Source organism: Thamnophis sirtalis, unplaced genomic scaffold (genome assembly GCF_051295495.1).
Source record: "Thamnophis sirtalis isolate CommonGarterSnake01/CBP01778 unplaced genomic scaffold, rThaSir2_p1.2 scaffold_4, whole genome shotgun sequence".
Lineage (NCBI taxonomy): Eukaryota > Metazoa > Chordata > Lepidosauria > Squamata > Natricidae > Thamnophis > Thamnophis sirtalis.
This window is the reverse complement of record NW_028261384.1, coordinates 111,487,580-111,631,758: the sequence shown is the minus strand read 5'-3', so window position 1 is coordinate 111,631,758 and position 144,179 is coordinate 111,487,580. Positions and strand designations below refer to the sequence as shown.

Genomic DNA, 144,179 nt, shown 5'->3' with positions numbered 1-144,179 from the left:
ATAATTGGGATGTAATAATAACTAGATTAAATCAAGTAAAAGCAAACTAAATTTAGTATACCAGATACATTTATTTGGGCTGATAAAACCGATAATATTTTGCCTGTCCACTATGGCAAATCTTTTCACAGCTTTATCCAAAACAATCTTCACTTTTGTTGTTGGAAATATACATGTTGTTAAGTAATAATCATATGAAGCACAATCATATGAAGTACAAAATGAAGGAATTGTTCCAGTTGCTATTTTGACATGTCTCTTTTTTTGTTGACACTTATTTTTTTGTCCCTAGTTATACCTAAATGAAACTTTCCACATTCCTTTCTAAAAATCCTTTTTTTTTAAAAAAAAGAAATTTATTTGATGAGAATGACAATTGAAGTCCCATCTACACAAAGAACATATAGGGTTAAAGGCTACCCAACCAGAAAGCCTAAGAAGTGCTCATATATGGAGCCCAGAAGCCCATATCCTGCTGCACTGAAGCCCAAATCTCCAAGGCTTGTGTTGGTAGGATTACAGAAGCCAAGAGCTTGGGAGGAAAGCCAGGAAATTCCACAACAATGATTCGAAAGAGATGACCTCAGAGGGCAAGAGGCACTTTCAGTTGGAAATAGCAGCAGCTGGCCATACTCAAGAGCTGGCAATTACAGAAAGGATCCTAAAGGGAGTCATTAGGTCACCCCCGCAGTTCTTCTCATCCCCTTAGCACCTGCTCGGAGGGAAAAGGATGAGATGGGAAGGGGGCAGGTGGAAGAGAGCACTTTATTGTGTGTGCTGGTGATTTATTGTCAGCAGGAGGTAAGAGAAGGCTTTGGAATGCTTTAAAAGGAAGATGCTATGCTCACCCTATCTGGAGTGAACTTGAGAATCTGGTCCAAACTACAAGAGGCCACTTTAAAAAGCTATCCTTTATGGCTTCATACCATTAGATGATATTAATACTACATTTAAAACATGACATTAATATCTGGCTATTAATATCTCTCTATGAATAGATAGCTAAATTATATTATCTATCACAGAAAACTCTTGCTTAATTAACTTCTTTATTTTCATTTCATCGGAATATATTTAACAATTTAGATTAAATTGAATTATTTAGATTTAGAGAAAGATAGACAATAAAGCATTCATAATTATATCCAATATTCCAAGGAAATAATTTATTAATGCAATACAATGATACAAACTCACACATCAGTATTATTATATATCTTAAAAGAAACACAATTAAATATCTTCAAAATTAGAGTTCATCTTGAGAGATAGTTACTTGAAATATTGAATCATCCCAAAGCTGTAGAAATAATTTCCTAAAAAATTGTCCCACTGCCACATGTGTAGGCATTACATTTTTCAGCAAAGGTTTTTTTTAATGGTGCTTACTTTTCACTTGTGAATTTATAAGGTGCTTCAGTCAATTCCATCAGTTATTGAAATAAATGACTAGGAATTTATATTTTTCTGAGAACTTGAACAAAAATTAACTGAAATGTATATGGGAGGGAGGGAGGGAGGGAAGGAAGGAAAGAAAAACTGAACAAGCAAGAACTATTTATTTTGATTTAGGTATGTTATTGTGTACTATCTACTACCTAAATAATTTAGGATTTTGTATAACTCCACTTCACTATTTGTGCTGCAAATAGTATGTGCATGAAATTGCAATACCACTGGTTTTCCATTGGCAAAGATATATCACTGGAGCAGCCAACACAGGCATATAGAAAAAATGAATGTAGATGGCACAGGAGATATGTGCATTTTTGAAAAATTAACAGAAACTTTGTTAGATTATATAGCAATAGCAATAGCAGTAGACTTATATACCGCTTCATAGGGCTTTCAGCCCTCTCTAAGCGGTTTACAGAGAGTCAGCATATTGCCCCCAACAATCTGGGTCCTCATTTTACCCACCTCGGAAGGATGGAAGGCTGAGTCAACCCTGAGCCGGTGAGATTTGAACCGCTGAACTGCTGATCTAGCAGTAGCCTGCAGTGCTGCATTTAACCACTGCGCCACCTTGGCTCTTGGCTCTATCAAAAGGTCAGATCTAAATTCCATTAAGCAGGAGCACCCTCTTTCTCTTCTTCCTTAAGAATGATATTTAAAGACAACAAACTTCTAATAGTTGAAGTAATAAATGGCTATTGATACTACGAAGTATAGTTAATCGGGTTATAGACATAGGATTGAAAAAGTTAATATCTACATTGATAATATTGCCACCTATATTGCAATGGGCAAACATAGGACGTGTGTAATTCAGCACTTGGTCACACCTTATGCCCAGTAGTATGCAAATTCCATACTGTGAGAACACAACTCAGATTTCACGCTGAAATACCTCTATGGTCACGCGTTATCTACATATAGAATTCACAGTGGGAAATCTGGGGATGGGAAACCTCCATTAGATACTTGGCATACAAAGGGACTGCTTTGCATAACATGGCCTGACACTGCACAGATTTAAACAAGTAACTAGAATTTCCCTGCCTAGAACCTTACTGGAGTTATGTTAACATTTTATAATGCTCCCTTTGAGCAAGTGAGTAGGAAATTAAGGCCAGCAAGAGAAAATGACATGCTATATTTCACAAAATAATCACTGCCAGAGATAACAATTGCCCAATATCTCAATTGTTGTAATGCCATTTCCTCTCCTGCAACAGGGGAAATATGTACAGGTACAACAATATGTGAGTTCACCCTGATATGCAGATAAATTCTCTGTTGACCAAATATATATAATCCTCCATACCCTTTCTGGCAATTTTAAATTTGCAGGTCCAATTCATCTGAGGAAAAAATAGACTGAGGAAAAAGTTTTATAGATCACTCTCAGTTTTTGGAAATTCAGTTGTTCCTACATTTTCAAACACACCCTTAAAAGCACTAGATGCTCACTGTCATCCACACCTTTTCCCACAGCAAAACTTCAGCCTAGTTCTACTTTAAAAGAAGTCTAACTCCTCCTTAGATCAAACAAACTGAACAGCTCCAAACTTTGCAGATAAGATGGGTGACATAAACAAATTAATGAATAAAATAAATGTAATAAATAAACTTTTCCAGTTGTAAAGCCTAAAGAATAATAGGCTTGAAAGCAACATTACAGTTAGTTTTTCATCATTACTAGCCACCTCCATACAAACCGGTAATAGAGCCTATTACCTATTTTCTGAATGAAACCTGCTATTAATCAAACTAAGGCACTAAAAAGAAATTATTGGCTCTATGTTTGTATTATCTGGACTGATTTCTTTTTTATCTGTCACGAGAGTTAGATTCTCATATCCAAAATGTTTTTGCTGCCATGAAATTAAGCAAAAAACAAATCTGGTAATCGATGTAATATTAATTAATCAGAGTCTGTACTTAAATCAACCATTGATCAATAACCAAACCTGAGCATCTTTGGTAGGAAAATAAAAGCCCTGGTAACAAGGAGCTGAAAAAATGAACATAAGTGTTGGTGCATGCACTGGCAATGAAAAAAAAAGGAGGGGGGAAGGAGCAGGAGTCCATTCCTATTGCAACAGAGGGATCTGTTGGAACTTTTTAAAGGTTTGGTGCTTTATAATATATGCTGTTTAATTTTTTGCTGTACCTTGTAGCAATACACTCCAAAGTCATAGTGACCAAAAACATTTAACATAAATAGAAGTCCATTCTGAAAAATTGCATGCAGGGAATATTCCCAGGGCTCTCCGTCTGTTATTAAGATGTGCACTTTTGACCATTTCTGGGCTTGCTTCCCCACATGCATGTTTTAAATGTTGACAGGGAAACATCACATTAGATGTGATTACAACACTGGGGAACAGAACTTCAGTCACCCTCCTGAGCCAGTTCACCCCCTCTGCAACAACACCCAACCCGGGTCAAGACAGCTGTCAGGGTAACATGCTATCCAGATCATTCAATGGCTAATTGAAAAACTTTGCAGTGACCTCAGCTACTGATGGATCAACAAACAGCCCACTGGACTGTCACACATTCCATGTCATGATCGAGTTAATCTGCCTGAACTAAATGGAAGATTTAGCTTGGGGCATTTTATGTGGTTGCGGAAGGTCTATGATGGAACTACAGTATTTTCCCTCAGTGATTAAAGAATAGGACAAGAAAAAGGGTTGTTCCCCTTGTGACCCTAATGACAAACACACACTGCAAAAATGTGAAAAGGCATTCCCAGATATTAGTAAACTTCATTGTTGATTAATATTTATTTAATTCAATGTATATAGTAACCCTACTAAACAGATCCAGGTGGATAGCAACAGTTGAAAGCAAAACAAAGAGCACAAAATAAAGTACACAACTTTCTATTGGCACAATGTTAGTTTAATCTCAACCACTAAATACCAAACCAAGAGCAATGTTTTAAAAGTATTCTGGAAACGTGAACTGGCTCAGAAAACCTCCAGAACCAAGTCACCCCCTCTGCATCAACTGGGAATATGCATACAAGATGGAAGAATCTTTTACATTTTTGAACAGCAGCTAATAATGCAGCATTCAAATTGTTAATGTATGGGTATTACACAGAATTAAATTGTATTCTTCAAGGTTCAGGTTGAGGGTATGACGGTGACGGTGGGGCAGAGTTTTTCAGAACTACCTTATTAGCATCCATTCAGAACTTGTGAAACAAATTTAATTCTTTGCTCTGTTATTGAGCTTAAATGGCTGATTTGGGGCATTATATTTTCTGTTTAATGCACCATTGTTTTATGCTTATTTAATTCCAATAAAATGTATAGCTATAGAGAACTCGGAAATTGTCTTTGCTTTCAGGAATTAAATATGATGAGGCACATAAAGGGGAAGCCTGCAGATTAATGGCTAGCTATAGAAAAAGATCTGGATAGTATTGAGAAAATAAAATAAACTTTCAAAACAAATATGGTAACTTAATGGGTAATGAATACAGAAGCTGACAATGGCCATGAAGACAAGCCAAGCAAAAATTTGAAAAAGAATGAAAGTTGATCAACCAGAAAGTATTTTGTTTCAAGGCAAGTGTGAGGGCATATAAAAGTATCAAAAGCAAAGATGTGGTGCTCTGAAACAAAAAAATATTATGAAGGCAACAATGCAGAAACATGGGGTGCCTCAGCATATGGATATGATAACACTAAAGAAATAGGAATCCAGATGGGCATTTCTCGTAGATAACTACTTATGTTTTTCCACAGCATCTTCCTTTTTCTTCCTCCGTGTACATGCGTGCGCACACACAATCTATTTTCCTATAAAAATCTCAAAACATTAAAAAAACACTTGTTAAATTTGGAAAAATGGAATCATTGCCTAATATCTCTTGATTGACAGTATTCAGATGTTGGGAAAAGTTCCTGTTCCATAGGCATTTTGATTCAGGATTTATTGAAATAGACATCTAATTGCAGAACCTTCACCCCACCCCCAAATTTTAGAAAGAGCACTCTTTAGGTACATTATAGATGTTGTTTGGCATTATGGTAAGAAGGGGGATACTTATAATCTAAAAGAAATACAGATTATGGCCTACAAAATCTTATGCTGTGTTAAAAACCTAACATTCTTCTTGATTCATAATTTAATTAATAGTCATCTACAAAAATGATATAAGTGATTCTATCTTCTAACTTTTGGCCTGTACTGTAGTTTTTGTTTCCCATTTTATGAGATTAATTATAAATCTTTACGCAACATATGTGTTACTTTACTAAAATTCTTTCAGTTCTGTAGGCAGCAGGAGGATGAATGTGTGAAGGCATGGTGTTATATTTCTCAGCTAATTAATAGAAACTCTCTTTTGTGTTAATACTATATGGCATGTCCTCTATGAGAGAATGGAAGAAATTCACTTGTACAGATACTTGGGCTGTAGCCAGGATGAGAATAAAACTCACCCTAACATCTGTGTTGAATCAGATTTAAAGTGTCTCTTCTCAGAATGTCATTGTCTTTTCTCCATTTAGTTTTGTTGGATGAGTCTATTTTCTTAGGTTATGCATAATTTTATATTCTTTCTATGTCTTCTGAGCACTATATTTAAGAGTCCCTAAATATAGAGTTGCAAGCAAGTCAGGTTTTTATGTTTTTAATATAATTTGTCATGAAGGAATCATGACACAAACATTTGGTGGCACAAAGAGAAAAGTGTAAATTCATCTGTTCTTCAATTTACTTGTATTCAGAGGCTGACTATGGATAATGGGACTTGTGATATAGTATATTACAAGGGACAGTAATATGGAGTCTATAAAGAAACTAGAGTTAGATCCATGCCTGTATTCTTGCTCTGCCCATATCTAGAGTGGGCTAGAATAATGAAGTCATAAATACTGTGTTATTCACATGTTGAAACTCTTTCTGCAGACAAGTGCAACTAAGATAGTTCTCAACTTACAACCATCAGCTTAATAACCATTTGAAGTTACAATTGACTCAAAAAAGTTATTACCATCCTTGAAGTTACAATCGCTATACCATCCCTCATGGCCACCTGGTCACATTTGAGGTACTTGGCAACTGGCTTGAATTTACAATGATTGCCACATTTTATAATCACCCGATCATGTTTTGTGATAATTTTTTTTTTGCTATTTTCAGCAAAAAACATTCACTTGATAAGATGGACTCAGACTTAGGACTACAAGATTTACTAAATGACCATGTGATTTGTTTAACAATTGTAGTGACTCATTCTTAAATCACCATGGTGACCAATGAGTCGATTGTGGTCATAAAATGAGGATTACCTATATACAATTTGAAAATAATAATCCAGGTTAACAAATTATACAGAATCTGCCTATCTGCAGATTTGTACATTTTTAGATTAGTTGGGCTCTATACTGATACCCAATTCATTATATGAAGGCAGAAATTCCTTTTTAAATTCTCTCTTATGCATTGAAGGGATACACACACACACACACACACACACACACACACACACACACACACACACACATTTCTAATCACTAGCTAATATCCATTTCTCTCACAAATAAAACTGAATAAAATTGCTGATTTGGGGAGCTCTGTGTGTGGGTAGGTATATACGTATGGGTATAATGGATTATTATATAGGACAAAGAAAGACTCAAGTGTGTGAATCACAGGTGCCTGGACAAAAAAATGAGGAAGGCCACAACTCACACAAGGATATAGTTGATTACTTTGAGATTTAGCCTCTGCTCTCTTGCATGCTTTCCTAGAATACATTTCGTCTTTGGACTGAAATAGAACCTTTAATTGTGTCATAATATGAGAAAAGACAACAAGCTACATTGGAACTATTGTGTTAGAGTCTCTTACACTTGTTAGTCTGTTTCCAAATAAGAGCGGGGATGAAAATATGTTTCCAAAGTTGGAACTATTGCATTTTGGCATAAAGTGGAATGCATTGCTAAGACACAGTAGTATTTAAAACTGAAGGAGTAACCAAAGACTGTGCCAAGTCACTGACATTTAAGTTTAAAGTTTTACTTCTATTTCTTTTAGCCAAATCACGTTTTCCTCAAAGATGACCACTACTTTTCTGGGCCTCTTGCATGGACAGAAGCATCTGCCCACACTCTGCACCTTGGGAATATGTCCATCCACCTGCTGTTGTGTTAACCAGATGAATGATAGGATTAACACTTCTTGAGAGAGACTGTGACCTGCTTTAATGCAAAGCAAAAAAAGGGGGGGAGGGGATCTGAGCTAAGGATAGAAGTGAGATGGACCAACAAGACTGCCAGCCTAAAGGAATATGTGAATGACCTTGGGGGATGAGGGAAAAGATACTGCCTACGAAACAATCAGAGAAGAGAAAGGAGGGCCCAAGGCTTAACAATCAGAGGAAGAAACCTAAGGAAAACCCTGCCCTAATTGATCAGACAGTTAGAAGAGACAGCAGGAAGCTTGTACCTTCAGACTTGCAAGATTCTGTAGTCTTCCCAAAAAAGAAGAATGAACTCATCTCATTATGTTTCCTGTTTGGTTTATCCAAGAGTACTGAGAACCAGCAATATAGGTTCTAAGGATTAGAAGTGAGAAATGGTCGCTGCTCTTCTAAAAATCAGGATAAAACTGAAACACAGCCGATTTCTGTTTAGGAAGAAAACAATCCACCTATCAAATGCTAATGCCATCTCAAGCCCTGATGGAAATTTTGGAAAACACTTCTTTCTTACTATATACAATTGTGACATTTTAAGGGGAATTTTAGATGTACATTCCGGTAGATAGAAGTTTCCTAGGATGTCTCCAGCACAAGCCCAGAAGACTAAACCTCTAGTCCTAGATTGGAATTTTAGATACTTTCAGAAAAATGGCTGATAGTATTGTCAATCAGAAAAGACAACATAATTATTTTTTGGTCCCTTCCTCCTTTCTGGATTTCTTTCCTGATAAGGAAAAAAAGATAGAAGGAAAGAAAGGAGTGAAGTTAAATGTGAAATGCCTCACCTAGAAGCTGCTCATCTTTCATCTGACTCACAGTCCATATTTCATATTGTGTACTTCAATATTTCTCATCCCCCTCAGGACATATGGCAGCAAAATCAAGGGCTGGCAATGCATGATGTACAATCACAGAGTGCATCTTCCAACAGAAGAAGAGAAAACGGTAGCTGAAGTTAGCCAAATGAGTGGTAGAAAAGTAGAAAGTAAAATGAAAGCAGAAGCCCACTTGCATTCTAAAGAAGCAGAGCCTATCACTAAAACATATGACAAATAAATTCATAGATTTCCTCTAAAAAGCTTTATTATCTGTGAAGTCCTTGGGTGTGTCTGAACTTGTTTCCTTGCAGATATTTGATTATCTGGATAGGTAACAATGCATAGCCAAGTAATAAAGCGTCTGCAAGAAAATAAACATGTTCAGAGACCATCAAGCACTCCACAGTTCAACACTGAGCTACAGATATACACTTCTGTTGGTAGAAAGGGGTGTGCATCTTTGGGTATGTGCAGAATTTCTCAGTTAATCTTCATTGGCTATGTGTAGAATTTCTCAGCATCTTCATGCATGCTGCATTAATCCAATTAGAGAAATGCATTCTTTTTCTGGCTTTTGATTTTCAGGTTTCTCTGTCACCTTTGGTGACAATTTGTTGATCCTAAATCTCATGCCAGTTCTTTTGATTGACAAATCCCATTTTAATATTCTTCATTCAGCACAATTCCTTATATTCATAAGTGCAGTCATCTTTTCCAATTGCTTCCATTTTAGTTTATTTACTTAATTTATATTTAAATCATAAATATTTAAATTGTTATATTTATTTATAAAATATGATTTGTTCTGAATGGTAAACACTCGAAGCTACTTTGTTCAGGCTATTTCCTCTTGAAACTTTCGAATTAGCTTCGTAGACTTCTAGAAATGTTCTTATATGAGAAATATCTTATATTTGTAGACATACCATAACAACCTGATTTCCATGGGATTCACATTGATGAACTGGCAGGTTGTTGGCAGGCATCAGACCAGAACAAGCTGCGGCACAAAGGGTATGAACAATGTGAAAAAACAACCACAGTCAAAGGGGGTTCAGAGAGGGGTACCCTCATGTTCTTTTCACCAATTCTCCCCCATGCAATGAAAAGAGATGGACACAGGATGTCACTCTATCACAAGTACAAGATGAAGGATTATGGGGCATGGCCAAGGAGCATGGGAGAAAAATGAAAGGCTACTGAAGTCCCAGAAAGAGGAGTCCAATATCTTCCTGAGGATTATTTATATTGGCAGATGTCATTGTTAAGGCTGAATGCAACAGAGTAGCGTGGGCTGCCTGGCATGCTCACTCTTTCATCTGTCCGGGAAAGATAGATGAGGTTTTCCCTTGCATTTTCAACCAATCCCCCTCTTCAAACTTCAGCTCTGTAGGGTGTGTGGCACAGGAGAAGAGGCGGAGCGTCACACTTAGACCAGTAATGTCTAACAGACACCCCAGCTGCACTTCACACAGCCTCATTAGACAGCAACAGAAGCAAGAGAGAGAGAGAGACTGGACAACCCAGAGGTTCTTCAGCACAAAAGGAAGTGGGTAAGTTCTTGATGCCATTGTGGTGCCAGTTACCACAGTGAGAACGCTGTTACCTGGGCTGCAAAGATGGGGTCCCAACACGATAATCTTCAAGCGGGATTGAGTTCATGTATCTGCTTTTGTCTGTAAATTTATGCACGCATTATGACATTTGGCAAAAGTGTATGATGTATGGAAGAGTGAGCTAACGTCTCCATGCAGGAATCAAGGTTAGTACATAGGGTTTGTCTCTTGATGTCTAATCATATATCTATTATTGATACTGCATATTCGTCACGAAAGTGTTAATTAAAAAATGGTTTGGGCTCTCGTCCAGGCACCCGGTATGCAAAAAATAAAAAAACCCCAGCAAAAATGGACAGAAATGGGCAGGTATGAATGAATGGCTTAATGCTGAATTCCAATAAACCAATCATTTATCAGTTGTTATATTTTTGCACTGTTATATTGTTATATTTTTGTGGTGCCACATGGGAAGCATTCTTTGTTGCAACCTGCAGCACACCTGGACAATTAGTCACAGAATTAACAATAAAGAGCAATGGTATATGATCACATATGCTGCATAACATGGGGGAAGTATGGAAAAATAAACGCAGAGCAGCAACAGTTTCTTGCAATATCTACTTTTACTTAGAGATGGCTTACAAAAATTTTAGGACTTTAGAAAAATGCATAAATATGTGAAGGATTCTCCCTATATTCAATGCTCACAATGAATGTTGTCTTATGTCCGTCTAACACAGTGTCCACCCAGTAGAACATTAATAAAAAGAGGAATAGATGCTTTATGTCCATCTTTGTTTTTAAGTTGCTTAATCATTTTTCCAACGCTAACAAAATATAAAATGTCATTGTCAGAGGCTGCTTCACACTTGAGGTGCTCTTATATTTTTGGAAATTTTGTAATGCTTAAATTGAGGATTAGCAAAAAGTTTCAAGACTTTTGTACAAAGTTTGTTTAATTATTTGCATCAATCAACCAATTGGTTCCGTATATATTGTAATAAATATATAAATAATAATCAGAATATACAAATATATAACCAAAAATTTAGTAGACGAATGGGCATTTGATTTAAAAGCAACCCAACATTTGAATTAAAATGGGGTAACAGATATAATAAAGGATTCTTCTGGAATGCATATGCCCATTTTTTTCATTCAAATTAGTTAGTTTTTAAATCAATTCAGAATAATATTCTTGCTGACTAAATGTGAGACATATGGTTTTGGGAAATAATGACTTGGTACTGACAAAAAGCACCTGGCTAAATCATCATCACAGATTCAGGAAAAGCTGGCCTTGCTCAGATCTATTGTGTGAATTGGGCCTTAAGGACTAATGTGGTGATAAAATAAATAAATCCCTGGGATTTGGTTAACGGATAATTTAATCAGAATTGTTTATGAGGAAGGAGAATTGCAAATAATTAGTAGTGTTTCTGTATAACCTAGGGATGTTGTTCTTTCTTACAACATTCTTGTTAAAGAACCACTGTCCTTAATAGATGACAATCACAATGGCTTTTTCTGCCTCATTTTTATTCACAGCTTCTTAAAGATCTTGGTGTCAAGAAATACTTGAAGAGGTCAAGCATTTGACCTTTTCAAATACTAATTTTCTGAAATGATTTTAGAAATCAAATTTTATTCAGTACTTCGGGACTAAGAATGAGTACTTTGGCCTGAATTTTACCTTTAGTTTAAAAAAAAGTGGGAGGGAGGGGGAATTCTCTCATACTAACCACAGAATTAAAAAAAAAAAAGAAAAATTGTAGGGACCACAACCAGAGGTGAGGAAATTTTGCTTTAGGTGTGGACCAACTTACATGTCATATAACATGTCACATCACCTATAATTAATTGTTTGTGTTTATTTTCATGGATCGGAAATAAGCTGTCTTGGTTCATTAAAAAATATATAGAAAAAAAGTAGGTGAAAAATGTGAACAGGTCGCACAAGCCATCACAAATAGTATGGACTGGAATCTCACTTCAAGGACTGTCAAATGCTGAAGGATAAAACAACATGTAACCTGGATTTTATTTATTCCTTATTCAGTGTTAATTTGGCAATCTTTAGCCCAAGGATGCATGTTTTTTAAGCTTTCTAGGCAAAACAAAACAAAATAAAATAAAATAAAAATCTACTGGAAAAACAGGAGAATAGAATTTTTTCTTTCTTTTGCAATTTCAATGATATTATTTTCATTCTCTTTGGCTTGAGATAGAACGGGTGCAAAGTTCCTGAGGTCCTAAAGTAACAGTGCATAATTTAGGTGGACTCAGAAGCAAAAAAGAGAGAAAAAGATGAATTCAAAATGCAATTTAATTTGCACTAAAAAATAAATGAATTTATTAAATAGCTAAGTTAATTACCAACAATTTTAATCATTTTAAAACCAACCACATTTAATAATTCAGTAATATTGAATAATGTCCTCCTGTTCACATTAAAAATGGCAATGTACTGCAAGTGAAGCCATAATATCCCCACACAAGTCTAAAAACTTCAGATTGTTCATTTCTGCCCTAAACCAACCCTTTTGAAATACTATTTTAAAAAAGAATGTATATTTGGCCCCTTCTTACTGATTTTTTCCTTTTGCTTAAATAAAGACAACATTAAGAATTTTGTTTTCCAATTTTATGCAGCTTTACATGTATTGCCAGATACTGTATATGTCTTTTCAGTGAGGGAACCAATACAAATTGAAGCAACATTGGGAAATCAAATTGCCAAGTAAGATGCATCATAAATTCAGATGTTGCCACCCATTCAAAACGGAAGAGTGGATTTGTAGGCTGAATTTGTCTTCTTTGAATATTGCACAAAAAAACCATTTTTTATATCAAGTTCATGCATGCAAAATGCACATTTCTTTTTCATATATGTGTGATCACAGATTGTTCACCATAGACCTCAGTGTCTTAAATTCAGAATTAGAAATTTACGGAAAAGATGGTTGGGCTAGAAAATAGATGTACAAAATAAATACTTTATTGTGAGCAGGGAACAGCAAAGTTCACATCTAGCTTTCTTTTAGAAATTTTGCATATGAGGATTACTCTCAAATATTCTACTGAAGAAGCATTTCAGCAAAAAGTCCATTAAGGGTTTCCGGAGATATCAACATATTTATTTTAGTCATGTTCAAATAAACTAACTTTCTTTTAATTTGTTGTCCATTTTCACAAAATTATTCAAAGCTCTAACAAGCCTCTTTTGTAAATCCAATATAAACAAATTATCCTGGTCACTCTCTTGATTTGTTAACTGTATATCCATTTTAAACATTACAACATCAATTGGTTTCAGTGTCCAGTGTGACATCTTTTTCCAAGTCATTATTGTAACCTGTCATTTTTAAATTCACTTTCAGATTAGTCTCAATTTAATCAGGTAAAATTGTTCTTCTTTCATAACATTGTTTAAATGCGGTCCATCTGTAGAGCAGTCACTAAAAGTTAAGAGTTAACAAAAGTTACATTCTGGCTTCATCATTCAAAAATATCCTTTAATATGTCCAGTGTTAAATTTTGCTTCATTCTGTATCTGTAAAGTAGATGTTTTCTTCTCTTTTAATTTTAATCTTTAGTTCCTTCTAAGTTTGATTATCTTATGTACATATATTTTTTTTAAAGTTAAGAAAAAAGCATTTTCATATGGAAAGCATTCTTATTTTTAATAGCTGAAAAGCAGTTAAGAGGGTTAAGCAAGAAAGTTATTCCCTCATCTCCCAGAGCTCTAAATCTTACAATTTTACAACAATCTTACATCTTGGGAGGAACAACTATCTGGAGATTTTGTGGATAATTTGAAGTCTGCTTTGTCTGGAGAAGAATTACAAAGAGCTACTGTATTCACCAATTCTTCATTAGACTGGGGTTGTTGGCTCAATTTTTTGTAGAGCTATCTTCTGTTTGCCATTGTCTCCAGAAATTGGAGGTACTACCATTTCTAAGTATTTAATGGAACAAGAGACTTCATTTATCTAAGACTGAAAGTTAAGATGCAACATTCATAACTAGCTGTAAAAATGCTGTAAGTTTTGATATTTATATTGTGAAATTTATTTGTAATATTTATCAGGCGGAACTCACAAATAAGAAGTGTGTCATAAGAATGGCAAGAACAATAATAACATATATCATGATGGATAGTTATTTCTGCAACACTGTCCCTATGAAAAAAAAATTAAAAAGTATTCACGGATAGGTAAAGAAGTTTAATTATGATTCTCTAAGTTGTTTTAGGAGTGTATCACTTGAATTGAGCCCCAAATTCCCGTAACCTTTGTAACATGTAGGATAGGACACGGCATGAAATCAGAAGCCAGGTCTACTGGAATCAGTCAAGTAAGGAGGTTGAAAGTGACTGTGCCCATTTTCAGTGGGTCACTAGAAATATAATAAAGAAACATGACATAGATCCAGTTTGCAATGATTTTGCTACCCTAAAATTGGAGAGGAGCAAGAGTGCGCCTAAAAAAGCCCAATTCTGAAATATTTTCCACTCTTTATTCCAGGATTTCCTAGTTCTGCAACTAGGACAAAATTCTGCAAATAGCATTAGTTAGGAAAAGTGATATACTTAGTGAACCTGTTAAATTCTGTCTTGCTAAATTTGGAATAAGGTTTGCCTGTGTGAAATGGGGACGAGGAGAGGGAGAGACCACCCCATGGGACATGGTGCTCTAAGACCACACAAATGAATGATTGTAGCTTTGGTTCATACGGACGTGCATGAAAACATCTACCTGCATATCAAGCTGCCCATGATTGGCACATAGAGATTGTAGGATAAAAACTTTCAAGGAAATCAAAGTAACTTCTAAACACATGTGTGGGTATACACAGGCATCAGGAAAAGTATGTATGTATGTATGTATGTATGTATGTATGTATGTATGTATGTATGTATGTATGTATGTTGCATTTGTGCTGATAAATAAATAAAAGGGAGATTAGTATAGATCTATTTCAAGCTACTTAGCTCTCATCAGCTAGCCATACCCTTACTGAGATTTGAACCTGGGCTGTTTTTATATGTTACGCAGTTGTATTAACCTCTAAGCCACAAGCTCTTCTCCCTTATCAGCTGAGCCAAGGAAATAAATAAGTGTTATGTCAAAGCACCTGGTATGCCCAAATATGGGAGGGAGTATACTGCTTCCCTTTTGCCTTTCAACTCCACCCTGGAAATCTTCCAGGCAGGAAACCATTTATGTGTGTACACACACACACACACACACACACACACACACACACACACACACACACACAAACACAAACACACAGAGGCTTCAAGAAAAGAAACTTATGAGTGATAATTGACCATACTTCACTCAAGTTCCATTTGGTGCCATTAATGTTCTTAATATACAGAACACAGTAAGGGAAATTGTGCATTTTGTAATTCTGTAGGATTGAATGTAAGTAAGGTAAAGGTAAAGGTTTCCCTCACACATATGTGCTAGTTGTTCCCAACTCTAGGGGGTGATGATCATCTCCATTTCAAAGCCGAAGAGCCACTGCTGTCCAAAGATGTCTCTGTGGTCATGTAGTCGGCATGACTCAACGCCGAAGGCACACTGAAAATTGTTACTTTCTCAACAAAGGTGGTTCCTATTTTTTCTACTTGCATTTTTACATGCTTTTGAACTGGTAGGTTGGCAGAAGGTGGAACAAGTAGTGGGAGCTCATTTGTTATGCAGCGCTAGGGATTCGAACTGCTGAACTGCTGACCTTTCTGATCAACAAGTTCAGTGTCTTCGCCATTAAGCCACCACATCCCTTTGAATGCAAGTAGAAAGGCATAAATAAAATTATAATTACAAAGAAAATTAAAAGATTTATTTATTTCATATTACGATGCACATTGGAGCACGCAGAGTTCCTGAATAAATACTACAAACTAAAACTATTTAAAAGAGATGGCAGGAGATTTCAGTCTTGCAAAACGCTGTTAATGTAAACTGACAATGAGGCACAATTAACTCATCTAGTCATATTTCTTGTCTGATTTACCTGAGATGGTTGATACCATTTTTTTTTTACTTTTTTTTGAAGTACAAATCTCTGACTGCTACTTTACCTGTCTGCTGAATTAGGATGGGTCTAATTCCTCTCTGACCATTAAGGCACTGGATCTTCCTCCCACTCTTGACTGATCATTCCCTAGGCAGCATCTCGATTCCTCATCCCTTGATGTCATTTTCACATACCATTGCAACAAGAAATATTCACCAACTTCTTTGCATTTCTTGTAGGGTTTCACCATGAACCGTAATTTGGGGATGGAGGCACAGGCTCGTCTCACAGACATGTTGGAGATTACTGCCCAGAGCCTGGTGCACATGGAAGTAGCAGACCACTACCAAATCATCAAGCAGCTGGGCAAGGGAAAATATGGCGAGGTGGTCCTGGTGATGCACAGGCAAAGAGGTAAAGATCGCTTTGTATGGTCAAACAATTCCACCCCCTTTCTCATTAAACCATTTTAAATTTATTAGTTTGTTTGTTTCGCATCTTTGTTATTTTTATAAATAACTCAAGGCACCAAAGATATCTACTACATATATTCCTCCTCCTATTTTCCCCACTAGAACCCTGTGAAATGAGTTGGGTTGAGAGAAAGCGACTGGGCTATTTTCACCCTCCCGGAGGCTCAAGTAAAACCTCCGGAGCCTGAGGAGGGAAAAAATGCCCCCCCCCCATTGGTGCAGGATGCTGAGTAGGCCACGCCTACATGGCCACATTCACCCAGCAACTGGCAGAGAACCAGTTGCTAAAATTTTTGAATCCTAACTCTGACTGACTATCTATCTATCTATCTATCTATCTATCTATCTATCTATCTATCTATCTATCTATCTATCTATCTATCTATCATCTATCTAGATGATAGATAGATAGATAGATCTTTCTTACACGAAAAGGAAACATCATTTTTGATAAGTAAAAATTGATCAGTTCTATATTTCCAATCTTTGATATTTGGATTAATGATACTTTTTCTAATATCTTGTGCAATTTGGTTAATAGAGAATATCCTAGAGTGGCTTATAGTGATGTAATTTATTCTCAAAAGAAACAGTATCATTACAAATATAAAATCAACAAATATTTCCTGTCAAATACCCACTAATTTTATGAGCTGTCACTTATTTGAGCCAAGTTTTAATTTAAACTAAATAATGTTGCTGTCAACATCCGAGTCAGGGCGCTATTCAAAGTGTCCACAATGCACAATGTGTTTTGGAGTTGCCACACATGCATAGGGGCAGGGGGATGCATGGCCCCACAGAGGGGTGTCGGGTGATGGGACTCACACTGGGAGAGGAGCCAGGAAGCCAAGCCAGCTGTGGTTGGTTCATCCAGGCCTGAAGAGTACTTGCTGGAAACAGGCAGAGAGAAATCGAGCTTGAAGAGTGCTTGCTGGAGCTGGAGCAAACAAGTACTTGCTGGAGCCAGCCGGGAGCAACCAGGAACAGGAAGGAGGTGTGTGCTGAGTCCATATAGCCAGCTGGCTAGCAGAAGCCAGTAATGCTGACTAAAAACCCATTTATGCTATTGTTCACTACATACCAAGCTGAAACTCCAGTAAAAAGACCAATTCTGCTCACAGTGTAGCCTCTTCTATGGTTGGCTTGGTTTGGAACCGTGACAGTTGCAATTGTCTACCGTGGTCAGAGTAAATGTACCTCTCCCCCCACCGTACAAATGTAAAGTGTATTCACTACCAAACTCAAATCTCCCCCCTCTACCGCCAATACACATGAAGTACTTAAAAATGCCCTTATAAGAAAATATTCATAGCAAGCTGAGTTGATCCCAAGTAGTGATAGGGAGAAGACTTAGTCAGGCACTTGTGGCTCAGTAAACCTAATTGTTTCTATTAACTGAGATAGTGCAGCTGTCATGCTGACCTAGTAGAAAAAGACAGAGTCTTAGTGGCTAAGGCACCAGGCTAAAAAATGTGACTTTTAGTCCTGCCTTTACCATGAAAGGCAGCTGAGTAATTTTGGGCCAGTCATTCTCTCTCAGCCTAACCCACCTCATAGGGTTCTTGTGGTGGGGAAAATAGGACGGCGTAGGGCAGGGGTGTCAAACTGATGGCCAAATGCGTCACGTGCTGGCCACGTCCACCTCAGCTCTAAAAAATGGGGAAAACATTACAAAACATGTGATGGCAATGTGATGCCTCAAGTTTGATACCCATGAGGTTGGGTGATGAATATGTTTGCTGCCTAGAGCTATTTGTAAAAATAATAAATATGAGATACAAATAAACAAAATAGGTCACCCACATGCACAGACACACACATACACAGACACACACAGACACACACACAGACACACACACTATTTTTACTGTTGCTTATGGGCCATTCAGTAAAGTATCAAAGTTTTACTGATTGTCTGGTATATAGTATATGATTGCTTATATGCATTCCAATAAAACTATGTTCTATCTTCAAGTGATTTGGTTGCTTTAGATGAGCCAGGTTTTGGTTAGAACAGCACATCTGTACCAGAGTTGGGTCCTACCGCTTCGGCTGAACTGGTAGTGGTATGGCGGCCTGGGTTGCTGGAATCGGCAGCGACCCGGGCCTGCCACGCCCCCGAACTGGTTTCCCTGATTTGGGAAAATATTTAATATAAAATCATACTTGTAAGGATTTGTACAGAATTCTATATTTTAGGCTCTTCAAAGACTGGGCCTGTTTCTTCTTCGTCACAGGGAGCTGATCAACATACACATTTCAAGCATAATTTCTCTTAAAAAAAAAAAAAAGATAGCCAGGAAGAGTTTAACATTTTTACTTACACAGACACACACACTACACACAACAGTAAAAATGGGCAATTTTACTGCATATTTAAATATATAAAACAGTAAAAATTATGTTTAGCATAGTTATGAAAAAAGGAAGAAACAACAAACTTACAGAAAGAGGAAGGAAATGTTTCAGAAACATATTCTCTCTAAATGAGTGTGAAAACAATTTTTTTTGAGTTATTGTTAGCACTTAGTGTTATTCTAAACATTTAGCTGCAATTATTTAACCTATACTAACTTTTTCCATCCACCCCCATGCAAATTATAATTATATACAATAGTGTCTTTTTAAAAATATTTATTGATTTAGAGCTGAAATATTTGGTTATATTAGCTGATCCATTAACTTAACCATTGTTTACCTGGACTTAACCAGAATAAATTCAGTCTCTTACAAACATTTTAAAACAATGTAATTTTAGAATTACCTCACCATATTTTGAATTCAAATGAAAAATCTAGACTGTACTTGTCAAATGTATTTATTGATATAGGACCATGATGGCAAACCTATGGCACATGTGTCCGAAGTAGCACGTGGAGCCATGTCACCTGGCATGTGCAGCGTCACCAGTTCCTCTTTCAGGTTTCTAGCGCACATGATGATCAGCTCGCCTTTGTGCCTGCGGCAGTGCCGGAAAATGGAAGAGCTGGTCTTCCGTTTTCCAGCATGAGCGTGCATGGTGGCCAGCTGATTGGTTTGTGTGCATGCATGGCAGTAAGTGGAAGACTTGCTGGCTGGCGTACATGTTCTCACAGGAAACCAGATGCGTACAAGCCCCTTGGGCAGCTCCGCTTCCTGGTCACAGCCCCAACGAGTGTGCGTGCAAAGCGCTCCCTTTTTGGCACTTGGTACTGCGCACATGCTGCCTTTTCGGCACTCAATGCCAAAAAGGTTCACTATCACTGATATAGGATATACAGGTACTCCTTGATTTACAACTTAACAACTATTCAATGTTACAACAGACATTCCCTACATACTTCCTACCCATTTTCAGAGTTATGACACCCACACAAACCCCAAAGGCTGAGTGATCACATTTTGGATGCCTGGCAACAGTCTTACGATCGTTTGCAGTGTCTCATAATCACCTGACTCTGATTTGTAATTTGTTTTTGCCAGTTTCTGGCATTTATTTCTGATTTCTGACAAAAACACCCATTAGAGAAAATGAATTCACTTAACGACCATGTTTCCACTTAACTTTCGTAACTTCAAACTGGTCATGTGATGGCTCGACTTATGACTGTAACAACTTGTGACTATAATTTCAGGTTCAATTATGGTTGTAAGTTGAGGGCTACCTGTCACAATGACCCTAAATTTTGATGATTTTGCATATAGAAAGCATTGCTGGAATAGTTGCCTGAAATTGCACAATGATCAAAAGACAGAAAAGCCTCCTGATTATTGGAAATTGATGATCTTGGTTTTATTTATATCCCCTCCCAACTTCTCTCAGGGACCCCAATGGCTCTCAAGCTACTACCTAAATCTAGCACCAAGCTCCAGAATTTCTTATATGAATACTGTGTGGCACTCTCACTTTCTGCCCATCCTGCCATTGTTGGTATGTTTGGCATTGCTATAGAGTCCAGCCAGCATTACGGTTTTCTCTATGAAGCAGCCCTGCATCGAGACCTTATCTCCATTATCAAGCCCAAGGTAAGGCCTATTTTTTACATTTCAAGGTTTAAAAGATTAGTATTATTAATAGATTTTAGATTTACTGTATATTTTAACATCTGCAATTTCTTACTTTTAGATTTTAATAATAATAATGGCTTGGGCATCATTTAACAAAATGAAATTTAATGATGAGAGAAGTATAGTTCTACATTTTAGGCAAGAAAAACCAAATGCACAGGTATAGTACAAGTGGCTCTACAGTAGTAATTGTGAAAGGGATCTTGGAGTCCTAGTGGACAACCATTTAAATATGAGCCAGCAGTGTGTTGTAGCTGCCAAAAAAGCCAACACAGTTCTAGGCTGCATAAACAGAGGGATAGAATCAATACCACTTTATAATGCCTTGATAATATTGCATCCAGTTTTGGTGGTCACAATGTAAAATGGATGTTGAGATTTTAGAAAGAGTGTACAGAAGAGCAACCAAAAGATTAGGGGATTGGACACTAAAACATAAAGAAGGGGTCAACTTAGTCTCCAAAGCATCTAAAAGCAGGACAAGAAACAATGGATGGAAACTGATCAAAGAGAGAAGCAACCTATTTATTTATTTATTTATTTATTTATTTATTATTTATTTATTTATTTATTTTTTATTTATTTATTTATTTATTTATTTATTTATTTATTTATTTATTTATTTATTTATTTATTTATTTATTTATTTATTTATTTATTTATTTATTTAAATATATTTATATGCCGCCCAATCCTGAAGAACTCCGGGCAGCTTACAAACAATAAGAGAGAGAAAAAAACACATAACGAGAAAAGAAACAGTTTAAAAACAGCAACACCCTCATACATTCATTCTAATCGGGGCTGGACCTCAACAGTGAGGTCAACAGCCCCAGGCCTGCTGGAACAGCCAAGTTTTTACAGCTTTCCTGAAGGCCATGCGAGTGGGTATGGTCCGGATCTCCGGGGGTAGCTGGTTCCAGAGAGTCGGCGCAGCCACAGAGAAGGCTCTTCTCCGAGGGCCTGCCAGCCGACACTGTCTGGCTGATGGCATCTGAAGGAGGCCCAATCTGTGGGATCTTACTGGCCGCTGGGAGGTATGTGGCAGCAGGCGGTCTCGAAGGTACTCTGGCCCTAAGCCAAGGTGATAACCAACACCTTGAATTGAGTCCGGAGACCAATTGGTAGCCAGTGCAGCTCACGGAGGACAGGTGTAACGTGGGTGTAACTCAGCACACCCAATATCGCTCACGCGGCTGCATTCTGAACTAACAGGAGTCTCTGAACGTTTTTCAAGGGTAGCCCCATGTAGAGCGTGTTGCAATAATCCAGCCTCAAGGTGACAAGGGCATGAGTGACCATTTGAAGTGCCTCCCGATCCAAATAGGGCCGCAATTGGGGCACCAGACAAACTTGGGCAAAGGCCTCCCTGGTCACAGCCGACAGATGATGTTCCAGTTTCAGCTGTGAATCCAGGAGGACTCCCAAATTGCAAGTCCTCTCTGAGGGGCGTAAATTTTCACCCCCCCAGGGTTAAAGATGGACTGTCCAAGCAGTCCTTCGGGGGCAACATCCAAAGCCACTCCGTCTTATCTGGATTGAGCACAAGTTTGTTCACCACCACTCAGATCCTAACAGCCTCCAGGCATCGGCACATCACATCCACCGCTACACTGAGCTGGCACGGGGCAGAAAGATACAATTGTGTATCGTCCGCATATTGGTGGTACTTTACCCCATGCTGCCGCATGATCTCACCCAGCAGCTTCATGTAGATGTTAAATAGGAGGGGGGACAAGACCGAACCCTGTGGCACACCACATTTGAGGGGCCTAGGAGTCGACCTTTGCCCCACGACCAATACCGACTGCGACCTGTCAGAGAGGTAAGAGGAGAACCACCACAAAATGGTGCCTTTCAGTCCCACCTCCCCTAGGCACCACAGAAGGATACCGTGGTTGATGGTATCGAAGGCCGCTGAAAGGTCAAGAAGCACCAGGATAGAGGAATATCCTCTATCCCTGGCCCGCCAGAGATCATTGGTCAGGGCGACCAAAGCGGTTTCCGTGCTGTACCCAGGCCTGAAAGCAGACTGAAAGGAGTCTAGATAATCCGTTTCATTCAAGGTCCATTGGAGTTGAAGCGCCACCACCTTCTCAACAACCTTCCCTAAAAAAGGAAGGTTGGAGACAGGACGATAGTTTTTCAAAATAGCTGGGTCCAAAGAAAGGCTTCTTGAGGAGGGGTCTTACCACTGCTTCCTTTAATGGTTGCGGGAAAAACCCCTCCTGCAAAGATGCATTGGTAATCGTCTGGAGCCAGCCTCGTGTCACCTCTCTGCTGGTCGAAACCAGCCAGGAGGGGCACGGGTCCAGTAAACAAGTGGAGGCACTCATCGCTTCCATGGCCTTGTCCACTTCCTCAGGGGTGACAAATTCAAACTCATCCCAAAAAATCTGATTAAGACTAGCCCTCGGCATCTCGGCTGGTACTGCCCAAGTGGAGTCCAGGTCTGTCTGAATCTGAGTGATTTTATCTGACAGAAACTGAACAAACTCCTCAGCTCTTCCCTGCAAGGGTTCCCCCGCCTCCTCACCTTTCAGGAGGGAGCAGGTCACCCTAAACAGGGCGGCTGGGCAAGATTCCGCAGACGCAATAAGAGCGGAAAAATGTGTACATTTTGCCGCCCGTATCACCACTAGATAAGTCCTAATAAAGGCTCTTAATAGTGATAGATCAGACTCAGAGTTACTAGCACTCCAACATCACTCTAGGCATCTCTTTTGGCGCTTCATCTCCCGGAGTTCCTCGGTAAACCAAGATGCCCTCCTGGATCCACTGCTGTGGAGAGGCCTCAAAGGTGCAATCCGATCCAATGCTCCAGCCGCCACAATGTTCCAGGCAGCGACCAAAGACTCCACCTGATTGTGGACAAGGGAGTCAGGTATCTCTCCAAGCTCCCTCTGAAATCCCTCCGGGTCCATCAGGCGCCTGGGGCGGAACCACTTAATCGGCTCCACCTCCCTGCAATGGGGGAGTAGCGTTCTGAAGTCAAGCCTCAGCAAGGAGTGATCTGACCATGACAAGGGCAAGGTCTCTATTCCCCTTAACTCAAGATCACGTCTCCACTGCCCCGAGAGAAATACAAGGTCAAGCGTGTGTCCCGCTCTATGAGTCGGACCCTGAACTACCTGGGTCAAGTCCATGGTTGTCATGGAAGCCATGAACTCCTGTGCCCCATCTGAGTGTTCACCAAGAGATGGCAGATTAAAGTCCCCCAGTACTATTAGTCCGGGGAACTCCACTGCCAACCCGGCTACTGCCTCTAGCAGCACAGGTAGGGCTGTTGTGATGCAGCTGGGAGGCAGGTACGTCAACAGCAAGCCCAATTGAACCTTTAGGTCCAACTTCAAGAGGAGAGACTCACACCCCACAATCTCTGGGGCAGGGATCCTGCGAGGAACTAACGATCTTTGGATGATAACTGCTACTCCCCCACCCCTTCTCTGGTGTCATAGAACTAAGAAGAAATTTCCTGACAGTTAGAACAATTAATCAGGGGAACAACTTTCCTCCACAAGTTGTGCAGTTTTTAAGAAGAGATTGGACAACCATTTGTCTGAAATTGTATAGGGCTTCCTACTTGAGCAAAAGGCTGCACTAGAAGACCTCCAGGGACACGTCCAACTCTGTTATTATGTTCTGTTTCATTTTAAGGTATGTATTATTTATATGATCATAGAATACTTAAAATAATCACGAGATTTATTCAATAAATTATTTAGTAACTTATTACATTTTAAAAATAGTATATAAAGTTTAATTTTCCAAAATCAATTAGAAACAAGTCAACAAATCAACCCAGGTGTTATAAACTATGACATGAGATATTTTGAACTTAAAAACTTGAAATTTTGAACTTTGACCATAGAAGATGATGATCATAATTCCAATTTCAAAAAAGTTTTTAAAGCTTTTTTCAACAGAATCACGTGACGCTGAAAAAAATTAAGAATATGTCCAATTTCAATTGTGATTGGGATGGATTCTGTGTTGAAGAAAAGAAAAAGGCTTGAGTTTTAAATGTTATAGACCACTGTTTCACAACCTTTGCAACTCCCAAAATTCTGACTCTGTGGGGAATTCTGAGAATTTGAGATCCACACACCTTAAATTTGCCAAGGTTGAGAAACACTGTCATAGAACTAATGGAGTAAAAACATGTTTTTCTCTAATCCATCTAGGCAGGCATTCCTGAGAAGGCAGCCAAGCTCTGTGCCAAGCAACTAGTGAGTGCATTGGACTTTATACACAGCCGGGGCCTGGTGTATCGAGATGTTAAACCAGAGAATATCCTGCTTTTCGACCGTCACTGCCACTGCATCAAACTGACAGATTTTGGATTGACCCGACCCCAGGGCACTCTGCTGCAGCTTGTGACTGGGGTCATCCCTTACACTGCACCTGAGCTAAGCCGTGGCACTGCTGGCACCCCAGGCCTACCCATCAATGCCAGCCTTGATGCCTGGGCTCTTGGGGTGCTGATCTTCTGTCTGCTCACTGGCTACTTTCCTTGGGAAAAGACTGTACCCGAGGATTCCTTTTTTGATGACTTTGTGATATGGCAAGAATCAGGTTCAGATGAAGATCTGCCATTTCACTGGCGTCCTCTGTCTCAAGATTGCATTGCTATGTTACAAAATCTTTTAGCCCTAGAGCCTACCAAGCGGGGCCCCATCCGCCAAGTACTCAGCTACCTGGATCGGCCATGGCGAGCAGACTTGGCTGCTAAAACTGCCATCTGAGCCAAATTTACCTGACTGGAGTGGGGATGGAGGGAGATGAAAGACCTCCCCCCCCATTATTATATATTTGAAAAAAAAGTAAAGAAATGCTATGTATTGGAAAATTTACAACAGTCCTCAATGCAGTGGTGGAATTCAGCTGGTTTGTACTGGTTCATGTGAACCAGTTGTTAAATTACCCAACTTCCTGCTACCAAAGTGGATTGTGGGCGCTGCGCTGCAATGAAGAAATGGGCAATAGAGCAGCCAGAGTGACGAAAGAAGAAGGCCGCTTTCTCTCCTCCTTCCCTTGTGCTGGCTGCTTCCCTTGTGCCGGCTGCTCCTTCTCTTGTGCCGGCTGCATTTCTCCATTGTAGCCTAGTGCAGCGCCCACAATCCACTTTGATTGGGTGGTGGTGGTGGTAATTTAACAACTGGTACTCCCAGGGTCAGGTTGGCCATTGTGGGAGGCTCATCCCACATTTGTGGCGCAGCTGGAGGATGGGCCACGTTTTTCCATGACAGCCAACCTGACCTTGGGTTAAACGATTGTTAAATTATTTGAATCCCACCACTGCCTCAATGTATACCTTTTGAATGATTTCATTTTATTGGAAGAGTCTAAATCAGTGCACGTGTTTAAGATGATTATAAAACATAAAGGTAAATATTTTTGTGTAAGTTGGAATTTTAATTATGAAAATATATCATTTTCATTTAGTAAAATGTTACTTTAGACCTTGCTACTTATGATATAGAGTGATTCTAATTGTATATACTAGCAAGCCAGAATGCAGTTTATCTGGTTTCAGCTTAGACTGTCATTGTGGTTTGTGAACCATTGTTTCTAGTTTAGTCAAGAAGCCATGCTTAAAAACCCATGGCTTAGCACAATATGTGAACCTAGTCAACTACTGGTTTCACACATTGCAGTCATACTTGTTTGATTTTGGCTTAATTTGATTTTGGCTTAATTTACTATGCATCCAATCACAGAGGCTTTTTTAATAGCAGGGATGAACAACTTGCAAATCCAGGGTTACATATAGATTCACTTTTATATAAGAAGATCCCCCTCTAGCACAATTATCAAAATATGTATAGCAAAGTTTCAGGCCAGGAGTGACAAAAAGTGAAAATTGATAATGTAAATGCTAACATAGTTTTAATAAAGGCAAAAATCAATTAAGATTATCAGGCAGCCTCCGACAAATAAATATCAGAAATACCCACCTCTGATTATTGCAGTTCTAATTCAATGGCACTGTGACTTTTAAAACAAACAAACATGCTTCAAAAGCCAGGGTGCCATTGAATTAGAACTACCTATATTATGTTATTCTATTTATTATTTTTAGAAATAACTCAGGGCAACGAACATATCTAATACTTTTTTCTTCTCCTATTTTCCCCAAAACAACACCCTATGAAGTAAGTTGGAATGAGAGAGTGATTATCCAAAGACATGCAGCCAGCTTTCATGCCTAAGGTGGAACTAGAATTCACAGTCTCCTGATTTTAACTTTGTGCTGTAACCACTAGATAAATCTTGGCAAATTTAAGAGGGATGGGCTTGCATTCCCAGAGTTTAGTTCAACTATCTTACAGTTGCCACGGTTGTGAAACACACTAGATCAAACTAAGTCTGTTTTTAAATATTTTTTCTATCTTTTAAACATTTTCTCCCAAATAGTATTTAAAGAGGCAGTTATATGCATTGACTAGCTAACTAATACAATAATTGTGGTCTCACTCATTTTACTTAATTGCCTAGTTTACTGGATCCTTGGCATGTAAATGAAAATCATGGCTCAGATAAATCTTGTCAGAATGATTTAGAACAATGTATTGAATATACTTGACTTCAAAGTTTAATCTTGAATAGGCTTGTCTACCTAAACCCAGTCAGTTTGGGTTTACCAGCCATATGGACACAACAAGACAGAACCAATACGTGAAATTATTTGTGTGTGTGTCTGTTTTTCTCAAACAAACCATGCTTTTTTTCCCCTAAAGAAAATAGCTTTTCCTAGATTGACACTTTCGGATTAGATAATCTTGGGCCAAAATGGTGAAGAATTACAATGCTGTGGCCCAATATTTCTAGAGATTGAGAATGGTTGCATTACAGGTAATCTAGAGATGTTGATAAATGTTTTTAGTAATTTGATTAAAAATGACATTTTTTGCAGTTCAGTTATACATATATCATGACAGTGAGGGACATAAATTATTTTTTCTATTTTAATTTGTCTCTGAACTCTAAGGCATTTTCAGAACTCATCTGTTCTCACAGTTACAGAGAAACTTCTTTCTACAGGCTCCTCCACTGTGCCATCCACCCACCCACCTACCCACCTACCCACCTACCCACCTACCCACCTATCTATCTATCTATCTATCTATCTATCTATCTATCTATCTATCTATCTATCCATCCATCCATCCATCCATCCATCCATCCATCCATCCATCCATCCATCCCATCCCATCCCATCCCATCCCATCCCATCCCATCCATCCATCCATCCATCCATCCATCCATCCATCCATCCATCCATCCATCCATCCATCCATCCGTGTTCATTAAACAAATATGTTTATATGGCTGCCCAACTCTCACAGGTGATTCCAGGCAGCTTACAACATAAGACCATAATATGAAAACCGTGACCCATTGACCCACCCATCCCCAATGACAGCAACAACACAATCATATGAAACCACTTGACTGGCTCCATCTCAATTCAGGGCCACCAGACCTGGTGACAAAATCATGTATTTAGGGCCTTTTGGAAAAACAACAAGCGGGAACTAATCATACCTCTGGAGTATTGATGATCCATGGAGGAGTCACTAGTAAGAAGGCTCTTTATTGTGGCCCCACTAAGTGTCCATATCTAATAGATGGGATCTGCAATATATTTTGCCTTACCACCCTAGTGATGGATATAATGGAGGAGACCCTGTCCTTCGAATAATCTTTTTTCAATACACCTTTTCTACTTACCTTTATTGTTACCATATTTGCTTTGCAACAAATTCCCCGAAAAGATTAATTAAATAATTGTACTACAATAAAACACTAATTAGGCATGTTTTTCAGGATTCAAGGCTTGGCTTGAGGATTCAGAACCTGTAGCCGGCAAGAACCAAATTCTTGACATCAATGAGCTAAAATGTATTTTCTGCTGGGATTGAAGTGTTTTCTATTTTTTACCCTTGTCACCTAATATGAGTGAATTATTACCTCTGATGAGAGTTATCTTTGCCCTATTGCTTGTTCTTCCAAGCATTCTCAATCATTTCTACATCAATCTCTAGTATTACCTCAAATGTTGGGGTAGCTGGGTGGGTAGCTTGTATCACATTCAAACAGGAAGAATCTAAAACTGTTTTGAGTAAACCGCTCTTCAAAACAGCTTCAGGTAATATTACAGATACTTCCATGTAGTTTTCTTGACAATGATTCATAAGTAATTTACCAGACAAGGGGTTGTCTTCCAGGGTATTGATTTCAATCTTCCTATCATGTACACAACCTTGAGATCTCCTAATGTCTGTTCAAGTCAAAACGTCTTTTGAAGTCAGTCAATGTCAATGAGGGGCTGCCACAAAAGCTGTGCATACAGTGTATCATTCCTTAATGGGAAATGAGGATAAAGTAGTTTAGAAACAAAATTGATTGCTGTGTCTGGTGTGCCTCCTTCATTAACCAAGAAAGAAACCTCTCAACTCCATTGCTTAGGAATTAAAAGTACTTTTACCAGTTATGGATAGATAGCAGCAAAGTAAAGCAAGGTCTGAGTCAGAAAAGCACGAAATCATACATATCAAACATTTGCCCATCTCCCTCCCTCCAACAACCCCCACCCCATTGCCCAGTCTGAAACTCCCTTAGGTGACATGTGGGTTGCATCTCCAAGAAGCATCATCAGGTTGGTATGCAGGATGGTTGGCCTGGACCAAGTCCAAACATTGGGCATCAACATGCGCAGAAGATGGTGAGAACAAACTCCCTTTTTGACTATCACTCATGTACCCTTTATTCCCATTCCAAATACCATGCCCCAGTTGCCATGGCAGCCGAAAGCAAGTAAGTGAAACAGAGGCTGACATGCTGTTTCCCCCAGGAACACTAAAAAAAGGTTACAACTAGGTTTTTTTTTTAAGTCAGAGGCTATCCCCTGCAGTATTTTTAGTAATTTAAGCAATCTATATCCTGGAGTTCTGTCTGGATTGGTATCTCATTTTATCAACACACAGTTAACATCTCATAAAAGGATTAAGTCTATCAAGATGTCCCACAATGCTAAGAATCAAAATAACAGAATTTGTTGCATCAACATTTTCTTTGTACTATTTGTACTATTTAACATCTACATGAAACCGCTGGGCGAGATCATTCGGAGGCACGGGATAAGATACCATCAATATGCGGACGATACGCAGCTGTATCTGTCCGCCCCGTGCCAACTCAATGAAGCGGTGGACGTGATGAACCAGGGTCTCGAGGCCGTTAGGGACTGGATGAGGGCTAACAAACTTGTACTCAACCCGGAAAAGACCGAGTGGCTGTTGTGTTTCCCTCCCAATAATTTGGCTAGTGTTCCATCGCTCAGGCTGGGGGGCCAAATTTTACACCCCTCAGACGGGGTTCGCAACTTGGGAGTCCTTCTGGACCCACAGCTGACCTTTGATTACCACCTGTTGGCTGTGACCAGGGGGGCATTTGCCCAGGTTCGCCTGGTGCGCCAGTTGCGACCCTACCTGAACCGGGAGGCCCTCACAACAGTCACTCGCGCCCTCGTGACCTCTAGGCTGGAATACTGCAACGTGCTCTACATGGGGCTGCCCTTGAAGAGCATCCGGCGGCTTCAGCTAGTCCAGAATGCGGCCGCGCGAGTGATTGTGGGTGCACCTCGGTTCGCCCACATAACACCTATCCTCCGCGAGCTGCGCTGGCTACCTGTTGATCTCCGTGTGCGCTTCAAGGTGCTTCTTACCACCCACAAAGCCCTTCATGGTAGTGGATCTGGGTACTTGAGAGACCGCCTCCTGCCAATTACCTCCTCGAGACCCATTAGATCTCATAGATTAGGCCTCCTCCGAGTGCCATCCGCCAGCCAGTGCTGGCTGGCCACTACGCGGAGGAGAGCCTTTTCAGTAGCAGCTCCGACCCTTTGGAACGATCTCCCTGTGGAGATTCGTACCCTCACCACCCTCCAGACCTTCCGAGCAGCCCTCAAGATCTGGCTATCCCGTCAGGCCTGGGGGTAAAGATTATAATTCGCCCCCACCCGAATGCTGAATGAATGTTGCATATTTTTTTAATTACATGTTATGTTATATGTCATTGTATGTATCCCCTCCCATATAAGTTGTTAGCCTCCCTGAGTCCCCTCAGGGAAAAGGGCGGCCTGTAAATAAACTTATTCTAATTCTAATTCTAATTCTTCCCATTATCCTGTCACCAGTAATAAACAACTGGCTACAGGGTAATATTCTACTGTATTGTCCTAAATGTGCTTTTTCAAGAGGCAACTGGACTCCCTGATTTTTCCTTGAGACATTTTGCTTATCATCCACAAAGTTTTTTATGGTCCGTCCACACCTCGAACAGCACTTTAGTTGCCACCAGAAGGTGAGGCCATGTCATGAGGGCCCACTGGACAACAAAAACCTCTTTCTCCCATATGGCTCACTGCCGTTCGTCATCATGCTGCTGCAATCTCCGGCTTTCCTACACCCCCCATCACCAGTGCTCCCTCCCCCCGATATAGCAAACCCCGGGGCTTCAGAATTTGGCAGATAGATTGTTACTATTCTTTGTGGTGACTATGAGTTGAAAAGGACTTGATAATACATAATCAATCCATTGACAAACCCCTCAGATTGTATCCCCAGGAAAAAATATATATTTAGGAATGGCTTTTAAAACTGGAACAGCTAAATCATGGTTAGAACAAATGGTGGGAGACCAAATCTTGTTTAAACCGGAATTTTTTCTCCTAAGTATAATACCAGAGGGGTATAAGAAAGATACACTTTATTTAATTATTCATGTGCTAAGTTTGGCGCGCATAACTTATGCACAATATTGGAAAAAAGAAAACACACCACCAGAGCTAGATATAATCAGAAAAGTGTGGTCTGCCGGGAAGCAGATAGGCTCACTCTTGAACTTAAAAATAAAGAGGAATCAGAATATTTTGAAGTCTGGAATAGATTTCATGACTGGTATAAGACAAGGTGACAAGACTGGAAGAAACTGTATATACTGTGATTGGACAGAAGGATTGATAATGTATTAAGTTAGCCTAATTGTCAATAGTTGTGACTAGCTGTATATAATGTGAATATATAGTCACTCCGACTTCGCGATACTGCATTGTTTTAAATGTAAAAATAATAAAAATATATTGGAAAAAAATAAAACTGGAACGGCTAGATAACACTACGCTACCTTTGCTTTGGACTGAAGATCAGATAAAGCCACTATTACAAGGAAAGGTCATAAAAAAGATTTGCCAGGGCATGTCTGTGCTGGTTAGGAAGCAAAAAACAAAGTCATGACCCTTGGCTCTGCAAAGAAGACATTGCCTTGATCAGGAAAGGATCCATTTGTTGCACTTCCTGATATTTGTATTTCCCCTGGGGAGAATGATACGGAACAGCCTGTTGATATCCATTCACCAAAGAAGGAGAGAGGGAACGGAAAATGCTCTGAGAAAGATGTCAAGCGTCTGGAACGGGATCTTGTCACCCTTGTCACCCTGACATTGTAGCAGCTGCTGGAGCTGCAAAGCAGAGAAAAGGTGTTTGTAAATATGCTGGCCTGTTCGCAGCCATGCTGCTTGCACAGTGGGAAGGCTACTGGCCTTATGCCTGGATCCGTGAAAGGGCAACACTTCGGCTAATGCAGCAGGGTGGATCTTGTAACATCCCCAGAGAGGCATCAAGTGGCTGCTAAGGGGGAGGGAAGGGCCAGGAATGTGTCCCTCTTGAGGATGGAATAAAGAAATAATAACGTTGAAGTATCAAGAAAGTAGTACATAGAAATAGCCTTCTTTCTAAAATTTATTTTACCCTTATTATACATAGCATTCAGCATTACAGTTCTCAAAGTCTGCCGCAAAATTAAAATAAAAAGTATTAGAATCCTAATATTCAGGATTCTGTGCATTCTACAATCAGCTTTAGCAATTTTAAGATATGGAATAATAATTTTAATAAGATTATTTAATAAGATGATTCTTTAAGCATCACTGGCTAGGGAATTGTGGGAGTTTAAATCCACATTCTCAGTTGTCAAGGCTGAGAAAACACTGGTTTGTGCATATCTCAGCAAGACGGGTAGATAGGTAGGTAGGTAGATAGATAGTTAGACAGGCAGGCAGACAGATGGATACAACAGGAAGATGAAATACCAACAGGAATCCGCACATCCAACTGAGAGAGAAATGTGTTTGGTTTGGTTTGGTTTGGTTTGGTTTATTGGATTTATATGCCGCCCTTCTCCCAAGGACTCAGAGCAGCGTACAACATTAAAAAAAAAATATTACAAAAGTTTTTTAAAAATTAGATAGAGTATCCAAAAAACAAACCCAATTAAGATTAACAATAACATTTGTTCCAGCTTCCTTCCTTAAGTTCCTACTTCCTCGATCCAAAAATGTAAAGTTGTTTCCTTCAATACTATTATGACAATTAGATTCTGGTTTGAGTAGCATCTGTGTGTAAAATCTAAAGGAAACTGAGCCTTTCCTATGGACAAGTAGTGATATTTTGCACAGTATTTGTATTGTCATTTCCCCATTAAGTCAGCATTTTTAGTTCAAATACAGTTGCAAAATACATGCTCTAGAATGACCCATAACTGATTGAGAAAAATGCAGTTATTTCAGTCTTTTTTCCATACTTTTCACCTTACAAGAGGAACAAAAGCATTTAAATTACAAAGCAGAGACGTAAAATCTTTTTTGAACAGAGATTCACCCATTTTATGGGCACATTCAGGCAATTTTCTTAGCAATGATATTGGAAGTTATTTGCCACTGGCCAGATATTTTTTTAATTTCTAAATCCTTTCAACAGTTTTGAATTTCCCTCCTGATGTCCCATACAATGTCTATCCTTATCACACTCATTCCGTTCACACTTCAAACAGCAATTTATCTTTATCTATGGATACAATATGTCTATTGATTATGACTATCCCCTGACCTCCGATTCACATTAATAATGAATTAGTAATAAAATGTTCATAGCTGTTTCAGTTTAAGGGGTCTTCTGAAAAACAAAACAAAACTCAGCACTTTTTTTCCATTACTGAGATAAATCTTGTTGGCCCCTAATGACACCTGCAAAAGTTGTTATTAAAGTCACATGTTTCTAGTGGGAAAACTAATGACTTCCTAATGTCACATAGTTTAAGGAAACGATGAAACTTATCAGCTGACATTCAGGTTTTTGGGCTTCAAAAGCAAAGTCCACTGATGTCACAGGCAGTATTTGATACAACCACCTTATACCCTGCGTAATGTTAAGTGCACAGTTGGAAACCTGTCTGGATTTCTCTTAGATGTTACCTAAGGTGCTGCTTATTTTGATCCAAGATGATGACACAGTAAAAATTGATACGTATCTCATAAACAGTCATAGGATTTTTTTTCAAAGTTTCCCCACTGCATGAAATAATCATAAAACTGAAAAAGAAATGTTTGCTTTGGTTAACATGCAAAATTAGTGGGATCTTTTTACTTTTCTGAGCCGTTGTACTGATAATTGTGACACCATTTACTTTTGAAGATTACAGCTGACTGTATTCCAAGATATCGTATTAAATGAATTGTATTTTATTCTAGTTAAAAATGGGATGGCCAAAATAGACAAGAATCAATAATAAAGTGCCCAAATAAGTGGTTATTAGGCAAATCATATGACCACAGTGATGGTGTGATGGTTGTAGCTTCAAATATAGGTCATAAGTCACTTAATGGTCCTAAGGTGAGGACCATCTGTATATCCATGGTTTTTTTGGGGGACGATGACGACAAGTGATTGTTCTTCAGGGATGCTTTTTAACCAGATCTAGAATTCCCTTGTCTTTCCCCACCCTAATACTAACTAGGTTCAACCCTGCTTAACTTTTTCAATACCATTCACAGCTGAGCAGCTGGTCAACTAAAATTAGGGAAGGTTGCCATATTAAACTGCACACCTAGTGAAGCTCTTTCTTCTGCAGAAAAGTTAAGAAGCAAGTACAACAGACCAAAATTGTTCCGGGTTTTTTTTTTAGATACAAACATACATAACAAGGTGTGGGGTATCGCATGTTGACAGCTGCAGTCCTGACTTTTCTTGATCCCTCTTCTGCACAACTTAGTAGGATGAAGAAATACATTATTTTGCATTTGGTCATCCTAGCTGAATTCCTGATTGGTCCCAATGTAAGCCTCTAGAAATATTAATTTAAAGAAGTACTGAATATTTCTCAAAATTAAGGCCCATGTTCACCAGGTCCTTAGAAAATTTTTTGGAGTTTGATAAGAAGCAACAGATAGTCCAACTTTGGTTGATGCATTGTGCAAAACAATAAGGAATGGCTTAATTTAAATCAGATTTGTCAAAAATAATGATAAGTCTTTAACTGTGGTTTACTAACTATACTGGTTGGGTTTATAGAACTGTAAGTTATAATTTGATGTATTTGGTTTTGACAATATCAGTCTAAGCTTTAATGGTTTACAAGTCATAATTTATGGCTTAATGTTACATAAGACACTCAGCTACTACAGAGGTAATATTGGTCTGCTGTTTAAGGCTATTTTAGCAGTGTTATGTGAACATAAGCCTATATTGAGCACAAAACAGTTGGCTTTGGGTAAGATGTTTAACTAAATAAAATGGTATTTGCTTTTCATGGTTCAAAGTAAGTGCTCAATCTTTCTTTTAAAGTATTGTGGGAGCCTGGCTATCATTTTAACTTATATAATATTAATTATATATTTGGCATGGAATATTTTGCAATCAAAACAATTGTGCTTTCCTAGCCAGCATGAGCTCAAGCTCATAAGTAGAAAATCTTGTTTTCTGGTTAACATACTCTATCATTAGGTAACAATTCTAGCTCAAAGACCAAAATCTCCATGGAGACTCCCAAACTCATTCTCCAAGATTTGAAGATTGGTGATTTGCAGAAATCTTTGCGCTCTTAACTTGCAAATCTTACTGCCATACAAATCTTGTTGAATACAAACTTTAACCTCAGGAATAAGATTTCTTATTTGGCATTGCTAGGCTTGCCAGGAAATGCATTAGCAACCAGAGCTTGCTTGCATGCTCTATCTGCACATAGTTAACATTATTTCCATGAATGCAATAGATATGATTGGGGAAGCGGACCACTCCTCATTCATTTATCCACGCTTCTCACTAACAAGGACAATCAGGACCCTATTTCATCTCCCAAATGTCACGGAAACTCCTCGATGTCTGAATGTTACTGGCTTGCTGCAACTAGTATTTGAATTATGCACTGAAATAGATAAGGAAACTGAGAAAAATTCCTTAATACAAAAATCTGGAATCCTCTAGATCAGTATTTTTCAACCTTTTTTGTGCAAAGGCACACTTTTTCATGAAAAAAATCACGAGGCACACCACCATTAGAAAATATTATTTTTTTTTAACTCTGTGCCTATATTGACTATATATAAAGTAATTTTCCCACGGCACACCTTACACTATGTCACGGCACACTAGTGTGCCGCGGCACAGTGGTTGAAAAACACTGCTCTAGATGATATTCTGTTGTGATTCCCTACAGTTCATTCTGTTGATTAGATTGGCTGCAGCTGCTGGATATGTAACAATATGCCTGTGGAACACAAGCTTTATACCTTTGTCTTATTATTTCTTCTCCATTTAATATCTCTCCTTCAAAAGTTTCAAAAACCTAAATAGCATGCTCCAGCTTGATTTTTAGAGAGAGAGAGAATCAGATTTAATTTATTATCTATACTAGCTGTGCCCAGCCATGTGTTGCTGTGGCCCAGCCTGGTTAAATGGAGAAAAAAAAAGGGAAAGCGCAAGTTTCTAATATGTTTAATTTCACAATGCTTGTGGATATATAATATTTTGTGTTGTTCCATTGTCTGTGCAGATATAGATTGTCTGGTTTGCCAACTCTAGAACACACAACATATAATTGTCCATGTGAGAAACAATTTTCAATTTCTGGAAAAACGTTGGACCGGGCACATTTACCAATGTAGCTCTCTGTGTCTTTGGCGATGCTGTTGTTGGAGCTGAGGCTGGCCGAGATCTGTGCCAGGGTCATGATAGTGATCTGGAAGCTGCTCTTCTTCTTCAACTGGGTGCCCGTCGGACCCCCGATGCCTACTCCTTACTGCGAGAGCAGCGCCAGGCTCTGTAGTGGAGCCGCCATAGAAGGGCAGGAGGAGACCAAGACGGAGGCAGCGTCGGAGGCTGGGCAAGGTGGCGTCGGCTGGGCCAGCAGGCCAGACAGGAAGTCCTCCAAGCAGGTGCCGCTGCTGCCCCGCAGAGGCAGCATCACGGGCTGCACCATCTTCTTCCTCTCCTGCACCTCCGCTGCTGAGTCAGGCTGCTGCTGCGGCTGCTGTGGCTGCTGCTGCATTGGGGCGGGCGGGAGGAAGGCCCAACACCACCACTGATGATGACGACACCTACCTCAGGCGCTGGCCTGGCCGGGCTGAGGAGGAGAGGAGGAGGAGGCCCCCGCCTCGGCTTCCTTCAGTGGCGGCGGCGAGAGGAGACAGCCGGTGTCACCTGAGGATCAGGAGGAGAAGGAAGGAGCCGCTCCTGGTGACACGGACATGAGGCAACCCCTGCTGGCCATGGCTCCATCCAGAGATGATGATGCCGCTACAGTTGCCGCCTCACGGGGCACCCAACAGCTGCTCCAGCCCTGCTGTGCCTCAGGCTGACATCGCTGCCACTGCACTGTTGCAACCGCCTTGGCAAGGCCATAGCTGGTTTGCTGGGGGGGGGGAGAGCGCACAAAGCCCCCTGGGCGGAGGAGATGCTCCACCTCTGCCTCCTCCTGCCCTCTGCTGGGCTGGGTGGGGAGAGGCCAACTTAAGGGGGAGGCAGCCAAGGGAATGACACAGGTGCCACCCTGCCACAGACAGCAAAGGGAGGCCAAAGGGCTTTGGCTCCCCTTGGAGGAAATGGCCGAAGCTTGTCGGAGGAGGAGCAGAAAAGGGAAAGGCCGCAGCCCAGCCACACATATAAAGGGACCATCAGGACGAAGCTGGAGAGAGGCTAAACTGTTCCCAATATACTATACTCACGAAGTGAACGCTATGGTAAACGACACAGCTCAATTCCAACACAATGTCACATGAAATAATTAAATCAAAATGAAAATAAATCGAAATCTATGAAAATTCAATATAACAATGCTATTGGAAACATTGAAATGGAATCGTGAAATATTTAGTATAGTGTGTGTTGCTTTTATGTCCAACAGATGGTGCTGGTTTTCAAAAAAGCATGTTTTTACCTGTCACATGTGTGACATCTATATAATATAGGTATACAAAAACACCCACGTTATTGAATGCAACGTTGTGTCAAAATTTCAAAGCAATCGGTGAAGAACTTTCGGAGATTTAAGATTTTGAACAAATGAACATTTACATTTCTATTTATATAGACTAGCTGTGCCCGGCATGTTTGCTGTGGCCCAGTCTGGGCATAGTGGGGCAGCGGGTGGGTGCTGCCATTGGTCAGGACTCGGGGCTGCTGGGATGGGCGAGGCTGATTGGGGGAGACAGCGCCTGGGCTGTCGGTCTCATGGAAGTTGTTGAGCATCTCCTCGGAGGAGCTGCGCTCGGGCTCCCCTAAGTCAGTGGCGCGAGAGAGTGAGACATCCAGGATCTCGGAGGAGAAGTCCTTGGTGTGCAGCCTCACATGGCACCCAGGGGCTGCCCCAGCCCTGCTGAACATCAGACTGACACCACCGTTGCCGCCCCGTCAGAGCCGCCTTGGCGAGGCCATACCTGGCTTGCTGTGACGAGGTGGAGAGTGCACACAGCCAGCCGGGCTGAGGAGACGCTCCACCTCCGCCTCCTCTGGAGCTCTGCTGGGCTGGCCGAGGTAGGCCGGCTTAAGGGCAGGGGGAGGTGGCTGAGGGATGGCGCAGGTGGCACCCCGCCGTAGACAGCAAAGCCCCAGTGGGAGGGAAGGGGAGGAGGAGGCCGAAGGGTTTTGGCTCCCCTTGGTGGAAATGGCCGAAGCTCGTCAGAGATGGGGCAGAAAGGGGAAAGGGTGTGGCCACAGCCCAGTCACACATATAAAGGGACCATTGGGACGAAGCTGGATAGAGGCCGAACTGTTCCGAATATACTATACTCACTAAATGAACGCTATGGTAAATGACACATCTCAATTCCAAAGCAATGTCACATGAAATAATTAAATCAAAATGAAAATAAAATATGAAAGTTCAATATAACAATGCAATCGGAAACATTGAAATGGAATCATGAAATATTTAATATAGTGTGTGTTGCTTTTACATCCATCAGATGGTGCTGGAAACATTGAAATGGAATAATGAATATTTAGTACAGCGTGTATTGCTTTTACGTCCACCAGATGGTGCTGGTTTTCAAAAAAGCATGTTTTTACAAATAATCATGCTTTTACCTGTTGCAGGTGTGACATCTATGTAATATACATATATAAAAACATTCGTGTATTCAAATGCAACGTTGTTTCAAAATTTGAAAGCAATTGGTGAAGAACTTTAAGAGATTAGCGATTTTGAACAAACAACCATTACATTTTTATTTATATAGATTATGTTGATTTTTGAATTCTGAGCAAAAAAATGCAATTGTTATTTTACATTGTTATTTTAGAACTCATAGAACAAGGATAATTTGGGACAAGGGGGACTGAAAACCATGTGCAGATAGTTCTTGACTAATGACTATTCATTTAACAACCACTCAAACCTATGACAGCACTATCATAAGCACTGAAAAAAGCCTTTGCACTTAGAATCCTTGTAGTATACCTTCAGTAATGCGATCAAAATTTGGGCACAACAACCAGCATATTTATGACAACGGTAGCATTCCAGTGTAATGAGATCACCAAAGAGGTCATGATGGAGGGAGAAACACTTGTGAGATTCAGATGTGAAATTGTTATCAGGGTTCAGTTTAAGACACTTGCAGTTTGGACAAAGTTCATACCCTTCACACTAAGTCAGGACCTTTTTACCATACATAATATGTTGAACCAGTTTGATTTTACATATAACCACAACGTATAATCAGCACATCACACCAGAGAAATCTATTGGGCGTTCAAAAATGTCAAAACTTTGGTTGGAAACAAATTAAGCCTACCCTTTTTGTTTTGACATAATGAAAATACTCAAAGGAGCAGAGCTTCGGTTACAATTTTGAAATGGCAAATTTTGACTTTCTTAACCTCCTCTTCACATACAATTGTATTATACCTCAAATTAAGCCAAAACCTAACATACCTTTCCAATATGTGGAACAATGTTTTGATTAAGCCATAATGACATATTATCTGGAAAGAAGCAACCTGTTTATAATCTTGGTTTTGTTTATATGCACAAATTGATAGAGCTTGGTTACGTCTGTGCAGAGAAGCCTTTGCCAAACATCCTATTTCAACCTATCAGACCCACAATGACATTGGACTCAAGGTCCATAAAGCACAATGATTAGCATCTTCAATTTAATAAAACAAGAAAGCTGTACGACTAAGCTGTTGATTGTTTTACTCCCCACAATATATCTAAGTTTGCATTTTAACATATGCATTTGCTTGTTCTGTGCACCTTTTTCACATGCTCAACCCACTTTTCTTTCTCCATAAAAATCTTTGGACGTGGGGTACTAGAACCCCTGATTTGGCACATGTTCATTTTTTCAGGACTGAACTGTGAACGAAGTTGGTAGCCATTTTATGAAAGCAGCCATTTTATGATTATGGTAGGTTTTTGTTACGATCTCAGAACTGGCACAGAGGCAGGATTCTGTGATGGGACTCGGAAGCAATAGGTTGCTAAGATGAGAATAAACACTTATGCTGCAAAACTTGGCAAATTAGAGCAAAGGGGAAAAATGATTGCCAAGATACAATCCAACCAAGGTATTTTGGCAAATGAGCCACTTGTCCTGTCCAGGCAAGTCACTTAAAACACACACACACACACATATATATATAAAGGCATTAAATAACGAATGATCTGATATCAAGACTCAAAGGGCTGGTCCAGAATGTTGGTCCAGAATGTTGCTTACATTTAAAGAAGGCATCCAACATGTGAAAACTTGAGAAAATAAAAAAAGAAGGATTTTCTCAGTTGTAAAAAAATTGAAATTTGGAGAAATTATAACAAAGTTAATTTAATCTAATGTGAACTGTTTAAAACCTTAAGAGGCAGTATGCATGTACAAATGCAGATTATAGAAGGGTTGTAGTGTTAAGCAAAATATAATAATGTAATGTAATATATTAATATATAGTATGCAATAGTAATGTACTATTATATAATATATGTTAATGCTATAATTATGATATCCCCAAATTCAAGGTTCGTCAAATAGAATTGACTGATAACACTCAGTTACGTATGACACCTTGAGAATGACCTGTCATATCTCAGAGACTTATATAACAGTTCAGGTGATAAATTCTTTACATTTAAATATGGATTAAGTTATAGCTTTTTTGGGGGGGGGGGCTGGAAAGTAGAAATTCACTTTTGGTAATGAAGGGTTTTGCCTTACTCAACATTCAAATGCTTCAAAGTTAAGGCAGGCAACATAAGAAATTAAAATAATTTTTGTTCCCTTTGGATCAGTACCCTTAACCATCTTTTAACCCGAGATTGAGTATGTGCTAATTTTTAGCATCACCTGTCCTATAGCAACTCATTACATGGTCTTTAACCCTAGAATTCTCAAGGCTACATGGTCATTGGCTGAGAATTCTGGGAGTTGAAGTTCTGGAGGGCATGAAAGCAGGGAAGGATCACCTAAAGTTTATTTATTTATTTATTTATTTGTAAAATGTATTGGCTTCCCATCTTACGAGGTACCTCCGGGTGGCTTACAACTGTAAAGTTAGAAAAACCTTGCAGACTTTCAATCACCAGAAAGTCTTATTGTAAAATTGTGGTACAATATTTCAATCATAAGAACCATAAAATCATAGAAGTTAACCATTTAGATCAGTGGAGAACCTTTTCGGCACCAAGTGCCGAAAAGTGAGTGTGCACCCATGTGTGCTCGTCTGGGACACAACTCGGAAGAGGAGCTGCCGAGGAGCATGCACATGTCGTAAAATAAACTTCCAGTTTCTGACACGCGCATGCTCAGTGGCCAGCTAGTCTTTTGGTTACTGGTGCACATGTGCAAACAATGATCAGCTGGCCGGAGTGCATGCTTACGCTGGAAAACAGAAGACCAGTTCTTCTAGTTTCCGGCACTGCCGCATGCCCGAAGGCCAGCTGAGAGTCGTGAACATATGTGAACCAGAAACCCGGAAAAGGAACGGGTGACTCCGTGAGTGCCAGGCACACATGCCATAGGTTCGCCATCATGGATTTAAACCATCAATTCTCTCCCACTTCAAATATCCAGATGAAATCTTCACAGCAGAAGCCAGTTTAGAGTCCATTTGAATTGCATCCAATAAATAGGATTTAGGCTTTCCTGAGTACCATAATTATTCTTCTCTTATATAAAACGTTTTTTGTGGGCATAGAAACTGCCTTCCACTACTTTAAATCTATCATTCTGAATCCTGTCTTTTCATGTGAGAGTAGTCTTGGCTTCCTTTTTTTAAAACACAAGAGTATCAAATCATCCTCTTAGTCAACTTTTCTTAAAGCTAATTTATCTACTTCCTTCAATCTGACTTAATCCTATCCCCCTGATTATTGCCCTCTCGTGATCAAGAAGATGGAAGTCTCTCCAATTCCATGGCTTTTCCTTATGTTGTATCTTTCTGTGCGCTGTTTTGACAGCTTCTTGTTTTGAGTCGTGTATTTATGAGCACCAAAGCAACCAGACCCACGTGCTAGAGTCCAAACTTGGCAAACTGGCAAATCCCAAGGTGGTGACAGAAATTGCTGTAATAATTACCATGAGATGTCCCCAGTTCCAAAATAGTCCTGCAGCCGTGTTACACGCTTGGGCAGCGCTAAGATTCCAAGGGACGCTGCAGCAAGTTCATATTCTGAAAGGCTTGTTACTTGAGAAGTGAAGCAGGACCATCTCTTCTTTCTTACCTCATCTCAACCATGGATTATCTGTGCTGGCTTGGCCCACCTCTTCCTTGGCTTTTGGAATCTTTCCCTGATGAAATATTACCAGGTACTGCTTTTTCTTTCCTTAGATGGATCAATAATAAGCTTTCCACTTGAGTAGAAAGAAAATAGAGAGGTCTGCTTCTGCACCTTTGTAAGGTGACTGAGCGGCAAACATCATCCACCCCAGCTTTGCATATCATATTCAATTTTTATAATTTCTGATGCAAAATTGGAGCTAAAACAAGCACCAACCTATTTCAAGAGAGTGGGATAAAAGAATCAGATGGTTTTATTGAGAGAACTTCTATCCACCCTGAAGACAGGTTTCGGAGTTTATCTTTACTAATGGTCCAATTATTATTATTTCTTAAAAATAGCTGGAGAGCAGGAAGTGGCCTGAATCCAGCAGACAAAATAATAATAAGAGTTCAAATGGCTGTAGCACTGCAAAATTTTAGAGTCCTGGCCTTCTTTAGATCCAAAGCTTTACTGCTAAATCATGTCTCTATACTTGTTCTTGGAAAATTTCATTTTTGTCCTAGCATCTTGATTACTCCTCCAGATAGTGGCACAGAGATTGGCCTTTTAATGTAGAAGGCAGTTGTAAACCTGATGGGAGAGAAAATGTACCTCTAGCCTGCAAGAAACTTTTATTCGATCTGGATTGATCCAGAGCTCTGTTATCAGCTGCAGATGCCTTCTGGCAGGCATTTAAAGGCAAAATGGAGGCCAGGGTGATGCGTACGAGTGATGACTAGCGGCTGCAGAAGAAATGGCTGAAGGCGAGGCAGGTGTCAGGGTGCGAGGCCTGGTAAGTAGGGCAGCTCCTCCCCATCCCCACCATAATTTATTTTTTACTTGCATGTCTCGCCCCACCCACTGCACCCCGGGGGTGGGTGGGTTCTTAACTAAGGCTAATTTTGTGGGTGGGGCTTAATGAATTCAAAAATGTGATAGGGCTTGTTTTCAAGGTGGGTCATCTTTTTGGAGAAACATGATAGGAGCCGGCAGCTCAGTGCTCCAGAGTAGTTAGTACAATATGTGACAAAGGCAGACAAACTAAGGAGAACTGGAGTTTTTTAAAAATTCTGATATGCCTGTTTTAGGTCTCATATTACAATTATAATCTGTTTCTTATCCCCAGAGAGTGGAAAATTTTGCTTTCACTTTTCAGTACTCCTTGTCAGAGGAACTTGAAAGGTTTGCAATATCTCATTATTATAAGAGTGTTCTATTTCTTTTTTTTAATTAGAACAATATTTGTAGATATGAATTTGAGTGTAACAGGATGTATACAGTTCACACATTCAGAACTATGAAAACTGGAAAAAGTCCCAAAAACTGATACTGAGAGGCAGTTGCTAGGAGACAGTTGCTAGGAGAACTGAAAGTAAAAAAAGAAGAGATAGAAAAGACAAAGACAGTTGAAGGAAGGAAAATGGAATGAGAAAGTAATACAGAAAGAGAAAATGCCGTCATTTCTGGAATATGAGAAAAATTACTCTCTCAGTTAGAAAAGACCATCAAATATTTGCCAGCCTATTATGGAATAGAAAAGTGATGAAAGATAGACAAAATTGGGAGGCCTGCTGTGTTGAAAATTATTATATTGATATCATCCAAGATGTTGTGTTTGCACAGAACAGCAAAAATCAAGGTTAATGAAGATGGAACAACCAAAAAAGGTGAGATACCTATTAATTAAAGAGGCAGCGTAAAATTGGTTGGATTTTTAATAATCATTAGACTACCTGTGAGCTGTTGGATAATTTCAAAGATATTGCCTTACCAATGGTAGAGTTTCTAAGGTACTGCCTTCACTGGAAAAGTTCTTAAAAATAATATTTATAGATGTATCTACTTGAAAATAGCTCATGTTGAACTGCATAGCACAAACATTATTTATGATACTTGTCATAAAATGTGATAATTTTTATATCATGAAATGTTTTATAAAATTCCACAGGTTCTAGATTTTGGGCACATTCTGTAATATGGTTCAAAAATTGTTGCTCTAAGATGCACTATTTTGCCCGGTTAAAGGTTATACCACAGACAAACATGAGTTTTGGTAGTATATAAATATGTAAACCTATCAATGCATTTTAATCAATTAATCCATTTTTAGAAGCCACAAAAATTTGTAACAGTGTGTTGTTTATTTTATTTGCCAATGTATGAAAAGGGAAGAGATTTGAATGCAGCCAACTTAGTAACAATTGACCCTGATGAATCATAAGAGCTAAATGTAATTTCCATGTGCAAAGACAAGATGTCTAAATATTCAATATTAGACAAAAATAACTAGTAAGGACTGTTCTTTTTTGGGATAGAATCTCTGGACCTCCAAAATATTGCTGAACTACATGTTCCAGCAGTTCCAACCAATCTCTCTAATAGTGAGGAAGGGAGGTATACCATAACACAGCAATCTGGAGGGTGAGCATTTCCCCATTAATCTAACCCTATTTAGAGACTTCCTGAAGATACTTAGCTCCTCGCAGGTAGGACAGAATACTAAATTGGATAAATTCTTAATGATACTTAATAGACATCTGATGTCTCCCAAGAAAAGAGGAAGATAATCAAGATTGACACCAAAATATCATGTCCTTTTCCTACTTCACTAACTGGCTGTTACTATAAATTTCCCTATTACAAGGACCCTAGAATTGTGTTTCTTTTTAAATATTTATTGCACTTTGGGTTGTAATTATATGTATTGCTTGAAACACCTTAACAAGATTGTCATCTAATGCATGATATACTGTAACTTATTAGAGTGCACCAGAGACATCAATATTTGTTTTTCTATTTATTTGTGCTTTGATTTTTATTTATGTTTATTGTTTGATTGTCACTGCCCTGGGTGTTTTCTTCTAAACAGAAGGCAGCATATGATCTTAATAAATAGATTTAAGATTTTGCATCATTGCTTGACAATTTTAAAGTTTCACAGACAAAGATATCAGTTTACTATCTGTGTGACGTGAACCCCTATAAATTGTAAAATAATGTAACCGGGAACTTGAAATTACAAGCAATTTCAATAAACCTTTGTGCCAAGTGCTGGGTCTACAGGTGGAAGATGCTTCAAGGCAGTCAATGCCACTAAAGAACTGGCAACATATCATTATCTTGTGTCACACAGTTTATATTCTTGCAAGAGATCCTGTTCATTCCATCTTTCATCTCCTGGGATTCCCTCATAACAGCATGCTAGCATAATTAGGCAGAGCTTGAAAGCAGAAATGCCAGAGTTCCATCATGATAAGTTTTAAACACAGTAGCAAATCATTTTGAATAAGAAGTAGGAAATGCTATCAAATTATTTTATTTTATTTTATGAAGAGAAGAAAGGGACATGGATTTTGGCATAGATGTGAAGGTTACGGGAAGGAGTCAAGTGGTTGAGTGGCAAATGACCAATCATTGGCTGGCAATTCTCCAGGTTCAACTACTTGACAGAAAGGATAGGTTTGATTTGTGGTCATGCAATCTATATACTTGTAAATATACCAACATTTATAGTATTCTGTTGTCAAATAAATTTGAAAATAATCAGAATAACTCAGGACAATTACTGTCTCTTTAAACTGGATTCACAGTGGTAGAGACAGAACAGAGATAGAATAACTGACCATTAGATTTCTATAATTATTCATTGGGATATTATAATCCTATTTCAACCGTCTATTTTAATTCATGTTCTTATAGGACTGGGGTGGTTTATATTTATCCCATCTCTCTAAGTGGGAAAATCTCAAGAGCAGGATCAAAAGCTATGTAACTTCAGGCTTTCCAAATTTTATTTTATTGTTAATATTAATATTTAATATTAATATATTTCAAAGTTTGCAATAAACCTGTCTAATCAGAAGATATAATATGATAAAATATTTGCATTCTGGAAGTGACTCAAACCATGGTTTTCCAAACTCATTGTCAGCTACACAATCCTGAAATCTATTTTACAAATGGTAAAATGTTATTTAAATGTTTATATCAATGATGGCTAACTTTTTTTGCCTCAGGTGGCAAAAGCACACACGTGCATGCTATCATGTGTGCTCAAGTGCCCACCCCCATAATTTAATGCCCCCTCCCTTATCATGCCCTCTGAGCATGCACATGTGACCCTGCCCACCACTGTCCCACACATGCATGCATGGCTTTCTTGGAGCCTGGAGAGGGCAAAAATGGCCTCCCCACCCCCTGGAGGCCTTATGGAGTCCGGAAACAGCCCATTTTCCGACTTCTGGTGGGCCAGGTAGGTCCGTTTTTCACCCTCCCCAGGCTCCAGAGGCTTTCTAAAATCATGAGGAAGGCTAAAAACAGCCCAACACGCAAACTGGAAGTTTGTGGACGGAATTCTGGGTTAACCTTTGGGCCGTTGTTCTCCCACCAGAGGCTTCAGAAGGCTTCCCTGGGTAGCCCTATCAGCCAAACACGCAACTGGAAGTCCGTTCCCAAACTTTTGGTTTCCCAAACTTTTGGTTTGGGCATTGGGTGATTTTTCGCCCTTCAGGGAAGCCTCCAGAGAGCGAAAAATAGCCAAAAATTAAGGCTGAAAATCAGCTGGAGCTGACAGGGCAACACCTCACGTGCCCTCAGAAATGGTTCCATATGCCACCTATGGCATGTATGCCATAGGTTCGCTATCACGGGTCTATGCACTGCAGAAGCAGTTCAAAATAAGTAGCAGAGTATTCTGTTATGTTAAAGGTCAGTTTTCATCATGTTACTGTGAGTTCCTCTTTCAGAAATTAGTATACATGTTATTATTCAAAGTCTTTATTGTCAGTGTACATCATGTATACAATGAAATTGATTAAGGTAGTCCTCAACTTATAAACACAATTTCCATTGTTAACCAAGGTGGTTGTTAAATAAGGTGTGCCCGATTTTACCACTTTTTTTTCCACAGTTAAGTGAATCATGCTATTGGTAAGTGAATCCAACTTCCCTCACTGACTTTGCTTATAGGAAGCTAGCTGGGGAAGGTTGCAAATGATAATCACATGATCCAGGACATGTAACCTTGGTAAATAATTGCCAAGCAGCCACATTTTGATCATGTGATGATGAAGTATTGTATTTTTTCAGTGCCATTGAAACTTAGAACATTTGCTAAAGTGGAGGACTATTTCTATGGTTACTAAATCTAGGTACTCCTTTTCTCATTACAATACATTACTGATTATCCCAATTAGTGTCCTTTTCTATGTATATCCACCCTCCATGACAAATCTTTAAATATTAAAGATTGTTGAGAGCCGTGGTGGCAGAGTGGTTAGAGGGCAGTACTGCAGGCTACTTCTGCTGATCACCAGCTGCCAGCAGTTTGGCAGATCAAATCTCACTAGATTCAAGGTTGACTCAGCCTTCCATCTGAGGTGTGTAAAATGAGGACCCAGATTGCTGGGGGCAATATGCTGATTCTGTAAACCGCTTAGAGGGCTGTAAAGCACTGTGAAGCAGTATATAGGTCTAAGTGCTATTGCAATTGCAATTAATTTAAACCTTTTCTTCCTGTACAGAGGAAAAAAGCAAGGGGCCCTTGCTAGGATAAACTTCATGTAATTAGGAGACAGTTCATTCCCTTTTGCATTCAGGAAATCTCATCAGCTTATCTTTGCCTACAAGGTTGCTGTTTAAGGCATAGCTGCAAAGACCAGACAAGAACATGATAATTTCAGCCAATATCAATCTTCTACTCCCACAATTTCCTTCCCCTCCCTGCCCACCTTTTAGTAAGATGTCAATTTAATTCTCTTTTCAAGCTCTACCTCTTCAGTTGTGACGTTTCTTTGCAATAGCTAGAATGTTGCCCCTATGTAATATTGTGAGCTTCCCACACCTGTTGGCAAAACAATCAACAACTTTTTTTCCTCACAAAACTGTATTTACTTGGTTAACATTTTGTGATTAATTCTGTATTCATGGTCAAACATTTCACTGATAAGTTTTCCCAGTTCTGCCTCAATTTTGATTGCTTTTTAAGATGTGGGTTCTTCAGCCGCCAGAATTCTCCAGCCAGGCTGGCTATAGAATTCTGAGAATCAAAGGCTACACATCTTAAAATTGCTGATATTGGGAAATGCTGTGTCAGAGCCTAAGGATCTTATCTTACAGACAAAAGATAATAGTCTGTACTGCGTCTGCTGGTATTCATATAAGCATATAAGCACTACTGTGTACCATATCTATAACTAGGATTCCTCAAGGTCATCAAAGGCTCCACTTAACTACTTGCAGATGAAGTTTTAAGTTTTAATTGTAGGTTGCAAAAGAAAGGTCATTTGCTGTAGTGATTAAAGCATTAGTCTAAAAACCAGGACAATTTGAGTTCCAGCCCTGCCTTTTGCCACACAGTAGCCATCTAGATGACTTTGGGCTAGTTATTCTCTCTCAGCCCTAGGAATTGATAAACCACCTCTGAAAATATTGCCAAGAGTACTGTAAGGACTCAGCTAGGTAGTCACCAAGAATCAAGCCTGTCTCAAGTCCCTGCTCTGCCCCTCCACAAATCGTAAAAGACCTACCCAAGGACCCTTGTTACAAAAGTCAAAATAGGGTCTTTGACTGTGTGGTTGAAACCAGGGGTGGGGTTCACAGACATTTACCACTGGTTCGCAAATGTAAGCGCACACATGCTTACATTGCGTGCCTTCTGCGCCTGTTCATGGCTTCTGCGGCTTGCACCGGCACCTTCTGCACATGGACAAGGCGTAGCAAATGAGGCTACATAGGACGTCACAGAGCCAGGGAGGGTGGGCAGGCCCACCTACAGGTCACCACTACCGGTTTGTCTGAATCGGCTGAATACCACCTCTGGTTGAAATGTACGCCTCTTTTATTTTGCATGCACATGTTAAAAACAAGAGGGGCTTTAATCATATAGCCACAGCTACCATCTTGCCTCTCCCACCTGACCAGCCCATCTCCAACAATTCCCTTATTTTTTCACATATCAAGCTGCTGTAAAAGAAAAGAAGACTAATTAATAGTGGACATCCATATTAAATCACTGTTGGTGTGAAAAATTAGTACGTGTTTTTGAGCCCTCTGGATTGAGGAACAAGGGTTTCTTGTCCCACACTCCAGGGATTAATTAACTAGAATAGTTGTTCCTTCCCTTTGCATACACCGCAACTTTAATATCCAGTAATATTATTTTAGATTTTTACCATCACTTATATGTTTTCCCTCTTCTTCTCTACCATCAGTTAGGTTGATGCAGCACAATCAACTAGAATAGTTTGTTTGGATGTGGCTTAGCATCATCTACCATATTTTTCAAAGTATAAGACATATCTCCCCCGCCCCCAAAGAGCATGGAAACGTTGCTGCATCTTACACCTAATACAGCCATTTTGGCCTCCCGAAGCCCCGCTCCCGCATCCCATTTTTGTGAAAAATGGGCAAAAAACAATCTGTTTTTCACCCAAATGGGGGTGTTTTTGCATTCCCCCACCTCTCAGAAGCACTCTGCAGGCTTCAGCAGAGCCGAGGGAAGGGGAAATGCCCCTGTTTTGGTGAAAAATGGGGGAGTTTTTGCCTTCCCCCAACCTTGCTGAAGCATGCAGAGTGCTCCTGGGGGACCGGGAAGAACAAAAACTTTTTTTCCCTTACTTACCTCTTAGAAATCTTGGTGTGTCTTACACACCAGTGCATCTTATAGTCTGAAAAATATGGTACATCAATGTTTCTCATCCCTGACAATTTTAAGATGTGTGGATTTCAATTGCCAGCATTCCCCAGACAGAATACTGAACTCCACATGTGTTAAAGTTGACAAGGTGGAGAAATTCTTATCTGCACAGGTAGTACTGGACTTACGACAATTGAATCCAAAATTTATGTTTCTAAGTGAGACGGTTTCCCCCCATTTTACAACCTTTCTTGCTCCTGTTAATTTGGTAACACGGTTGTTAAGTGAATCCAACTTCCCCATTGATTTTGCTCATCAGAAAGTTACAAAAGGGGAATCACATGAGCCCAGGACACTGCAATTGTCATAAATATGAGTTAGTTGCCAAGTATCTGATCATATGACCATGGGAATCTGCAATGGTTGTGTAAAAAACGGGCACAAGTCATTTTTTTTCTGTGCTATTGTTAGCTTCGAACAGTCACTAAATGAACTTCTGTTGATGACTATCTGTATGGTGATAAACTATAAATTATACTTTAGGATTAGGTATGAATGCAACCATTTTAATTTCAGTAAACACTTGTTTAATGCAGAACATGGCCTGGCAGAATTTACAAACACAGCTCGGAACAATCCTTTATTATTAGTGAGAATTATAATTGTATCACTTACATGTTTGAGGTCTTTTTCCAAGCTTAAGCACACTTTCAGTGGAAACACTATGAGAGACTATGTGATGGTCATCTTAATCTATTCTATCAGTTTATAGGAAAAACTGAATGTTCTCTAAATGCTACCTTTGAGCAGTTAACAGAAAATGGGTGTTGGTTACTTACCCCTTCTCCGAATGGTGGAGACCTCATCCAGACATGGGTTATTCCAGCCAGTGTCCAATAGGACTGGGTCTACCAAATTGATAAGTCACACCCTCTGTGCCAGCTTCTCCCAGCTCAGATGAAGGAAGAGTAAAGGTAGACTGCTGTGTCAAGTCTCAGATAAAATATGTGATCTCTCCTTGTCAAGATAAAACACAAAGATTAGTCCAAACAACATTCACAGGGTGGGGCTGGATGATGTCTCCACTATTCTGAGAAGGGGCATATCAGGTACGTAACCAACGCCCATTCCCCCAGTAGGTGTAGACATCATCCAGATGTCCAGATGTTAAGGCATCCAAGACCTTGGTAATGTCCCAAGAAGGAAATATATATATATATATATAGTTGGGGGCTTGAGATTGGTGGCTCCCCAAAGAAAATGGCGAATAAGGGACTGGTGTGAGAGCAGCTTAGATACATCGATGGACAGAACCAAGGACAAAGCCGTCACTTGAGCATATTTGGGGACAATCCCTTGTCAAGTCCCAACTGAAGGAACTGAAGAACATTAGGTAGGGAGGCCTGCAAAGGCATAATATTGTGTATCTGACACCAGGAAGAAAATTGTGTCCAAGTGGTGTCGTAAATGCGATTAGTGGATGAATGCCTGGCAGCTTGGATCGTTTGGATTACCTCAACCAAGAGATTAGCTGATGTCAAGGCCTTCTGCTCAATCTCCAAGCAGTGAGACGGAGCCAGGAGAGGTTGGGGTGCTGGAAGGACCCTTGTAGTAGCAGTGAGGCGGTTTGAGGAAGCTGCCACTGAGGGGCCATAGAAAGGGGTTGATCAAATCCGCAAATCAAGGCCTGCGAGGCCAGTGGGGGCTAGAAGAATCAGCTCTGCCTCCTCCATCAGCATCTTTTGAATTACACATTGAATCAGCAGAATTGGAGGGAATGCACATAGAAGGCCTGGAGGCCATCTGCATCTTAACGCGTCGGTGCCCTCCACCCCCGGGGTCGCATAACATGTGAAGTATCTGGGAAGTTGATGGTTGTCCTGCAGCGCAAACATGTCCAGAATTGGAAGACCGTATCTCTCTGTGACTTGCCTGAATATACTGTGATGGAGGCTCCGCTCCGCCGGGTCTATATGCATGCGGCTGACATTATCCGCCTGGAGATTGTGAATACCTGAGATATGTTCCGAGCGGAGAGAGAGATGTGCCTCTGCCCATGCCACTAGCTGGAATGATAAAAGCCATTAGTCTTTGACCAAGTTCTCCGCTGCCTGTTTATATGCGCCTTGGTGGTGGTATTATCCACGAGGACGAGGATGTGCACATTGATTACTATGTCTCTGAAATGGAGTAGCACGAGATACAATGCCTGCAGTTCTAACAAGTTTATATTGTTCTTTAGATCGGGACCAAAGCTCCTGAGTCACGTGGTCTTGTATGTGAGCATCTCAGCCCAGGAGGCTTGCATTGGTGGTGAGGACAACGCAATGAGGATCTCTGAATAGAACGCCCTGAGACAGTGCCGGAGATAGCCACCACTGTAGAGACCTCCTTACTTCCAGAGTGAGAGATACTTCGACTGTCAAGTAGCTGTTGTTGGATTACTGATAGGGAAGCAGGAACCACTGCAAATGACGACTATGCAAGTGAACCTATGGCACAATGTGGAAGCTCGACACCATCTTCCCTAGTAGCTGTGATAATTGGAGAAGTGGGACCCTGTGCTGACGCCTTGTGGTTGAGACGAATTTGTGTATATTCTGTCTTTGGTCCGGAGAGAGGAAAACCCTCCCTATGTTTGTGTCTATCACTGCTCCTAGATGAATGAGGCAAGTGGCAGGAGTTAAATGACTCTTTTTGACATTAACTAGAAACCCATGGTCCTGGAGGACTTGAAGAGTGGTTTGAATGTCCCTGTGAGCATGGTCTGATGACTTGGACAGCAACAATATGTCATCTAGGTAACAGAGAATGCGAATTGGCAGAGAGCGTAGATGTGCTGCAATCACAGGCAGCACTTTTGTGAAGACCCTCGGGGCTGATGATAGGCTGAATGGAAGAGCCTGATATTGGAAATGCATCCCTGCATAGGAGAACTGGAGAAACTACTTGTGCTCCTCCAAAATGGGGATGTGGAGGTATGCTTCCATGAGATCCACCGAGGAGAGGAGGTCATTTGGGCGAACACTCTCCATGATGGATTGCAGGGAACGCATCTTGAACCTCCGGTAAACTACAAATTTGTTTAGAAATTTGCGGTTGAGAATTGCTCTCCAACCCCCCCCCTCCCCGAAGACTTCGGCATTATGAAGAGACGGGAGTAAAATCCCTGTCCCTGTTGGTTGGGAGGCACCTCCTCGATGGCCTGAATCTGGAGAAGATGCCAGATAGCTTTTTCCACCAACCTTCTTTTGATGGTGTCCTCGGAGACCAGAAACGTGACAAAGTACTCCGGGGGTGGGAGTTGGAGAGGAACTCGAGCCAATCCCAATCTGATTGTGCGCCAAATCCACGCATCATTGGTGATAACATCCCAATGATCAGCAAAGGCAGACAAGCGACCTCCAATGGGAAGGGAACTCAATGAGTCACTTCTGCTTTCAGAAGGGTCAGTTGGAACTTCCTTGTAGGGCTTCTGATAGGAGAAACATTGGTTATTCTTGCCAGATCTATCATAGGAAGAGGGTCCCTGTCTAGGGGGTGCCTGACGTTGTGGACGGGAGTAATTGAAATCCCCGTCCGGATTCTGAAAGGGCTGCCTACAGAAAAAAGATTTGTTATCAGATTTTTGGGTAGCAGAAGGCAGAACATCTTTTATCTTTGGACTCAAAGAGAAGAGGTTCAAGCGGCGGCCCAAAGAGACGATCAGCAGAAAAAGGTGAAGAAGTGAGTCTCCATTTTGCTCTGGCTTCCGCCTGCCATTATATCATCCATAAAAGCCATTGAGTGGACACAGAGCAAGCGATGGCCTTGAAAGCGAAACGTGCTGCATCCAAAGAGGCATCTGCAGAGTATTCTATCACAGCCTTGAGTTTGTTAATATCCTGGTGGGATCTAGTATCAGCAGGAGGAATCCTCTCTTGAAGTTGCTTCAGCCAACGCAGGGGCGTCCTGTTAAAGAAAGAAGCAGACGAGACAGTCCGCACTGCCCATGCAGAGGCATGATGGCCTTTGACCAAAGTCTGATCAAACCTTTTGTCCTCCAGCCGGAGGGCATCTTCAGAAGCCACAGTGGCAGCGTTAGGAGCAGAGAGGGCCACCACTGGAGGGTTGATGGAGGGAACTTCCAGCAACTTTGAAAACTTGGGACTCATGTTATAAAATTACTTATCCAAGGCCGAAGGAAGAGGCCCTGACCCTGGAGAAGCCCATTGATTCTAGACTACCTCAAAGAAGAGCTTAGATGACTGAACCACATGCTTTTCCACGGCAGGCCTGGAAAAAAGATGCTTTGGAGGTGGAAGCCACAGCAGAGCAATGTTGCAGACCAGCAGCAATGCCCCTTTCTATGGCTGCTGTAATAATGTCAGCCATATCAGAAGGATAGCAGGGAAATCCCCTTGAATCCCCAAGTCCGGAGTTAGGCTCCTTTCCTCTTGTGATCCATCCTCCTCAGGAACAACTACCCCATCCTCAGGCTGCAATAGGGAGGCAGGAGGGGAATTTTGCCCATCCGTGTCAGTGGACAGTTCCTCAGCAGGGCTTTGAGGCCTGGGTGGAGAAATCAAAGAAATCTGTTAGGCACCTCACAATGGTGGGCCTTAGCCTTACATGGATCTGAGGCCGGAGCACCGTCTTATCCTTGTAAGCTAAGCTTCTCTTGGGGCACCTTGGTCGGTTTGGGGGCATCTTCCCTCATACTACTCACTCTTTTTGTGGATCCTGACTCCTGCAGGTGACATAGGGGAAGGTGAAGAATCCCGAGGAGAACCAGGAACAACCATGTCTGAGGCAATAGCCACCATACTACTCCTGACCTCTTGCAACGCTGTCAAAATGGTGGACAGATCCTTTTGAGGTCTCAAAATGGCTGCCGGAACTTTTCCTGCTGAAAACCTTGTCTAAGATGGTCGCCTGGAACCTTCAAACCCTGAGGGATAATAAATGCGAACCAACAATGCCAGCTGGTTTGTGATGACCTCCTGGTTGTTTTGAGACCGCAAAATCATTAGCGCGATAAACCAAGCAGCCTGAGCCCAAATAGATGAGAAATGAAGCGGCAGTTCCAATCAGCAATTGGGTGGCAGCACGATGATAACAGTGACTGCAGGCTGTAGATGGCAGCTGCTGCAAAAAGAGGTTTTGCTCGGAGCCAAACAGCCGCAAACGAGCCAGGGAGCCCAGCAACCCCAAAGGAATGACATGAGGTGTGCAAGCGGCAAGGAAAGACCAGAGGGAAGAACCCATGGGCCCAATCGCCTCAAAGAAGCTGCTAGGGCCAGGGAACAAGTCCCACCCTACAACATCTAGCATCAAATAGCGAATTTAGTAAATTTAGAATAGCTAATATATCAAATCAAAACGAATTTACCTAATTTATCCAACTTTGAAGTAAAACCTATCAGAGAGATCACCAGACACAGCCAGTCCAAGGAAACGGACTGAGTCGAAGCTGGGAGAAGCTGGCACGGAGGGCGTGACTTATCAATTTGGTAGACTCAGTCCTATTGGACACTGGCTGGGATAACCCATGTCTGAATGATATCTCCACCTACTGGGAGAATAATGAGTGTAAAATCTAAGACACCTCAAAAGAAGCAACAAAATACAGCAATTAAAGCTCAGTACAAATACTGTAAAGGTTCAATAATTAGCAACGCAAATGCATAGTCTAACTGTGGAAGAAGGTCTCACTTTTCCAAAGAAAGAGAGTGTGGGCCTATGTTCAATACTCATGGAAAAATGGGGTTGTAGTTTATACATGTGTTCACATTACATTCCAAGCTACCATTTAGCATCTATGGTTGTCATAAGATGTTCTGTTCTGAGAAGAATACAAACAAACATTTGACATAGCAATCAACAGAACAGCTTTATGTTCGCTAACACAAGTCGAAAATAATCTAGCTAAGCATAAAAATCATTCCAAATATAACATAGAACAAGGCAAAAGACAGAATGTACAGCTGGCCAAGAGTAAGAAAGAGGAAATTGCAAGCAAAACAGGATTTCTTAGGAAATCAGATGGTCAATACTGATCTATGAACATGAATATGTATTTCATACTTTTCCCTGGTATCTGTGAAAAGTTTGATGAGAAGTGAAAATATAATTGTGCTAAAATGGCAAAGGATTGTACGAAATTGTGATGTACAGCGTTTGTTTGTTTTTTATCTACAAAACCACTCAATATCTGAGGGATGGGTATACAGGCTTTGAGAGAACATCCCCCCCCCCTTTACATCTCCTCTCTGCACAGAATAAAGCTATGTGAATGACCCCAGGACACCACAAACTTTGTAAATATTATGCCAGTTGCCAAGCATCCAAATTCTGATTATGTGACCATGGGGATGGTGCAATAGTCATAAGAGTGAAAAACAGTCATAAATTACTTTTTTTAGTGTCACTGTAACTTTGAATGGTCATTAAACAAATGGTTGTAAGTTGAAGGCGATCTGTAAATAGGCAAGTTAATCATAAACATGTAAAAAAATACATATAAGCCTCAACTTACAACCATTTGTTTAATAACCATTTGAATGTGTCCTGGCACTGAAAAAAAAGTGACTTATGACAATGAGTCCCAGGAGTTCTGTGGACACATGATTAGTGGTGCATTTTTTTTTTTTTTACTACTGGTTTGCTCGTGAGCTCACGATGCTTCTGGGCATGTGCAGAAGCGTCCGGGCGGGTGGGCTGAGCCTCCCACCACCACCACTACCAGCTTGCCCAATCTGGGACGAACCAGGAGCAACCCACCTCTGTCTTGGTGACTGGCATGCGGTTATGAAGGTTGGAGCACCTGAGATTGCCATTTGCAAATTTCCAGGCAGCTTCTGACAAGCAAAGTCGATTGGGGAAACAAGTCGTTTGCTTGATGACCTGAAAAATAGATTGTAAAATTGGGCCTGGTGACATGACTCACAGCAGCCATAACACTTAGGGACAGAAATTGCAATTACTTGTCAAGGATAGGCTGGCCAAAATGGTGACTGAGAATAGGAATATGTGAGATCTTCTAATAAGCTTTATCTAACTTAATATTTGAAGACTTTTGCTATAGAACATTTCCAGATTCTAATTTACTCACCCTAAAGCCTAGCTGCTACAGAAAAAATACAAATAATTTCAAAGGAGAGCTTAAAAGTAGTCTAATTTAGACTAAAATACAAAACCTATTGCTGTAATTCCTCCTGCTGCCACCTAGTGGCCAACTGTTGAAACAGTAAATGTTTCAAATCTCATTTCTACAGCTGTAGAATAGTGTAATAGATACTAGATAGTCCTCAACTTACGACAATTCAAATCAGAATTTTTGTTGTTAAGCAAGGTAGTTGTTAAATGAGCCATACCTAATTTATGATCTTTTTGCCACAGTTAATGAGTCATTGCATCTACTCTTTAAAATTAATCCAGTGTTCCCTATTGACTTTGCTTGCCAGAAGCGGGCTGAGACAGTTGTAAATGGCAATCATATGACCCTAGGATATTAAAAATACATGCCAGATGCCAAACAATCAAATTCCGATTACATGACTGTGGGATATTGTGGCTATTGTACGTGTGAGGTCTGGCCGTTGTAAGTCACACTTTTGCAGTGCTATTGTAACTTTAAATCAATGGCTGTAAGGTGAGGACTACCTGTATTGCCTTTCTCTATTAGAGCCTACTCTTGTGTTTGCAAATTCTTTCATTAACCTAGTTCTCTGGATTTGCACAATCCGTGGAACTATAAACTAGCTTTGCTTACCTGGGTTTCTCATCATGTTTTTGTCCCATAGAGTACCAATTGCAGCGTAGGGCAGTGGTGATGGTTAACCTTTGCTGAAACTGGAGCGCATGTGCGCCGGAGAACCAAAACCCAGAAGAGAGCAGCTGGCTGGTGCACATGTGAATGTCAGCCAGCTGCCCTTTCGGGTTCCGTTAAGCGTATACGTACCAGCCAGCTGCTCTCTTCTGGGTGCCGGCACGCATGCATCCGCCAGAACCTGGAAGAGAGTAGCTGGTTGGTGCACATGTGCATGGAACAGCTGTCTGGCCCACATACATGTGACAGAACTTAGAGCAGCTGGCGGTGATGTGCGTGCCCACAGAGGGCTCTGCGTGCCACCTCTGGCAGGCACGCCATAGGTTCGCCATCACAGGTTGAGGATGTTGTAGAAACTCAGCCAATAGCACTGTTGGTAAAGATATTACCTAGTTTGAATAATAAAACATCTGAGAGGAAACAACCAAGCTAATTACTAACGACCCCTCAAATTCAGCCAAATTCAGCCAATGCCTGTCGTAAAGGCTGTGCTTTTACTAACAGTGATGACTGGGAAGAACAAATTGAGATTCCCATAATTGCCATTATCATATTTGGGCTACAGTTTTTTGAATATCACTAGACAAGACCGTTGCAGAATTCTGTAATAGTTTTTTTAATAGTTCTTTGTTGCCACTGCATTGGTATTTAGCCCAAGATCGATTATTTTTGTAAGGCTTGGTTGCCTGAACTACCTCACACAAAGGATGGCAAGACTTGTATGCTAAGAGGCAAATACAGGGATCTGACTTAGCATGTAATTCTGGCCTATTATACTGCTTTGGAATATTCAGAGAGCTCCACAACTTTTAAATGATCAGTGCAAATTTCTTGCGCACTCCTGATTTGGAGGGAGCGTTCAGAGTATGGTCACTAAAGCAAAACAGCCATTTTCTATTGTTATGTATATTTGTTATCAGTATTTATAGAGAACACCAATTTGTTCTTACAGCCAATACTAATTGCTCAAGTTTTTTAACACGTTGGGATCACAGGGGATCCCCTGTGCTGATTATTAATACACAGTTTGAAATAGTTCGTCATCTATTTCAAACGTTTACCCGGGAGATGGGCAACCGCATTCACAAACTGAGTAGAAACATGCCTTAATTGAGCAAACCCAAATGGTGCCCAAAGGAATTCAGCTTTGAACCACAGTTTATAGTCCACAAAAGCTTGCTTCACAAATAAAGCAAAACCGAAAAATTCGTGGGTGACTCAGTTTAACTTAAAATGTGAACCTGGCCAGCAAATTCCCCAATTCCTCTTCCAAAAGGGCAATGGAAAATTTCGGGGTACAAAACTTCGGACAACTCTCGGATAGCAAGGAAAAGCGAGTTTACTGTATATTTTTGCTGTGAGCCGTTCGGCTTTTTGTAACATATAATCAATGCCTCACGTAGTGGTGATTCGAACTCTCCGCGCGTTTCAGGCATTTATTTCCCCAGCTTAACGTTCTGATTGTAGTTTTAACATTTCCAGGTGACTAAGAACCGCCCATCCCCGCCAAACTCTCTTTAGGGAGGAGGCGAAACCTGGTCACGTGCTCCTGCTTTGTGGTCACATGACGAAACGGGAGCAAAGAGCTGGAGCGCGTTTTCTTTCTTTTTGCTACCGCTACTAAACTCTTCTCTTATTTTTTTTCAGATTCTTCTGACCCTCTTCAGAAGAAAGGGCTTAACTTAGGTAAGGATTGGAAAGCGTTTCTTTATCTCAGTGTACTCCTATTGACTCTTTGGAATAAATTCGCGTCTTTCTCTCTCTCCCCCATCGTCCCCATTTCTCTGCCACTTCTAAGTCTAGTTGGTGGGAAACCGGTTTTGTAACCAGTAATTGCAAAAACTCAGGGGGAATCGCAGTAGGAAAAAACGTATGTCTTCGAGTGAAGTTTGTTTGTTGGAAAAGGTGCCTACTAGGCTACTGAGGAATTTTTTAAAAACTTGAAAATACGTATTTTGTGGAGGTCCGCATCTAAAGCCTGATATTATAAAAGCCAGTTTGATGCAGTAGTTAAGGCACCAGTCTAGAAAGTGGGAGGCAGACCAGGAGTCTTGTGCCAGTCACTCACTCTCAGTCCCAGGACGCATGCAATGGCAAGCCATTTTTTAAAAATCCTGATTGTCACTAGGAGTCAAAACTGATTTGTATTGGCATCACAGCTCGATTTAAAAGTCCCCTTCCATAGAAGTGAGGACTATTATCAAGGCTTCTGTTGATTTTTATCAGCTAATAACTCAAATTAGAGTTGTGTTTGTTCATGGACAAACTTCTGAGTTGATTGCTTTTTTTGCCGGTTAAGTAGTCCAGGCATCTCAGGAGGCTTGTATTATGAACGCAGGAGAAACATGTATATGCTTGGATTCTTGTTTAGAAGTTTAAAAAATGACTATGGTTTGTTGGCTTTCCCCAGAAAGTTTTGAGGGTGCCCTGGTTCTCGGTTTCAGCTTTATCTGACTCCATTTGCAATTCTGAAAACGCTTCTGACCTTCCTCTAGCAGTGTAAACTGATAAGAGGAAGGCCATCTGCGGTCCCTTCCCTTTTTACTCCATACACATTGAAGGAAGGGTTCTTGCAACTCTTAGAATTTGTAAGGCATTATATAAATGTAATTGTTTTAATAATGATACTGCCTTTGGCTTGTAGTGAATGTTTCATGCTGCATTCATATGCTAAACCAACATGTGCTTTATTTAAGGCATGCCTTGCGTAAACCCACTCAGTATGGTAAGCTGTTTGTTTCAGTACATTGCTTAAGAGTGTTTTTGATAAATCATAATTAAGCTATGACATAATATAGACTTTAGGTTCTGTTTTGAAATAAGCCTCAGGTTAAGAACTCCAATGCTATATTACAAGGATAAACAGTTATTTATCAATATTTGATATGTTATATTGCTAACGACAATTTTCCTTCCAACATGATACATGGTCATAGAACAGTATATTAGGAACTGTAGCTTACCCATAATTGCTATATAAACTTGACCAGAAGTAAATTCTAAAGACTTCTAAAATCCAATGTTTGAATAGAGAAGAACAGGCTGTAGTTAAACCTTGCCAAAACAGAGTAGTTATGGGTTTTGGATCTTCCAGATCTGGTATTGGAGGGTTTCTGTCTTTGGTTCAGACATTATCTTATTTAGACTTAGTGTACATTCTGGGGGGTTCTCCTGGCCTCATAACAGCTGCTCAGTTGCATGGGTAAGTTGCACCTATTCCTCAACTATAAAGCCCTGCTCATGGCTATTTGCGCTTTACTACCACTTAATGGAACTATAGGTAGTCCTTAGTTAAAACTTTGTTTAGCAACCATTCAAAATTGCATTGAAAAAAAATGACTTATACCTTACACTTCTGGTCCCTATTATTACAACCATCAGAGCATCCTCACAATAACATGATCAAAGTTTGGGTGCGCTATATACACTGGTTCAGCATCTCTGGTGTTACAAGATCACCATTTGCAACTGTCTCCTCTGGTTTCCAACAAGTAGAGAGTCAATGGGGCAAATTGGATTTGCCTAGTGACCACATGATTCTCTTAACAGCTGTAATGATTTGCTGAACAACATGAGAAAAGTTGTAAAATTGAGCACAATTCACTTAATTGTCCTGTTTAGCAACAGAAATTCTGATCAGTGTTTATGGAGATTTTCAGTCATCCAGATCATAATTATCCCAAAGGTGCTTTTTCAAAAGGCAACTGGACTTTCTTTGTTTTCCTTGAAGACATTTCCCTTCTCATCCAAAAAGCTGCCTCAGTTCTGATGGAATGATGAAAAATAGATTTATATTCCTTTCAGTCACCTAGTTCTTAGCACTCTTTGAGAGTCATCAAGAACATTTGAACATGTATCTGTACCCTCAGTGTCTCCTGAATAGTGCAAATGGGCATGGAACCTTTTTGGAAGTTCCTTTTTTACTTTGTACAATTTAAGGGAAGTTCCACATCTTTTGCATGGCTGCTCTTGAAAAGTATATGAAAAGTCCAGAAAGCAATGTTATGGGTGCACACACACACTGTGTAACACTGCTACTGTATAAGCTACAGTACACTGGCTTTTCTGATAGGCTTCCAGTTGCAATTCAAGGTGCTGGTTATCACCTTGAAAGCCTTAAATGGCATAGAACTTGGTTACTTGAGGGACAGCTTTCTCCTAAGAACATATTGTGCTCTATCTTCCATTGGGAGGCCTTGCTACATATTCCTTTTTTAAAAAAAATATCTTGTCATTTTATGGGACCTAGAAAGTGCAATTTCTGTGGTTGCTCTTGCTTTGTGGAATGCTCAACAGTCACCAAATAAATAATGTGGTTATTAAGCAAACTCTTTTTTTTTTTGTGGGGGGACAACAACTGACATTTACTTTTGATTTTCAGCAAAAATGTTGTAAATTGCATTTCCATAACTCTGAAATGCTAGAAACAGCCATAAATGTGACTGGAAGGTGCTGGTAGGGTGGCTGTTGTAATTTCAGAACTCAGTCACAAATTTTGGGCAAGCTCATTGTAGCTTTGAATAGTTACTAAACGACTAGCTGAGAAGTACCTGCATATACCCCTCCCCCCCCCGTTTGATAAATAAGGCAGCAAACATAGTTACTACTTTCTTCCTCCTGTTTTTCCCACAACTCTGAAGTAAGTTGGGCTGATAACATGCTTGGCTCAAAGGCTTTCAAGCCTAAGGTAGCACTAGAATTGATACTTTCCTAGTTTCTAGCTTGGTGCCTTAACTACTAGACCAAGCTGGCCGTAAATTATTTTCTGAGTATTCTCCACACCCTAGCATGTTTCCATTTCTGAAAAATAGGTTGTGGTTATATATTGTGTTTTGCCCAAATTTGTTGGAATAAAACAGTTCAGGTCAAATGTTCCACTAAGCCATACTTAAGTTACATCTTGTTATGGTCAGTAAACAATGAGAAAGCTGGCTGATGGCTCCTAGTCTACTACTACTTGCTGTACTGATTTCCAGCTTTTTTCTAGTCCTTCAGAGAGGTGGCTGAGTTTTATTGGTTTGTTTCTTTATTCCTGTGTTGGTTGGTAATTTGTGTTGGTTGGTAATTAATTCCTGTGTTCCATTCATTTGTTTTTAGGACCAAGTTTGATAAATTCCCAGATGATATAAAACACTGTTGATGTTGACATGTTCATTTGACCTTAGGTATTGATGGACATGGAGCAGAAGGATGCTGACAGCTTAAAATGCAATACATTGCGAGTGCTAATCAACTACCCAAATGGTATCAAATTTGGAGACTTCATTGGTGCTTATTATCAGATTCATCATTTTCATCCCCAATTATCTCATTACGGGTACAGTTCCCTCAGACATTTATTAGATGAAATGAGAGAAACTGTTGTTGTTAAAGGCAGTCAAACAAGCGAGCCCGTAATGAAGCTAATAGATGGTTTAAATATTGGTGGTTGGCTGGATGAAATTGAAAACGACGGACTGGACAGTTTTGAAGAGGAAGATTCAAGATTGAAGGTGGAAGAAGATTCAAGATTGAAGGTGGAAGAAGATTCAAGATTGAAGGTGGAAGAAGATTCAAGATTGAAGGTGGAAAAAAGAGCAAGAAGGAAAGATGCAGCAGCAGGTAAATGCATTACCTAATGGGGAAAATGGCAGCCCAGTACAGCTGTAGCAGTTGCCTCATTATATTGGGCATTATATTTGGCTATCTGAAACTTCATTTATTTATTTGCTTTATTTGTGTGCTGCCCATTCTTAAACTCTATCCTTCCAATGTAGATATAGATGTCTCTCCCCCCCCCCCCCGCAAAAGTGACTGATTCAAATTACAACAGACTCTAATTTATGACTCAGTTTCAAAATTATGATGGTCTCAGTAGCCCTGTGTTTGTTCACCCTTACAAGTAACTGCAGGGATGTTACAGTGGCCCTCTACCTATCTGCCCCACTCATGCCAATACATGCCCCCACAGCTGAAGCCTGCTTTAAACCCAGCCGCCTAAGGCAGTGATGGCGAACATTTTGGGCACCGAGTGCCCAAACTGGAATGTGTGCTGGAAACCCAAAGACCAGCTAGCTGGTGCACATGCACGCACTGGCCAGCTGGCCTTTGGGTTTCCGGCACATGCATGCACACCAGGCAGTGCAAAGACCAGCTGGCCAGCATTCATGCATGTGCCGGAAATCAGAAGAAGAGCTGGTGATGGCACACACACCCAGAGGGGGCTCTGTGTGCCACCTCTGGCATGCATGCCATAGGTTCGCCATCAGAGGCCTAAGGGATCCTAAAGCCAGTAGAAGACTACTGGCACACAGAGGACTGTTACAGGTTGTCCCACACAGGAACTTTCAGGTCTCTTTGGTTAGCTCCAGGGCCCAGCAGCATCCAACTTGCCTTTCTGTTTTTTGCAGAGAAGTGTCCTGGCCAATGCGATCATAGTTTTTCTAAAGAGACCACCTCATTCTAGGCTCTATCTGTTTGTGGAAACTCCTTAAAAAGCAGAGCCCCCTAGAGGATCACGAGTATAATATAGCCTGCAGAATAGCAAGGGGTTGCCATGAGGCAGCCTCTGTAGGAAAGCTTAAATCTCACATTGACACATTGGTGAGTGGGGGGGGGGGGGAGGAAAAGTACGTTTTATTTTATTTTGAAAATTTATTGCTGCTTACTCTCTCAGAGCAACTCGGCGGCTTTCAGGAAATAAAAACAATATAAAAGAAAAAAATAATAAAATACCCTCCCACCATAATGAAATAAGAACCTCTCACCCCAGTGACAATATGACACACATTCATGCCAGCCATTTAATGGGTTCCCCAGGCCTGCTGGCAGAACTACATATTCAGGGCCTTTCAAATGAGTGTTAGATGGGAGCCAATCTAATTTCCAGCGGGAGGAACCTACCAAGAACAAGGCCCTTCTTCTGGGTCCCACCAGCACTGTTTCCTTAAGGTGCGCAGATGCACGGTTGCGCACGTGGTAAGAAAACACTGTGCTGCAGTTTCTAACTGCCACACAATGATTTCTGTCACAGGCTCCGGAAGCTGAGAGGCTTCAGAAAATCTAGGGTTGGCACGGGGACGGCGGCAGGAGCTTACGCGGCACAGCCGGTCTCCTAGGACCTGCTAGGCGCCGGCTGCGGCGCTCATTATCAGTCGCCCAATGTTCAGCAAAGCAAATGCGGGGAAGTCCTTTGCAGGTGGCTAGAACTGGCTGCCCACAAATGACTTCCCCAGACTTGTTTTGATGAGCACAGAGTGACTGATGGTAGTTGGCGCCAGCCTCTCAAACTAGTGTCAGTCGCCCCGTGTTCAGCAAAGCAAGCCTGGGGAGTTCCTTTGTGGGCAGCCAATCCTAGCCACTTGCACTCGGCGCTGCGGCTGAAGTGAACCCCCAAAGCTCCCGCCGCCACCGGAATATCTGCTGCCACCTCCTCCTCCTCCTCCAGAACTACTGGATTTGCCGCCCGATGCGGCTGAGGTGAAGCCGCCAAAGTTCCAGCCTGCACCCCCGCCCGTGGCAGTGGTGCTTCCCCCTCCACGCGGAGCACCTTAGCTGGGCCCCGTGTTATCCCTCCACCCTCCTCTTCCACCAAGCTTTTGAGGAGCCATGAGGCCACGGGAGCCAGTAGGAAGGCGGCGGAGGGGGCGGGAGCAGGGAAAAAAAGGCCTCATGGCTTTTCTTTTTTTTTCTTTTTTGATAAATATTTTATTCATTTTCACATTCCATTTTACAGTCACTTATATACTGGATATTTGCTATAAAAAAAGAATTAAAATAAAATAAAAAGAAAACACAACTCATCATCCTTCACAACCCCACCTGACACTTCCATCCTCCATACACCCCATCTTCCCCCTCCAACTTTCCTTTCCTCCCTCTAACACTCCCCTCCTACTTCCCTTTCCCCTCAAACCTTCCTTTCTCCCCTTCCTCCTAGCATTCCCCTTACACCCTCCTTACATTCCCCTTACTCCTTCCTTACTCCTCCCTCTTCTTTCCCTCTACCTCTCCCCTTGGTGTATTCCTTTATTCAACTATTATTTATTAATATAATATGATAAAAAAGAAAAAAAATAAACCAAGGAAGAAAATTATAAAGAAAGAAAAAAAAGAAAAAAAAAGAAAGAACAACCGTATACAAGTGCATTCTTCTTCTTATTGAAACTATATTAACACCCACCCACCCACCCCCCATAAATCCCCATCCCTAATCCCCCCGACTTCCCGGGGCCCACACCTGGCACTGCCCTCTGTCAAACCCCTTCTAAAGTATCTTATGATCGTATAAATTAAAAATAAAAGTAATATATAAAAAAGAATAGATAGATAGAAAATACAAATTATAAAAAGGAAAAGAAAAGAAAGAAAAAAAAGAAAAAAAAGAGAAAAAAAACTCTTTGTATTAAGCTCAGCCCCCCATCTTTATTTATGTTTAAATAGTGTAAGTCATCCTATATGTATTTTATTCTCGTCTCTTGCTTCTTTGTTATTTACCCCAACCTCCTGTAGATTCTCCAGTTCCTCTTATATTCAGATAAACATTTATACAAATTTATGTAGACATCAATATACAATCTAACTCAAAATAATCTCCCAAACTTTCCCTTCTAGTAAAATTTAAGCAGCATGGATCATTCCACATATTCAAATATTACTTTACAGAAGAATAGTCTCATCCAACTTTCCCTTCTAATAGAATTTAAACAGCGTAAATCATTCCGCGTGCATTTTACCCTCGTCCCTTGCTTCTCTAATATTTACCACTATTTCCCATAGTCCCTCCAAATAATCTCTCTTAACCTTATTTTCAAACAGTAATTCACACAAGAGTCAAAATTTATACAAATTTGTGCAGACATCAATTTACAATCTAGCTCAAGATAATCTCACCGAACTTTCCCTTCTAGTAAAATTTAAGCAGCGTGGATCAAATATTACTTTACACAAAAATCAGTTTGCATTCTATCTTAAAATGATCCCATCCAGCTTTCCCTTCTAATAGGATCCAAACAATGCAAATCATTCCGCATGCATTCCACCCTCATCCCTTGCTTCTCCGATATTTACCACTATCAAATTTATACAGACATTAGTTTACAATCTAGCTCAAAATAATTTCACCAAGCTTTCCCTTCTAATAAAAAATTAAATAGCATGGATCATTCCACATATTCAAATAATGCTTTCAACAAGAATCAGTTTACCTTCTATTTTGAAATAATCTCATCAAACTTTCCCCTCTAACAGGATTTAAACAGCGTAAATCATTCTGCATGCATTTTACAAATATACATTCAACATCACCCCACCAATATCCGATTCCGCTTTTTCTACCGGAGAGAGGTCGCAAACCCCCATTCAATCCACAACTTTGACGAATATTTTAAAATGTCTAAATCCTCGATCTCCGCTTTTCTGCTTCTCCGAGGGAGGGTGAGCTACCTCCTCCATCTTGCAGCCACGTGGTTTGCTGCTTGCCTTCTCCTTCGGCTTGTCTTTCCTCTTTTCCAAGTGAATCAGGAAGTCCCGCCTTCAAAGTCTTGTAGTAGAAATCTTGAGCCTCCGAAACAGAATTGAGACGAAATCTTTGATTCTCAAATGTGACCGTAATGCCGGCTGGGGCCTCCCATTTATATTGAATCTGATGATTTCTAAGCTCTTTAGTTAAGAAAGTATAGTCTCTTCTTGCTTTTAATATCTGGGATGGGATTTCTTTGAAGACAATCAAATCCTGGCCATCAACTCGCAGGCTTTTATTGTAAAACTTTTGCATAATCGCATTTCTGGATTCTTTTGTGGAGAAATATAATTATGTCCCTCGGGAGCTGTCGCTGTTCCGCTACCAACGAATTCTGGCGATAGATTTTCCGAATCTGCCAATCAAAATTAAGTCCCGGGCTTCCCACCGCATGGCTGAAGGCTTTAACAAAGGTCTGTTTCAGATTCTCTCGTTCCTTTTCGCGGAATCCTCTGACTCTTATTGCAAATGCCTTCTTGTTAAAATTTATCATAACGAGCTGTTCTTGAGTATCTCTAATTTTTTGTTGTAATGTTTGGATATTAGTAGTCAAATTAGAATTAGCCTCCTCCAAGCTTTCCAATTTATTCTCCATTTCAGCGGTATAATCTGACAGGGCAGACACGGCTACAAACGTATTCGCCTTCATTTGGGCAATTTTAGACTTTAAATTACCATATAACTCCAATACAAATTCTTTAATTTCTTGTTTAAAATCATTAAACATTTGAAAGAAAAATTCCTGTGTTAGGAATTCTCCAGTAGAGGGCGTAGGAGACAAGGGCTGCGATTCCATAGTAGATTCTTTAAATTCATTCGTAGATTCTTTAGGCACATTCATAGAGAGACGCTTCGATTTTGACCTGGGTGCCATTATAAATAAACAAATAAACTGCGCTCTCGCTCCCCTCTGTTTCCAAAAAAAAAAAAAAATTATTTTGTTAAGGAGCGGTCTGCAGGAAGGTAAAGCCGGCTAAGTACATCCCCTATCAGTCACCAACGGAGAGAAATCGCCATTTTGAAGTCCGTTTAAACAAAGAAGCTCTAGGACAAATGAGGCCGGTGTTTACGATAGTAATAAAAGCATAAATCTCACAGGGGTGGGACCCGCCCGTATTAATCCTAGCTTCAAACAACTTTGCTTTGTCCTGGGGGGGGGTCGCCTGTCTAGGGCTGCAAAAAAAAAAACAGCTGAGAAGAACTGGCTGGAGATAAAGGCTCTGCTTACGCTGGATCTAATCTCTGTCCACAGCCAAAAAAAAGAAAAAGGCTGTGAATTACGAATAGACCCTAACCACAGAGCTACTCCCTGCCCCTTTATAGCCAAAAAGGGGTGATATCTATGATCTTATTTAGATATACAGACCACGGGTGTGGGTGCCAGCAGGAGCTTTGGCGGCTTCACCTCAGCCGCAGCAAATGTGGTGCTGTTGGAGGAGGAGGAGGAGGCAGCAGCAGTTATTCTGGTGGTGGTGGGTGCTCGTCGGCATTTTCAGTGGTAGCCCTGCCCCTAGTGAAAAAACCGAAGATGGAGCAGATCCACGCAGATGACGTCGCCCCAACATGACTGGAGGAGGAATTCTGGGAGTTGAAGTTCACAAGTCTTAAAGCTGTGGTGTTTGAAGACCCCTGGTTTTTCTTTTCCTAAAGGGTTATGGGTGCAAGGATCTTGTAACAACAGCTTTAAGACTTCCGTGTTTCAAATGCCAGACTTTCTGAGCCAACATATTGGTTGCTAAGCAGGAGCGTTGTTAAGTAATACACTTTTAATTAAGCGGGTACCTTGAATAAACATAACTGAGTTTCAAATAATACTGATTTCGTTGTTGTCTTAGGTGACATCTGTGAAAAAAATTTAGGTGCTCAGGCATAAAAATATGCCTCACAAACACTATACTTTTCTGCTCACACTGAAAAAAAATTAGAGGGAATATTGCCCGCCAGATGTATCTCTTTAAAGGAAGGGATCCACAACATTCCTTGCCTCCCCACTCTAGTGGGTCAGGTAGATGTAACCAGCAAGAGATGATCCCTGAGATAACTGGTCCCATGCCATAAAAAGTTTTAAAGGCAACAACCAGCACCTTCAAGTAGTGCTGCTGGGCCCTGTAGCTGGCTAATGAGCAGGCTGAATCCTGCCAGTCTCTGGGTCACTTTACATTGTCTTATATGACTAAGTGCTGGGTAGGAGATCTTTGCCTGTAAGCTGTAACAACCCTGTGCATGCCGATAGCTTCTGTTTCCCCTTATCCTTGAGGCATCCAGTGCTCTGCTTAATAACTCAAGTGGTCATTTAACATCCTCATCAGGAAGAAGAGGGGTGATGTTTGTTAAGCGAGGTCATTGTGGTCTTGCTTAACAACCATAATTTGCAATCATAATGGGTAGACTCTATTATGGTTGTAACTCAGCCTAGCTGTATTGCAAGATGGCTGAGAGTTAAATTTTGCTTGGTCTTATGATTAACAGCTATGCAATTTAATTGAAGCTATCACAAGTTGCTCAGTGCTCCATTCATTTACCATATTTTTTGGACTATAAGATGTTCCGAAGTATATGACACACCTAGCTTTTGGGAAAGAAAACAAGGGGGGGAGGAAATCTGCCTCTGTCTCCCAGCAGTTTACCTCCTTGCAGCAAACAGTAAATAGCTTGGTCAGCTTCAGCACAGATTTAGCGCAATTAGCTGATTGGCGATTGGATCTGCCTCCCGGAATACTGCTTATCAGCTGTTCCATGCTGCAGGGATTGCCCATCGCCATGCTGCATATCGCTGCCTCCATGCACCCCTTTTTTTGGCCCATTCCAGTGGGGATTTGCTGCTGCCACCATCCAGTCCCCTGCCTGGAACAGGCCAAAAATAGAATGTGCAGAAGCAGAAAATGTGGTGCACAGTGGCCAAAACTGGAGCGTATGGTGACGGGCAGTTGCAATCCCTGCAGCCTAGAACAGTTGATTGGCGGTATTCTGGGAGGCCGACCCAACTGCCAATCAGTGCTTAATCAGACTGTGCTGAAGCTGACCAGGCTGTTTGCTGCAAGGAGATGAATTGCTGGGGGCCGAGGCTGAAGGGTGGGTGGGGCTTCGGCAACATTCGTTGTATAAAATCCACAGACATTGCCACCCATCTTTTTTGGGGGGCGGAGGGAGGCGGTGAAGGTGCATCTTATACACCGAAAAATATGGTATTCACTGTGCATATTGCCTGGTCTCTGCAAGTCAGATAGCACATTGAAACGAATGACTTCATAAAAGTGTATTTTCACCTTTTATCCAGTCTTCTGCAATTCCCTCGCATCTAATCATCTAAATGAAATATTTGTCCATCCAAAGATAATTCATATTACAAAATTACATTTATTTGAACCCATGTAACTGATGCAAATTACGGAATGCAGAATGCTAGCATACTTCTCAGCACTTTTAGATGATAAGAGTTAGTTTTTCAAATTACAATAGATTACCAAGAAATATTTCTTGGTTTTCATCTCTGTTTGTTATTCCAGTTTACATTCTAATTAATATATATTTGATAATTGATTATTGAGATTTCAAATTTCTTTAGATAGAATGTATATATAAGTATGACCAAGTAAGTGGCAGACTGACATAGAACCACAGGGAGGGAAAAGACAGTTTCAGACTAAGATAATTTATAATATCATTATAAAATACTATATTGAGATGTGGATTGTTTTTTGATCACTGATTTGCATTTTTGGTAGATCTGGCTGAAGTCTTAGCTACAGTTACTAATCTCCTAATAGAATATCAGTCAGGTTTGAAGTTTGATAAAATGAAGACACTCTTGCTTTCCACAATTGGAGTTGATCTACAGACATTCAGCATTGCCAAAGGCTATAAGGATGCTATAACCTTTTTGGTTGACCACGTACCTAATCTAATCATCAGACATCGAGACAACAAATGTGTTGTCCAACTTTCTAAAGGTAGAATCATACAATCTCAATTTTATTTTACTAAATAATATAAATAAAAATATAAATAAAAGTTGATTCCATAATTAATGTAATAATAATCAGAAATGGCTCTGCATACATTGTATAGAAAGATTAAACTCTGCTGGTAGATAAAAACTCTTATCAAATTCACCATTTTCCACACATCATCCAAACAGATGTTTCCAAAAAACATGCATAGTTTTCTTTTAATGCCTATGTCTACTTGCTTAAAATTAGAAACAAATTCCCATACTTTTTTTTAAAAAGGATTTAGCCCAGTTGTCATCTTATGGAATTGGCTAATTCAAATTAGAGCATTTATTTATCTTGGGCCATCACAACAAAAGCAACTTTTTTTTTTAAAAAAAAGCATGAAATCCATTATATCTGAGTTTCTACTATATATTCCAAGTAGATTCGGACTCAGCAAAATTGAAATCAGAACATTTTGGTTTTCCAGGTTATGGGAGAAGAGAAAGTCTAGAGGGTTTTCATGGGGTGAATAGGGCAAGGCTAGGATGTGTTCTTCTTCCTTTCCATGACACTTTCTTTCCCTACAACACTTTTTCAACAATTGCCGGTATTCTTGGTTCAGGCATCGTACATACCAACCAGTCAGCTTACTTCCCTAATCATGCCAATGCTTTTTTTTGTCTGCATCTTCATAAGCCATCAATGATACCCTCAATTACAGGACAGACTATCTTGCTATTGCTTTCTTTTCCCCCCTTTCCTTTTAATTTCTGCCTGTCCATGCTGTCAAGCTCCTTGGTATTTATTATCCTTGACCCTACCCTTGGGCAACAACAATCTCTTTCCAGAACTCAAATGTTTGGACTGATACAGACTACGTGAAAGTATCTGTTCTGTGCTCAGAACTGTTTGTGCATGGAGCATATTGTACATCCTTAGGGAACTTAATGTGGCCATTCTGGTAGTGGTAGTGGGGAATTTGGAATGAATATATTTGGAAACTCCCATATTGGAAAACACCAGTCTTATTATTTCTTTAGTTATCTACTGTGACTGATGCAGTTGCCATAGCAGGGAATACTTATCAGAAGCCATGAAAGTTCTACTAAAGGAAAGCATTGATAATACTTAATTCAGTTGTTTTCTTGCAGACCTTCCATTTCCCAAGGTCAAAAAGCACCAAGGACCCTCATGACAGTTCTTTCTACCTCCCTGACATGATTTGTCATGGTTAAAAATATTTTGGAGCAAGAAGACAACCTGTTTCTCAAAAAAAATATATATATACAATATTCCTAGTAGAATGTTATATTTTATTCTGAAAGAATAGAAATCCTGTTTAGTAATGCATACCTAAATTTATTGATAAGTGAGCATTTCTCTTTTGTTGCAATAATTACAATCTCAGTAGAAGTAATAGAGCAGAACATTCACCCTTATCCTCTTTTTTAAAAACCTGCTATCTTAATGCTCAGTTTTTCTCTTTTAGAAACTAGCCTTATTCTGGAAAAAAGGGGTTTGCTATTATTATATAGAAATAATTTCTGAATGGTCAACGGGGTCTATCTTACAGGGAACATAACCGCATGGCCTTGGCATAGTTGATTTTCTCTAATCTTATAAACATATCACAAGGAGATGGGAACGGAATGTTTTCATAATTTTAGGTTGATTGTGAATTTCTTCTTTGTTTCTCTTATACAAATTTCTGCAGGAAACACAAGGCTAAAAATCATCCTTGCCCTTAAACAATTAGAGGTTTTGAGGAATGTATGAATATACTGTATCTCTATGTTGATGAAATTAGTTCCTACCCAGCAGTTGATTCTCTGAGTATTCCTTCAAAACCTTTTCTAATCCACATCCTTGAATTTAAGGTGGCTGGAAAAGTGACACCTCTTTTGACTCCAGAAGCTGCCTTTGGCCTTTTGGTTATTGAGCAAAGTGCCATCTCCTTAAAAATATACTGAATAAAGCTAGGAGCAAAATTTCATTTGACTTCATGAATTTTCATCAATTTTAAGTATAGTTAAGGTGGCGGTTCTCAAGTTCCATGCTGAATTATTTCATCCTGTGAAGTTGAAATTACAATTTGCAATTTTTGGAGACTTCTAGGAGCTTCTAGGTTTACTCCTGCAGCATTAATTCATTTATAGCAAGACTATTAATTACATAACATGGAGATTGAAGTCATTATCTTCACTTGCAGATTTAACAGTTGCATCAGTGCCAATTTGTAGCATCTTGAAATTATATCCCGATGGCTTGAAGTTGTCGAAGTTAAAAGAGGCAGTGAAGAAGAAATGTGGATATGACCTGTATGTATTTTGCTTTCTGGTTGGCTATAACGACATAGTTTCCTGCCTCCAGGAGATTCCTGAGCTGGTAGTAAAGAGGAATTCGAACAGGAATTGTACGGTTCGACTTAAGTCAGGTGAGAAATGTAACGGATGGGCAAACAGATGTTTGGATAAATAAATATGGAGTGGCTTTGTGGCATTTAAAAGAGCATGCTTATGCTGAGCAATATAGTTTGGGCAAGAAACAGCAATAAAAGAGGGATGTGAACCACCAATAAAGTGAAACTTCTGCAATTATTGCAATCATCTCAGAAACATGCCCAAATTTCCAATTGTTGCAGAATCTGCGATCATTTGATCATAATTTGTGACTTTCTTGTAAGTTTCCCACAAGCCACGTCAATGGGGAAGTCTACAGGAAGTGGGATGTCTTGGTCACATGAAGTTCTTGCTTAACAAATCTGCATGGACCTTGCTTAGTGATGGTAACCGGGGACTGGTGGAACTGCTATGTCGTAAAATGAGGCAAAACTCACTTATCAACTGACTTGTTTATCAATGGAAATTTTGGACGACCTTTTTTCTAAATATAATTTTAGCCTATGTGCATTCCAAAAGGAGAAAAAAATGGTTTGTTGTAATGTCAAAAAAAAAATCATAGTAGCTGCTGTATTCCTTTATACTTGTGAAACAATATAATCAGTGTACATATTTCAGTTACTGGGAGACTGGAATACTATACTCAAATACCTAAAGTTTTTAATATCCATTTCATTCTCTTTGGTTCCTTATTAATTTTTTTGGATTTCTTGGCAAAAACAACCACTCAGTTTTCTGCTAATTAATTACCAATGACGGCTCCCAGTAGAATCAGTGAATGCTTTGAGTACTCACCTGCCCTACATGTGCTTGTGGAAGTATAGCCACATTATTCAGAATGTAGAATAAGGTATAAATTCTTCACGTAGAAAAAACAGAACATAAGCCCCAGTATATAGCTGGGTGTAATGAGCAAATTGAAGGTTTTTTTTTCTCCTTTTCAAGTTTGAATAAAGTCGTCAAATTAGAAACAATAAGAGTCATAGCTTTATACATAGTCTTTACTGAAGTCAATTGTGAAGTACAATTTCAGTGAGCTAATCCAAGCACTTTAAAGTTCACCAGGACTCACAATGATGTCACAATGGAAAAGACAGTAGTGGCAAGAGATATTAAGCCACTGGTAGTCTACCTGGTCCCTACTGCCCACTAGTAGGTGTTCCAGCTTTCATGGTGGGTGGTAGGGATTTGCTGTAACTCTGCTTTATAAATTTTGTAAAGTAAAGTTACTTCCCTATTTTATAAATCACCATTACTATGGAACTGGTGGGCAATTAGAAAATTTTACACTAACAGAGATACAAAAATGGGTGGTAGGTATAAAAAGGTTGACTACCCCTGTATTAAGCAAATCTAGCCAGCGGTTAAGAAAGGAGGCATCAGTAAAGCTTATAACTTCATTAGTATCAGTTTCTGAAGTATAGAAACAAGGGAGCCAACATGTTCTGAAGATATAGTCCCTCTAGAAGTGGCTTACAAGGATCCTAGAAATTACAACCATCATACAACTTTCAGTTATGTCATCAGAATTTGGGTATTTATTTACTGTTTCGTGTTTGTGATGGTTGCAGCATCCTGGAGTCACATAATCATGATTCCTGGCTGGCTTCTGGGGAAAATGTGTACAAAATGTGATCATATGACACCACACCGTGGATTTTCTGGGTTTAGGATTCACTGAAAAATTAGTCTGAATGTGTTATCAAATTCCCATAATGATTGCAAAGTGGGATACGATGGTGCTGAACTTGTCAGCTGGAAAGCTTGGCTGCTCGGGTTTGAGACCCGAGCATCACGTGACAGAATGAGCTCCCTTTATTTGCTGCAGCTCCTGTCAACCTAGCAGTTTGAAACCATGTAAATGCGAGAGGGTAAATAGGTACCAATTCAATGGGAAGGCAACAGTGTTTTGTGCACCTTGGTGTATAGTCATGCTGGCTACATGACTACGAAAGTGTCTTCAAACAACTACTAGCTCCGTCTGCTAAGAATGAGCACTGCCCCCTAGAGTCAGACATGACTGGACAGGGAAAATGTTTACCTTTTTTAATGATTGGAAGTTTTTCCCATTGGTGGTTTACATTTATCTAGAGGGAGGAATAGTTGAAAAGGATGGAGAAAATGGTCTTCCATATTGTGGAAGGCCAAACTGTGAAGATGGAGTAAGATTTCAGTTGTTGAACTAAGTAAATACTCCAACACTTTATTCATCTCATCCTATCTACCAACTACTGTGGCTGAGAACCTGCATCTGGAAGGTGTTTTTTTTTTTTTGGTCAGATTTGTTACTCTGACTTCTGAATGTTTTCAAATCCCCCCCCTCCCAAATTTCTATTATTCCAGCTTCCTTTAGCTGCTCTTCATACGGATCCAGCCCTTTTTCCTCTTCTGGCTCAGATCAGCCTATTTGCATCTCAAACAGTTCAATCCAAGATGAATCTGAAAAGAAGGCTCGTAAGTTTGTTTTATTCTGAAATTTTGGGAACAATGGGAACCAGGTTTAGAGGGTCAGGAAATGTTAGACCAAGTGGTATATTTATATGAAATCAGATCATTAACACCATTAGGGATCAAGCCCGCTTGACAATCAAGTCGATCCTTCTTCATCTTTTTCTGCACCTGCTATAATTGTTACTGAATATGGTACTCTCAGTTCAATCATGTGCATATTCCTTCTTATAACATGTATGATTTACTTAAAAGTTTGTGTAGAACTCCAGGTTTATAGGCCAGAATAGCCTCATGTAACCCTATATCTGTTTTTCTCCAGGTGGAGTAGAACAACTTTTTGTACTCTGATATGCTAAAGTGTTTTGGATTAGATTTTCAGAATTCTCTTCTAGCATATTTCAGAGAGATTTCTGGGAGTTGTACTCCCAAAACATATTTAGAAGCCACTAATTTGAATTTTGCTAGATCATATCAACAGCCATGACCATCTTCAGCAATATCACCATACCAACAGCTATCATTATCAACCATAGTTCACTATTTTCTTCATTGCAATAGAACAATAGGCCTGATTATTCCATACAATAGACTTTTCTTTCTGTTATTTCACCTCGATTACTAGTTCTGTCCAATTCTAGAGCCTAAAGATTGTAATTTTGATGTGCAACTTTACTCTTAATTTTTTCAAATGCCTAACCTTTTAAAATGATCCTTCGTTCAGAACAATTTATTGTGAAATTGAAAATCTCCTGTCCAGCCCAACTTTTTCTTCTTCTATACCTTCCTCAGCGTGTCTCACTTTTGCTGAATATTAATGTAAAAATAACCACATCCAAACTAATAACTCATTTTTTATTAGTTTGGATGTGGTTATTTTTACATTAATATTCTAAGATAGTTCATTTTATGAGAAAGTATGAAGGTGGAAAACCTGTGCAGCTGTGCTTGAAAATGGTAAGGACAACATTGATTCAAACAGCCTTCCACAATCATCTACACATTTTATTATTAATCTAAAAACTCTAATATTACTATTGATAATGCATGATAGGATCCATGATAGGGAATCAAACAGTTTTGGAGGATACCAGAATGGAAATACATAAGTAGATTAAAAGTGATCTTAATAAAACTTAGAAATTAAAGAATAATTGCTTGGTAAACCTGTAAAATTGAAGGATTGATATATTTTAAAAATAGCTGTTGAATGATTCAGAAATAAGAAAGATTAGAAAATTTATACATCATGAATTCTTTGTAAAAGAATTTGTCTTTCTCCTTACTGCTTATTTTCCCAAAGTGTAGAGCACTCTGTCCAGGTACAAACAATGCTAAAACTGGGATGTAGACATTGCAAACCACAGGATAAATAAGCAGTTCTGAACAAATAACCGATGTTGCTTTTCTTTAATCCTCCCTTTGTAGAAGTAGAGAGAGAAAAAGGAGATTTATTCCCTTTCAATCAATGAGCCATTGGCTATGGTTAATGTGTGTTGGGCTGTTTTAACCATGGTCTTCAAACATGTCTGATAAACTAGCTCATACATTATATTAGGCCTTATTATGCTGAGGCTAAAACCAATCAAATCATACTATGGCTTAATATATAGTATGTACATTTAATCAGAGGTCTGGTAAGTTGGTTTTAACTTAGGGTTGTTTTGATTTGAATCTAATTTGCTTTGCTATTCTTGGCCATGATATCTTGCTTTGCACTTTTCAGAAAAGTAATTCATGACTTATTTAGTTGAATCAATGTTAAAGTTCAACGCAAGCAAACACATGCATATAATTTATTGAGTAAGATAGGATTCATAATTATGTTTGTTATGTGTAAATATAGCCATGGTGGTAGTCTTGAATTGTTGGATTTATTAACTTGTTTTCATGGTTTTTCTGAGCTTCATGTTTGTATACATTTTCTCTTCTTTTCAACAGTACTAAACAAAGTCATGGCATCACTCACTGACCTCTTAAGCAGGTATATTTCTGGCCTGAGAGTTAAGAAAATGAAAGAGTTGCTGCTGACAGAAGAAGGGATTGATCTTGAGAAGGTCACCTTTGCCTTGGGATACAAAAACATGGTGAAATTTTTGGAGCAAAATATGCCTCCACTGATTTTGAACTACAAAAGGAAAAGACTGTATAGTGTTTCCATTCAACCTCTCTCAGGTAATGTCTAGCCTAAATAGATCCATTCCTCCTAGGTGATGGTTATTGGTATCAGTAATGTGTGTGTGTGTGGGGCGGGGGGAGGTGAGTCTTGCATGTACAACTCATGTAGAGTATTTGGATTTGGAATGGGCTACGAAAAGAAAAAAAATGGACTAGTAAAGATGCTTGGCTACGATCTAACCTGTAATTTTCCTTTAACTATGGAATCTCTGACTCCAAGCTACATCTAAATGTTATGGCGCAAATAAGTAACGTGTCAACATAAGTTGTAAAAAACAAAACAAGGTATAAAACTGTAAGTGGTCCTTAATTTACAACCATTCTTTTAATCACAATTTATAGTTCAACTCGTGCTGAAAAAAGTGACTTACAACTCATCCTTGAAGTTACAGTCATCATACTACCACCTCAGTTCTGTGATCATAGTTTAGACACAACTGCCTTGCATTTGTGATGGTTGCAGCATCCTCCAGTCACATAATCATGATTTGCAGCCTTCCTGACTAGCTTCCGACAAGCTATGCCAATGAAGGAAGCTGTGGATGTGCTTAACTATCATCTGATTCAGTATCACTATAATTTGTTTAATACCCACCCTGATTCGCTTAAGAATTGTGGAAAAAAACATTACAAAATTGAGTCTGGTCACATAATGTCTCATTTAACGAGCTTATTCTTTCGTGACTGAATTCTGATTGTGGTTGTAAATTGAAATTGTAAAATCCAAGAAATAATCTCTTCCCTGCTTCCCACTCCCCCCACACCTCCATCCAGTGGTAAAAGAAAGCTATTACACTTTTCTATCATTCAAAATGTTATAGCTACATGACTGACAAGTCATCCCTGAAGGGAATTGCCTGCCATTTATCAATCTTGTTAGCAAGTGTGTATTGGGGAAAGTTGCACCAATTTGGAAAAGGCCCATAATTTGGGGCTAACTTTTGTTAGGGGGAATTTTGTATGGGAGAAGTAGGGTATAGTGTCTCCTTAGAAAATGGAAGACTTTCATGAACATTGTATAGAAAAATAAAGTGTTGGGAAATATGCAATGGGACACCAGAGCATAGTTTTTCTGGGCATTGGGATTCACTGAATTATTTAGAATGCATTATTACATTCCCATAACGATTGGAAAATGGGGTGTGATGGCTCAGCCATTAATGCTGAGATTTTAACTGGAAAGCTGATAGCTCAGGTTTAAGACCTAAGTGCCATGTAACTGGATGAGCTCCAGTTATTTGCTCCTGCCAACCTAGCAGCTTGAAACCATGCAAATGCAAGTGAGATAGATACCACATAGGTGGGAAGGTAACAGTGTATTGTGCTTCTCGGTGTATTGCCATGTTGGCCATATGAGTACCACAGTAGCTTTGTATAAATATGGGCTCCCTCGGCTAAGAAACAGAGATGAACATTGTCCCCAAAGTTGGACATGACTGGACTGGGGAAGCCCCTTCTAATGATTGAAAATTCTGCCATTGGTGGTACACATTATCTGCAGGAAATAATCATTGAGACGGATGGAGAAAGTAGTCTTCCATTTTACTCAAATTGTGAAGATAGAGTGAGGTTCCAGTTGTTAAAATGTATAAGTGGCCCAAAATATTATCCATCGCATCCTATCTGCCAATCTTCTCTTGCATTTCCATCCCTTTATTTTGTTACATCTCTGTACTGGATGTAAATAGGTTTTGGAAAAGATTGCTAATAGTGTGTGCTTATACTTTTTTAACAGCTATCTATAACCTTTCTGTGTGAAAATGAATTCTTGGATTTTATTCTGCTAATGAGAGTTAGCCTGTAATTGTTAGCATGTTTATTTTCCATATTGCTCTTTAAAAAAAGACTAGCTTTTAGATCTATACAACAATAAAGGTCAGTATCTGATTGCTTAAATTTCTCCTCTTAATACATTCCGATGTTAACTTTACTCATTTGTTAAATACTGCAGTTCCTCTTCTGAAATCCAAAGGAACAGCTGACCCACCAAACTCCGCTCCAAGTAAGCCTTTAAAATGCTTCCTCTGTATTATAAGTAAGGTAGAGATGGTTTTCAGCAAGACCTGTGCTAGCCTGTAATTGTTAGCATTTTTATTTTCTATATTGTTTTTTTAATTAACCTTTGAGATCTTTACAATAATAAAGATCACTATCTGATTGGTTCACTTTTTCTTCTCCCAATGCATTATGATGTTATCTTTGTCCCTTCTTTTGCTAGATGTGCCAATTCCTTTTCCGAAATCTGTAGAAACAGCTGACCCACTAAATTCTGAAAAAGGTAAACCTTTAATTTGATTCTCCATACAATATAAGGAAGGTGATTGTTGTTAGTTGTGAAGTCATGTCTGACTCATCGCGACCCCATGGATAATGTTCCTCCAGGCCTTCCTGTCCTCTACCATCCCCCAGACTCCATTTAAGCTCACGCCTACTGCTTCCGTGACTCCATCCAGTCACCTTATTCTCTGTCATCCCATTCTTCTTTTGCCCTCAATCATTCCCAGCATTAGGCTCTTCTCCAGGGAGTTCTTCCTTATCATTAAGTGGCCAAAATATTCAAGTTTCATCTTCAGGATCTGGCCTTATAAAGAGCAGTCAGGGTTGATCTCTAGGACTGACCAGTTTGACCACCTTGCAGTCCAAGGTACTCGCAGGTGTCTTCTCCAGCACCATAGTTCAAAGGCCTCAATTCTTTGATGCTCAGCTTTCTTATGATCCAACTTTCACAGTTATACATTGCAACTGGAAAAACCACAGTCTTGATTATACGCATTTTTGTTGGCAGGGTGATGTCTCTGCTTTTTAGTATGCTGTCTAGATTTCTTGCTGAAAACCATCTCGTATCTTCCTTATGCAAATCTAGACAGCATAAGAAGGTAGAAATGATTTTCAGCAAGAACTATGTTAAGCCAGGTGGAAGGAACCTTTTTTGAACCAGCTTGGAATTTGAAGTACCTGCCAGGAAAGTGGCAACATTCTGCCCTAGCAGTTATGTCCATTAAAAAGTGATCCATGAAGAAGGGCAAATTGGTGAGATGGTTCCCTATTCTCTTGCCATTTAGCATGGTCTTGATCATTCCCAGTCTAATTTATTGGTTTTGTTGCTTCTGCAGCTCACAAAGTATTGAGTGCAGCTGTGCCCAATTTTATATTTCTTGAGAAAGTTGTGTGTGATTTTTTAATAATGAAATGTTTTGAAACAATTATTTTCATGAAGAAAGACAGGGTTGCATTTGGCGCTTTGCAGCATATAAGGTTCCCTAGTATTTTTCCTCCTAATACAGCCAAATAAAGAGAGATAGGACCCTGCATACTTATCCCTAATCAATCTCTTTGGAAATAGTATTGATAGCCAAATTCACCCAATTGTTCAAGGCAGTTTACAAAATCATATTACCGTAGCTTGAGAATCTGCCTGAGGTCTGCAGGGTTTTCTGGGTGATGCAAGATAATGTTACCTTTTCTGTTACCTTTAGATTATAATAGAATATTAATTCTAGCAAAAGGGAGCCATTTACTGTAGAAGTTAAAGGCACAAGAGTAGGACTGTGGTTCTTCACCATCATTAGGCATGAAAGCCAGCTATGTGAGTTTGGGCCAGTGACATTTTCTCAGTCCTAGAAACTGAGTTTTGGGAAGCCCCTTTTGAAATGTTGCCAAGCAACAGCATGGGCTTTTCCATGTAGTCAACCAGGAATCAAGAATGCTCAAAGAATCATAACAACAGATCTAGAGGGCATTTGGTATCCTGCCCCAGAATGGTAAAACACTTGTGGCGTTTTGAGATATTGTTGGAGTATAGTCTCCATCACTTGCTGGAACTTTAAATACAATAATGTATTTACTGCATAACTCATTGATCTATGTTATATCAACTGTAAAATGTAATAGTTTGATATTGTGAGTGAACATATACTAGCATTACTTCAGGTTTATAACAAGAATGGTTTTTTTTTTAACCTAACTTATTAATAAAGTCTCTGGTCAAAATGGAACAGTGATTGTACACTCATTAACAATAAGAGTGTACACTGTAATTGTGTAATCTTTGTATTTGTTCAGCAAGAAAAGCTTTTTCTTGTGGACATTGGAAGGGAGAGGGATCGATCTGACTTTTGCACAATTTTAGCTGACTTCGTAAAGGAAAAAATTACAAAGAAGCAAATATATATTTTCATGAGGTCTCAACTGCAAATACCTTAGTAGGTAGTAATTATTTATTAAGAAAAATAATATATCCCACAAGGATATACATATATATCCCAAAAGGATAAAATCCTAATTCAAAAACCAATAACCCACATCATTCTTGCAACAACAATCAGACTATCAATAACCTCTATATCATTCTGAGGTTCCAAGATTGTTTGATAAAACTATATATATATATATATATATATAATTGGGTATCATGAGCATATTGAAGGTTTTTTCTTTTTGTGTTTGAGTAAAATTGACAAATTACAATAAATCATAACTTTATACATATAATGAAGTCAGCTATGAAGTACAATTTCAGTAAGCTAATCTAAGCACTTTAAGTTCAACAATGATGTCACAATGGAAAAGTCAGTGGCAAGAGATATATTAAGCAAATCCAGCCAGTGGTTAGGAGAGGAGGCATCAGTAAAGCTTATAACTTCATTACTATCAGTTTCTGAAATATAGAAGCAAGGGAGCCAAGATGTTCTTCTGAAGATATGATCCCTCTACTGAAGAAGCTCTTGATCCATTAATGTTTGAGAGGCATAGCATTCAAATGATCAAGATAAAACCAAATCTACCTGAACCTCTTGTAATTTATTATAGGGAAGCTATAATATTAAAATGATGTGTGGAGAAAAATGAGTGAATTCATTGTCGTGGATAAAGATGCTAGGCTAGGAATGGGTAAACCCAAATTCTGGCCCTCATGTAGAAAGGTGGGTGACTGATCAGTCATTCGCTCTCAGCTCTAGGGAGAAGTCAAAGGCAAACCTCTTTTGAAATCTTCCTTCATATCATGGTGAGCAAGCATGAAGCTAAATCTCCCTGAAAAAAATAAACTATAATCTGCATTCTGTGACTGTGCCCTTATTATGATGCATGATCGATCGGTTTTCCAGTGTAGTTGAGAATCGGTGGTTGGAGGGTTGTTTTTTTTTTTTTTTTGCCATATTTGTTTCTCTGACTTCTGAGTGTTCTCACATTTCCCCTTTACCTTTCTAATATTCCAGTTCCCCTCAGATGGTCTTCATGCGTATCCAGCTCTTCTTCTGACTCAGATCAGACATCAAACAAGTCAAACCAAGATGAACCTGATAAGAGGCCTGGTAAGTTTCTATCTGATTCTGAAATGTTAGGGCCAATGGGAACCAGGCTTCAGAAGATCAGGATTTCTATGAAAACAGACCCTTAATACCATTACAAGACGCCTTCTTGACAATCAATTATGTCCTTCATCTTTTTCGGCAGCTGCTATAATTTTTACTGCATATGGTAACTCAGTTCAGTCACGTGCATATTCCTTCTTATAATATGATTTTCCTTAAAAGAAAGTTTGTATTGAACTTCATGTTAATACAGTAGAGTAGGCTCATTTTAATCTTCATCTGTTTTTTCTCCAAGTAGAGTAGAACAGCTTATTTTATTCTGGTATCTTAAGATGCGTTGGAAGTAAAAATTTCAGAATTCTCTCCTAGCATATTTCAGAGAGATCTCTGGGAGTTGTAGTCCCAAAACATAATCTAGAAGCCACCAATTTGAATTTTGCTGAATCATACAAACAGCCTCCACCATTTTCAGTTGTACAGTGGGACCTCGGGTCTCGAACGGCTCAGACCATGAACAATTTGGGTGGTGGCCAAAAAATCCGCTAAACGTTTCACTCAGGTGATGAACACATATTTGGGTGCCAATCAAACACAGCCACACGGATTTTCCCTGCTGCGCCGATGTCCCCTGCCACGTCAATTGTGTTTGTGTATGTGCGCATGCGCAGTCAGTGTTACTCTGGTCATGACCAAATTGGGTGCCGACCGAAGTCCTGGAACAGATTACGGTTGGCACCTGAGGTCCACTGTATCACCATTTTAAGCCAAATCAACAGCCATTACTACCATCAGCCAGAGTACATCATTTTCTTTATTGCATCAGTGGGCCTAAGTATTGCATATATAGAATACAAGGTCTAATAGATTTCTCTGGGCTGCTGTTCCATAGCACTTACTAATTCTGTCCCATTGTAGACGGGACAGATTGCCATTTTGCCATATTGCTATTTTGGTGTGCACCTCTTTATAGGTAGCTCTTCACAAATCTGCTTAATCTTCTTTTAAAATTGATCTTAACTACTTGATTCAGAACAATTGAAAGTAATGTAAAGCAGCTGCTTAGCCCAGTGATTTGTTGGTTTTTTCCCCCCCTGTACTTACATCCATGTAATGTAGTTTTGCTGAGCACATTTTTTTCTGTATAGTTGGTTATTGGTATATGAATATTCTAATGTAATTCAATTTATGAGAAAATCATGAAGCTGGATACTGTGCAGCCCTACTTGAACACGGGAATATCAACATTGATTCAAACAGCCTTCCACAATCATCTATCCATCAGTTACTATTGATAATGCATGATAGGATCCATGATAGGGACCAAACCCTATTGGAGTTTACCAGAATAGAAATACCTTATTTTTGGGAGTATAAGACGCACCAAGGTTTTGAAGAGGCGATTTTTTTTAAAAAAGTAAGTAGGTAGATAGAGGAATAGAGAGGGAGAGAGAGAAATACTGTAGGTAGGTAGGAGAGAGAGAGTAGGTAGGTAGGTAGGTAGGTAGGTAGGTAGGTAGGTAGGTAGGTAGGTAGGTAGATAGATAGATAGATGGATAGATAGAGAAATAGAGAAATAGGGAAATACAGTAGGTAGGTAGGGAAAGAGAGGATGTAGGTAGGTAGGTAGAGGGATAGAGAGAAATAAAAAGAGATAGAGAGAAAAATACAGTTTATAGGTAAGGAGAGAGAGTAGGTAGGTAGGTAAATGGAGAGAGAGAAATACAGTAGGTAGGCAGAGAGAGAGTAGGTAGGTAGGTAGATGTTTCCAGGTGTGTTTATCCATGTGCTGGACAAGGAAATTGCTGACACTCTGCAGCACCTAAGACTTGTTTCTGCTGGCACAGCACTTGATCAATGTAATTCTCATCAAACACTGCAACTAAAGAGCTTTCTGAAAGGGGGAAAAAGTTTTTGCACTCTGCAAACCTCCCATAAATGGCCCATTTTTCATGAAAAAGCCCCCACCTTTAAAAAAAGGCATGGATAGCCGGGGGGACTTGCAGAGTGCTTGGGGGGGAAATGAGCAAAAAACAGCCCATTTTTCATGAAAACGGACCCGTTTTTTTGTCAAAAAATTGCATGCATAGCCTTATGGAGGATTTAGAGTGCTGCTGGGCGGGTGGGGGGGCGCCAAAATGGTTTTTTGCTCATTTCTGCCCTCCCCAGCCCCCCCCCAAGTTCTCTGAAAGCTTCCATAAGGGTATGCATGGCCATTTTTGTGAAGGGGTGGGGCTTCGGGAGGCAAAAAAAATACTTAATTCAATGTATAAAGACGCAACCAGATTTTCCTCTTTTGAGGAAAAAAGGTGCATCTTATACTCGGAAAAATACAGTAAGTAAATTAAAAGTGATCTTAATAAAAATTAGAAATTAGATTAAAATTCCTTGATACCCTTTTCTGGAAGCTGGCAAACTTGCAAAATTAAAGAATTGATATTTTAAAAAAATAACTTTTGAATCTGTATAGAAGAAGACAAATTAGAAAATGTATACATCATGAATTCTTTGTAAAAGAAATTGCCTTTTTCCTTACTGCTTATTCCCCCGAAATGTAGAACAATCTGCCCAGGTACAAACAGTGCTAAAATAAATAAATAGCTAAGGATAAATAAGCTGTTATGAACAAATACCTGATGCTATTCTTTTTTAGTTGTTTAGTTTTTTAGAGACGGATATAGAAATAGGATTCATTCATTTTCAAGTAATGAGCCTTTGGTTATGGTTTATGTGTGTTTATATAGGATGTTATGACCATGGTCTTCAAATATGCTTGATGAACTAGTTCACATGTCATATTGTGTCTTATTATACTGATGCTAAAACCAAGCAAATCACACTATCGCTTAATATAGTATGCACATCTGTTGTCAGGCCTACTAAGCTGGTTTTTTAACAGGGTTGTTGCTTTGAATCTAATTTGCTTTGGTATTCTTGGCCATAATACCTTGTTTTGCACTTTTCAGAAAAATATTTCATGACCTGTTTAGTTGAATTAATATTACCAAATTCAACACAAGCAAACACATGCATATAATTATTGATTAAGATGGGATTTATAAGTATTTTTTTATGTGTGAATATATCACAATGTATTCATGGATTGGTTTGATGTATTAGTTTGTTCTCCATGGCTTTTCTGAACTTTATGCCTGCCTATATACTTTTCCTCCTTTTCAACAGTACTGAGTGATGTCATGGATTTGGTTACTGCCCTCTTAAGCAATTATAAGAATGGCCTGAGAATTAAGAAATTGCAGGATTTTTTGCTGACAGATGAAGGGCTTGATCTTGAGAAGTTCAGCATTGCCCAGGGCTACAAAGACACAGTGGAATTTTTGGAGCAAAAGATGCCTCAACTGAGATTGACCTATCAAGTTAATAGGGATAATACTCTTGTCACTCAATCTCACTCAGGTAATGCCTCCTTTGATAGATCCATCACTTTGAGGATGGTTATTGTCATCCATAATGTGGGGGTTGAGTCTTGCAAAGTACATATAGAGTATTTGAACTAAAATAAGAAAAAAAAAGTTTTGTCTAATAAAGGTGTTGAGCTAAACTGTAATCTTCCTTCAAGCATGGAAATTGGCCAGCCACTTTCTCTTGAGCTAGCTCACAGTATTGTTATGCAATAAGTAGGTAACCTTTTGTGTGCCAAAGTGAGTTTTAAGAACATAAAAACAAAGAATAAATTAAGGAGTAGTACTTAATTTTTGACCATTATTTTAATCACAATTTAAAGTTCAACTGGTGCTGGAAAAAAAATGACTTACAATTCATCCCTGAAGTTTCAATCATCATACTACCTTCTCAGTTATGTGATCAAAATTTGGGCAGATGTCAATAATTAGTCTTTTAACAACTGATTTAAGGAGCACATTGCTTAACAGCCGATTGTAAATTTAAGACCATCTGTAAAATCCAATAATCTCTTCCTTGCTTCTCACTTTTCCCCATCTCCATCCAGTGGTAACAGAAAGCTATTACAGTTTTTTTTATCACATCAAAATGTTATAGCTAAAGTGAATGCCAAGTCATCCCTGAAGGGAATCGCCTGCCATTCTCCAGTAGATGGAGACATCATCCAGGCATGGTTATGACTCCGTCAGGAACCAATATGACTGGGTCTACAAGTATTAAAGCCACACCCACAAAGCTCCTCTCCAGAAATAGACTCAGTTGATCCTTCGATTTGCTGTGTCTCTCTATCTTTCTTTGCTAATTTCCTTTAAGTTTCTCTAAAAATCCTCAAAATTTCTTCAAACCTTCTAAATTGGCTTCCTCCTAAATTGCTATCTATCAGGCCTCCACTCTTCAAGCTTTTCAGCCTTTGCGAGGCTTCTGCCTCCCTCTGATTTGGCTGCCTCAGCAGCTAACAGCCATGTGGCCAGCCTACGAGGTTCGCCTCAGGCTCTCTTAGTGCCGCTCGTCACTGTCGCACTGTCCAAAGGTGCTCCAGCCTCTCGCTGCTGCTGCGCTCCGGAAAAAGCCCAAGCCTCCCAAAAAAGCATCTTACTGCAGCCAGATGCCTCACCGACGATCACCGCGGCCGCGCATGCCGGAGGAGCTTTTTCTAATTGCAGAGGCCACAGAGATCACCTTTCAAGCCGCCACAGTCTAATTCGGAGGTCTCTCTTCGCACCGGATTGGGGAAAGTGGCACAGATTTGGAAAAGACCTGTTAAATTAGGGCACTTTTTTGTTAGAGATAATTTTTATGGGAAGCAGGGGATAGTATAGGGAGTACAAAACTTGCCTAAAAAATGGAAGACTTTCATGAAAGTTGTGTAGAAAAATACAGGAGGTGTTGGGAAAAGTGTGTACAAAATTCATGTGACACCAGGGCATGGATTTTATGAGCTTTGGGATTCACTGAAAAGTTGAAATGTGTTACTAAATCCTAATAATGATTGCAAATTTTTCCCTTGGTGATACACATTTATCCTGCTCTTGTAATGGTAAAACATTCTTGAGACATTGTTGAAATATAGTTTTCAGCATCTCTTGCTGGACTTGAAATCCAATAATAGGCCTCAAGTTACTCACTGGTCTATTTATATCAAATTTATAGAATGCTTTTTTGTAATGTGAAAGTTTTTCAACTTAACATATTAATATGTCTCTGGTCAAAGTGCAAGAGTTGTTCACTCATTAACGTTAAGCACACACTGTCGTGTAGTCTTCATATATTTGCTGAGCTAGAAAAACAGCTTTTTCTTGTGGATGATGGAATGGAGAGAGATTAGTTAAACTTTTGCACAATTTTAGTTGATTTTTATAGAAGGAAGGCAAAAAAAATAGAAAGGGCAAAGAATGAAGAAATAGAATATACATTATTCAAGAGGCTCCAAATGCAAACATTTTAGCAGCTTGTATATGTTTCCTTGTTTGAATTTAAATTTATTGTGGAGAAGTTAAAATCTTCTTCATAAAAGCTGCTTCATCTCCCTGTGGTTTATATTGCCCAGAGCAAAGTTTTTTTTAAAAAAAGTTTAGACTGATATCCTACATTGTGAAGGTGGATCTTGATTTTGAGATCTTCTGCAGAGTGATTTCATGCATTGGAGCTGGAGGGGTAGTAATATAGGTTATAAGCAATCCTCATTTTACAGTTATTTATTTAATGACTGTTTGAAGTTACAGCAGCCTAGTAAATTCTGGTTTATGAGCTGTACTCATACTTATGACCATAGCACCACCCTCTCAGTTACATGTTTGCAATTCAAGCGCTTAGCAAATGGCTCACATTTGCTATTGCTTGCAGTATCCTGCAGGAACACGGTCACAATTTCCCCCCCCCCCAGTTTCCAACCAAAAACTACTATTGGGAAGCTAAATTTTCTCAGTGACCATGTGGTTTGTTTTTACAAGCAGTGATTTGCTTAACAACTGCTATGACAATTGTCATAAAATCAGGCCTGACTTCAGTATCTTGGAAATTCTAGTTCCAGTTGTGGTTATACTTTGTGGATTACTTGCCCCTCAGAGTCCTTGGAATCATGGGTTTGGTTTCCCTCCCCACATGGGTCCCTGCAGGCCCTGGTCTTGCTTTCCGACCAAGGCACTCAGGGACTTGTCTGCTTCTCAGTCAGCTCCAAAACCCAGCAGTACCCAATTTACTTTTCTCTTTTTTACAGCTTCTGAGGGTCATGCCCAGCAGATGCAAGGCTCAACGTCTGCCATCAAAGACCTCTCTGCAAGTGACTCTCAGTGTCAAAACGTACCTGCTTCAATTGCTGTTATCCCTCCTGAAGTAAATAATGTGTTTCACACCACCCAGTCTTGTCCATCTACCATGTCCTTAAACTTACCTTCATTTCATGAGTCCCCCAATACTGTATCAGTCAAAGCCAAGAGTTCCTCTGTTGTTCGGTCACAGCAGCCAAACCCACACCAGCCCAGTGCAAAATCGGTCACCGAACAGATACTTGGCAATTCACACATGACCACATTCCAACCCTCAACTGTTCAGGATGAACTGAAGCAACAAGTGGCCCGGGTTCTGGCCAGGCACCCAAACGGGTTGTCTCTGTTCCAGTTCCGAATTGCCTATAGTGCTGCCTTTAAACAACATTTTCCAGTAGGTAATGCTTCTTCTACCAAGGAACGTCTCCTCGAGATGCCGGACGTTGTTTGTATGAAGGGTCAGGGAGTTCAGGTATTGCTGTTCCCTGTGTCCCCTGATGTGTCAACCGCAAAACCAGGTATGCTATTATGGAATTTCCTTAGTTTCCTAATTTGACATTTCTGCATTGTGTTTTTTAAACAGAAAAATAGCTTGACCCCAAGATTCTCCTTCCACACTTTTCCATAAACCACACGACCAAATTAAAACAAAATTATAGCTTTTATTGCAACTGCAAATGTATGAAATGCTTCACAAGCAAGAACATTTCATGTTCATCAGGCACAAGGGGTGCCCATCTTAAATGTGTAGGATAAGAAGAAATAAATGGTTGCTTCTGTGTGCCTTGTCTATTTTTAGGCTGAGGCTGGCACCACCACCACCATTTCAGGAGAAGAATATCCCCACTCTTCCGTAAAGCTAAGGACAAAGAATTTCGGAAAATAGGAATTGGTTGGTTGGGGGGATGGAATACAAGAACTAGACATGTTCTATGTTTTGATGTTTGGATCTAGGATGGTGAGGCCAAAAGGAAAATGTAAGACTGTAGAACTTTTCCCCTCATTCAAATGCTTATTTAACTGATGGACCATCATTGCTGAAAACAGCTAGCAGTTTCCTAACATCTTGCAATGGAAACATGCAAGTCTATTTTGCAAACCGTAAAATCAGGCACATTACCTTTAAAAAAAAAAGTCCCTAAAGTTTTCCTCCACTCATCCCATACATCTATATATGTGATGCAGTCTATGTTACCTTAATATGTTGGGTTTGTTATAGACAAGGTGAAGGCCAATAAAGAGCCAACAAAAGCAGTGCAAAGTTGATATGTGAGCATAATTATTAAATGCTCAGAGATATGACAAAATTCTCTCAGTACAGTTTTATCACAAGTTACTTTTTTACAACCTCTTTTCCAGTGAGTATGAAGCCTGAAGTTATTGCCCAAGATCCTATAAGGCAGTAGTCTCCAACCTTGGCAACTTTAAGACCTGTGGACTTCAACTCCTAGAGTTCCTCAGCCAGCTTTGCTGGGAGTTGAAGTCCACAAGTCTTAAAGTTGCCAAGGTTGGAGATCACTGCTATAAGGCACTCTGCTCTCTGGCCTTCAGTGGTACCCACTACTTTTGTCTACGCACCTTTTAGATAAATGTTTTGTTTTGTTTCTCCCCAGGTCAGCCTGTCTCTTCCAAAGTTGAGAACGTTGCAGTGGAATCTAACCTTTCATTGGTCCATCCTGTAGCTGTGACTAAATCCACTATAAAAACCTCTGATTCCCATTCCATTGGGACACCACACTTAGGCTCCCCTGAAAAGCCAGTAAGCAAGGATTGTTGCATCTCTAAGGACCAACATCGAAGCATGCTTCTGCCCCAAGGCCAAGAACAAGAGAAGACCAGAACAAGCTTGCCAGGCTTTTCGGATCAACTATCGAAAGTAGAAGACATTCCGGTGCTTCCTGGCTATTTTGTGCAGGATGAACCTGCTGCTCCCAGGGCTACCGTGATGCCTATACCTAGGTCCCATCCTTCCTTCTTGCAATATTATGAGTCCATCAGGGCACTAGAAAACAAGAGAAATAAGCCATTCACTGAATTTCACACCCATAATACCCCAGGTGTTGTTAAACTTATGCAAAAGAACACATCTCCTTTGAATGGTCCTGATCCCAAACTAAGAGCGACCCCTTTCGTTCCACATTACCCTGCAGCTTTACCTACATATCCTCAGGGCACAGTATGTGGTGAGAATTTGCATCCAGGTAAATCTCAATTTACATCTTCCACTAACTCAAAGGTTTCTGTTCCATCAGTTGACTCAACACCATCTCCCCCAGTTTTAGTAAAACCTGAAATTTGCTCTCCAGGGAATACATCACAGAGTTCCAATACTATTCAGCCTATTCTTCCAGTACAGCCACCATCTCCATCAGAACAAAGGAATTATAATCATGCTATTGCAGATTTTGATTCCTTATCTGAAGCGCAGATACAATCTAGAGCTGCTCACAATTTCTCGAGTCCTAACTCCTCTGCAAAGAGTTCTACTCCTTCACTGCCTAGAAAGTCCAACAGCTTCTTTCCACCCAGATCCCAACTAGACCACCAATTGCAACAGCCTAACCATGTAAGACTAGATGATCTGCAATCTGTTTCTTCAGCAGATCAGAGAAAAGCCTCTTTGGACCAAGTATCTCCTGCAGCCGTGTATCAGAGAACACCCACTTATGCGAATTCTCTCGAAACCAGCTCTCAAACAGAATCATTCATTGCCTGTTCAGTCGGTGGATCCTTACACGCTTCATCTGCGGTCACCAATAATTCTAGCACTTCGTCATCTGTATCCTCGAGGACAAGGGCAGCAAGTCCATCATCTTCTCAATTAGACTTTACTGCCGACACATATGATGAAATTGCCTACACTTCTGCTACGATCACCTGTAAATCTAGTCCTTTGTTTTCTGAGACTCAGGTTTCCGCTCAGCAAAGGCAGTATGTCAGGGCAGCTGCTACTGTAATCTCAAACACGGAAACAACAAGCCCCACTTCTTTGTCACCAGAATCCACCACCGGTTCACACCACCAGTTTGCCTATTCTAGCAGGATCACCACTAATTCCAGTGCCCTATCTTCTGAGACTTATGCTTTCACACAGACAACCGAGACGATAATTGCTTCAAGTACAAAAATGGCGAGCTCCATTTCTTCTTTAGATTCTACCACCAGCATACCTTGCCAGCATGCCAATGTTTCTGCCAAGGCCACCAATACTTCTAGTGTTTTGTTAAAGTCCACCGCCTGTCAGACTCCAGATGCTGATTTCGAAGCTAGTTTAACTAATGATCCTCCTAGTCAGAATAATCTCACATCCTCGTCGTCTGAACAGGAGGACCAGTCTTCCCCTCAGCAAAAAGAGCAGGTGCCTGTTAATCCCAACCCCAAAACCTCTGGTAAATGTCTCATCCTATAATAGGCTAGCCTTCAAATGGTCCATGCGAAGACATTTGCATATGGACACCCCCCCCCCCTCCCAGGGAGATGAAGAATAGCCTCTTCAATATTCTGCCTAAGGGCATTGAGAGACCATTGTTGTCTACCCCAACCCATGACCACCTATCAACTATCAAATTCAAGGAATTTTCCAAATGTTAAAAATATTGTAATTAAATTGTTTCAGCCATAAAAAGAACTGTCACTAGATTACACACAATGAGATAGCTACCTCAAATGGCACATAACGTGGAGCTGTAGTACAGTACAGAGGAAATAATGATGGGTGCTCTTACAACCATTCCAGTGCCCTCTAGCTGATCTGCTGGCTTTTTATGTGATGGAAGACACCATCAATAGCATTGAGCCAAGGTCAGCTGATTAACTCATTTTCTGAATGAGGAGCAGAAGCTGTGATTTCCCCCCCTCCTCAGGTGGGGATATGCCCTGGGTTGTCTTGCCCAAAATATCACTGTGACATCTTCCTTTTAGTTCTACTAATTAGAACTCTTAACAAAAAACACAACAGGGTGGAATTGTAATGGTCCAGGGTGTTCAGATTCTGTGCTGGAAGCAGCTTGGTTTGCTGTTGTGCATGCATATAATGATACTGTTCTGTTCCGAAATCATGGGCACAAACTGATTCTTGAACCTTCAACCTTCTTTCTCATTCTCTCTCAGAAATATTAATTCTGAACCAATTGTTTCAACAACTTTTAAAAAGTCAGATTTGCGGGTTGTTGAATGCGTTGCCTTCCATATCTTGTAATGTCGGAGCAGAATGGTTGAAGATTATGCTTTTTGTATTTTCCTCTGGAAGTTCTGCTGAATGGTCTCACATGTTATGTTTTGGTAGATTTGGAAAATTTGGACTCTTCTGATTCTGAATTATGACCAAAGCAAAATCTGAAGATATGCTAGAGTTTTTTTAAGAACGAGTGCGGTTAAATTGGAATGTATTGCTTTCTGCTCTCCTGCTTCCCCACATAGGCTGGGTGTTCACTTGCTCATTTCCTGTTTTCCCAGCATTCTTCCCTTTTACCTCTTCAGCTGTCATTGATGTCCCAGGCTGCATATGCCACTGGCTGACCTGCCCTTCAATCTTCCCAATACACTCCCTTTAACCTCCTACCCTTTTTCTCATAGCCTTCTCTTTTCAATGAAAGCAGATTTACTTTACATCCTTTGTCTAAACCTGCTTCTGGTTTACTACCAACCTTTTCTAGTTTGCAACTGCCTTTTTTCCACATGTCTATAGAGAAAGAAGTTAACCTCTTAATGGTAGTTATTGCTGAAGGACAAGAATCCAAGAGAATCTATCCAATCAATACTAATTGAAGGCATGTGCAATTTTTTCAGTCAAGTATTCTATCTCCAGTTTACTTGTTTAGGAAATTAATACTTAATGCATATTTTTTTGTTCATTGTGTGGATCTTTTGGCTTATATTTTTGTGTCAAATAAAATAAAATATTTAGCAGAGAATATGTTTGGCATGTTTTAATTTCACATTTTTGCTTTATGTAAATGGATGTAGGCAAAAGTCTATAGGAATGGCTCAAAGAGTTAATAATTTTATTAGTATTGTCCTCCCTTTCCAAAAATATGTGCATATCATCTATATTATAGAGAGAGCCAGTGTAGTGGTTGAAGTGTTGGCTTAGAAACCAAGAGACTGGGTTCTAGGCCTCCCTTAGGCATGAAAGTCGGATGACTTTTAGCCAGTCATTTTTCAGCCCAACTCATCTCACAGGGCTATTATGGGGAAAATAGAAGGCTGAATTATTCAGAGTTAAGGGATAAAATGGCATATATTTGTAAATGTAATAAATATTGTACAGTAATTTGTTGTAGAAAAATGAGACCATTTGGCACTGGGTTACACATCTGAACCCTGAAAGGATTGGGAACTAATTTGGTTGATAAGCCTTTCAGAATGATGCAACTAGTTGACTTACTGCTGATTTTCGAGAAGTCTGGCTGATCATCTACTTGATTTCTAGAATGAAGAGTTACTCAGAGTTTAGTTTCTGAAAGTTTAGTTTAATGATTAAAGGCATCAAACTAGAAACTGGAAAACAAAACTTTCATTCTGCCTTAGACATAAAGTCAGCTTGGTAACTTTGAGCAAGTCACTCACTCTCATTCCTAGGAAGTATGCAGTGGGAAGCAATTTTCCCAAGAAAAATGTGATAACTAGTCAGGGTAGTCACCAGGAGTCAGCATTGACTCAAAAAACAAAAACAAAAAACTCCTATGCTATATATAACATTGTCTTTCCACTTCCCTGTAGTTGATTTTTTTTATTATTATCAAACTTTAAGCACATGTGAAAGCCTATTCCATGTTTTGAGCCATTTGTTAGATTTAATACAACACCATTAGGAATAAGGTAGGAGGAAGGGAGACTCCATTTACATCTGTGTTATAGGATGGTGTACATGTATGAAATGTAAATAAATTGGCCTATACATAGATTCCCATTACACTATTCACTCCACGCCCATTTAGTTTGAACGCTCACCTGCTTTTGCAAGTGATTTCTGGGAGAGGAAAATGATTGCTCATGACTTGTTCCGTGATAGTGATGGCAAGAAAGGAGACTTACACCTAACTTGCTTGTCATTATGCACTATGGCTTTTCCAATGTGGGGGATCTGAATAAATATATTTGCTTGAACTGCATTATCTTCAACCTTATAAAATGGTTTGTCTCAAGTCCCCAACCAACCTTTCATTCCCAAATCACATTTCCCACTTCTAATGTCTCATAATAATAAATGGTTCCATGAAAACTTTATTAGGAGTTTTGCTATCATGTTCTTCATGAGAGAAACAAGCCATGATGGGAGATACTCTTAAGGGAGATGCTATTGGTCTGGGATCATAATGAACTGTTTTGATTTAAGACAGATAACATCTACTGAAGATCAATATAAGTCAATCTCCAGAATTTCCCCAACAAGAAATGTCAGAAAATCAATGAGATTTGCTTTCCAGGGAAACTATTAGGTTATTCAGCTGAAGCTAATAGAGATTGTTTGAGGATATATTGGTATCTAGTGCAGGGCAGTTGCCTAATAGTGATATAACCAAGTAATTTACCAAATCAAATCGATTGATTGAATGTAACTGGAGATAGAAAGATTTTCACCACCTAAACTAGGGGTCAGCAACCAAACACTCAAAAGAGCCACAATGGACCTAACTGGAAGTCTCATTCAATTCTGGAGCTGATCGGAAGTCTGGCTCTCCCCCATAGGGTCTCCTAACACGTCATCCTTTTTCTTCTACCTGTCGTAACCAAAAACCCTATTAATTGTGGAGCTGACCAGAAAACCACCCCTTGCCATAGAGTTTGCTCCTGACACGCCATGCTTTCTCACCCCCACCGAAAGGTCATCTCAAAATTGTGGCGCCAACTGGCAACGGAGTCACAGCAGAGGGAAGAAAGAGCCACACGGGGCTCCAGAACTGCGGGTTGCTGACCCCTGACCTAACCTTTAGTTGTACAAATGGGTCAAGAAACTGAGTAATTGGGTCTTTAGTGCTCTCTGAGCTTGGTTGTTCTCTTGCAGGCTTCATCAATGATGACGTTTTTTAGGTAGAAACATCTGCAAGAAAATAACCAAGTTCAGAGAGCATCAAGAGCCACTCATTTCAACCCTGCTGAGCTACAAATATCCTTTATTGGTACAACCAATTTTGTTGTATTTATTTTGTACAATGACAATAAAGACTACTATACAAAATAAATTCTTTCAAAGTCACACAGTCAAGTGCTGCATATCATTTTTACTAGTCAGATCATAGATGTCAAGCCTGTGTCACGCTGCAGATGATGTTTCATGATGTTTTTCCCATTCGTGAAGCTGGGCTGGATATGGCCTGTGCTTGATGTATCCATCCCGTGGGTCACCAGCTTGACATCCCTGACATAGTTTTTTTTTCAGCTACCAGGCCAGTAGAATACATAATGACATGATAAAAACTGAAATAACCATCAGAATTTTTAATTTAGTTTGAAGTTTTTTTCCCTAGGGCACTAAGGGCCTAAAAACAAAAGATTTACTTTGGCTTTCCAAAGTTTGATGTACCTGTTCTATTTATTTTAAAAAATGTGGGGAAAATATTGGGTGTTTTGCAATTAAATTTCAGTGATGTGAATAGGTACCATATTTTTCGGAGTATAAGATGCACTGGAGTATAAGACGCAACAAGATTTTGAAGAGGAAAATTTTAAAAAAGTTTTTGTACTCTGTAGACTTCTAAAAAATGGCCTGTTTTTAGTAAAGAAAAAAGCATGCATAGCCTTTAGGAGGTTTATTGTGTGCTCCTGGGGGGAAGTGAGCAAAAGTGGCCCCTTTTTTGCTCATTTCTGACCCCCCACCCCCAGGAGCACTGTGGAACCTCCTAAAGGCTATGTATGGCCATTTTAGTGTAGGGGGCAATGTTTCGGGAGGCAAAAATTGCTGTATTCGGTGTATAAGACCCAGATTTTCAGCCTCTTTTTTGAGAGAAAAAGGTGCGTCTTATACTCTGAAAAATACTATATGTGGTCTTTGAGTTGCCACCCTTATTTTATGAAAACATATTCTTCTAGAATAAATCAGGTCCTAATCTTTGACTCTGCTTTCCATAGACAAGGTACTTTTACAAGTGCCCAAACTTCAGGATGAGAAATAAAGGCATGATTTGTTATGTTCATGTATAGTAGAACATGTAAAATAGTGCAATTTCTTGTTTAAAAGACTTAAACAAATTATTCAATATTCTGACAAAGTTACAATGAATGATTCAATGGTGCCTGTTATAGCAGAGAGGAAAATCCATCTCTCTATGAAAAATTCTTCTAGATAATCAATACAAGTAATAAATAGAACATAGAATAATAGAATTGGAAGGGACATTGGAGGTCTTCTAGTCTGACCTGCTGCTTGAGCAGGGACCCAATATTATTTCAGATAAATGCTTGTCCATTCTCTTTTTGAAACTCTCCAATGATGGAGCTCCCACAACTTCTGAAGGAAAGCTGTTCCATTAGTTGATTGTTCTCAGCATTAGGAATTTTTTTCTGAAAGCCATGATGGCGCAGTGATTAGAATGCAATACTGCAGGCTAACTCACTGCTCACTCGGAGTTCAATTCTGAATGGCTCAAGATTGACTTAGCCTTCCTTCCTCCCGATAAAATGAGGACCCAGATTGTTGGGGGCAGTATTGCCATTTGGTGCTTTGGAAAATAGTTTGATTCTCTTGTCTTTGTAGGAGCCTCTCAAATATTGGAACACTGCTCTCATGTCTTCACTAGTCCTTCTTTTCGTTAGATTAGACATACTTAATCCCTGTAACTGTTTTTTGTATGTTTTAGTCTCCCGCCCCGTAATCATCCTTGTTGCTCTTCTCTGCACTCTTTCCAGATTTTCAATATCTTTTTTATATTATAGTGACCAGAACTGTAAGCAATATTCCAAGGCTTTACTCGCTTTGTAAAGCAGTAGTAGAACTTCACATGATCTTGATTCTGTCCCTCTATTAATGCAGCCTAGAACTGTGTTGGCTTTTTAGGCTGCTGCCACACACTGTTAATTTATATTAAGTGATTGTCCACCAGGATTCCTGTCCCAATTACTGGCATTAAGCCAAGTTTCACATGTATAGTTGTTTTTTCTTGCCTAAGTGTAAAACTTTATCTACGTTGAATTTCATTTTGTTACATAGGGCCCAGTGTTCCAGTCTGTCATGAGCTTTTCTTCTGGGGTGTTGGCTATTCCTGCAAGCTTAGTGTTGTCTGAAAAATTGATGAGTTCCCCTTATATTCCCTCATCTAGATCATTTATGAAGATGTTGAAGATATTTAAGAGTATTGGCCCCCAGATGGAACATTGGGGTACTCACTGCTTACTTCGCCGCCCTCCCACATAGATGTAGTTTCTTTGAGGGCTACATATTGAGTACAATTCATCAGCCAGTTAAATCATACTCAACATGTAGTCCTCAATGGAACTACAACCTACATAGAAGTAAGTAAGCAGTGGGGTATCCCAAGGTTCCATTGAACAATGTGTTGTTACTCTGCTGTTCTCCTTTAATCTCAGATCAATGGCTAGAGCAGGGGTGTCAAACTCAATTTCATTGAGAGTTGTATCATGATTGTGTTTGATCTCAGGGGGCCGGTGTGGATGTGGCCAGGATGGGCACGGACAGCTCAACGTCACTCGTGTCAGGGGCACCTATCTTGGGGTGGCCCAAGCGCTCTGCCAGCAGAAAATGGGCAGCTGAGCTTCATTTTCTGCAGTGACTGCCTCCTGCAAGCCTCTGCCAGTGAAAAAAAATCTTGGGAGGACCTCCTACAGCCCTCCTGAGCTCTGTTTTCACTAGCAGAGGCACTGCAGGCCAATCCTTTGCTGTTTCCAGGATGGGCCCATGGGCCAGATCTAAGCACCCTATGGGCCGAATCTGGCCCCTGGGCCTTGAGTTGACACCCATGGGGCTGCTGGAAGAGCAAGGGGAGATGGCTCTAAAATTTTCACAAAATGGATTAAGATTTATTGGTGTCCCTTCTTGGCCAACGTCTATCACATCATTGTTTTCTTATTCTGTTTCTCCACCTTACTTTCCAGCTTCTCCTATTATATTTTCTTTTCTCTCTATAGCAAAACTATGTTTCCAATTATCTTGGGTTCTAGTCTCCTATTTGGCCTCTATTTGAAGCATAAATCTAAAGCCATTCCATGTTTTTGAATCAGCATTAGGAATAGTACAGGTATCAGAAGCAATAAGATATTAATCTGTGGTTCGTACCAGAGAGGGAAATTTAGCTTAAATTAGCGATATTCTAACAATTGTTTTTTGTGAAGTCAGAGAGTTGTTACCATTGTTCTTAGTTATTGCATTTATTTTAGTTGTAAATTATGGAAATTCTTTGTTTGGTTCCCTACAGAATTAATTAGATACAGCTCCTGTTATAAATTCAGAAGCTTGTCTACCATTAGGGAGGAAACCTTTGGAGAAAAGAATTTCAAGGAATTGTAATGAGTGCTTTAATTTTTCAGTGACACAACAGCTATCATTAATTAGCTATGATAACTGTATTATCACCAAGGTAAATCACCAGTTTATGGTCAAAATGAATGGTTTCTGATTGATTTTATTTGCATTAGTTGAAACTTTTAAACAGTAGCCTTGTTGGAGGCCTGTGCTTCGCACACTTGCAGTTCAATGGTAATGCTAACTATAACTCTGCTAATCTTGCCACTTAGTGTAATAATTTGAAACTGCAAGTACAAAGTACAGGCTTTTGCAAACGGAAAATTCAATAGTTGGCTGTTATCTGAGTCCAGCCTCTCTCAAATGAGTTTATCTGTTCCATACCATCTGACAGAACAAGTGTCCTTTGTATCTATTAAACAATAGTGATTGGTGAAACCTAGGAAGCACATATTTTCCTGTATGGTTCCTGCCTTTTGGAATATCGTAATAACACTTAGACTTATATACCACTTCACAATGCTTTTACAGTCCTCTCTAAGCAGTTTAAAGTCAGTATATTGCCCCCACCAATATGGGTTCTCATTTTACTTATCTTGAAAGGATGGAAGGCTGAGTCCACCTTGAGCCTGGTGAGATTCCATCTGCCAAATTGTAGGTAGCTGGCAGCCAGCAGAAGTAGCCTGCAGTACTACATTTTAACCATTATGCCACCATGGCTCTTAATGTCATACCCTGAAGTCCGGGGTTTACCATGATGGGGAGGAATGGAACACTGGTGAAAGGGGGTGTTGGAACCATAGCAATGGAAGCAGCAGACCACCAGGGTTGGGGTGTATAGGGAAGGCTGCAATAGTGACGGAGGCAATGATGGCTCAGCTGCGAAGCTGGGAGGTATGGCGATACAAGGAAACCTACCGGCAGGGATCAGAAGCTCCAAGCAATGATCAGCTGTTCTGGCCCGACTATCAGCTGTTTCGGGTCAAGGTATGAGCTCCGCCGCATGACTGACAACAGGGCAAGACCAACCAGGGATGTGGAGAGGGTATGGGTCACCTAAACAAAGCCATGCTGGGAGGCAGAATCTCCCATCGCTGACTCTGCATCTTTACAGGCTGCCATTTTGCTGTTAGAACTCAACGTGTGATAGAGTCCGGCTGAATAAAGCCAGTTAGCCTACAAGTATGTGCTATTTTCATACTGGTTTAGGTCCAGAGGTCAGACCACTGAGACTTAATATCATTCCCCTGAAGGTTCAGACTGCCCAAATCATGCACTCCGTTAAATGACCTTTGAAAATCTGTTCTTTCCCCAAATTCTAGGTTGGGGTCTTATATATACTGTTCTGAATGTTTGTTTGTTTCTTTTTTATTTATAAAGAATTTTTTTATTTTTGAATAAACACAAACAGACAAAACACACACAAAAAAACACAAAACCATCTTCCATTACAAATTGTAGAAAGTGTGTTGATTGGTTACAAAAACCTCTGTGCATCCCTTCCACAGTCATCACCTAGAATTCATATCAAATCATATATTTTAAATCAAATATATTTATATATATTACTATCATCATATCTCAACTTTAATTTGACTATAATTGTTTTTATGTCCTTTTATATAAAATATTCCAGATTTAAAGCAAAACCACATAATAGCATTCCATTAGCTCTTCCCAATATCATCCAGTAACATTATATCTTTATAACGTGTTATAAATAAAAATTGGTTATATTTAATAACAGAGTTTCTAAACCTCCTTTCGTAGTCACCATTTGCAATTTATATCAAATTTCCTCTTATCAAACCAATACATATATATGCATTATTATCATTACCAATTATTTAACTGTATCCATTATCACTTCATTTTATATATAATGCTCTAAATTTAACTAAATTTGACTTAATTTTTTATTATAAGCTTTCAACCTGTGTCTTTCCAGTAATAGTGCAGTCTTATGTCTCTTGCCATTTGTGGCATTAGTATTCTGGTTATTTCCCTAGTAAATTTTGTATGGATCTCTTTGCAACTTACTGCTTATTTCATATCTCATATAAGCTCCATCTGCTTCTTCGATCAGCTTATCTTTGGTTATCACTAGTGCTTCCCGCAAATTTTCTCTCCTTAGTTCCATCAATTCTTCTCTCTTTTCTTCTTCTATACTTTGAAATCTGGGGTAGAGCTCCAGTCCATCTATCTCCCCTTTCCATATTCCACTCTTTCCATTTCCAACCATGCTCAGTTCACTGTCAGTATCAACAATTTTCTCATCTCTTTGTTTATTTTTTCCTTCAGTTTTTAGAACTCTGACCCCCACTTTCTTCATTTGATGAACATCTTCAATTTTTCTATCAAATTTTACTGTTCTACGATCTATATTCTCCAATCTCTTCTTAATTTTCTCTGTTACTCCTAATAATTTTTTAATTTCAAACATAATCTTTTGCAATGTTAAGGTTTCTTTTTCATGTTGCACCATTCTTCCAACTTGTAAGCACTGCCACTCTGGCATTCAAAACTTTTTATTAAATTTAAAGCAAGTTCATTTATAATCTTCCAAGACAAGGCTTTGTTTTCACTCCACTCCAGCTGTCAATAAAACTCCCAAAGAGCACTGGTATAAACAACCTATGCTTTTCTCACCATCACTCTCTGTAAACAAGCCAAGAAACCTTGAAATGCAAAGTCAAATGATCAAAGAGAAAAAAGAAAATGACAATATTTCCAAGTCTTCCAAGTCTCTAGCCTCCAAATGGCAGTGTTACTTCCTTTCCCTCTGTTATTACAACCCTCTTTGTATTCCTTTTATATCTTTTTTATATTCCAGGCTTAAAGAAAACAAAATTGTTAAATGGAACAAAAAAAACCCCATCCAATGCAGCATTATAAAAATAAGGAAAAAGATTTTAATCCATAGGTTTTAAAAAAAGAATATAAAAAGTAGAAGAAGAAAAACTAATTAGTTCAATTTAAAGAATAGGAAACATTTGCAAACGTTCCATCCGTAAAAGAAATTTTTTAAAAATTGTAGCTTAATTTCACTGCTTGTTCTCTTCTGTTTTCAAATTTAATTTAGCTTTAATTTTTTGGGGGTAGTCTCTTTTATAATAATAAGATTTCCTCACCAGATGGACATACTTTCTCTTTCCATTTTCCTCCCATTCTGGAGCTATCCCAACTTCAGCAGCTTCAATGGCTGCACTTCTGTTGCCGGCAAAAAGAGATTCTCCTGGATCAATCGTGGACTTTGTGGTGTCCCTGAGATCAGCAGGACATACTCTTCCATGTCACTGTCTCTTTGGGATGGTTAAGGTCCAAAAGGACTGTCCAGTGGCAAAAGTATTGACTGTGATCTTGGAGCTCCAAGATTGCATGTTGTGTGATTATGACGTCAGCTCCTCCTTCCAATATTTGTTTGTTTCGTGTGACATTATATTATTACATAGTTAAACTTTGGTGAGATTCACAGCCTTTGGGTCTGGTTGGTAGCTCAACAGCTTGATACCTAACTAAGAACCTAGGCACTGTTAAGGTAACCTCGGAGGATGTTATTATTATTATTATTATTGAGAGATTGTTTGTGGTTTTAATCTGCAAGCTAGAATCAGTACTGAGTTGGACAGCCTTATGTATTTGATTCATAAATACATAATTGCATGTATCATCATCAACAATGGTAGGATTTAAAATTCCTGGTATTAACTCATTTATTGGACTTACTTCTAACCTCAGAATTGCTGCTGGTATGCATGCAGGTTAGGCTAAGACTGATCTCACAAATTTATTCTGGAAAATTTATAATTCTTCTAGCTGATTAAAAATCCAAATTGGGGCTGTCATATATCAATTATGAGATTGTTATTCCCTGGAAGATTTTAAAAATATGTTGTACTAACCATTGTCCTTTTGAGTAGAAGAAGAAACAAATGGCTCTCATTGATCTTATGGTTGCTGTTCTTGTTGATGCTATATATGTACTGTATATCAGGAACCTGTCGCTAGATTCGTTATGTCTCTTTTTAATCCAATTGAATCAGTCTAGTTTAGAAGAAAAAACAACAACTATTTTTGGTTGACTGATATAGAACAACATGGAACAAAACAAAAAGCATTGTTTGCAAGGGCCATAGCAAACATATGAAAGCATATGAAAGTTGACAAATGGTTAATATTAAAAGAAATATGGTACGGATTGTTGCAACTTTATATGAATTTTTCTAAAACCTATGGTTTTAAATAAATATATACTCTACTACTATATCTCATTTATTTGTGAAAGCAGGAAAAAGCAAGCAATGATTTTGGCTGTCCAGCAGATGTCACAACTGTCCAGCAGATGTCACAATTGTATATGCCTTAATTCACTAAATTACAATTGGAAAGTTCTAATATTTCCACTTCATTCCTTAATCTGAATTTCAAAATGTTGGCACACAATTCTGTGATGAGAAGTATTTTGTTATTGTGGGAATACTGTATTTTTGTTTTTTTTTACTTCCTTCCTAAGTCAGTTCCAGTCAATACTGGGGGAAGGGGAGATAGAAAACATTTCTGTGGAATTCTTCCAGACTTAACATTCTCCCTACTCTTGTTTTATATCTACAGAAAGTTTCTGGGTGAGGGGAGTTTGGGATCAGAGATCAGCTATGAAGATGCCTATGATATGCCTGACTGGGTGTCTGAGAAAGCTAGACAGTATTCAACTAATATCATTACAATTCTGGAGTACAGTTTATAATCACCCAGTGTGATCTCATACTGTGGCTGGCTATCTACAGGTGTAGGGGTGGTTATTTGATCTTTTTTGGGGTGCTAGTTGTATAGAGATAATACACTGGCCATTGTGATATGTGGGCAAGTTTGAAAATTACATTGTGACATCATGAAATCTGCTCCTTATATACTTGAATTTGCGGTTTTCACTGTGATATCACAATGTATACAACTTCTTTATGACTTTGTGCTTTGGTGCAGAATACTATGGTTAGAAATCTTGAATTCCATTGGAGAAAGAAATTGATCACTGTGCTGTTTCATAAAATCAATTTGTGTTTATTATGACTTTATGGTAAGGTGACCAGATTTTCAGATTGGTAAAGAGGGACACCATTGATGGGGGGAGGGGGGGGCTTGATTAAAAATTTTATATTTTGTCAAAAGGTCACACAAGGCGATTATATGACCCCAGGACACTGAAAGCATCATAAATATGAATCTGTTGCCAAACATCAAAATTTGGATCATGTGACCATGAGGATGCTTCAACGGTCGCTAAGTGTGAAAAATGGTCACTGTGTGAAAAATGGTCATGGCCGTTGTAACTTTGGTCACTAAATGAACTGTTTGAAAGCTAAAGCTAGCTTGCATTATGCTAGCTTACATTTTCAAGAGAGAGAAGCTAAACTCCTTATTAGAATTGAAATAGAAATGAGTAGAGTAGAGTAGAGTAGAGTAGAGTAGAGTAGAGTAGAGTAGAGTACAATAGTTTATTACCCAAGTGTGATTGGACACACAAGGAATTTGTCTTCGGTGTACATAAATAAAATAAAATACAATACATTCATCAAGAATCATAAGCTACAACACAGTGATAGTTTCTCTCTCTCTCTCTCTCTCTCACTCACTCACTCACTCACTCACACACACACACACACACACACACACACACAAATACACACACACTCCTCCTCTGGATTCAATGGGGTTTAGGAAATCCCCCCACCTCACAGACTCCCTCTTTCTTTCTCTCTCCCCTCCTCTGGATTCAATGGGATTTTTAGAAAATCCACACTCCTGTGCACACACTCCTCTTTCTTTCCCTCTCCCCTCCTCTGGATTCAATGGGATTTTTAGAAAATCCACACTCCTGTGCACACACTCCTCTTTCTTTCCCTCTCCCCTCCTCTGGATTCAATGGGATTTTTAGAAAATACACACTCCTGTGCACACACTCCTCTTTCTCTCTCTCTCCCCTCCTCTGGATTCAATGGGATTTTTAGAAAATCCACACTCCTGTGCACACACTCCTCTTTCTCTCTCTCTCCTCTGGATTCAATGGGATTTTTAGAAAATCCACACTCCTGTGCACACACTCCTCTTTCTTTCCCTCTCCCCTCCTCTGGATTCAATGGGATTTTTAGAAAATCCACACTCCTGTGCACACACTCCTCTTTCTTTCTCTCTCCCCTCCTCTGGATTCAATGGGATTTTTAGAAAATCCACACTCCTGTGCACACACTCCTCTTTCTTTCTCCCTTTCCTCCTCTGGATTCAATGGGATTTTTAGAAAATCCACACTCCTGTGCACACACACCTCTTTCTTTCCCTCTCCCCTCCTCTGGATTCAATGGGATTTTTAGAAAATCCACACTCCTGTGCACACACTCCTCTTTCTTTCTCTCTCCCCTCCTCTGGATTCAATGGGATTTTTAGAAAATCCACACTCCTGTGCACACACTCCTCTTTCTTTCTCTCTCCCCTCCTCTGGATTCAATGGGATTTTTAGAAAATCCACACTCCTGGGCACACACTCCTCTTTCTTTCTTCCTCTCCTCCTCTGGATTCAATGGGATTTTTAGAAAATACACACTCCTGTGCACACACTCCTCTTTCTTTCCCTCTCCCCTCCTCTGGATTCAATGGGATTTTTAGAAAATCCACACTCCTGTGCACACACTCCTCTTTCTTTCCCTCTCCCCTCCTCTGGATTCAATGGGATTTTTAGAAAATACACACTCCTGTGCACACACTCCTCTTTCTCTCTCTCTCCCCTCCTCTGGATTCAATGGGATTTTTAGAAAATACACACTCCTGTGCACACACTCCTCTTTCTCTCTCTCTCCCCTCCTCTGGATTCAATGGGATTTTTAGAAAATCCACACTCCTGTGCACACACTCCTCTTTCTTTCCCTCTCCCCTCCTCTGGATTCAATGGGATTTTTAGAAAATCCACACTCCTGTGCACACACTCCTCTTTCTTTCTCTCTCCCCTCCTCTGGATTCAATGGGATTTTTAGAAAATCCACACTCCTGTGCACACACTCCTCTTTCTTTCCCTCTCCCCTCCTCTGGATTCAATGGGATTTTTAGAAAATACACACTCCTGTGCACACACTCCTCTTTCTTTCCCTCTCCTCTCCTCTGGATTCAATGGGATTTTTAGAAAATCCACACTCCTGTGCACACACTCCTCTTTCTTTCTCCCTCCCCTCCTCTGGATTCAATGGGATTTTTAGAAAATCCACACTCCTGTGCACACACTCCTCTTTCTCTCTCTCTCCCCTCCTCTGGATTCAATGGGATTTTTAGAAAATACACACTCCTGTGCACACACTCCTCTTTCTTTCCCTCTCCCCTCCTCTGGATTCAATGGGATTTTTAGAAAATCCACACTCCTGTGCACACACTCCTCTTTCTTTCTCTCTCCCCTCCTCTGGATTCAATGGGATTTTTAGAAAATCCACACTCCTGTGCACACACTCCTCTTTCTTTCCCTCTCTCCTCCTCTGGATTCAATGGGATTTTTAGAAAATGTTTCTGACTTCGGCTGGTGGGAAAAGCTTTCCCCTTTCCCCTCCAGTTTGGCAACAAGTCTAGCGGAGGGCTGTCCCCATCACCGATGACCGGGGCAGAGCGGGGATAGCGAGAAGGCAGGCCCGGCTCTTCTTGGCTTCTGCCTCTCCTAGCAGCATACAAGAAACCCCGCGATCTCCGGTCTCTCTTAACTTAGATACGGAAATGGCCAATAGGAACGGCTCGTGGTCACAGATCAAAAGAGGAGATTGCGACGGAGAAAGAAAATCCATTAGCGCTGACCTCCCTCCCTTCCCTATTTCTGCGCTTCTCGAAACCACCGCATAAACAGAATTTGCCCCGACGTTTTTCCCATGGACAATGAGCTCTCCCTCAGACCTTTTACGATACAGCCACGCGCTGCCAGACTCCAAATAAGTTCTAACTAAGTTACCCAGCCCATGGAAGCCAACAGCGTATGGACAGGGGAACGAATGGGCGGCTCATTCGTTCCCCACTCATCTGCCCGCTCACATGCTACAGTAGCCAGCCCATGCAAGCCAGCAGCGTATGGACAGGGGAACGAATGGGCGGCTCATTCGTTCCCCACTCATCTGCCTGCTCACACGCTACAGTAGCCAGCCCATGCAAGCCAGCAGCATATGGACAGGGGAACGAATGGGCGGCTCATTCATTCCCCACTCATCTGCCCACTCACAAGCTACAGTAGCCAGCCCATGGAAGCCAGCAGCGTATGGACAGGGGAACGAATGGGCGGCTCATTCGTTCCCCACTCATCTGCCCGCTCACACGCTACAGTAGCCAGCCCATGCAAGCCAGCAGCGTATGGACAGGGGAACGAATGGGCGGCTCATTCGTTCCCCACTCATCTGCCCGCTCACAAGCTACAGTAGCCAGCCCATGCAAGCCAGCAGCGTATGGACAGGGGAACGAATGGGCGGCTCATTCGTTCCCCACTCATCTGCCCGCTCACAAGCTACAGTAGCCAGCCCATGAAGCCAGCAGCGTATGGACAGGGGAACGAATGGGTGGCTCATTCGTTCCCCACTCATCTGCCTGCTCACAAGCTACAGTAGCCAGCCCATGGAAGCCAGCAGCGTATGGACAGGGGAACGAATGGGCGGCTCATTCGTTCCCCACTCATCTGCCCGCTCACACGCTACAGTAGCCAGCCCATGCAAGCCAGCAGCGTATGGACAGGGGAACGAATGGGTGGCTCATTCATTCCCCACTCATCTGCCCTCTCACAAGCTACAGTAGCCAGCCCATGGAAGCCAGCAGCGTATGGACAGGGGAACGAATGGGTGGCTCATTCGTTCCCCACTCATCTGCCCGCTCACAAGCTACAGTAGCCAGCCCATGGAAGCCAGCAGCGTATGGACAGGGGAACGAATGGGCGGCTCATTCGTTCCCCACTCATCTGCCTGCTCACAAGCTACAGTAGCCAGCCCATGGAAGCCAGCAGCATATGGACAGGGGAACGAATGGGCGGCTCATTCGTTCCCCACTCATCTGCCCGCTCACACGCTACAGTAGCCAGCCCATGGAAGCCAGCAGCGTATGGACAGGGGAACGAATGGGCGGCTCATTCGTTCCCCACTCATCTGCCCGCTCACAAGCTACAGTAGCCAGCCCATGGAAGCCAGCAGCGTATGGACAGGGGAACGAATGGGTGGCTCATTCGTTCCCCACTCATCTGCCCGCTCACAAGCTACAGTAGCCAGCCCATGGAAGCCAGCAGCGTATGGACAGGGGAACGAATGGGCGGCTCATTCGTTCCCCACTCATCTGCCCGCTCACAAGCTACAGTAGCCAGCCCATGGAAGCCAGCAGCGTATGGACAGGGGAACGAATGGGCGGCTCATTCGTTCCCCACTCATCTGCCCGCTCACACGCTACAGTAGCCAGCCCAGCGAGCTAGCAGCTGATGGGTGGGGGAGGGCGGCAGCGGCTCGCGCAGAGAACCGCTCAGTTCCGGAGCTTCTGCCGCCCGTGGTGGTGCAGCGCACAGGGGCTGGCTGTGACGTGAGGAGATGAAATAAACTCCGCAAACGGGGAGAAGGAGGAGAGGAGGCCTGTCTCCTCCCCATAGCACCTCCTGATTCCCACTGGTACCAATCTATAACATGATTACTCACCAGTGAGTAATCGCAGCTGCAACCAAAAGACGAAATGAAATGGAGACTCGCGCAGGCGTGCTAAGCTAAGTGGACTCCAGCCAATCAGTGAGCTGGTTGGCCAGCTCACTGATTGGCTGGAATCCAGGCCAATTAAATTAGTGAGCGGCAGGCTGGGCTGGCTTAAATTTGTAGGTAGCATAGAACAGAACGATGAGCCAGCCCAGCAGCTGATGGGCGGGAGCTGCCAGCGCCAAAAAAAGCGTGCCTTTTGAAAAAGCGGGCGGGACGCGGGAAAATGTATCAAAAAGCCGGGGAGTCCCGCCAAAAGCGGGACGTCTGGTCACCTTACTTTATGGGGAACAAATGCAAATATTTTTTTAAAAAAATATTCTAAAAGACAAATTTCAGATATCATTAAATAAAGGCATTAGATGACCAGGCTCCAGATATAGCTAAATTAAAAAATCTTCTAAATAAATAAACACATACTTTCCCTTAAATTATTACAAAGTGATTGATTTAAAGATATTGTTATGACAGTATCATTTCAAATATTTTACAAAAGAATGTTTCAACACTTACTTTTAAACTAAAATTCTTCTATAAAGATAGATATATTTATGATACTTAGTGTCAAAATCTAATCTACACCTCAGAAGGGCACATATGTCTAGTTGCTCCCATTCAAGCTTATATATATATATTAATAGTTTGCTGTTAACAGCAGAATGCCTCTTAAAATATAAATCAATGCAGAGTGACAATCCTACTGCAAATAAAATTTTAGTTTATCTATTAACATCCATTGCTATTACTTTTGCTGTTGATGGAAATGATAAATCACAAACTGTTTAATAAAATAAGATTTTGCTTGGCTTCCCTTTTAGAAATCTGTCATTCATTAGGAAGTTGCTGCTAGCTGCATCATTAAATCTCTTTATGGCAATTGGATGTTATGATGTAGTGTTAATTCTAAGAGAAATTTGGGATAATGTAGTCCATATATAACAATTATTTTAGCTCATGGCATAGTAATTTGGGAACATTAGAGGGAACTACAGGCAATTATCAACTCACAACCACAATTAGGACCAGAATTACCATTGCTAAGAGAGGCAGTTAATTGTTAAGTGAGTTATGCCCAATTTTGCAACTTATTTTGCCATGGTTATAAAGTGAATCATGCAATTGTTAAGTGAATCCAACTTCCCTCAATGACTTCAAAGCTGCCTGGGAAGGATGCAAATAGTGATCACATGATCCCAGGATGGTTCAACCATAATCAATACATGCTGTTTGCCAAGTGCTTCTATACTGAAAAAATTGTGGGGATCTTGTGGTGGTTGTAAATAAGAGGACTGGTCATAAGTCAGTGTTGTAACTTTTAATGGACACTAAAGAAATAATTGTAAGTTGAAGACTATCTGTTTGGGCAGTAATAAAAAACCCTCAATTCTTAAATATATAAAGAAACATCTACTTTTTTGCATATATTAGTTCGCATATTGAAGGCTTTGAAAGTCTCTTTCTGAAAGTGAATGTGTAAACCATATAAATATAGAGATTCACACAATTCTCAAAATTGTTTGCCAGACTGCAGTCCAGAGGTGGTATTCAGCAGGTTCTGACCAATTCTAGAGAACCAGTAGTGGAAATTTTGAGAAGTTTGGAGAACCAGTAAATACCACCCCTGATTTGCCCCATCCCCATCTATTCTCTGCTCCTGAGTTCTAGCTGATCAGGAGGAAATGGGGATTTTGCAGTAACCTTTCTCCAGGAATGGGGAGGTAATGGGGATTTTACTGTATTCTTCCCCTGCCATGCCCACCAAGCCATGCCCACCAAGCTATGCCACGCCTACCAAGCCACACCCACAGAACCAGTAATAAAATAAATTGAATCCCACCACTGCTGCAGTCAATGATATTTTGTGGCTGTATTTTATCTTCCTCGTTTTCAAAGTAAACATAAAGTTCTTGACAATACAACTGGAGAATTATATTAGCTTCTACTGTGCAATTCCCTTGTTCATAAAGGGCTTTAATGTTGGGTCTGTATTCCATATGGGACTGATTAGTACTTTGTGAGACTATTTCTTTCAGGAAAATTTGCATCATAATAAATACAACTGGATTATATGAAAGGTAGCCATAGAATGCAAGTTTTTGGAGGTGGTTAGTTAGTGAGGAAAATCAACTTTTTTCTTTTTAACTCAGGATTGTTTTGGCAAAAGATGTAGTTTCTAGCCAGAAATCGATTTTCATCATAAAAATATTTACTAGTGAGTTCAAAGATAGCTTTTCCTTCATGACTCTTTATCATAAATTATGGTTTAATTAGAACTGTTCAGTGAATCTGCCACAAAATGTTGAAAGTTTGTGTGAGATGGAGAGACAAAATAAATATGGTAAACTGGAATGTGAAGAACAATTTTCAGCTTAAAAGGATCTGGGGGGAAAATTGGGTCCATTTTTAAAAAATCAAGTATGTATCACATTGTGATGGTTTCCTCTATTTTTCTTCATGTTCATTTTTGATTTTTACTCCTGATTTTTAGGAATTATTTTTCAATGTTTGTATGTGTGTGTGTGTGTGTGTATGTATGTATGTATGTATGTATGTATGTACGTACGTACGTACGTACATACGTATGATAAAGTTTAAAGCTAACCCAATAGAATCAAACATAATTTATTCACATCCTTGGATATCAGGCAACTACTGATTTAATATTTGTAATGCTTTTGTAAATCACAGTAAAGAATAATTGTGTCTGAATTCTACATATTAACAAGAGTTGAATTCTCTGATTAGATAAAATGATAAAATCTTCCACTATAGTATATTATTCTCCTGTAAAAATGGTTGCTTAGTAAAATATCAGAAAAGGTTGGTACTGCAGAAATATCTTGGAAGTTACAAATATAGCTTTTTATGTATAGGAGTGATCATATCAAAATGAAAATAAGAGAGTGGAGTGTATAGTTTTGTAAAATGGAATCGTATTCAATGGCAAGATTTGTTATATTGATTTTCTTTCTCTGACAGTTAAAATATCAACAAAATGATGCCAAACATTACTATCATCACAGATTTCTTACTGATGGGATTTTCTGAGCAACAGGAGTTCCAGATTTTGCACTTTGTGATATTTCTCATGATGTATCTGATTATACTGATAGGAAATCTTCTCCTTATCGTTTTGGTAGTAATGAACAACCAGCTTCAGACACCAATGTATTTCTTTCTGGTCAATTTAGCAATTGTTGATCTGGGATCTACCACTGTCACCATTCCAAGATCAATGGCTAGTGCCTTCCTGAATACAAGAAAGATATCATATTCTGAATGTGCTGTGCAAATGTTTTTCTTTGTTTGCTTTCTTTCATCAAATGTTTACCTTCTCACTGCTATGGCCTATGACAGATATGTGGCTATCTGTCGTCCTTTGAATTATATGTCTGTGATGAAATGGGGAAGCTGCTTCCAGATGGCAGGGAGTGCATGGATGCTGGGCTTTCTTAATGCTGCCATGCATGCAGGAAACCTTTTCTCATTGCCATTCTGCTCCACAGTCATCCGTCAGTTCTTCTGTGAAATCCCACACCTCATGAAGATTTCCTGCTTTGATCCCAAATTCAGTGAAATCTGGGTTCTTCTTTTTAGTATTTTGCTTGCTGTTGTTTGTTTTATGTTAATTATCATGTCCTATGTAACAATCTTTAAGACTGTATTGAACATGTCATCAGTGGCCAATAGACAAAAGGCCTTCTCTACTTGCATTCCCCATCTCCTTGTTGTCTGCTTATTTCTTGGCACAGGTATAATGTCCCATTTCATATCAAATTCTGGATCTTCTTACAATTGGGATGCAGTCTTTGCAGTAATCTACTCTGTGATCCCTCCAATGATGAACCCTATAATTTATAGCATGAGGAATAAAGATATTAAAGCAGCTTTATGGAAGTTGTTTAATCAAAGGATTACAAATCAAAATACAAAACCTGCTTAAGTTGAATTCTTAAGCAACTTTTGCTTAAGAATTCAAAAATCCCCAATTTTGTTAACTTAAAGACTAACTTCTCTATTATCATTTATGGCTTGTGAACTACAGTTTACTTATTTGGACCCATAAGGGCAATTCAGAGAATGCATGTGTACACATACACTTATCTGAAATGGTTGAAAATCTGCAATTACTTGTAATAGTCTTTAGCAAAATAGAAATTAGGTGTAACACCCACCTTTTAACAATAATATATTTATTAAGCTATATATTGAGATAAGAAATGGCTGTCTATTTAATCTATGGAAAATATTCTTAAGACTTCTCATCCAAATATTTGGTCATGAAATCTATATTTTGCTCTCTTTCTTTGTTAAATATAGTCATCTTGAAATCAGACTCAGAATGCTCTGAGAAATTCTTTACTGGTGTCACTTTTGTGTAGAGGTGTACTGTTTTATCCCATGTAAAATTTATTGAGGCAGGGTAACATATGATAACAAATTTCTACTCCTGTGAAGTTGTGGGTGGGCCAATGGGATTTTTTTAGTCTGTATTTATCACATTGGTGCTCTCTAGTTTACCTGGTTAATAACTCTTTCATCCAGCAAGTAAATTGAGATTTCCAATTGCAAACAGGGCACATGTCAAGATTAGATGTAAGAATAAACATTGTCAATGCATTGCAAGTAGCACAACAATTTAACTGTTGTTTATTGTTGTTCTCCGCCTAGCGTTTATTCGGCCTATTTCTCAAGTTTAACTCTTAATCTTAACATTAGAAGAAGGCATTACTTGTTGATGCTGAAGTAACATATCCCTCTGTAGAGTCAATCTGCACAGAAACAGATAGACATTTGTGTCAGTACATATCTCTCAGCATGAGCATGACATCACAATGGGTAATGTTTTGTTTCCATATAGACCGAACCACCACAAAATGTACAGAGAAGTCAAGCTTAGATAGCACTTCATAGCCCCAAACAGATAAGCCAAGTCTAAGACTGAATGTGATATGATTAAATAATGCTGTGCTTCTACTGGATGCATATCTAAGGATAATCAGAATATTGGTAAGATTCTGATTATTTTAAGTTTCCATTTTCTGAACTTTTACATTTCTATTTAACATATATCTTTTAGAAAGCAAATTTCTGAATGGCAATATTGATTTAATGGTTTTCTCATTTTTCCTTACATTCTTGTAATACAACAATTACTTCCACAAATGTTTTTAATGTATACATAGGAGTTATGGGTAATGATCATATCCTGTCTCTGCAGGATAAGCTCCTTTGTTCAATCAACGAAGAACCATAGTGGCACAATGATTAGAATGCAGCAATGCAGATACTTCTGCTGACTGCCAACGGCCACCAGTTTGGCAGTTTGAGGCTCAAGGTTGACTCAGCCTTTCATCCCTCTGAGTTGGTAAAATGAGGACCCAGATTGTTTTGGGGGGCAATATGCTGATTCTGTAAACTGCTTAGAGAGGGCTGTAAAGCACTGTAAAGTGGTTTAAATTCTATTTTATGCATTCTCTGTGAAGGGACAAATGACTGAGGCGAGTGATCACTGAAACACGAACTGCTTTAATCAACACAACTATGAGAACAGAACAGAGCCCGCCTGTTTGACAGCTATTTATACAAGTGGCTGTCAAACTGGCAACCAATTAGAACATGACCTTTTCCCGCCAGAACCCTCCTTTAATTTCAACCAATGACAATCATCCTCAACCCTAATTGACACTGAAGATACAACACCACTTTCCCGCCAGACTGTGCACACGCAGTCTGAGAGATAGGCCGTCCATCGCCTACTTCATTGAGAGCATCGAAGGGGTTGGCCCGGCATCTGCAAAGTAATTGTTGGATTCACTTCCCGACCTTTGCGATGATGGCTCGCAGGACTCCCTGGAGACTCTACCCCTGCCTGGGAATACTGTTTGCCAGGTGAGTTGGCCACCGAGATGTCGTCTGGTGGGAATGGCAGGCATGTGAGGTTTAGTGGGCCGTTCGGCTGGCAGGTGGCGCTAGATGTTTCCAGGAGTTGTCTGTGTTCCGTGTCAGTTGGGGCTTCTGGGGCCTGTGAATCATTGCTGTCTCTTGGGTCAGAGGCCTTAGAGTCGATAGATGTGTGCCTGCTATGTAGTTGATCTATATGTCATCTTCACAACTGACCATTGGTGAGTAGGACCTTGTAAGAGCAGGATCATGTTACATCAATTATCTCTCTGGGCACCCATTTTTGAGTGCCTGCAAAATTCTGTGTGAAAACCCAGTCCCCGTTAGCAAACCCTCGATTTCCCAATCCCCTAATCAGGCTATGGGTATTGGCTGCATAATGAGGGTGTATTCTGTCTAGAGTTGTTCGGAGCTGTTGGCCCATCAGAAGCTCTGCTGGACTCTTATTATTTAATGGACAGGGGGTTGAAGGTTGTAACAATAAGTAAACTGATATTTTGTCCTGTAAGTGTCCATTTCCCATTCTTTCCAATGCCTTCTTTGCAGAGAGGACCGTTCGTTCTGCGCTGCCATTACTGGCAGGATGGAATGGAGAAGTACAGGCTTGGCGCACCCCAAGGGAGGCCAAGAATGTTTGGAAACTCTCAGCTGTCCATTGCAGACCATTATCTGAGACCACTATATCGGGTACCCCATGACAGGCAAATAAATGTCTAAACACCCTGATTGTCACCTCTGGTGTGGTGGAGCCCATGGGTACGACCTCGACCCATTTGGAAAATACATAAACCACTACCAAGATCATTGTCCCCTGAATTGGGCCGGCAAAATCCACATGCACTCGGGACCACAGAGCCAGGGGCATCTCCCATTCCCTGGCCTCTGCCATCGGAGGCACCAGCCGAGACAACTGGCAAATGTTGCATTGCTGTACCCATGCTAGGATTTCATCATCCATTTTAGGCCACCACAGGGCACTCCAGGCCAAGGCTTCCATGTGTACAATGCCCAGATGCCCTTTCATGCAGCCTTTCTAACATTTGGGAGTGTAGTGTCTCTGGAATGACAACACGTTTACCCCAGAGGAGACAGCCCTTTAGTTCAGAGAGTTCCGCTCACCTTCCGGACGAATGGCAGGAACTCCTCCACCATCTGACCCAGAGGCCAGCCTCTATGAACCCACTCCAGGACCCTTAGAATTACCTTGTCCTTGCATGAGTGTGCCTCTATATCAGATGCAGTAATAGGCAACCTTAAATCATCCAGAGTGATGACCTAACACACAAGAGCTTGGTCTTGCACTGGTATGGGTAATGGGCAGCGACTTAGGGCATCATCATGCCCTAAGTGCTTCCCAGGCCAATACTCCAACTGGTAAGAGTAGGCAGCTAAGAATTCAGACCACCGTAACATCCGAGGTGATAAAATTAAAGGCATCTGGCAGTCACCTGCCAGAATGCCTAGAAGGGATTTATGGTCGGTGGCAAGGAGGAAACGGCAGCCATACAAATAGTTATGGAATCTGTTGATTCCCGCAATGGCCACAAGCGCCTCCTTATCAAACTGGCAGTAATTTCTTTCCGTGGTCGATAAGGTATGGAAGAAATAGGCAATAGGAGCCTCCTGACCATCTGTCAGCCTGTGGACGAAAACTGCCCCAACACCATAAGGCATCACATGTTAGAGTCAGCGATAGCCTTTCGTTATACTGTATGAGGACAGCTGCTGACGTCAACAGTGACTTCACGCCGGCAAATGCTTTGGCCTCTGTATGTCCCCAATGTCATACCATTGATTTATCCAGAAGCCTGTGTAGAGGCTCCGCTGCAGAGGCTTTGTAGGGCAGGAATACTGCATAAAAGTTAAGCAAACCTAAAAATGCCTGCAGTTCCTGTTTAGAGGTAAGGGTAGGAGCCTTATGAATAGCCTCCACTTTGGAAGGCATGGGGTGAATTCCTTTAGCATCAATTAACAATCCTAAAAATTCTACTGATGGAACTCCCAATAGACACTTACATTTTTTCAGTTGCAGGCTGGCTTCCCTAAAACGTGTTAAGATGGCTCAAATCTTTAATTTTATTTTATTTTAATTGAACAAAAACACACAAAAAAATCACCTTTCATTATATCTGATTAGTTACAGATAACTTTTGTGCATTTCTTCCACAGTCATTACTTATAGTTCATATTAAATTATACACTTTAAATAAAAAAATCTTTGTATATCTAACTATCAATATACCACAATTCTCATTTGACTACAATTATTTGAGCATGCTTTTACCTCAAATCATTCATACTTAAAGACACAACCACATAATGGCATTCATTAGTTATTTCAAAAAATCCTCCAATAACATCAGACCTTTATAGCATCTTTTAAATAAAAGTCAATTAATAAAGTTTCTAAACCTTCCCCCCTTTTTTTCCAACTCACTGTTTAGAATTTATATCCAAGTTACTTTTGCCAATACCATAGCATGTATATATTGTTAAACAATGACTATTAATATTTCCTTGTTGTTATTATAATTGGCTAAAAATCGTTTACTATTTATGTCCCATCTCCTCTCGCCAGACCCCCCCTCAACTATTTTTTTATTATCAACTTTCATTGTCAACCTGTGTCTTTCCAGTAACAAAACAGTCTTATCTCTCTTGCCAATTGTGGTATCAGTCTTCTTTTTATCTCCTTTATAAGGATTTTATAGCCTTCTCTCTGCACTTTGTTGCTTAAAGGGTCTCTCAGATAATCTCATTGCCCACCAGTTGCTATTAAAATTAGCTTGTCTTTGGTTGTCAATCTTGTTTCTGAAAAAATTTCTCTTATGTCTATCATCATTAGTACTTTTTTTCTTCTATGTCCTGGAATCTGGGGTAGAGCTCCAATTCATCGAATTCCCTTTTCCATATTCCCTTCTTTCCACTTTCACCCACATTTGCTCCATTAATAGATTCATCTATTGTCTTTTTATCTTTTATATCTTCATTCTCCCCTTTAATTTTGGGGGCTCTAACCCTATCATCTTTTGCTGTGAGGAAGACTAGTGTTTCCAACTTCTTCTCAATTCTCCCATATCCTTCCAATAGATTTTGAATTCTAACCAAGATATTTTGGAATTTTAAGGTTTCCTCATCTGAGTATTGATCCATGTTTCCAAAACAGAAGAAAGAAAGAAAGAAAAAGAAATAAAACTAATAATGACTGCCACTCTAGCCTTCCAGGGCTCTTTTATTTTTTTTATTTTAGATTGACTTGAACACAAGTTCTTTTATTCCCTTCAATGAGAAAGGTTATGTTTCCCCGCTTTCTTTCCCCTGCCAAAATAATTCTCAGAAGCACCTTTGAAAACAATTCGTGCCCTTGGTTCTTTATCAGTTTTTGCAAACAAGTTGCAAACCCTTCAGCTACAAAGTTAGTGAAGTCAAAGAGAGAAAAGAGATACGTTGTTTCAAAAACCCCAGCCTCTGACTTCCGAGTGGCAGTGTTAATTTTTCATCTTCTAATATTTATCTCTGGCTCATAGGAAACAAAGTTCTTTAGATTTCTTTTAGTGAGATTTAATAACAAGTAATAGGAAGAATTGTTAAAATAAGAATGAAGGTTTTAATCCAGAAGTCAAAAAATAAAGCAACAAAAAGCAGAAGAAAAAAATCAATCTGTTCACTTTAAGAGGAGAGATGAAAAACATTGCAAGCACTTCAATCCACAAAAAAAAAATTACAAAGAAAAAAAAACTTTCCACAGCGATCCAATTAGGGTTATATTTGCCACTCAGTCCTTTTGCTTAAGTATCTAATTTGGCTTTAAAAAACATTTCTTGGGGCAGTCTTTAGCAAAATAGAAAAAATACCTCACCAGATGGACTTACTTTCTCTTTTCACTTCCTTCCTTCCAGAGCATCCCGATTTCATCAGCCTGGGGCCTGCCTGTTTACAGCTGGCTTGAAGCACTTCTCTCGGGTCTATCAGGGACTTTGCGATGTCCCTGAGACAGCAAGGCTTTATCTACCTGATCACCGTCTCTACGGGATGGTTTAGGTCTCAATGGAGTCTCGGAGTATCGAGACTGCACGTATCAATGGCAGTCTCGGAGTATCAAGACTGCAGGTTGTATTCGGGTTTTTTCCTGTGTAAGATTGAGATTGTCTTGGCAACGTTTCAGCAAAGTCTCACTCGCCATCTTCAGGCTGGTGTTTTTGGCTTAAAATGTGGCTGGAGCTGCTGTCTTTCTATAAATCTTGGTGGGGATGTGTGGAGTGCTGGCGTTGTTTCAGTAAGTGGATTGATTGGATATGTGGCTGTATCATATCGTGGCATGACAAAACCACGCTCGATGAAAGCATGCCCGATTAAACCGCGTCGCTGATGTCATCAACAGGGCGACAACAGCGAGCGCGGAGAAAGAAGGGCACTTTAAATAGCACTTTGAAAGCAAGCCGATTCAAGTTAAGGTAAGGGTTAGGTTTAGGGTTAGGTTTAGGGTTAGGTTTAGGGTTAGGTTTAGGGTTAGGTTTAGGGTTAGGTTAAGGGTTAGGGTTAGGGTTAGGGTTAGGGTTAGGGTTAGGTTAAGGGTTAGGGTTAGGTTAAGGGTTAGGGTTAGGTTTAGGGTTAGGTTAAGGGTTAGGATTAGGTTTAGGGTTAGGTTTAGGGTTAGGTTAAGGGTTAGGTTTAGGATTAGGTTTAGGATTAGGTTTAAGGGGGTAGGTTTAGGTTTAGGGGTTAATTTTAGGTTTAGCGTTTACAGCGTGCTTCTGTCTCCGCGCTGTTGTCGCCCTGTGATGACGTCAGCTACGCGGTTTCGTCGAGTGCGCTTTAGTCGAACGCGGTTTTGTGATGGAACCGTATCATATATAATCTGATATGTTATTACTTTATTTAATCATATAATTCCAATCTTATTTAAACCTGGAATTCACATATAAAATTGCTTTCTTGTAATATGCAGGGTCATTACAAACATAATTTGTTATAGTGACATCCTAAAGATATGGCATGACATCCTAAAGATATGAAATACCTGAAGATGGATTTCAAGCCTATTTATAATGGTGGGGTAATGGGGCCCTTTAATTTTTCAAAAACAAAGGTGATATAAGTTTTCTTATAATGATATGATTCCAGGTATATGTCAATCATTTTGTATTAACGGTAATATGATATCTTCTGTGTCATAAAAGGCCATATCTTGAAACTGAAAAGACAGTTCTCCATACCAGTTTCCTTTTATTAATGAAGAAGCTTCAAAGAAGAAGAATGCAATGTGGCTAAGGTTCTCAAACATTAGGGGAACATTTGATTTTTTTTTTTTTTCATATCAGCGGGGAATACTGATTTTGCCAACCTTTTATCCAATATCTATACCTATCAATGTCTATTACAGAGATAATATCTACAGCAATGAGATATATTCAAGGATGTGAATTATCAGGAGAAAATTCAATATCTGTTGATTAGCACAAAACTAGCACGTCAGTTGTTTTATTGAAAATGTTACATCTCTCCATTCAGACTTTCTGCTATTTTTATCAAAACTATGAATACAACAGCAAAAACCCTTTGTTAAAACTCATAAGAAGACAGGTTACTTGTTAAACCATTGTTGAATAATCCTTACAAATTTTAAAATTTAAAAACTTACTTTTTCCCCATTGATCCTTTTAAATTGATAATGAAAACAATTGTATAAGCCAATCTAGGCCCACTATTTTCTTTTGTTTGTTATATTTCTTCCAACAACCTCTCAAAGTCTTTTTGTGGAAGATTTATAACATATCTCCAGCTGAAGCATAAGAGCATGATGCAGATTGATGGAGAAAAATCTAGCATCGAACACCTGTGAATATGAGAAATATATGAGGAAATGAATCCTTAATTAGGATCCAAAGATTATTAGTCTTATTTTAAAAAAAGGCTTCATTCTTTTTTAAAAATGAATAAAATAAAATTTCCTCATATCTTTCAACTCTTATACTATACTACTCCAGCAGTTATGTGATGCACATTTGGTGAGATTCAGACAAGGCTTCCCCCGCAACACTTGCTAACTAGTCCTATGGGGAACATGGCCACAATATTGAAGACTTCTATACACAACGGAATGGTTGCACAATCACAACTGTAAAGGTGGTAGATGCCATTCTCCAGGGCACTGTAAAGACATAATGTTTACCTTTAACAAGAAGAATTTATTGTAGAGGTACTAAATATTACTGAGAGTAATATTACTTTAGCAAATATTAAATAGTGGAAGTTTCTCTTTATGTAATTGAAAAGTGATGTAATTACCTGATGTTTTGATCACTGCCTTAAGTTTTCCAAAATATTATGTCATGAACTAAAACAACTGTCCTTTAAAGACCACTCTATGTACCCCAACTGTTCCTTACAATGAAGATTATATCACAACGTTGATTTGCACTATGAAAGACAAGTCAAATAAAGATGTATGGTTGTACAAATAAGTTTAGTTGCAGGAAGAGTCCATCAGTAAAATAAGGAACACAAATCTAATATCCTGTAGGCATCCACACTACTGCAAATGGCACATGTGACAAGATATATGTCAAATGCCATTCTTCATTTACTTATGTGTGATGTTGAAACACAAGTATGAAAATAAAGTGTTTCCATCAACACATCACAAAACAAGTTTGATTATTTTTGCATCATGGCAGTTAGCTATATATGCTTGTCTTAATTAATAACTTGCCAATCTCTACTATTCTAGTATACAGCATATTTTCTAATTCATTGAGCGAACATGATTCATATCAACTGTATCTAAATTTACTAACCTGTCAATGAAAGGGAAGAGAAAAATAAATTCAAACATAACAAGAAAATATTTGTTTTTAAAAAAAATAAGGAATGAGTTCTTAATTGCATGAAGAACAATGAGTGGACTTGTTTAAAACGGGAAATACTCTGGAAGTCAACCACAAGCTGAAAGTTGAACATTGAGCAACATTTATCTACTCCAGCAATGGTAGCAACAACCATTAGGCAGGATACATTATAGACACTATAGATTATAGAAAGTAACTGCAGAGAGAAAGGTTAAATATATGTGTACTTATCATGGTCTTCAGAATATTGAAAATCACTCTATTATTTTTTTCTTAAACTTTTTTCTTAGACATTTCACTTTTTTCTTTCTTACTTTTGCATTTTTCCTGCTTACTACTTATTAGTCTGTTATGTTTTTATCTATTTAAATGTTTTAATAAAAAATGTAGCAACAAAAATATTACTGCAAAAATTATTGAGGCACAACAGTGGCAGAAAGGAGGAGAAAGTACAGCTTTATTACGATACATCTTATTTTCTTTGCCTTCATGCTTAATAGAATTTTTTCTTATTTGATAAGAGTGTGAGAGGAGAAAAAATGTGGACATGTGGAAAATGCTTCAAAGAAAACTTAGTTATCTTGTGTGTCATTATTTGGAGGACTAAGAAGAACAGTAAATCGACTAGCTTTAAACCAGAGTGAAGTCAACCCTAAGCTGAAAGTTGAACATTGAGCAACATTTACTTACTCCAACAATGGTAGCAACAATTATTAGGCATGATACATTGTAGATACTACAGATTATAGAAACTAATTGTAGAGATAAAGGTTGAAATATCTTTGTACTTATCATGTTCTGAAAAATATTGAAAATCACTTTATTCTTTTTCATTTTTCTTAAACATTTTTCTTAAACATTTTTCTTACACGTTTCTCTTTTTTGTTTGCCTTCTTTCTTTTCCATTTTCCCTGTTTATTATTTATTAGTTTGTGTTATGTTTTTACCTTCTTGCTTCAATGTTTTAATAAAAATTATTTAACAAAAAAACAACTACAGCAAAAATTATTGAGGCACAACAGTGGCCGAAAGAAGCACAAAGAATGGCTTTATCATGATACAACTTATTTTCTTTGCCCTCGTGCTTAATAGAAATTTTCCTGATAGGATTTGATATGAGTTTGTGCAAATGAGTAAGATTCCCAACTAGCTCAAGACTCTGGAGAGTTGCTTTCTGTAAGATCCTGTATTGGGTACATCATATTGGCATGTTCAAATGTAAACTCAACTCTCAATAATTTCCACATTTTGGCATAAATATTTGATAGATACTGACCACCCCACTTCAGGGATGTGCAGTCAGGGAAGGCAGGGGAGGCAGAACCTTACCACTGCTATTGTGAAAAGAAAAAAATGTAAAAGGAAAAAGGCTGAGCTAGTTGCTGCCAGAATCACCATGGATGACTCTGCTTAGTGCTTAACTGTTTAAAAAAGCCTCTAAAAAAGTGCCCTCTACAGGAGGCGGCAGGAGAACGAGGTGCCTCATCTAGTCTGACTTTATGATCACTCAACCAGAGCCAAGCAAGGGTTAAAAGCCGAAAAATCCCTGACGTAGATGAGGCATGTTGTTCTCCTGCCTCCTGTAGAGGGCGTTTTTTTAGAGGCTTTTTAGAGGCTCTGGCAGCAACTAGCTCAGCCTGACCTCAGTTCTTGCCTTTTTCCTTTTAATGATGACAGGCAAGAGCAGAGTTGAAATCCTCTCTGAAACAGCTGGAAATGGTACGTGTGTGGGTCGGAGGGAGGGGGAGAAATTCAAAAAGTTTGATTGCATGCAGAGCCATGTTTCCTTTTCAAACACACACACACACACACACACACACACATATCCCTGGATAAAAGTATATAAGCCCAGCTTCACTGATTACAAGTTTGAAAAGGCAACGTGGCTCCACCTGCAATCAAAGGCTCAGATCGGAAAGCAGCAGGGGAATGGGTGGGGGCATATGGCAGAGGAGCTGCTTTCAAGCCATTGGAAAATATATCCAATCCAACTTCTGTGTTTGTGTTTGTTTGAGAGTGAGTGAGTGAGAGGGGGATCCAACTTCTCTGTGTGCATGTGTCTGTTTGAGAGAGAGGAGAGGGAGGGAGGAAGGAGGGGGAGGGAGAAGAAAAATAATGAACGAAAACTTTTTCACAAAGGAGAAAAACAAATGCTGTCACTTTAAATCGGAACTGATCATGCCTGGCTATGGAATTCTGGGAGTTGTAGTCCACAAGTCTAAAAAAATTTGAAACCTCTGTGTCAGTGCCTCACCAGCCATAAACCTCACCGCACTTCACTGACCCCTATGTGTCACAGGTCACATTGGCCAACCAAGCAAGTGATGAGCTTCTTAGCACTCCCTCCTCCTGTTTCTAGGGCATGTTGGGTTAGCCTTGGTTCTCAAGAGTCTTATCATTTTTATGTCTGGCATTCTCCATTCCATGAGTCCCCTTCCCACTCTTACAAGTGTGGCAACCAAGAAACTAACCGAGAAAACCATGGCTTCATTTAGAGTCGTTTCGAGAGTTGACAAAAATTTAGTTATGTTGTGCTATTTGTTAGAGGACTTCTTCTTCTTGTGCTATATCCATCATCGGACATCAGCGATCATGTTGGTGATCCTATTTTTATCAACAGCTGCATGGAAAAGTGCTGCTGAGTTTTGTCCAAACCAGTCCCTTAGATTTTGTTAGAGGACTACCAAAGTTATATTTGTGTATTCTCTTGTAATTTAGTGTAGATAACTGACGCATAAACTCCCAACCATGAACCAAGGATATATCACAAGAAATCTAAAGAAGCAAATTTCTAGCCATTTACAAGGCATGGGGAACCGAAAGCGGGAAGGTTAAATTATACATACATACATACATACATACATACATACATACATACATATACATACATACATACATACACACACACACACACACACACACACACACATATATATATATACTGTATATATACTGTATGTGTGTATGTATGTGTGTATCTATGAAAACATACACACACACACACACACACACACACACACACACACACACACACACACACACACACACACACACACACACACACACACACATATATATATATATATATATATATATATATATATATATATATATATATATATATATATATATATGCACAATAAATGCTAGATGGAGAACAATAAACAACAGATGGATTATTGTGCTACCTGCAACACATTGACAACATTTATTCTTACATCTAATCTTGACGTGTTTCCTCTTTGCAGTGGGAACATTTGTTTGTAGACAGATATGTTGGATGAAGCAGTTATTAACCAGGAAAAACAGAGTGTATCATTGTGATAAATGCAAAATAAAAAAAATCCCATTGCCACACTCACAAATTCACAGTGGCAAATATTTGTTATCATCTATTACCCTGGCCACAAGATTTTTGATGGGATAAAGGACATTTATCCCAGTAAAGGAAATTTCTCAGAGCACTCTGAGCCTGATTTTAAGATAACTGTATTTCAGAACAAAAATGGGAGTAAAATATATATTTTATGACCATATATTTGGCCAAAAGAAGACTTAAGAATATTTTCCACTGATTAAATAGACAGCCATTTTTTTTATCTCAATATATAGTATAACAAATATATTAATGTTGAAATGTGGGTGTTACATTTTATTTCTATTTTGCTATTGATATGCCAATTGAGAGCATATTTCAGTAGTTTATCCTGATAAGAACATGAATTGTCAGTTCCGCCTACTTCAAATTTGGTCGCAAGTGGCCAAAGCTGTAATAATTCTTTGGCTATGACCTCTACCTTTTCTTCTGATAATAACTTTGAATATAAGAGAATATCCCAGTTGTGTTCTTTCAGAGAAGCATAAGAGAAAATCATTCATTTAATATAATTTAGAGACAAGAGTTCAAATGATTCTCTGTTATCATCTATTATCTGGCCTCAATAAATTTTACATGGGATAAAACAGTGCACCTCTATATAAAAACTGACACCAGTAAAGGACATTTCTCAGAGTATTCAGAGCCTAATTTCAAGATGACTATATTTAAGATAGCACTGTTCCAATATCAGGGGCTACCACAAGGAAGAGGGAGTCAAGCTATTCTCCAAAGCACCTGAGGATGGAACAAGAAACAATGGGTAGAAACTTATTAAGGAGAGAACCAACCTAGAACTAAGGAAAAAATTCAGTTAGAAGAATGAATCAGTGGAACAACTTGCCTCCAAAAGTTGTGAATGCTCCAACATTGGAAGTTTTTAAGAAGTTGTTGGATAACCATTTGTCTGAAGTGGTGTAAGTTTCCTGCCTAAGATGGGGGTTGGGCTAGAAGCCTCCAATGTCCCTTCCAATTCTGTTATTCTATTTTATTTTTAAAAAGGCATGGGGACAGGTTTAGTTCATAGGTGTGAAACTCGATCATGACATGTGACATATTGTGACATATCATGATTATTATTTTTTGCCTTAGCAAAGCTGGGGTGAGCCTAGCCTACACATGACACATCTGTCCTGCAGACTGCCAGTTTGATACCGCAGGTTAGTTATATATTTTTCAAAGAGTTACAAAGAAACATCGATGAAGAATATATGGGATAAAAAAGTATTTCTTGTTAATTTTATGAAGAAAAAAATGAATTAAATCAATCAATCATTCCACATTAGTTTTGGTTTTATGGATCAAGGCTAACTATGATCAGAAAATTTGCTACCAGACTCCGTCTCATTTTGGATTAACTATATGTGAGACAAAGAACGTTCTTTCTGATTTATCGGATGCTATAAATTATAATGTTATAGTGATCTCTGAATTTCAGCTTTAGTTCTGAGACTTAATGGAGAATGTCCATAAACAGTGATTTCTATTATCATTCCACAATTTCTATAATATCATGAATCCTTTCTTTGTTAGTAATAACTCATCAGAATGATGGCCAGATAACCCTTGAAACAGCCAGTGAGAAAACCTACTTTGGATCAGATGGCCAATTGATTCATATCAACTCTATCTAAATTTAGTAATCTGACAAAGAAAGGGCAGAGAAAAAGAAATGCAAACACCATGAGCAGTGGACTGCACTAGAAGACCTCCAAGATCGCTTCCAACTCTGTAATTTTATTATTTTGTTATTCTGCTAAGTTTAGAACTATATGGAATTCTGGGAGAAACCAATTGGCATTGCAGCACATATGATAATAGTGCACTATTACACATGGAATACAATTTGTTAAATCGGCGGTAGAAATTACTAGGAGGCGTCTGAGGTAACCTTGAACCGTTTATTCAAACAAGAACGAATAGAACATCAACTGTGAGTAGACCGGCACCTCTCCTTCGTCTGACAGCCTTTTATACTCGGCTGTCAAATGGTTCAACCAATAGCCTCGCGTATGACAGCCCGGCAACTGGCAGGCGCGTCTGATTGGCTAAGACGCGCCTGGCTGCTGCCGAGCTGTCATTCGTAAGTCCGAGGACTTACGAGGCTACAACACTCCTTCCCCCCCAGCGATGCACATGCGTCTAAACAGCGCAGGCATAGTTGCTTAAGTACGCAGGGGAGCGGCGGACACGCCCTGACTGCCACAGTTGGACTGCAGGTGGAGATGGAAGAGGATGTCCCTGTAAGAGCTCCTTCCTTCGGGGAGTGTAGCTCCAGGTGACGTCAGAAGAACATCCTGGGTGTGCTGAATGACTGGAATGAGAAGGTAGACTGGGCGAAGGGGGCGCAGCCGAGGATGGTGGTGGACTTCGAATAGGCCAGTAGGTGGCCTGGGATTGGGGAGGGCCTGGCCCAAAGAGGCCTGCTAACTGGTGCTGGAGGTTTGCGGGCTCGGATTGAGATGGGATGGATCTGCCAGCAAAGGGTGGAGACCCGGAGGCTGGACTAGGCTGGCCTGCATACGGAAAAGCTGGAAGGTGCTGCATTGGCGAGCTTTGTTGCGGAACCGGGGCTGGCTGTGAGGCGTCGGCGGCTGGCCCCTGCGGAACGGATTGAGTTGGCTTCTCGGTGTTGTGGCGGCTCCTCAATTGATCCAGGTGCTGCCGCCAAATGGTGCCATCTGGAAGTCTGGCCCTGTAGGAGACGGGACCCGTTACTTCGATGATGGTGGCAGGCACCCATCAAGGATCGCTGGAGTAATTTCGAGCCCACACCACGTCCCCAGGAAGGAAAGAGCGGGAGGGAGACCCCAGGTTGCCAGGCTGAATCCCTGAATAAAGGGGGTGCAGTCTATCCAGGGTGGTCCGCAGGTGCCTGCCCATCAGCAGCTCCGTGGGGCTTTTCCGAGTTAGGGGACAAGGAGTGGAGTGCTGTGCCATTAAGTACGCATCCACCCTTGCCTGCTAGTCACCTCGGTTCATACGGCCCAAAGCCTCCTTGGCCGAACGAACTGCCCTTTCCGCCCGGCCATTGCTGGCCAGATGGTAAGGGGCAACCGGCGCATGGCAAATTGGGCGGCCAGGAATGATTGGAAGACTGTAGAGGAGAATTGTGGACCATTGTCGGACACTACTGTGTCCGGCAACCCATGTGTTGCGAACAACCGTCGCAAGGCCCGCACAGTGCTATCGGCTGTGGTGGAGTGCATAAGAACCAGCTCCACCCAGCGAGAGTGCGCATCTACGGCTACCAAGAATACCTGGCCTTGGAAGGGGCCTGCAAAGTCTATGTGAATACGGGACCAAGGCCCACGGGGCATCTCCCACTCCCGGGAGGGAGAGGAGGGGGGAGATGGACGGGACTGCTGGCAGGTTACGCATTGGGCAACCCAGGCCTCGATTTCCAAATCTAAGCCTGGCCACCAAACGTAACTTCGGGCGAGCGCCTTCATGCGTGAAACCCCTGGGTGATCGGCATGAAGCCGCTGTAGGACTTGGTGGGGGAGGACTGATGGGATGACCACACGGTCGCCCCAGAGAAGGCAGCCTGAGTGGAGGGATAGTTCCAGCTGATGGGACTTGAAGGCCCTGCAGTCTGGCGGTGTGGTAGCTGTAGGCCAACCTCTCAGGACCCATGTCATTACGTGAGAGTGGGAGGCCACATCCGTGGATGTTAGGGGCAAGTCCAGCTCAGCAATGGAGAGGACAGAAAGGCAAGAAACCGACTGGGTATCCTTGCAAGGAAGGGGGCAGTGACTAAGGGCATCTGCATGCCCTAGGTGCTTGCCCGGATGGTAGCATAGGGCGTAGGAGTACGCCGCCAAGAACTCCGTCCAGCGGGTCATCCTAGGGGATAGAATGGGTGGGGTCAGCCTATCACCGGCCAGAAGCCCAAGGAGCGGCTTGTGGTCAGTGTAGAGGGTAAAGTGCCGACCATATAGGTAATCGTGGAACTTTTTAACCCCGGACACCGCAGCCAGAGCCTCCTTGTCAATCTGGCTGCAGTTCCTCTCGGCGGAGAAAAGTGTCCGGGAGTAAAAAGCTATGGGGTCTTCTGAGCCATTGGGAAGGACATGGCTCAGAACCACCCCCAAACCCATGGGGGAGGCATCACAGGCTAGAGTCAGGGGCAGCTTGTCACTGTATTGGACTAAGACTGCCTCTGATGTCAGCAGGGATTTGACAGCTGCGAACGCATGTGCTTCGAGCAACCGATGCAGCGGCTCGGCTAGTGATGCCTTGTGCGGAATGAATGGCGCGTAAAAATTTAAAAGGCCGAGGAACGCTTGAAGTTGCGCCTTCGAGGTTGGGGGGGAGCGATCCTTATGGCTGCAATTTTGGAAGGGGTGGGGTGGATTCCCTGGGCATCTATCAAGAAGCCCAGAAATTCCACTTGGGGCACAGCAAAGGAACATTTGCTGCGCTTCAATTTTAAGCCCGTGCCCCTGAAATGGTCGAGGACCCTCCTGAGAACTTTGATGAGGTCTGAGCGGCTGCTTGCAGTGATCAGGATGTCATCAAAGTAGGGAACAACGCCAGGGAGCCCATGGAGCAAGTGCTCCATGAGGCTCTGGAAGATCCCCGGGACAACGGATACGCCAAATTGGAGGCGGCGACAACGGAAAGCCCCCCGGTGGGTGACGATGGTCTGAGCTGCCGCCGCATCATCATCCACAGGAAGCTGCTGGTAGGCCTGCACCATATCCAGTTTAGAGAAAATGCAGCCCTGCCCCAAGGAGCAGATGCTGCACGACAGGGACTGGATAGGGGTTTGCCTGGAGGCCAAGAGTCATTTTTTAGAGTCATTTATTAAAATTTATAGGCCGCCCTTTTCCCTGAGGGGACTCAGGGCGGCTTACAATCACAAGGGAGGGGGGTGCAGTATCAAAAAACAAACAAAATGTGAACAAAGAAAAGTAATAAAACACAGCTATCGTTCAACAATCAAACACTCGGGCGGGTGAATTGGGAACCTATCCCCAGGCCTGCTGGGAGAGCCAGATCTTGAGGGCTGCGCGGAAGGTCTGGATGGTGGTGAGGGTACGGATCTCAACGGGGAGATCGTTCCACAGGGTCGGAGCTGCAACAGAAAAGGCTCTCCTCCGTGTGGTCACCAGTCGGCATTGACTGGCAGATGGGATTCGGAGGAGGCCCAGTCTGTGCGATCTAATTGGTCGAAGGGAGGTAATCGGCAGAAGGCGGTCTCTCAAGTACCCAGATCCACTACCATGGAGTGCTTTAAAGGTGGTCATCAGTACCCTGAAGCGCACCCGGAGACCGACAGGTAGCCAGTGCAGCTCGCGGAGGACAGGTGTAACGTGGGCGAACCGCGGTGCGCCCACTATCACTCGCGCGGCTGCATTCTGGACTAACTGTAGTCGCCGGATGCACTTCAAGGGCAACCCCATGTAGAGCCCATTGCAGTATTCCAGCCTAGAGATCACAAGGGCTCGAGTGACTGTTGTGAGAGCCTCCCGGTCTAGGTAGGGCCGCAACTGGCGGACCAGGCGAACCTGGGCAAATGCCCCCCTGGTCACAGCTGACAGCTGGTGGTCAAAAGTCAGCTGTGGGTCCAGGAGGACTCCTAAGTTGCGGACCCTATCTGAGGGGTATAAAATTTGACCCCCCAGCCTAAGTGTTGGTACAGTAGCCAAATTATTGGGAGGGAAGCACAACAGCCACTCGGTCTTGTCCGGGTTGAGCACCAGTTTGTTAGCGCTCATCCAGTTTTTAAGGGCCTCAAGACCCTGGTTCATCACGTCCACCGCTTCATTGAGTTGGCACGGGGCGGACAGATACAGTTGTGTATCGTCCGCATATTGGTGGTATTTTATCCCGTGCCTCCGAATGATCTCGCCCAGCGGTTTCATGTATATGTTAAATAGTAGGGGGGATAAGACCGAACCCTGCAGCACCCCACATGTTAGGGGCCTCAGGGACGATCTCTGCCCCCCGACCAACACCGACTGCGACCTGTCCGAGAGGTAGGAGGAGAACCACTGCAAAACAGTGCCTCCCACTCCCACCTCCTGCAGTCGTCGCAGAAGGATACCATGGTCGATGGTATCGAAAGCCGCTGAGAGGTCAAGGAGAACCAGGATGGACGCATAGCCTCCATCTCTGGCCCTCCAGAGATCATCGGTCAATGCGACCAAAGCGGTTTCTGTGCTGTAACCAGGTCTGAAGCCAGACTGGAAGGGGTCAAGATAACTAGCTTCCTCCAAGGCCCATTGAAGCTGGAAGGCCACCACCTTCTCAACAACCTTCCCGATAAAGGGTTGATCGTCGACTTGTAGTCGGCACAGATCCGGATGGAACCGTCGGCCTTCACAGGAATCACTATCGGGGTTTCCCAGCATGAATGGTCGACGGGCTCCAGCACGCCCTGCGCCACAAGCTTGTCAAGCTCGGCGTCAACCTTTGGCCTCAAGGCAAAAGGAACCCTGCGGGCCTTCAGCCTGATAGGAGCAACCTGGGGGTCCAAGTTAAGGGAGATGGGGTTGCCCTTGTATTGGCCCAGCTGCCCATCGAAGATGTCAGCAGAGTCCGACAGGACTGCTGCTACATCGGGAGGGGGCGTGTCCACTATACTGTGCACTCCAGTAAAGGATAGCCCTAAAGGAGAAAACCAGTCTAACTCCAGGATTGAGGGAAGCAGCTTGAGAACAATTAGGGCTGGGAGGACAGCACAGTGACTCCCATAGGTAACCCTCAACCCATAGCACCCCAGGGTGGGGATTTGCGACCCTTGATAGTCCCTTAGAATGGCGTCCAGCAGTGAAAGTTGGGACTTGGTCACATAAGGGCAGAGTTTAGAGAAGGTAGCCCACAAAAGGAGGGAGCGGGAGGAGCCAGAATCGACCTCCATTAGACAGGGGCAGCCCTCTATTGAGACAGTTATGGCAATCTTCGGCGTACCCTTGGAGGCCAGATTGACAGCAACATCGGGAATGGCGGGGACGGTCTCAGTAAGCGTGTAGCATTCATCTTGGTGCGGCTGGGGCCTCCGGGATGGTGGATTCTTTGGGGGTGGAGGTGGGCCGTAGGCAGTAGGTTGTTCAGACGGAGACAGAGGAGGCAGAGCGGCCCGGCAAACTTGCACTAGATGGCCCTTCTTGCCGCAGCGGCGGCAGATTGAGGCCTTGAATGGGCAGGTAGACCGGGGGTGCGCACCTCCGCAGCCTAGGCAAGTAGAAGCCGCGGCAGGAGAGCGGATCAGCGCTTAGGTCTGCTGTGGTTGCGGATGGCGAGGGGTGGCCTTCAGACGATCCACTTGCGTGGAACGGAGGTGTTCTGGCAGTGGAGCTAGTTCATCTATTAGGTTGGTTATGTAGGTGGACTGTTGTGGTGGCGATGGATCCGGAGCCGGCAGGGCAGGCAAGGCAGGCGAGGCAGGCACACCAGCAGAAACGGCCATTTGAGATAAGTAACGGTCGATCTCGATGGAGGAGAGGTCGGCTATTTCAGCGGCCCGAGCCTCATCAATAGCGTAAACCAACGTTACTTTTGGCTTCCCTAGTAAATGGCGCCTCGGGAATATGTCCTTGAGGCCACATACAAACTGCTCCGCCAAGTTGTCTTCAAGATCAGGAAAGTCGCATTGTGCCGCGGCGACTCGCAGAGCCTGGAGAAATTGGTTAACTGTTTCAGAAGGCTTCTGCACTCGCCTGCGATAGGCAAAACGGCGTGTGATTTGTGAAGGCGTAGGGGCGTAATAGGCTTGAAGCCCATCTGTCAGTTCCTGCCAGGTTAAGTCGTAAACGGCCCTAGGGGCAGCAAAAGATCTGGCAGTTGCGAACATCTCAGAACCGCAGGCGGTTAAGAAAAAAATGCATTTTCTGGCTTGAGAGTACCCCTGCCGGTTGTTGGTGATGAGGAAGCACTCAAACCTTTCTAAGAATGCTTCCCAGGACTCTCCGCCAGCTCCGAAAGGAGTGAAGGCTGGCATGCCAGCCATCAGTAATCGGCTGAGGCGATTTCTGTGAGGCGGCTGAGGCGAATGAGGCGCGGTTGGTTTGTCCAGTCTACGCGCCTAATATAAGCGTTGCTTGTTCTTCAGGTTTCAGGTTGTGCTCAGAGCCGGAGTCCCCCACCGCTCGTCGCCAGTGTTAAATCGGCGGTAGAAATTACTAGGAGGCATCTGAGGTAACCTTGAACCGTTTATTCAAACAAGAACGAATAAAACATCAACTGTGAGTAGACCAGCACCTCTCCTTCGTCTGACAGCCTTTTATACTCGGCTGTCAAATGGTTCAACCAATAGCCTCACGTATGACAGCCCAGCAACCGGCAGGCGTGTCTGATTGGCTAAGACGCGCCTGGCTGCTGCCGAGCTGTCATTCGTAAGTCCAAAGACTTACGAGGCTACTATTACACATGGAATACAATTAAAGCTAGTGCAGCTTGAATACAGTGACATCACATAGATATAATGTTACATCACTACTTTCCCTGCCATATTTGGGACCAGCAATAGTTTCTGAGATGCCTTCATAGGGAGCTTCATATATTACACAGTGGAATAGTCCACTCATCAGGTGACCAGGGAATGAAGGGCTATCTGCAGGATCTCCTGTTCCAGGAACAGATACAAATAGTACTTCAAATAAATTTCTGCAAAGGTCCTTTTGGGACTAGCTGCCACACCCAATTGAGTAGGGACTACAAATTTAAATGACTACCAGGTTGTCACCAGTGTTGAGTAGGGAAGTGCAACCCCTCCAAGACTAAACACAGAAAGTCCTCAGAGAAAAGGTTCCAAATATCCATAGGCGCACAGCTTCAGCAAGATTGTGTAGAGGATTTGGTTTTCTAACTCTAATATATATTGTAATCTCTGGTGAATATGAGCTTCAATGAATTTCAATTGCTTACTGTTTCACTGTATGTATCTTTGTTTATATGTAGATTGATTCTACAGTGGCATATGTTACTTCAGCACTAACTGTTAATGTCTTCTTCTAATGTGCCTATTATTTTAAAGTGTATGAAACTCACGTCATCACGATGGCATCATGTGACAAATCAGGACTTTTTCCCCCTTTGCTAAACTGGGCGTGGGCATGACCAGTGCATGATGCATCCTGCATGTGGGCCGAGAGTTTTACAGCCCTGTTTTAGAGCTTGCTAAATGGACATAATAAATTCTAGATGGGAAAACAGCAAATAATAATAAATAGATTTTGCACTATCTGCAATGCTTTCACAACATTTATTCTAATAACCAATCTTTCCATGTTTGCAGTATGTGTTGGAGACCTCCATTTACTTGCAAACAGCTAAGTTTCATGAAGCACTTATTAATCTCCAAATGCACCCGTATGATAAATGCACAGTAAAGAAACAATTTCACAGCAGCAAATGTTCACTACAATAGCATTTTGAATAAAATAACAGAGTTCAACCTCCTGCCAGGTTGGAAACCCTATACCATTTCAGATTGGTTGTCCAATATTTTCTTAAAAATGTACAGTGTTGGAGCATTCACAACTAGTGCAGACAAATTGTTCCACTGGTTAATTCTTCTCAGTGTTAGGAAGTTTCTTCTCAATTCCAAGTTGCTTCTCTCTTTCATTAGTTTCCATCCATTGTTTGTCCTGCACTCTTGGGAGAATAGCTTGACTTCCTCTTCTTTGTGGCAGCCCCTGACATATATGAACAATGCTACCATGTCACCCCAGTCCTTCTCTTCATTTAAACAGTCATACCCAATTGCAGAAACTGTTCTTATATGTTTTAGCATCCAGTACCATAATCATCTTCGTTGGTCTTTGTTGGTCTTCCCATTCTAAAGTATCAACATCTTTTTTTACACCATATTGACCAAATCTGAGTGTAGTATTTCAATTGTGGTCTTACCAAGGCATTATAAAGTGGTATTAATACTTCATGTGATGCTGATTCTCTCCCTCTATTAATGCAGCCTAGAACCATGTTGGCTTTTTGGCAGCTGCTGCTCACTTCTAGTTCATATCTAAATGATTGTTCACTAGGATTTCAAGATTCCTCTAACAGCTACTACCATTCAGAAAGATACCACCTGTACTATACTGTGCATTTCAGGCTATTACCCTATCCTATTTTATATGGGATAAATCAGTCCACCTCCACAAAAACCGACACTAGTAAGAACATTTCTCGGAGCACTTGGAGCATGATTTCAAAATTGTTACCTTAAGAAAGGAAATGAGAGTAAAATACAGATTTCATGACCATGTATTTGTGGAAGAAACTTTGGAACATTTTTCATTGATTAAAAGAAAGCCAAGTTTCTCATCACAATGTATAGTATAAGGGTCATAATGTTAAAATATGGGTGTTACATCTAATTTCTATTTAGCTAAAAGTAATTCTAGCTTTTCAACCATTTCATATAATTATGTGTGTGATTTTCTGGACTATGCCCAATACATCAAAATAGGTAAACTGTAATTAACAAGGCTTATATGATAATAAAGATGTCACTCTTTAGAATAACAACTTTGGTGGAATTTTTGAATTCATAAGCAAAAATTGCTTAAGAATTTGACTTAAGCAGGTTTTGTATTTTGATTTGTAATCCTTTGATTAAACAACTTCCATAAGGCAGATTTGATATCCTTATTCCTCATGCTATAGATTATAGGGTTCATCATTGGAGGGATCACAGAGTAGATCACTGCAAAAACTGCATCCCAATTATAAGAAGACCAAGAAATTGATATGAAATGGGACATTGTGCCTGTGCCAAGAAATAAACTGAAAACAAGGAGATGGGGAAGGCAAGTAGAGAAGGCCTTTTGTCTATTGGCTACTGAGGACATGCTCAATACAGTCTTAAAGATGTTTACATAGGACATCATAATTAATGTAAAACAAACAACAACAAGCAAAGTACTAAAAAGGAGAACCTTGATTTCACTGAATCTGGGATCGAAGCAGGAAATCTTCATGAGGTGTGGAACTTCACAAAAGAACTGATGGATGACTTTGGAACAGAAAGGCAATGAAAAAAGAGTTCCCACGTGCATAGCAGCATTAAGAAAGCCTAGTATCCATGCACCCCCTGCCATCCGGAAGCAGCTTCCCCAATTCAACATAGACATATAATGTAAAGGATGGCAGATAGCCACATATCTGTCATAGGCCATAGCAGTGAGAAGGAAAAGGTCTGATGACAGGAAGAAGACAAAGCAAAACATTTGTGCAGCACATTCAGAATATGATATCTTTCTTGTATTCATGAGGGCACTGGCTATTGATCTGGGAATGGTGACAGTGGTGGATCCCAGATCGACAATTGCTAAATTGACCAGAAAGAAGTTCATTGGTGTCTCAAGATGGTTGTCCATTATTACCAGCATGATGAGGAGAAGATTTCCTATCAGGATAGCCAGATACATCATGAGGAAGACCACAAAATGCAAAAGCTGAAACTCCCATTTCTCAGAAAATCCCATAAGAAAGAAATCTATGATGTTGGTTCTGTTTGACATTGTTGAAATTTTAACCGTAAGAGGAAATCATATCAGTTTAACAAATCACCTCCTTGAACATGATTCTATTTTGCACAACGGTATATTCCATCTAACCAATTTCCTTTTTGATATGGTCACTCCATAACATAGAAAGCTATACAAGTTAGTTTTTCAGTAGTGATGTCCTTTATTAAAGAACCAATTCTGCAGGAAAAAAATATATTATGGTGCAATAGATTATTATTTTATTTAATCATATAATTCCAATCTTGTTTAAACTAGGAGTTCAGATACAAAATTGTTTTCTTGTAACATGCAGAGTTATTACAAACATAATTTGTTATAGTACATTGTAAAAGTTTCAACTGCTTAGCATCCTAAATATATGAAATACTTCAGCATGATTTCAAGCCTCTTTTGATTCTTTATATATAATAGAGAGGCAATAAGGAATGTTATTTTGGCATTTTATTGAAGTTTTAATTTTAAAAAAACAAAGGTGATATAAGTTTACTTGTGATGATATGATACCAGATATACGCCCATCATTTTGTATTAATGGTAAAATAATATCTCCTGTGTCATAAAAGGCCATATCTTGAACTGAAAAGAAAGTTCTTCAGACCCGTTAACCTTTATTAAAGAAGAAATTTCAAAGAACGTTTATCAAACATTAGAGGAGCATTTGATATATTTTTTCATATCAACAGGGAATACTGTTTTTTACAACCTTTGAAATTTTAGAGATATACCTTTCTTCTACTATTACAGAGATATTATCTACAGCCATGGGATATATTCAAGTATGTGAAGGGTCAAGAGAAAGTTCAATATTTTTTGATTAGCATGAAACTAACACTTTATTTGTTTCATTGAAAATGTTACATTTCTCCTTTCAGACATTAGTCTATTTTTATCAAACTATGAATACAACAACAATGAAACCCCTTTGTTAAAACTCATTTAAAAAAAACAGGTTACTTCTTAAACCTTTTTTGAATAATCCTTATAAATTTTAAAATTTAAAAACTTACTTTTTGATCTTTTAAAATTGGTAATGAAGACAATCATATAAAGTCAGTCTCTGCCCCGTTTTTCGTTTATTTGTTTATATTTCTTTCATAACTTCTCAAATCTTTTTGTGGAAGATTTATAGCACACCACTAGCTCAAGCATGTGCATGATGCAGATTGTTGGAGAAAAAGCTTGCATTGAACACTGGTGAATATGACAATTATATGGAAATGATCCTTAATTAGGATCAAGATATTATTACACTTATTCAAAAATGGACAATAAAAAAATAAAGAGAAACATTCCTCACCATCTTATATTTAAACTCTTATTTGACAGCTATTATTCTTGTAATCCAGCAGTTACATGCTGCAAATTAGGTGAGATTCAGACATCGCTTCCTACTCAACATTTGTTAACTACACCCATAGGGAACATGGCCACAACATTGAAGACTTCTATTCACAAAGGAATGGTTGCAGAATCACAACTATAGTGGTGGCAAATGCCATCCAAGGCATTGCAAGAAGATAATATTTATTTTCAACAAGAGGATACATTATAGACACTATAGATTATACAAACCAACTTTAGAGAGAAAGGTTAAAATATCTTATTTTATCATGCTCTCCAGAATATAAAATAATCGGAAGATTTTCAGAGTCAAAATCTATAGTTTTATCATTGTGTGCATAAAAATGGCCCAAAGCATATTTATGAATTAAAAAAGTATTTTGAATTTAACAAAGGGATATTCCAGGAGATAATTTGTTTATTAATTTGTCAAAGAAACAAAAATATCCAAATTGATCGTCACAGGAGTTGGCAATAATAAAATATTAAACATTTTAACACAAGGTAACTTAGAAGCAAAATAAGAAATAATAAGATAAACACAATTTTATCTGTAAGAGGCTAGCTACCACAAAGAAACATTAGCAATAGAAATAGCACTTAGCAGTAGCAACAGCACTTAGACTTATATACCACTTCACAGTGCTTTATAGCTGTCTCTAAGTGGTTTACAGAGTCAGCATCTTGCCCCCAACAATCTGGGTCCTCATTTTACCCACCTCGGAAGGATGAAAAGCTGAGTCAACCTTGATCCTGGTGAGATTTGATCTGCCAAACTGCTGGCAGGCGGTAAGCAGCAGAAATAACCTGCAGTACTGCATTCTAACCACTGCGCCACAGCGGCTCTTAGGTTCTTAGCACTTAGCAATAGTACTTTGGCTCATATACCACTTCACAGTGCTTTACAGCTATTTTTAAGTGCTTTACAGAGTGACCATATTTGCCCCAACAATCTCGGTCCTCATTTTACCGACCTTGGAAGGGTCATTTTACTGACCTTGGAAGGATGGAAGGATGAATCAACCTTGAGCAGGTTAGAATTGAACTCCTAGAGTGAACACTGACTTAACTCTAGAGTACTAACCACTGCACAACTGCAAACCTGTTAGGTAAGCTCCCCGTTGGGAGAATAAGTGCGTTCAGAGAAGCGTTGTGAGAGTTGTGTTGGAGAACACACAAACCAGCATACAGAGACACTGCAGTTTAAATAGGCTTTTACTTTCATGGAAATAGAGGTATCAGAGTCCATCAAACAGTCCAAGTCATACATGGATAAGACAGTCAATCATCAACATCTTTCAGTTAAGGGATAATCCAAATAACATAGTCCATAATCATACAAACAGTCTGGTACTCAAAGTTTGCTAGCAGTTGCAAAACTTACAATAGCTCACGGCAGCTTCCAAAACACTCAGATCAGATCAACCCAGCATTTAACAAACAGAGAGCTAACAGTCATTCTGGCTCCTTCTTATGGCCAGTTGAGGAAAACAGCAACCAATCACATTTTACAGTATGGTTTAAAGAAACAGGTACAACATTGTTACATGATTTATACATTGCCAACCCAACCGTTAGATTATATTCCTAACGAACCCTCCACCTTTCACATAAACATATTCTCAATCGTAGCAATCAGGACAAGTATACCAAATAAATGATTGAATACTTATGTGGAGATATTGTTCTTTACATACCTGGGTATCCAAGAGCCAGCCATATAGGACCTTAACATTTAAAACCACTATTTTGATTTTATCCAGAAACCTATCCAAAATCAGCTCACCATACTATACGTATATGGCTATCATCATTCTCATCTGCCTTCTTTACAACTACATTTTCTGAGTAATCTTCAAAGATAATCTAGATTTGCTATCTTTTATAAACACTTGAAGACTTGGTCCTACCCCAAACATTCAGTACCCTGTAAGGTAGTATTCAAAAATTGTCTAGGTAGTTTGATTTTATTGTTAAATGGTTTCTGGTATAATTGTCTATTTATTGCCATATTTTTCATAGTTTATGAATTGTACTTTGCCATAAGCAGTATGTTAAGAACAAAACTACGGAATAAAAATTGATCAAATAAACGAATGAAACATATAGGGTAAATGCAGCATTTGAGCATCTGGTTTCTTTTGCAACTACACTTTTCAAGTACTGCGCAATGCTATGCCAATCATTAGCACAATTTAGTAATCCATCCTGACGACAACATGAATTGTCAGGTCCTCCTACTCGGAATTAGGTTGCAAGTGGCCAAAATTGGAATCATTTTTTTGCCATGGTCTCCACCTTTTCTACTGACAATAGCTATCAATATAAGAGAATACCCACATTGTGTTCTTTGAGAGAAGCATAAGAGAAATTCATTCATTTAATATAATTTAAAGAGAAGATAGCAATAGCAGTTAGATTTATATACCGCTTCATAGGGCTTTCAGCCCTCTCTAAGCGGTTTACAGAGTCAGCATATTGCCCCCAACAATCCGGGTCCTCATTTTACCTACCTCGGAAGGATGGAAGGCTGAGTCAAACCTGAGCCGGTGAGATTTGAACAGCCGAACTGCCAAACTAGCAGTCAGCTGAAGTAGCCTGCAGTACTGCACTCTAACCACTGCGCCACCTCGGCTCTTACAACCATAATTGAGCCCAAAATTTCAATTGCTAAGAGAGTTGTTAAGTGAGTTGTGCCTCATATTATGACCTTTTCTGCCACAGTTGTTTAATGAATCTCTGCAGTTTTAAATGAATTGCAGCTGTTAATGAACCTGGCTTCCCCATTGATTTTGCTTCTCTGAAAGTTTGAAAAAGTGATCACATGACCCTGGAATAACACTGCAACCGTCATAAATATATACCAGTTGCCAAGCACCCAAATTTTGATCACTTGATCATGGGGAGGCTGCAATGGTCGTAAACGTGACTCACTTTTTCAGTGCCATTGTCACTTTGAACTAAATGAATAGTCATAAGTCGATACTCATAAGTTGGAGACCTCCACTTCCTTGCAGACATAAATGTTGGATGAAGCAGTTATTAACCAGTAAAACCAGAGTGCACCAATGTGATAAATGCAGTAAAAAAAATCCCTTGCCTCACCCACAACTTCGCAGGGGCAAAGATTTGTTATCCTCTATTACTGCAGCCTCAATAACTTTTATAAGGGGAAAATCAGTCCACCTCTACACAAAATCTCACACCACTAAAGGATATTTCTCAGAGCATTCTGAACTATAACTATATTTAAGAAAGAAAATGAGAGCAAAATAATAGACTTCTTGACCAAATATTTGGGCAAGAGGAAACTTAAGAACATTTTGGACTGATTAAACAGAGAGTCAAGTCTCTTATCCCAATATACTCTATATTATAATAAAAATTTGAATGTTAAAATGTGGGTATTACATCTAATTTCTATTTTGCTAGAGATTACTAAAAATAATTCCAGCTTTTCAACCTATTCATATATCTGTGTGATTCTCTGGATTATGCCCAATGCATCCAAATAAGTACATTGTAGTTCACAAGGTGTAAAAGATGAAAAGATGTTGGTCTTTAGGATAACAAAATTTGTGTGTTTTCAAATTCTTAAGCAAAAATTATTCAGTTGACCTTAACGGAGTCTTGTATTTTGATTTGTAAACCTTTGATTAAACAACTTCCATAAAGCAGCTTTGATATCCTTATTCCTCATGCTATAGATTACAGGGTTCATCATTGGGGGAATCACAGAATAGATCACTGCAAGAACCTCATCCCAACCGTAGAAGATCCAGAATTTGATATGAAATGGGACATTGTCCTTGTGCCAAGAAATAAACAGACAACAAGGAGATGGGGAATGCAAGTAGAGAAGGCCTTTTGTCTACTGGCCACTGAAGGCATGCTCAATACGGTCTTAAAGTTTTTTACATAGGATATGATAATTAACATAAAACAAACAAGACCAAACAAAGTACTAAAAAGAAGTACCCAGATTTCACTGAATTTGGGGTCAAAACAGGAAATCTTCATGAGGTGTGGGATTTCACAGAAGAACTGACGGATGACTGTGGAACAAAAAGGCAATGAAAAAATGGTGCCCGCATGCAAGGCAGAATCAAGAAAGCCCAGCATCCATGCACCCCCTGCCATCTGGAAGCAGCTTCCCCATTTCATCACAGACATATAGTGTAAAGGATTGCAGATAGCCACATACCTGTCATAGGCCATGACAGTTAGAAGGTAAACATTTGATGACATGAAGCTAATAAAGAAAAACATTTGTGCAGCACATTCAAAATATGATATCTTTCTTGTATTCATGAAGGCACTAGCCATTGATCTTGGAATGGTGACAGTGGTAGATCCCAGATCAACAATTGCTAAATTGACGAGAAAGAAATACATTGGTGTCTGAAGCTGGTTGTTCATTATTACCACAATAATAAGGAGAAGGTTTCCTATCATTATAATCAGATACATCGTGAGAAACATGACAAAGTGCAAAATCTGGTACTCCTGTTGCTCAGAAAATCCCATCAGTAAGAAATCTGTAATGATAGTAATGTTTGACATCTTTTTGCTGATATTTTGATTGATTTGATTTATTTATTTATTATATTTCTATGCTGCCCTTTTCCCCGGAGGGGACTCAGGCGGCTTACAATCCAAGTCAAGGGGAGGGTACAAATAAGGGAAAGAAAAAGCACGAAACAAAACAGTACCACAATTTAAAAACACACAGCAATCATACCATTCGAGAGGGGACAAAAGCTCATTAGTCCCAGGCCTGTCGGAACAGGTTTTAAGGGCTTTGCGGAAGGCCTGGAGGGTGGTGAGGGTTCGAATCTCCACGGGGAGCTCGTTTCAGAGGGCCGGAGCAGCCACAGAGAAGGCCCTCTTCCGGGTGGTCGCCAATCGGCATTGGCCAGTGGATGGAATTCGGAGGAGGCCTAATCTGTGGGATCTAATCGGTCTATTGGAGGTAATTGGCTA

General features: G+C 40.2%; 4 protein-coding genes and 1 pseudogene across 5 annotated transcripts; 3 read left to right on the top strand and 2 right to left on the bottom strand.

Annotated features, from left to right (window-relative positions):
• The first annotated feature begins 16,318 nt into the window (after positions 1–16,318).
• Positions 16,319–25,347, top strand: LOC106550454 (serine/threonine-protein kinase SBK2). Its single transcript, XM_014068369.2, has 3 exons — positions 16,319–16,493; positions 20,358–20,560; positions 24,787–25,347. The coding sequence occupies exons 1-3, from the start codon at positions 16,328–16,330 to the stop codon at positions 25,345–25,347; spliced, it is 930 nt and encodes a 309-aa protein (XP_013923844.2). The 5' UTR covers positions 16,319–16,327.
• Positions 25,348–59,694: 34,347 nt separating this feature from the next.
• Positions 59,695–93,559, top strand: LOC106550458 (uncharacterized). 2 transcript variants are annotated; one of them, XM_014068374.2, is made up of 12 exons: positions 59,695–59,829; positions 63,309–63,744; positions 71,368–71,592; positions 73,787–74,011; positions 76,320–76,430; positions 78,366–78,599; positions 80,554–80,604; positions 80,821–80,880; positions 83,819–83,914; positions 87,095–87,328; positions 90,051–90,617; positions 91,713–93,559. In XM_014068374.2, the coding sequence occupies exons 2-12, from the start codon at positions 63,315–63,317 to the stop codon at positions 93,506–93,508; spliced, it is 4,029 nt and encodes a 1,342-aa protein (XP_013923849.2). In that variant the 5' UTR covers positions 59,695–59,829; positions 63,309–63,314; the 3' UTR covers positions 93,509–93,559. The 2 variants fall into 2 exon arrangements, with proteins under 2 accessions (XP_013923849.2, XP_013923850.2); XM_014068375.2 differs by lacking the exon at positions 71,368–71,592.
• A 19,851-nt stretch (positions 93,560–113,410) lies between these two features.
• On the top strand, positions 113,411–114,187 carry LOC148046225 (olfactory receptor 14I1-like). Its single transcript, XM_087714587.1, has one exon. The coding sequence runs from the start codon at positions 113,411–113,413 to the stop codon at positions 114,185–114,187; it is 777 nt and encodes a 258-aa protein (XP_087570713.1).
• A 22,714-nt stretch (positions 114,188–136,901) lies between these two features.
• Positions 136,902–137,678, bottom strand: LOC148046224 (olfactory receptor 14I1-like). Its single transcript, XM_087714586.1, has one exon. It carries the CDS (start codon positions 137,676–137,678, stop codon positions 136,902–136,904), a length of 777 nt encoding a protein of 258 aa, XP_087570712.1.
• Positions 137,679–142,815: 5,137 nt separating this feature from the next.
• On the bottom strand, positions 142,816–143,591 carry LOC148046223 (olfactory receptor 14I1-like; annotated as a pseudogene).
• Between the last annotated feature and the right edge of the window lie 588 nt (positions 143,592–144,179).

Excerpts from the sequence above, each read along its gene's own strand:
- LOC106550454 (XM_014068369.2), top strand. The coding sequence starts at position 16,328 with ATGAACCGTAATTTGGGGATGGAGGCACAGGCTCGTCTCACAGACATG. Across the intron at positions 16,494-20,357 it reads GGTGATGCACAGGCAAAGAG|GGACCCCAATGGCTCTCAAG; the intron begins GTAAAGATCGCT and ends AACTTCTCTCAG. Across the intron at positions 20,561-24,786 it reads TCTCCATTATCAAGCCCAAG|GCAGGCATTCCTGAGAAGGC; the intron begins GTAAGGCCTATT and ends TAATCCATCTAG.
- LOC106550458 (XM_014068374.2), top strand. The coding sequence starts at position 63,315 with ATGGACATGGAGCAGAAGGATGCTGACAGCTTAAAATGCAATACATTG. Across the intron at positions 71,593-73,786 it reads TGTTGTCCAACTTTCTAAAG|ATTTAACAGTTGCATCAGTG; the intron begins GTAGAATCATAC and ends CTTCACTTGCAG. Across the intron at positions 78,600-80,553 it reads TTCCATTCAACCTCTCTCAG|TTCCTCTTCTGAAATCCAAA; the intron begins GTAATGTCTAGC and ends TAAATACTGCAG.
- LOC148046225 (XM_087714587.1), top strand. The coding sequence starts at position 113,411 with ATGTATTTCTTTCTGGTCAATTTAGCAATTGTTGATCTGGGATCTACC.
- LOC148046224 (XM_087714586.1), bottom strand. The coding sequence starts at position 137,678 with ATGAACTTCTTTCTGGTCAATTTAGCAATTGTCGATCTGGGATCCACC.